Here is a 144,179-nt window from a genome sequence, read left to right on the forward strand (position 1 = left end):
GGTGTGGCTGAGAAGATGAGGATCCCTCTCCCCAGCTCCTAGTTAAAGGTTTACTTCCTTGGAAGGGCCAGGCCACCAGCATTTCTCGTCTTCTGCAAAGCTCTGTGTTTCAACAGCTAAATTTCAGGTGAATACCAAAAGTCAAGGGCTGTCTTCCTCTACCCAGATTCCACTCTAAGGGCAGACAGTCTGCCCTCAGTGTGGCAGGCCAGGAATGGTTGGCTTTGGTTGCCCCAATTCTGGCTTGATCATAGGGTTAGAGGTTTCTCACCAGAAATGGCGAACTGAGAAGACTAGAAGTTATCATCTCCACCCAGCACCCTGCTTATAAATCTGGAGTGTTAACTGAGAGAAGCAAGCCACTACCTCTGCTCTAGCAATGGAACAATGGCTCAGAAATTTTGCCTAGGGGAGGAGGCAAGCCATAAGGACAGAGAGTTCTGAAAGTCTCCATTTAGAATAGAGTTGAGGAAGTTCAAGCCTAATGTGCTCTTGAAAATAATGAGGATTTTGGTGGTAAGCAATTGATGGGTGGCTAGTAGCTCCATGAGAACCGGAAGCTAAACCATAGGCCAGCTATTTACCAGAGAGAATCAGGGAAAGAGACTGTAGAAGAGCCCTCCTGGGAACAGAACAAATCTCAAAGACTGGCCTCAAAAACTACTCTTGCAAAAGGACCCAAATTTAATTAGATCAGACAATGGAGCTATTTATGCCTTAGGGCATTGTCAAAAACAATAGAGCAAGGATCAGGCAATTAGTGGAGCCTAACAGCTGGGTGTGACACCAAAAGATATAGACAGTTTAACAGATCAGGGAAAAAGACAGTCAAAGAGAGAGCCTGCTACAGCCATCATCCTAGGGTGCCTGTGTTGAAAGAAATTAAAGCCGAGCAATATATGAAAACATTCCATGTTCATGGATTGGATGGATTGATCTTGTTAAAATAACAATACTCCCAAAACTGATCTATACATTCAATACAATCCCCATCAAAATCCCACCAATCAGAAATGGGGCGCCTGGGTGGCGCAGTCGGTTAAGCATCCGAGTTCGGCTCAGGTCATGATCTCGCGGTCTGTGAGTTCGAGCCCCGCGTCGGGCTCTGTGCTGCCTGCTCAGAGCCTGGAGCCTGTTTCCGATTCTGTGTCTCCCTCTCTCTCTGACCCTCCCCCGTTCATGCTCTGTCTCTCTCTGTCTCAAAAATAAATAAACATTAAAAAAATTAAAAAAAAAAATCCCACCAATCATTTTTGCAGAAATTGATAGTCATTCTAAAACTTGAATATATAAATTTACGAAACCAACAATAGCCAAAACAATCTTGAAAAAAGAAGAACAAATTTGGAGAACTCACACTTTCTGGTTTCAAAAATGACTACAAAGCTGCAGTAATCAAGATGGTGCGGTACTGGCATAGAATAATCATATAAATCAACGGAATAGAATTGAGAGTCCAGAAATCAACCCACACATTTACAGTCAATAAACTTTATACTGTCCGAGTGCATGTGTGGCAATATCGAAACCAAATTTTTGTTAGTTTTGTGTTTTCTTTCTGAAGAGTGACTAAAACAACAAAGAGCATAGCACGGTTATTCATGACAGCTAAAAATGAAAATAACTCAAATATCCATTAACTGGTAAGCTGCTAAGTAAAGTGTGGCATGCATACCATGGGAAATTATTCAGCAATAAAAAAATATCTAAGTGCTGATACATGCTACAACATGGATAAACCTTGGAAATACTAAGCTAAGTGAAAGAAGCCATTCACGAAAGATCATATATGATTCCATTTATATGAAATGTCCAGACTATATGAATCTACAGAGACAGAAACTAGATTAGTGGTTATCAAAGAATATAGGAAAAAGCGCAATTTCTTTTTAAAAAAATTTTTTTTCAACGTTTTTTATTTATTTTTGGGACAGAGCGAGACAGAGCATGAACGGGGGAGGGGCAGAGAGAGAGGGAGACACAGAATCGGAAACAGGCTCCAGGCTCTGGGCCATCAGCCCAGAGCCCGATGCGGGGCTCAAACCCACAGACCGTGAGATCATGACCTGGCTGAAGTCGGACGCTTAACCGACTGCGCCACCCAGGCGCCCCTGAAAAAGCGCAATTTCTTTTGGGAGTGAGGAAAATGTTCCTCGAGATTATGGTGACTCTATGAATATACTAAAAATCATTGAAATCATTGAATTATATACTTTATATGGGGGGAATCATATCTCCATAAATCTATTATATTTTAAACAGAGGGCGACGAGAGAGAGATTGAGAAAGCAATCTGATACATAGGACGCTCTGGCCTGTAATCCTGCTTGAGTGAGTTTGCTTGGTGATGATCAGAAGCAGCTTCTAAGTACCTTAGGATCCCACTCACCTACTGGCATCAAGGTCATCATTATTTTAGAAAGTTGCACTTTGACTATTCCAAGACCCTTGGCTTCTCAGAACCTTCCTCAGACTACTTACTATCATTTACAACTTGGAGCAAAAGAGAGTCCTGGACTATAACTTTAGTGTGCTCACTTCATCTTTAATACTAGTTTGCTTTTCCTTAAGGCCATTTGGACATGTAACAAAGCACAATTTCAACTAAGACCTTATTTCTTCTCTTGGGGCCGGGGACAGGAAGTGTAGTTTTTCTGAATAAAATGCGATAATTAAAAATAAAATGTTTATTACATTAATTTTACATAAGACAGTAAGGAAATTACATCTTTCTGCCCAATTCCACACATATGAAATGAGCTTCTGCTTTTACATCAATTTAACACATCTTTACTCAGCACCTAGTTACTGAATGTTTTACTTTTCTAATAACTCTTAGAACCTGGCCATTTGGTCTTATAGCTAAGCGCCATCAAAGTCCTCTGATGAATGTTCATTCTAGTGCACTAGTTTGTATGTGGCACTTGTTTTTTTGCATTTCTACACCACACGGACCCAGATTTCCATTAGAATCTAAAATAGCTTAATGTTAATTCCAGCTCCTACCCTGGTTAAAGGTCTTATCATCAAGGAGTTACTTGTGCCACACTTATCAAGACAGCATGTTCTGCCTGAGTTTGGTTTTGGATAGTTCAGACAAAGGTAGCCCTCTGGAACATAAACATGTTCATGATTCTCAGGAGAGGCCATGAATTCTTGCCCAAGGCCTATCTCAGCACCATGGTGTTTGAAGAGTTGATAGTTTCTTTGCTAAAAGGCAAGACTTCTAAGATGCTCACGGCTATTTGTAGGAAAATATGGTACAACAGGTAATTAGACTTTTACTGGCAAAACCCCCAAAGTTTCCATTCTCCTTTCAAGGACCAGCTCCTCTTATTAGGAATTTCATAGCAGAACACATTTCTGTAGATTAGAGAAGGGAGAAGGGAGGATGCCTGGGTTATTCCGCTACAACTCAAAAGAGTACATTAATTCTGGTTTTTCAAAACTTACCCATAACATGGCACCTTTAAAATGTTGTAAATAGTCCTGGACCATTTAGAGAAATGTAGAAAGAAGATAATGCTAAATAATACCAATAGATTCCTCCACCAACCCTACAAGGTGCCGGTGTCAGATACTCCTCTAAGTTTCATGGAATAAACAAAAAGTGGCATGCTTAATAACAAATATTTAAAACCCATTTTTAATAACCAAATAGGTCACAGTTTAGTGATACCAGTAGTAGAAAAAACTTTGTTTACTAAAGACTCTCCACATTTAAATCACTGGCACTATCTTGTAGTCAAGACCTAACTGGTTCTCTTCTTAAAAATCCCTTGGGGTGCCTGGCTGGCTCAGTCAGAAGAATATGCAACTCTTGATCTCGGGGTCATGGGTTCAAGCCTCACATTGGGCTTAGAGACTACGTAAATAAATAAATAGGTAAACTTAAAAAAAATCCCTTACTAGGCAATTATTCTGTGCACCTGTTATGTATTTTCACAATATAAATCAATAGATCAAACAAAACATGGTTGCACATCTCTGACTCTAAAGATGGTGTCTGTATGTTATAGCAAAGTGTTAACTTTTTCAGTATTTTAATAATGTAGAAGAGTTGAATGTATTTCTGCTACTTGGTTATGTTTTAGACAAGGTTTATAAACCTGTTAGGAGAGTACCTGCAAAATTTTCACTATTGTAATAGACTTATTTTAGTGACAGAAAATATAAACTCATTTTGGGAAAATGCCTTCTTCCTAAATTATCATTAATAACATATTTGTAAAATAAAAGTTCCCAGGCTGTCAGTTCACAAAAATTGTGTTTTTTTTCCGTAAGAAAAATTGGTCTCTATTATTTATTACATATGTATTTCACTTATCATTGTCAATTGCTCATTACCTATACCTATATTATATATATATATATATATATATATATATGGATGCATGTGTACACACATATACATTCATTTTTGGAATGTGATGGAAGACCATTTTAATTTTAAAATAAACATAACACTCATTGAAAACTGGATAAAAACCTTCTAATAAAATCTTAATTTAAAACAAATATTCATCAAGTCTTTATTTTTTAACATTGTACAAATTCGTTCTCCCTTTTAAAATCTACAGTGATCATTCAGTTATACACCAAATAACAGAATTGAGGACAGGTAGGCTGACTATCTTTTTGAGAGATGCTTTAATTGTTCTCTGCTTCTAGATACACTAAGTTGCTGGCCACCTTCTTCTTCGCCGCACCCCTCCCCCCCACTGACTTAATTTTTCTAAGAAGGGCAAAGCATCCTTGAAGACTTGCTATTTTCATAACCAGAGACTTTTATATTTATGGAAAACCTAAAAACCAGAGAAAGCCCACAAAATAACAGTCATTTCAAACCAAAGACAATGCATTTTTTCTCATTTATTCAAATTCACTGCAGGAAGTAAACACTAAAAGATTAAAAAACAAAACAAAAAATTCACACTGCAGTATGTACAGTTTCATGACATCACATGAAGAAATTAAATTTCTAATAAAAATGACAAATTATATTACTAAGCAGATTGCATCAAAATTGGTTGTGTAAACCCCAGAATTCATATCATGAATGGTAATGTGCCTGTATTCCAGCATACTGGAACACTCTTGGTATAATGTTACATTTCCAATGGGATTAAAAAATTCATGAAAGTAGTTGTCTGAACTCTTTATGTTGAAAAGTGGTTGACTTGATTTTAAAAAGTTTTAAGACCCTTGGATTCAAAGCACATTCTTTCACAAAGCTTAAACCACAGAAGTCATGTCCGGAAATGGAATACTGTCCTGTTGGGATGGACATCTGATCTGACTTGTTAAGACATTTTGCCAAATGCACAGACGCACAGGGTCCCCCATGCACTTTTCATGCAGCAGGTAATCACAACTTAAATAAAGGGTTTATTCTATACATTTGTCCAGACTTGCAACTGTATACACACATGCACAATTTTTAAGCCTGTCTGATTATATTTACACTTATACATGGAATATACAGAAACCAAAGAGATTAAAAGGCTTTTCTGTTGCATTAGAACAATACAAAATATGTATTTTTCATTAAGGAAATCACTATTTACATCACCTTTAAAAACTGATTTTAACATCTTCATGTAACAAGTCAATATATATATATATACATATTATATATATATATATATATAAAATATATATTCTCACCAGTTTACTCTTCTGTAAGATTTACCAGAGAATAAACAGGTAATGCTACCTTACTGATGCCAATGAGAGCTGTAGTACCCTTTCACAAATGACTTCATTAAGAAGAAATTGTCTAGATATCTAAAATAGTCCTTGAAAACGTGTGTATGTGCATCCTTGTATCTACATATGCATAAACAAAGTGGATATGGATGTATGCCCTTTCTCACCACTCTTCTTTAAAATCACCCTAAACTCAAATTGGGGACATTCTCCAGTACATCAGAACATCATTCTTGTGGTCGTGTTTATCTACGTATTATATACCCTCATCCCTTTAACTGTTAATAATGATAACAAAACCAACCAACCGAAGAAACAAACAAAAATGTAGCAATGCTGGCCCTTGATGTCCTTTTCCTTGACCTAAATTTCACTCCTTTGTAAAAGCCTCTTTTCCCCTAATCAAAAGGGAATACCAACAATTTTTCTAACCTACCTCTAAGGCTCCAGACTTTTCATAATGGCAGGAAAAAAATGACTTGCTTAAAAGCTCATTTATATTGTCACAAGATTGTCACAGAGTAAATATGGGATGGAGTAGAATATATTCACTGGCCAGTGGAATTTCCATTTCAGAATAAGCATATGCCTTCATCTCTCCATGATGTAGCATAATATTCACTCTTGACTACTGCTTTATAATATATCCAGTAACTATTTACAAATCATTTTGAGAAAAAATAATCACTTAGGGTTTTGGATCATATTAGGAAATAACGCCCATTTTTAATATAAAAATCTTAGAAACAACTTCAAGTAGAACAACTTCAAATAGATATCCTTCTAATTAATAGTTGATTATGTCACGATTTTTTGATAGGTCAGTTGCAAACCTGGTTCACTTTTAAAAACAAAAATATCTGGTGAATGAATGGTGGACTGTAAAAACTGCACTTAAACATACGGATTCGTTTCAAGATCAAAACCCCATGTGGCTCAATAGTAAGTTCTTCCAAGATAACACCCGTGTTTACTTTTAATTACTATTTTAAAATAATAGATCCAATGGAGTGGTTGTGTACAACTCCTGTCACGCCATGCCTTTTCTACTTTTCTGTTAGTCAATCTGAGTTTAGTGCCATTCGTGGGTTTGAAGTAAGTATTTTCACCTTTGTCAGCAATGTTCTTAGGACAATGATTTTAATAGAAATTAAGGATGTATTCAGGAGAAGTGTCCAAACCATCCTGGAATCACCTGAGTTTGGTAAGTGGCCCTGTTATTCCATCCCTAAGGCTGATTAAGTAGATGTTACTCATTAGAACACATAAATAATCACAGATTTTCCTGAGATGTTGAGCCAGATATGAAAGTTGTCCCCTCCACCCAATTTTTTTTTGTCATAAAAAGTATTCTGAACCCGATTTCCAAAGACATAGCGGTTATATATGAACTACAATATTGCAAATTTTGGGTTGATGTATAACTGTACTGGGGAAAATATAGGCATCAAATAGGGCTTTTTTTTTTTTTTTTTGGTTTTTTGTTTTTTTTACAATCCTGTGTTCTGAGAAAAGTCATAAGCAATGGTTCTCAAACTTCAACATGCAGAAGAAACATCTGGGGAGTGTGTTAAGATGCAGATGGGAGATTCCCAGGTCCACTTAGCACAGATTGTTGTTCTGTAGATCTGAGATGCCGTCTAGGAATCTGCATTTTAAAACAAGTGCTCCAGATGATTCGAATGCAGGTGGTCTGAGTCCAGCTTTTAAGAAACCCTGGTCATAAGACTCACAGGTACCACAGAAATGGTGAGAAGTTTTACAAGAGATGGTGAAAATTGTCCAAAGAAAAGCCATTTTGCTTCTGTTAAAAACAACTTCTTAAATATTCAACTATTCAGGAAACCACCTGAAGATAAATGTTAACTTCCTAATTCTGTAAAAGGAGGAATATTAATTTAGTAAAGTAGTTAAAATACAAAAATGGAAATCTGCCTTTTTTTTGTTTTTAAGGATCTATCAAACTTCCATCAGTTGTAATCAATTTTTACTAAGTAGTACAAGGTTTAAAGAATTAGGTATTGAAAAGGACTGGGGTGGGGTAGACACATTGGGAACCACAAAACCCCTTCCAAGAGTTAAAAATAATTTTTTTTTTTTAGCAAAAGTGAAAAATGTAAGCATATTTTTTCTGTTTTATTTTTGAATCGGATAATGAGAAGTGAATTAGTTTTTTTTTATTCAATAATTAACATTTAAAGAGTTATTTAACAATTTGGACTTAAAAACACATGTGTTATGTAGACTGACTTCTGCAAAGCAAAATAAAGTACCCTAATAAAGGCAGTAAAATGCATTAATCCACTATGGATGGAGATTTACATTTTCATTTATGCCTATTATTTGTGATTATAAAAGAATTTCATTCATAGGCTACTCACAGTTGTTGTCTGATGCATACAGAGTGTTAAACAACCAATTGCTAGTTCAGTAGTTTCCTCATGACATCTAACGTAAAGCAAAAAGTAGTATGCATATTTAAACATCACCAGTAACCAATACTTTTCAAAATGAAAAAAGTTTCAATTATACCATGCTTTTCTCAAATCATGCTCTTATTTATACAGATCTCAAGTTCATACTAATTAGTTTTAAAAAGATCCAAAGCTGGATGGCAGGTACATTTTATTCTGATTCTTTTTTTATTGTTAGCACGTTTCCCAGAAGTCCATAAACTTCTCCATTTGCGCTGTGTGGGCGAGAGGCATTACTTCCCATATGGCTATTGTAAGGGCTTCTGAGATTAAAGAAAGAAGCTTTAGTTTCTGCAGCAGGAAGTAACTCTTCTTTGATTGTAACCTGTGAGACGCTTTCAGCAGATGAGGGCTCCCTCCAAATGTCCTTGTCCTGTGTTTCTCGACTGGTAACAGAACTGCCTCCCTTCTGAAGCATGTAATACAGTATTGGGTTAGTTTTGGTCAGTCTGGGACAGTCTTTTTCATACTCATTCTTATCTGCATCTGTGATAACCCACTTAATGGGTCCCTTCTCACTGGTCATGGAACACCCATTCGAAAGCCCAGATTCTGGTCTAGACCCTGCACAGCCCATGTGCTCGGGAAAAGAAGGGCTCATGGGAGTTTTTACTCCCCCTGGGTATGGAAATGTCCTGCTATCCATGCAACTGCTCGGCTGAGGGGAGCTGTACATCAGTCCATTTAAAGAAGAAATGCTGAATTCAGGCTTGCTGTTGGTCACAGTATTTTTGTGTCCTTTCTTTTTACTCTCGACAACAGAGTTACTCCTGTGCTGGGACAAATCTCTTACACAGTTTTCTGAGAGAAGCAGCTGTTTCAGAACATTGAAGCTTTTGCTCTCTCTGGCCCAACTCCTATGTTCACCATCGCTGGCTGAACCATGGCTGGCAGGATATTTAAATTCAAGATCACTTTTGTTAAATTTCAGCTCTTGCTGGTTAAGCAAGGACCCATACAACACTTCTGAAGCACTGTGACTGTTTGCAGCATCGACTATGTTATTTTTCATCTTTTTAAACGGATTTTCTAAAGGCTCCGTGTAAAGCTTCCTTTTCTTAGGAACCATGCAAAGATTCTTTGATTCTAGAAGTGTCAGTTCACTATTTCTGTGACTATTGTCCAGATCATCTGCCAGGTAACTCTCTTGATTCTGTCTTAGCAATCGACTTAACAGACCATTCTTTGAGAAAGAAAAATCCTGAGGTGAAACGGGCTCCGATTTAAAGTCCTCGGGCACTGGTAAGGCAGCTGCGCTTCTCTGCACGGGAGGAGCCATACCTAAGAACGGGGCACCCTTGGCGTCGTGGCTCAAGTGCACATTTGTATTATGAATATGTAAGTCATCGCAAGGCTCAGATTTTATTTTTACCATCAGTATTTGTTCATTTAAAGCTCTATCTGTGTGTTCCTGAGTGCTTTCATCTCTTAAAGGAATTTTCTCTTTCTTTTCACTCTTCCCTTTGTTGGGGTTTCCCAGGAGCAACTGGAGGACAGTGCGCCTTTCAAGCAGATTTTCTATTTCAGAACCAGAAAGTCCTGATTCGGGACCTGTTGCTGGACTGCTAAATGCCTTATTTTCTTCAACCGCATTTGTCTTATTTGAGAGCAGAGGACTATTTAATCTGTCAACCATGCCTACAGGTTTATCTGTGTTTACACTTAGCAGCTGCTTACTAGGTCTCTGCTCTTCTCCTGCTGCGGAAGACTGCATTCCACACTGAGCTAAATTTTGTAACAGTTTACTGGCACTGAAAGTTGCAGAGTTTTGTGCACCTTCATTTTGGACTGGTTTCTCTCCTTGCGATTCTTTGCTTTTCGTAAGGTCCATCAAGTGGTTAGACGCAGTATTTGCTGGCTTTTCAGGTTGAGAGCTGCAGGCATATGGTGGGGAGTTCCATTTGATGACCAGAGAGTGTTGGGAAAGGTTGATGGGAGACTCTGCTTTTGAGGATCCCAGTAATGGAGGAGTGCTCACTGGGGTAGTCCTGTTTGTACTGGGGCTTTCTATTACAGAAGTCCTCGTGTAATTCTGTGAACCGAACTTTGTCACGTCACTGTGTACTTCCTGAGGACTGCTGTTTCTTTCGACGCTTTCTTCATTCTTATGGCCGAGGAGCAATTGAAGAAGTGTTACTTTCTGGTGCGAATTTAGCTTGGAATTCTTTGAGGTATCTTGATCTTCTTTGAGATCGACACTGGGGACTTTGGGATCCCAAGTGTTTAGCAAGGACTGAGTTAAATTATCTAGAGAAACAGGCTGGTCGGGTTCTGGTTTCTCAATTCGATGTTTGCAGGACAAGTCTATGGGAACACAGTTGGAATAAGAACTTTCATCGCCACTGCTATCATCTGTAAAACTAGGATTGTTATCTGAGTACTCATCAATGGTTGTAGGTGTACTGCTATCCTCAAAAATGCTTCCTCTCTCACTAAGATTATGTCCGTTCATTGGCTTTGGTATGGTCTGGCTTTTAAGAAGATGTAAAAGCAAACTATTACTAGCAGCTTGTTTTATACTGTTTCTTTCCAGTGAGTTCTTATAGCCTGCATTTTTGGGGGAAGAGGGAACACCCACTGGATTCTGAAACGTGGTATTCTTGCTAGCCATTAGTTTGCTTGATGATGTTCTTGCCTGACCATTGAGATGGCTTGACACTCCTTTTGAGAGCTGGAAACTGCCAACATCCTTCTGGCCATTTTCCTGCAATCTGGCCATCGCAGCAAGTCTCTCACTCGCCGCCTGACTGGCGTTTTGTGTTTTTAAAGCATGTTCTCGAGAATACTGCTGCAAATGGGCTTCACTCGAAAGGAGTAATGCTAACTGGCTGCAAGCAACACTAGGTTTGGGGGAAGTGGCAGGACTAGCCCTTTTTTCCACCATGCTTGCAACCGCCTGCAATCTTGCAGCACACGACAAGGGTTCGCTCATGACCTTTGTCCCACTTTGTCCAACACGATGCGGTGACTCTGGGAACCGATCTCTGATGAGGTTCTTAGTTACGTCAGGAAGACTGGTATCAGGCTTTTGATCTTTAGCTTTACTTTTCTTCAACAAAGTTTTTAAGTGACTTGACGCAACACCGTAGCACCTTAAATCTTTTTCCACTTTTAAGGAGTCATGACTGAGGGCATATCCTTGCTCCTTGAGGCTCTGCCTAATTTGTTGCGACAGAGCAACAGTCTGCAGCCTAGAGCTGAATGACTGAAGCAAAGAGGCCAGTAATGTGCTATCTTGTTTGCCTTTAGGCACACTGTCAACCATGCCAGCTAGCAAAGCTTCCTTCTTTACGTTTAAATTTACGATGGAATCAGACAGCCTCTTCCGCTTCGCTGCGTTCCAGTCCTCAGAAGACTGCAAGAGCCTGGCTTTTTTGAGATGCAACATGCCAGATCCCTGATGTGAATGTGTATTGAGAACGGGCCCATTACTTTGACAGGTGGGAAATGCACTGCCAGAAATGTTAAAGTTCTGATCGTCTTCATTATGCCCAGCAGACTTTTTGTCAACGGCAGTCCCTGATCCCTCTGCTGCCTGATGCATTAGTAATCCTTCTAGGTAAGTTAAAACAATAGAATCCTGGTGCACATCAGAGCCAAGCTCTTCTCCATGAGTCATGTTCAATAGAAGTGTTCACAAGGGCTTGGTTTCTAGTCACGCTGAAGAATGGTTTTCTGTGGGGAGTGAGATGTAACTTTAATAAGTGGGCGTCAGTTTATCACCTTCCATGGTAATTAGACAGAGATGCACTGTTTCACTCCAACCAGGATTTCTTCTGGCAATGACAAGAAAAAAAAAGCAGGCAAACTCCAAAGCAGTAGGACCACAGAGCAGATCAACTCCTAAGCAAGAAGAAGCAGAAGAATTCCTTAATACGTAGGTCTACAGAAGCAAGCAGACAGACTCCTTAGTGAATGCACTGCTCCTTCTTCATCTTGCTTCCAATTAAATGCAAATATCAGTGCTCTAAAAAATAAATAAATACATAAAAAAGTTAGGAAGGGACAGAGCTAGGATACCTATAAGCAAAAGAATCAAATATGTGTAAGTTTCTGTATATATGTGTGTGTGTACATAAACATAATACACATACATATGTATGCATTACAGTCACTTCTTTACTAATAGATTTTGCCATTCCTATTAGATCGGAAATCTCCACTGGAAAGCCTATAAATTAATCCATATTGTTAAAATGATCAAATCATTTAGAGAAAGCACTTAGGTGTTATAGGACTGTCTTCCGAAGAGCACAAGGTTTCTAAATTTTCATGAGCACTTTCTGCAAAGTAATATGAATGCTAAGTCTCTTTTATAGTAAGGGAGCCAGAATTTGCTCTCTGACGTGCCTAGGAGCTTATGAAGGAACAAAAGCAGCAGTCCAGGAGAAAACAAGAAAAGAGACAAACATGACATGAACCCCTCTGATGAGCTGGATGTGGAGGTGAGGACTGAAGAGAGATGCACTTCTGACATCATCCTTGAGACATCACACATTCCACAAGTGATCTGTAGAATTTCTGTTTTCAAAGAAATGGAAGCACTAACAAATACAAGTATTTTGTGGGCCTATGCAAACTATGACAGTCTTAGTCATATTCATAAACATTTAAGTGTAATCACAAACTTATTCACCCATAATTTTTACCATGACTTATTAAAATCGAAGAGATGGATTCTCTAGATGCTCATCAAGTGTATCCGAGGTTTAATGTTTGTTTTGAAATCTTTACTCATTTGCTTTATGTAGAAATTTTAATGTGAGGTCCATTCTGAGCACATGCAGAACATAGGTTGTGGGTGAACCTGTAACTCCCAAGTTCCTAGGATGTTCCTAATATAAAGTACTTTTCTCCCCACGCATGCTATCTCTTTTTGTGTGGCTTTGCTATTACTGAGTATAAATAAATTAAAATATCGTATGTGATTTGAAACAATTTTGTAAGATTTTAAAATAAAAATCATTAATTTAGAAAAATGTGTTAAGGTACTTGTACCTACTTTTAGTTTAGAAAATGTGGGTACTCTAAGATGTATAACTATGTGTATACAATAGGCTATCACAGCATCCTGTTGAAAAATGGGCAGGAAATGAATTTAGAATAGATTTGAAGGGAAGATAATTGACTTCTTCCAGAAAATTCTAAGTCAATGTGGTTGTTTTTGATTAATTTCTTTGGAAAGAAATTCTACAAATAGCACCATTACATGAAACGGTGAGGAAAGAACTTCTTAGAGAAACCTGCTTTTTAATAAGATGACTCTGTAAATGAAAGATTGTATTTCCTATGACACTGGTTCAGGCGGCACTCAGCCACAACACCTACCATCATTCTAGCAAAAAAATGAAATGCTGAAGAAATTAGGAACTCTGAGACTACTTAAGGCCTGAATTCACTCAGACTCTGCTATTAAAAACTCTTCAGGGAATCCAGTGAGCCAAATCTCTTCAGAAAACTTCCTTTTTTTTCCTTTCAATAACTGAAGCAGGAGAAATCGTTACATTTTATTAATATTTAAGTCAATTTATAAATAACAAAGTAAGAACGAAGAGATAATAAAAAACAAATCCATTATAATTTTAAATAAGAATTTACACATAGCCAACCCATTCTTAATTCCGTATCTTCCTGGTTTTGAAAGACAACATATCCGTATGGGCAACTGACAGCTTGTTAACTGTCATGCATGAACTTGGAAATATCTTGTAAACAACAATTCCAGATTTCAAATACATGTCTAAGAGGCGGGCGTTATCACTTCTGGGTCTGCTCTCTGTACCTGTATAAATCAAAATGTGTTACTTTGGAAAACTTCGGTAGCTCATAATTATGCTGAAGAGAGGACAGACATCTTCCTTGTTCCATAAACTGCAAAATATGTATCTTATTTTTAGATTTTCTAACGCCAATTACAACGATTAATCAATGGATTATCTTATTTCCACATCATCTATTTTCTTCTAATCTCTGTTCTTACATACCAGCCTTCAATAATTGTCCATTTATGAACCATTTCAAATAAATTTTGGTGTGCCAACATGATAAGAGAAGAAAGAGTACTGCCATGCATCCTTTGAGCAAAACAGGGCAGTTGAGGTTCTTGTCACGAAATAGTGAGTGACGAAGTCCTTCTTATTGAATAGCTGACTAGACGGAAGTACCCTATTTCCTTTTTGTCTTTAGAAATATACTGCTATGGGAACAATGTGAGGTGACAGATGTATTAACTAACTTTACTGTGATAATCATTTTGCAATATATGTGCATATCAAATCATCATGTTGTACACCTTAAACCTTCACAATGTTATATATCAATTATATCTCAATAAACCTGGGAAAATGAGAACCATACTGTTGAACTATATTGTTTACTCATCGATTCTTGAGTCTGAGAAAATTCATTTAGGATTTTGTCCCCTGAAGACAACAGTCAGTGATGTTGCCTGTGCACTCAATGTCACCATCATCATTCATGTCTAGAGTACAACTATCATTCTCTTTGCAGCCATCCTCTGATTCATCTAATTGAAGCATCTTCCTATGCCAACTTTCTTCTCTTTCACATTATAGATGGGAAGGAAAAATACTGAATTCTCTATTGTGTTTCCTAAAAACTTAAAACAGAAGAAGAAGACTACAAAGACAGTGTCTCCAGACTTTTCTTTTTAAACATTCATGAGAAATGATACAGAATTAATGGGCTATGCAATAAGGAAACTGAAGATGATACAGTGATGACTTATTTCATTATTGCATCATCCTTCTAAGCACTTCTATTATTTTCCCTTGGCTTATTATTTAATCTTTATTTGGCACAACTGGAAATAATGAATCAATTCTCAAGATCAGAAAATGGAAAAATATACATAGATATAGGAAAATTAAGATCACTAAAGTTCCAATAATGTATCTTTGATTTATAAAAGGTTCTATTAGACATATATAGTAATAGCAATATAACACTGTTCTTTCCTATTAAAAATACATTCATTAAAACTTTAAGAACGAATAAAAGTCATATAATCCTTGCTACTACTTAGAAATATTAAAAAAAAAAAAAAGCTTCAAAATCTAAAACCAGATTTGTGGTGCCTGGGTGGCTCAGTGGGTTAAGCATCTGACTCTTGATTTCAGCTCAGGTAATAATCTCATGGTTTATGGGTTCGAGTCCCATGATAGGCTCTGCACTGACACCGTGGAGCCTGCTGATTCTATCTCCCTCTCTCTCTCTGCCCCTCCCTGCTTGCTATTTCTTTCTCTCAAAAAAATAAATAAAACATTAAAAAAAAAACAACTAAAAAACTAACATTACATGTTTCAAAGAATGCTGCCTGAGAGTATATCAAGGATTAATGTATTTCATGGCAATTTAATAAAATTCATGTACAACTACTTCACAATGTTAAAATTATAAACTGAATCTTCCTTTTATTAATTTAAAATTGTTTATAAGAATAAAAACCTTTTAAATTTCATAAAATTGACTTTTCACTGCTCTAACTAGCCTACAGCTAAAAAAAATTGCTAGATTTAAAAAAAAAACAATAAAATCAAACTAAACTGTGAAAGAATTCCATGGAATCTTGACCATATGCACAGATTTGGAGAAAGATCCAAGCTTCAACACACAGACTAGTTTATTTAAATATCTAGTAAAATGCTTGAATTCAGAGAGTATTTTTTAAAAGCTACATTTTTAAGTACCTGAAAAATATGAAATTATGTTGAAGTCTAACGTTTTTTATTTAGAGTTTTAATCAATACGATAGTTGTAAATAATTTGCACATTAACCATTCCCAAATGGGTATTGTATTGATCTTTGAGGAAGTTAAACTAATTTCATTGAAATGTGTTTTGTACTTTCTATTTGGAAATGGCTTATTAAGCAAAGGGAAAATCTGAATTTTTAACCACTTTTGAAAATGGCAAAATAAAATTTTATTTGGATAAATGAAGGATGAATCTAATAGAATTCTTATATGTGGGACTACTTTTGGTTGACAACACATAAATAATGAGAAAGGTCTTCCTCCAGCTGTTTTTAAGGAAAGGATACAGTATCTTACTTGTCATTAAACTCTCCATTAAAAACACATTTCAATGACTAAACATCCATGAAGTTACTTTGTATGGTGGTTAAATTATGTCTAGTGAACACTTCATGACTTCCAATTGTTTCTGTGAAATCTCTTCTAATTTATTTTGCATTAGCAAGTAATACCAGTTTGCTGAATTTAAACGTATTTCTCCAATGCCACTTTAATAAGCATTTCAATTTTTGGCTCTGGTTCCTCAAAATGTAAAATTAACTGAAAGTCTACTTATTTGTGACATTCAAGAATAACTCCTATTGGATAACATTACCTAAATTCCACTGTAGATTATTTTAGGGATGCTTTTTATACAAAAGGCTAAGAAAAATATTAAGATGTTTCACTAAGGATTAGAAGAAAAATATTGAAGTTTAAAGAAGATTCCAAAGTCCTAATTATTGAACCTTTTATTAAAACAATACAAACTGAGGTAAATAATTCAGAAAATTCTTGGTGTTCTCTAAGGTGAGGCCTTGAAAAAAAGTTTTAAAAGTTGAAAGGAAACAAAATCCAAGAAAAATTTATCAGGAGGATGTAACACCAAACAGTTTATCCAAATGTGTAAGATTAGGCTTTCCAAACCAGTGGCCTATGAAAAGTTGTAATACACAGCACTCAACACTTAATTTCACAGAACAAGAAAGAAAAAGTAACATTTCAGATAAGGGTTCTGGGGCTTCTTTAAAAAGTCAAGATTACAGTGAATCCCCTATTATAAATTGAAAGTTATTTTTTAACCAAGTCAACAAAACTGTAACTAAAAAAGGAAATACTACCAATACCGACACCACAGAAATGAAAACGATCATAAGAGGTTACTATGAACAACTATACTCCCAACAAACTTGACAACCTATATGAAATGGAAATATTCCTAGAAACATACAACTTCCAAAGACTGAATCAGGAAAAAAATAGAAAATCTGAATAGACCAATTACTAGTACAGCGATCAAATTAGTGCTAAAATATCTCCCAATGAAGAAAAGCCCAGGACCAGAATTTCACGGAACATTTGAAAAATTAACACCAATCCTTATCAAACCCTTCCAAAAAGTCAAATATGAGGGAACACTGCCAAACTCATTTTATGAGGTCAGCATTACCCTGATACCAAAACCAGAAAAAGGTCACTACCAGACAAACAAACAAAAAACTACAATGATGAATTATATATGATGAATATAGATACAAAAATTTTCAGTAAGATACTAGTAAACCAAATTCGGCAGCATATTAAAAGAATCATTCACCATGATCAAATGGGACTAATCCCACAGATGCATGGGTGGTTCAACACCAGAAAATCAATCAATGTGATATATCACATTAATGGAATGAAATTATCATGACCATCTCACTGGATGCAGAAAAAGCATTTGACAAAATTCAACATCTACTCGTTAAAAATAGGTATAGAAGAAACATCTCAACATAGTAAAGGCCATTATATGACAAACCCACAGCTAACAGCACACTCAATGGTGAAAAGTTAAAAGTTTTTGCTTTGAGATCAGGAGCAAGGCAAGGATGTCCAATCTCACCACTCCTATTAAAATGGTATTAGTCCTAGGTAGAGCAATTAGGCAAGAAAAATAAATAAAAGGTGTCAGAATTAGAAAGGAAGAAGTAAAAACTTTCTCTATTTATAATGATTTTATACATAGAAAATCCTAAAGATTCAACCAAGCAAAGAACTGTTAGATGTAATCAATAAGTTCAGTAAAAATTGCAAGATACAAAATTAACCGACAAAAATCAGCAGCATTTCTATACACTAGCAATGAATTTTCTGAAAAAGAAATTGATCCTACTTATAATGTCACAAAATAGTTAGAAATAAATTTAACTAAGGAAGTGAATGATCTCTCCTCTGAAAACTACAAGACACTCATGAAAGAAAAGGAAGAAGACACAAATAAATGGAAAGGTATCCTGTGTTCACGGACTGGAACAATTAATACTGCTAAAATGTCAACACTACCAAAAGCCATCAACTTAATGCCATTCCTATCAAGATTCCAATGGAATTTTTTCATAGAAGAATAAAAAACACTCTTAAAATTTATATGAAACCACAAAAGATACCAAATAGTAACATATATATATCTCCTAGGAAAGTAGAATAAAGCAGGAGGCATCACACTTTTTGATTTCAACCTATACTATAAAGCTACACTCATCAAAATAGCTTGTATTAGCATAAAAACAAACAGGCCAATGGGACAGAAGAAAGAACCCCAAAATAAACTCAAGCATATACGATCAACTAATATTTTGACAACGGAACCAAAAAAACTGAATGGAGAAAAGACAGCCTTTTCAATTAATGGTATGGGGATAATTGGATAACATGTAAAAGAATAAACCTGGACTCATATATTTTACCACTCCCCAAAATTAACTCAAAATGTATTAAAGACTTAAATATATGATCTGAAATCATGAAATTCCTAGAAGAAAACATAGGAATAAAGCTCCCTGATGTGGGTCTTGGTAATGAGTTTTAGGATACAACACCTAGCAATAAAATAAAGCACAAACAATAAAATAAAAAAAATAAGTATACTACATCAAACTAAAAAGCTTCTGCACAGCAAAATAAATCATGGACAGAGTGAAAAGACAACTGATGGAATGGGAAAAGATATTTACAAGCCATATATCTGATAAGGGTTAATAACCAAAAAATATAAAGAACTCATACAACTTAATAGCAAAAACGGCAAATAAATCATTTTTAAAAAGGGCAAAGGACCTGAAGTGACATTTCTCCAAAGAAGATATACAGAGAGCCAACAGGTATGTGAAAATATGCTCACTATCAGTAGTCATTAGGGAAATGCAAATTAAAATTACAATGGGCTATCACCTCATGCTTGTTAGAATGACCACCATCAAAGGACAAGACATAGCAAATGTTAATGTCGATGCAGAGAAAAAAAGTCCTTGTGCACTTTTGGTGGGATTTAAACTGGTACAGCCACTATGGAAAACAGTATGGAGGATCCTCAAAAATTAAAAATAGACCAATCATACAATTTGGCAATTGTACTGCTGAGAATATATCCAATATCCAAAGCCAATGAAAATACTAATTTGAAAATATATCTGCATCCCCTTATTCCTAGCAGTATTATTAACAAAAGCCAAGACATGGAAATAAGCTAAGTGTCCATGGATGGATGAATGAACAAAGTAGCTGTGAAATACACACACACACACACACACACACACACACACACACAAATACACATGATGGCATATCATTCAGCCATTAAAAAACAAGGAAATCTTACCATTTGTGACAACATAGATGGCCTTTGAGGCATTATCCTCAGTGAAATAATAAGTCAGACAGAGAAAGGCAGATACCATATATGGTAACACTTATATGGAAAATCCAAAACAAAAACAAAACAAAATAGCCAACTCAAAGAGATCACACTGATCGCTTATCATTACCAGAGGCAGAGAGTTGGGGGGAGGGGAGATGGGAGGAAGGTGGTCAAAAGATACAGACTTCCTGTTATAAGATAAATAAGTCCTTGGGATGTAACACACAGCATGATGACTAGAGCTAGCACTGCTGTATGATATATAGGAAAGTTGTTAAGAGAGTAAATCCTAAGAGTTCTCATAATGAGGTTTTTTTCCTGTTTTTAAAAATTGTATTTATATGAGAAGATGGAAGTCAGCTAAATGTATGGTAGTATTCATTTCACAATATATGAAAATCAAATCACTGTGCTGTAAAATTACAGTGACATATGTCAACTACTTCTCAAGCTGGAAAAACAAAGAATTCTAAGTATTTGTAAACATTTGAAAAATGGAGTTATTGTGTCTAAAAAAATTATAAATATCATTTGCTATTCTTTTAATTATCACAACTATTGCTTTATTCCACTTTACAATTGTCTTACATATAGGGGCATCTGGGTGTCTCAGTCGGTTAAAGCGCCCAACTTCGGCTCAGGTCATTATCTCACTCGCGTTGGTGAATTTGAGCACTGCGTCGGGCTCTGTACTGACTGCTCGGAGCCTGGAGCCTGCTTTGAGTTCTGTGTCTCCCTCTCTCTCTGCCCCTCCCTTGATCACACTCTGTCTCTCTCTCTAAAATAAACATTAAAAAAAATTAAAAAATAAATAAATAAAACTGTCTTATATATAAATGGAAACTAGTTATTAAATTTAGATTTAGTTTCAGTAACTCAGTCTAAAAGACTGATCACCACTACAACAGAAGCAGAATAAATGACAGAAAAGGGAAAAAAGAAAAGTTGGTTTTTGAAAAAAATTTAAGGAAAAAAAACCACATTCAATTGTTGTCATTTCAAGCCGGGAATAATAAGGACATGATAAGAAAGGATGACTGAAATTTATTAGAATACATTTCTAATCTATTGAGAAAAAAGGAATAGATATTAATGACCTTTGATATAATTTGAATTCTGAGACAGTAACTTTCTTTGTAGTATTATCTTTGTGCAAAGACGAATGTGTGGTTGTACAATTTGATGGGTGCCAAGAAAATAAGCTTATCTGAAAACATTTTGCTCAACTGAGGGCCTCAACATTATAGAACAGAAGAGCTTCTTGCCCTCTCCCAGGGGTTCTCAATTTAAATAGTAAATAGTCTTCAAAGGTTGGTAACAGAAGCCAGTGACACTGTGTGAGTAAAACAGCGGCCCAGATTGCTCTCCACTGCAACCTGAGGGACTTACATATTTTTGCCCAAGGCCAAATTTGCTCCTGACTTCGAGGTCCATCAGCTTTAACTTGCTGTCAGCTGCTTCCATAGGAGGAAAATTGTGTCATTCACATTCTCTATTAAATGAGACTCACTAGGACACGCCAATGCTTGCCTGACTCAAGTGTTCAATATAAAGACATGTGTATGTGAGGACCTCTTCAACCCTAAAATTTTATTTCTATGACTCCAAGTAATTTATCAAATTGTAGCTGATAAAAAGGACAAGCATGTTAACCAGAAAGTTGATAATGCTATCATAAAGTTGTGGAAACAGTCCTGACCAGTATGTGTCATAGTCTTTTCAGTGAATTCTGGGGGAAGGAAATGATTTTGTAATAGCTATACAACCTCCCCATCCAATCGCCCCAAATTATTTATCTTCATTACTTTCTTTAAGGGGGCCACAGAATTTCAAACAGATGTTTACTTCAAAGCTAAAAATGAGCTTATGTCCAAACTGGAGCTTTTGCTGATCTCACAATGACTACATACTGAATAAAATGCAATAATAAAGATTCAGGATCCTTGGTGGCAGATAAAAGCATATGAGAGAGAGGACAATTATTGTCCTGGTGACAGAAACAAAGATCTCCTATAACTGATATAGCAAAAGAAAGAGCTTCATTGTTCTGAATTATCAGAAGGCTTATGTTTATGAAGCAAATTCGATAAAAGCCACTATTTCACTCTGCCTTTACAATTCATTAAAAAAATTAATCTTAAATCAAAATTAAGATTTGAAGCAAAAAAAAAAAAGGCCCACGAATCACAGGAGCTAGAGAAAGAGCTTAACTGCCAAACAATTTCTATTCCAAAAATGTAATATTTTCCTGGATACTGTGTTGCATTTTCTTGAAAACACGGAAAACTAGAATATCATTAACGAAAATTAATTCTAACTACAACTGTTAAAAACCGAGAAGATAAACATTATATGATAAATACATAATTATTTATTTAGCATTAATATTAATGTCTCTCACTGCCTCCTACTATTCTTGAATAACAAACAGCTTCTTTGAAGAAACACAAAATAATCACTAACAAATTATTTTGGTAGCACGTAAAAGTGAAAAAAAAAGGGGGGGTTTAAGTATAAAACAGAGAGTATAGGTTCTCCTAACCTTTTTCAATAGCTGTTCAAAATAACTGGTTCTTTCTATCAGTTTTCAAAAGCATATTTTCCAAACTCTATCAAAATATAAAATATAATGGAAAATGGTGCTTTTTTCTGGAATTGAGTGTTTATAGTATAGTTTATAAACATACATACATACATACATACATACATACCATACATACATACTGGGACATTCTTTGAGATTGGAGTATAAATTCTATTAAATTCAACTATGGTCTCCCCATCCCTAAAATAGATCTGACATACAGATACAAGCACAAGGTCAAGGTCACAGATCAGTAAGAAAGATTACCAACAGAACGGATATAACAGCTGGCAATTGATCAAAGCTCCTGGAGTTTTTAGTACACTTACCAGATAGTCCGCATTTACTCATAGGGTACACTCTGTTTTAAAAATGTTTCCCATCTTTGAAGACAAGATCTTCATGTACCTTTTGTTATAAAGCATATTCTGCTAAAATGTTGCATTGATCACAGAACAAGAGAAGAAACTTGTGTATGTGTAATTCAGAATCATAAGTTTTTATGTGTGTGTATGTATATGTATGCTTTCATATTAATTTGCTACTACTGATCTTTGCAATATGACAATTTGAAATTAATTTCACTTGCAGGTTCCTGAATCATCCCATGTTCCCCCACACCTCCATGTCTTTGTACCAGCTGAAATGGAAATTAATTGCATATTCCTGAATATCTTGGGCCACTTCTTCCCAAATACACAGATTTAACGGCTAAAAATTGGTTCAACCAGGAAAATTTTATAATATAACCATAGCTTTCCATGACAGTTTCTAAATTATACATAGAAGAAGAAAGTTTTGTCATCAACAACAGCAACAAAAGTGATTCTTAATGAAATTATATTATTGAACAGGGCAATTATCTAACAAAACCATGCTTTTGTTTTAGCTGTTCAAATAAGATATTGAATTGATTTTAAATTATACTTATGAACCAAAAATTCTGTGATAAATGTTCTTACTGAAAGTGTCCTGGTGAAGAAATCATCATTTTTAAGGATACATCATGCTGTTGGGGTAAATTTATAATAGAAAAGCCTTCCTTGTTAAATCAAATATCACCTGCTACGGCTTTATATAATTTGCCAATCAAGATATATGTACATGCAAATGTTCTCAGTGACCAGATTTTCATTTTGCAAATTATTTTGAGAATTAAATAGGTTTAAATGAAAGCACGAGAATTGTACTATATTAGGAAGACTGGGGTTTCTAGGTAACAAAGTAAAAAGAAAGAAATATGTGTCAAATTAAATGCCACAAAAAGTGGACCATCCTTTACCAGGAGAAAAAAACTGTGGGTATAGAAAAATTACTAGTAGTGGACACTAATTTGTATATCAAAAGTTGATCAGAAAATCTACTGACAATTTATTTTATTTTAAAACTAACAGAATTCCTTATAAAATACACTATTAAAGTCTATTTGCAGGAATCGCTTTTTAATCAATTAATCAGTTAATCAATTAACATTCTCCTTTGTGTGCTGCCTGGTAAAAGTGTTACTTTGCTTTGAATGGTCCATGAACTCTGACTTGATTTTCCAGAAATGGAAAACATCATGACATCATTCTTGCTTGTATTGGCCCAGAATACAAAGCTTTCCAGATTGAAGGTTTTAGTCAGCTTGAGGCAGAGAAACATCACTACAGACACAATCCCTGGGAAGACAGACATAATGACGATATCTGTAAAGAGAAGAAGTCAATAAACCTGACAGGGTCCCACCCCAGGGGATTAATAAACAAAAACAAGAACATGTACAATGTACCTGGAGAATTTCTATGTCTTTAAATATTAAAGGGTAACATTAAAATACGTTCTTCAACTAGGAAGATAAAGCTACTGGCATACCATCCATCAACAGGCTATTCATTTTAAGTGGTTTCATTTTTATTGAAGAAATTGCCACCCATACTTTCCTCTGACCTCTCTTTTGCTCATCCATACACGTAAGCAAATGTTTGTAGGAATAATCTCAGTAACTATAGGCAGTAGCTGCCAATTTGAGCCCCAGCATTGCTGCTGTCCAAGTCTCTGGTGTGTTCAGTCCATGCAGCAGGGGCAGCCTGCATGTGGCCCTTGCCAGGGCACCTGACAGTCAGACACAGACATAGACCGAGGTGGGGGTGGGGGTAGTAAGGACGCTTTAGCAGAGGCTCCTAAGAGCTGGCAAAGAAACAAGAAGAGCAGCAGTGACAGAAGTCAGGGCTTTTCTGACCTCACTCACTGGACAGAAACATTTCAGAACAACTTTCACTTGAGCAATTAAGATCATTAAAAGTAACCACTACTGTCTTCCATTAGCATTACTTAATAAAAAATAATTACACACTCTGGCTTTATGAGACCCTCAATCTATCATATACATCTTTTTTTTTTTTTTGATAGAATAGCATTTATGTGGAACGGCATATATATACTATATCCATCACTTCTATGCTTAGTAGTTTGTTCAATTCTAACATCAGTTACTGAAATCCTTATATAAATATTTCCTACTGTTTATATTTTGCTTTGTTGTTTTGGTCCTTATTGTGCTTTTGATGATAGCATTTCTATAAAATGAATAATTTGTTTTACATTTAAATTCTTGTCATTACACTTGAAAAAGACATAAGAGTGGGAGCAATAATGTACAAAAAGTAAAGAACATTCTGCTCAGTGCCCTTTCCCCAACACAGTCCCTATAATCATTATTTGGTAAAATATATCAGACTGAAAAATGCATCATCATATAATGCATTTCTCAATCATAAAATAAGCCCCAAATGCCTACAACCAAGCTAAAGGATTAAGGCATGCTTTTATCCTGTAAGCCTCAGCTGAGGACTCACCCCTTCCTTGGACACCTTCCCTCACCTCCACAGGCTGACGATAGTTCTCATCTCTGGAGCTCCACAGTACTCAGTAGATCTTCCAATCATCTCATCATAATGTTGTATTTTGGTTTGTTTATGCCTGGCCCTCAAAGAGAGGGTAACTTCCTGATAGGCAAGGACTATGTCTTCGTCATCCTTACATCTCAGTACCTGGCAGAGGTAGCATTCCCAATGGAACATGCAAAAAAGTCAACCTCTTAGAGACTGAGTCTGTAAAATGAGGGGTAAGCTACCATAAATTCTAAGGTATCTTAAGATTTAACATGATATGATAAACCTATTTATAATGTTTAGTTTCAAATTCAATTTATCTCTTTTTGGTGCCCCCCACCCTGAATATAAACTAACAAAAAAATCATAAAATTAAAGAGCAATAAAATATTTTTCTCTGTTTGGAAGACAGTGTGACTAGCATTCTGTTAGAAAAACACAACATTTAGGGGCGCCTGGGTGGCTCAGTTGGTTAAATGTCCGACTTTGGCTCAGGTCATGATCTTGCGGTTTGTGAGTTTGAGCCCCGCGTCGGGCTCTGTGCTGACAGCTTGGAGCCTGGAGCCTGGAGCCTGCTTCAGATTCTGTGTCTCCCTCTCTCTCTCTGCCCCTCCCCTGCTCACGCTCTGTCTCTGTCTCTCAATAATAAATAAACGTTAAAAAAAATTTTTTTTAAAAGAAAAACACAACATTTAAACATTTTAGAGATACATATATATCTAGAAGATTTTAGTTTTCATGAGATCATTTTCAACATCTGTTGACATAAAAAAAAAAATGATCATAGTCATTGAATTTCCTTTAATTAGTGTCTTCCCAGTCAACGTTTATAAGAACTAATATGCCCACAGACTATATCTAGAATGGATAAATGTTTCAGAATACTGGTATCATACAACTTTTTATCATTTTTCTTTCTCAAACTACTCATCCTATAGAAAACTGAATCAAATCTATTTAACATTAAAACATTACTTTGTTAAATTTTCATATGATGGGCGTTAAGCAATGAAGTTAATATATTGAAAGATTTATTCCCCCAAACTAGACAAATCAAATTCATCCTAAAAAATAGTTATGGTAAAATGGGGAAAGAAAAGCTTTGTGAAATAACTTTTACTGTATCGACCACAATTGAGAAACTGTTTCCCTATACCCATTTTAAAAACCAATCACTGCAGCATATATCACCATATAGTAAAGAACTTGAACCCTTTAAATTATGTGATAAAGATTAAATCAAATTGGTGAAAACTATTCTCAGGATGATCTTTTTCATGTGAACTTAAAATGCTTTAAGTGTGAGTTTTCACTGTGTCTGGCTAAATAAAAACAATATCCTACCATGAAGTGACTCAATGAGAGTATGTAAACATAATCAAATAGTTGTTTAAGGACTTGAACATGAAAAACTAAAAACCAAGTCAATAAAAACAAATATTATCCAAGCAGGTCTTGAACACTGATGCAAGAAGAGTCAGTGTGTCATTGCTATGACTTTTCTTTCTTTTTTTAAATGTTTATTTATTTTGAGAGAGAAAGGGATAGAGAGTGAGGAGAAGGGGGGCAGAGAAAGGGGGGGAGGGAGAGAATCCCAAGCAGGCTCTGCAATGTCAGCACAGAGTCCCATGCGAGGCTTGAATTCACAAACCATGAGATCATGAGCTGAGCCAAAACCAAGAGTCGGATGCTTAACCAACTGAGGCACTCAGGTGTCCCTGCTCTGCCTTTTCTACCCTTCACCCTACCTGCAATGTTTCTGTTAGTGGCAATATAAAATTATGACAGTCACTCCTCTGAGCCATGCTGAAGGGGTAAGCTTTAGGTCTCTTCTTGCCACGTGGCATGTATCAAACCGAAATAATGTTTCCCGGGTCTGAGGAAGCGAAGAAGTCATGTAGGTCTAAAAAAATATCTAACTTTGATGTAGGTGGGTAAGATTTTGAAAATCTGAGTTTTCTAAAATGTACAAGTAAGAACTCTTTAATTAAAAACAAAACAAATCAAAAACTATTTAGTCATTTCTTTTAAAGATACTGAACTTTCTCATCAAATTTCCTTGACATTTATTATGATTTTTTTTCCTGACTTTATTCACCTAGACCAATCACTTCTTTTTAAAGCTAAAGTGACAAACATCATAGGAAAACGAATTTATAGAGCTTGTATAAAATTGGCAGAGGAGCAAATGGTTAGAAAGAGAAAGCTATTTTCTTACGATGATTCTACCATCGGCCATCATTTTCCTAACAGTATGTCTTGCAAATTGTTTCTATAAACACAACTGGATCATAGAATTTAAAGTTTAAAAGAGAGGCGAAAGGTCATCTGCCTAACCAATCGTTCCCACAGAATGCTTAAACCCCTTTATAACCTTTTTGCTAACTCTGATTGTCTAGTTTTTTTTGTTCTTTTGTTTTTGTTTTTTTCCTGAAGACCTCTAGTGACCATGGATTGTCATCCAACACAGTATCTTTTGGAATCAGAGAGCTCTGGGTTCAATTTCTAATTCTTCCAACTGTTCTTACCAAATAGTTGGTAAACTGTTTGACCTTGAGCAAGTAAGTTAACTACTCTTGAAAGTTTTATATACAAATGTATAAAAACCAGTACCTTTGTCACAGAGCCTCTGTGAGAGATAAATGTGACAATGTTCATATAGTGCTTAGCACAGTACCTGGGTACAAAGCAGGCACTCAGTAAAGGTTATCCATTATTTAGAGAACTCCTTCCACATTTGCACAACTGCACTCCCATAAAATTCTTCCTTGCACTGGGCTATAATCTATCTCCTTTTAGTCTGATGACTGGTCTTTTAGAGGCCTCAGAAAACCAGGCTAATCCTTCAATTATCCTTCAAACACTAGAAGATAGCTGCCATATTCCACTGACTAAGTCTATCACCTTGTTAAGGTCTAGATAAGATAGTTAAATTCCATTGTTGACAGGGGGCTAGCAAAGGCCAAACAAGAGAAGATGAATGTTCCAGGGCTCCAGTCTGTGGTGGGTGCTGCAAAGATGCAATTCTTCACAAATTCCTGACTGGCCAAAGCAGTGTATTGCCACAAACTATTGACTCCTACAGAGTTTGCTGTAACTACGAAGGCCCTGCTTTTCCCCCAGTGCTCTAAACCATACCTCCTCCTTAAATGAAATACCAAGATGTATTTTCTTTGTTTTTCCTCATGGGGTTGGTTAATATTATATTATCCTCATTCACATTTTAACAAAAAAGGTACTCAAGCTAAGAGCAATTGAATGATTGTTTAAACTGCAAATTAAGTAGCTTATCCAAACCCAAGCAGGGTCTTCTCAGTTCTAGCCTTGCCTAGTAGTATGTTAAGCTGCCACAGTATAGAACAAAAGTGAATTTGGAAACATCTGGTAAGACAAATGCTCTTATAGCACTCTTAGAACTTTGGCTTATTTTTTCCACTTCAAAATCTTATCTCGGTTGTCCTAAGTCTCTTTGTTTTTATTAGAAAGACCACCAAGCACAGTGGTTCAGAGAACAGTCTGTGGATTCCTGACTCTGTAATTCATCAGTAAGTGACTTTGGTCAGTTACCTATCCATCCTGGGGCTCAGTACCTTTAGCTGTAAAATAGAAATCATAGTGTCTACCTCATAAAGTTATTGCCTTAAATGAAATATGTATGTAAAACATTTAGTATAACATCTGGCATTTTCTAAGCACTCGATTAATGTTAACTATTCTACTAGCCATGGCCATAGCAACAGACTTTTGTAAAAAGAAAAAAAAATCTTCATTTGCCGGTCACTCCACACAAAGCTTCTTGAGAACTGAGGCTGTCTTTTGCGTTTATAATCCCAGACCTGATAGATTAGAGGCACTCAAAATTATCTGTTGAATGCTTTAACATATACTCCAAATATCCCAGAAAAAAAAACCAAAACAAAAAACAAACAAAAAAAAAAACACCACAACTTTGTATCCATAAAATATTTTAAATACCTAGCTAATTAATTCTTTACTTTTATAATTTTATAAGACATGTTCCCATAAACCAAAGAGTAATTTTAGGTACAAAAGATGCCTATCATTTCTTTCTTTCCGAGACCTTTTTTCTTAAAGAATCTGTTCCCAGTCCACTAGCCACAGGGAAGTGTGGGAACGTCAGGAATCCAACTACACGTCATCAATTCCTTTCTTCTTCTGGGATCTAAAATTCAAGGAGATGGAAAACCTTCATTTTGGGTTGCTTTAATGAGGCCACAATGCAGAGATAAGAATACCAAGGACTTAGTATGTTGAAAGGAAAGAATGAAGTAGGCACATTCAGAGAAGCAAAGACGAGGAAAGCAAAAGGAAGAGAGAAGAGACACAAGCTGCTGAATGGTTTTCCAGTTTCAACAAGGGGCAATGCACTCGTCACTAGGTTCCTGTGGAGCCTCTGGCATGTCTCTATAATGAATGAATGCCCCGTGCTTGAGCGCTGTTCAGTGGCCTTCTGTTCTGTGCAATCACAGCATCCTTAAGATATTATAGTAATATTATAGGACACAAACTTCACCTTTGTATCTACAGTCTTAAAGACCTCTGCAAATATTAATACTCGCCCTTACTTTTCCTACCGTGCCTCTGCTTCGTGTATGGTCTTGGAGAAACATGGATCTCCAATTTTCAAATGGGGAGATTTAATGACACAAAGAGGTAAATAAGTTGTCCAAGTGGCACAAAAACAGACACACAGACCAATGGAATAGAATAGAAACCCCAGAACTAGACCCACAAACATATGGCCAACTCATCTTTGACAAAGCAGGAAAGAACATCCAATGGAAAAAAGACAGCCTCTTTAACAAATGGTGCTGGGAGAACTGGACAGCAACATGCAGAAGGTTGAAACTAGACCACTTTCTCACACCATTTACAAAAATAAACTCAAAATGGATAAAGGACCTAAATGTGAGACAGGAAACCATCAGAACCTTAGAGGAGAAAGCAGGAAAAGACCTCTCTGACCTCAGCCGTAGCAATCTCTTACTCGACACATCCCCAAAGGCAAGGGAATTAAAAGCAAAAGTGAATTACTGGGACCTTATGAAGATAAAAAGCTTCTGCACAGCAAAGGAAACAACCAACAAAACTAAAAGACAACCAACGGAATGGGAAAAGATATTTGCAAATGACATATCGGACAAAGGGCTAGTATCTAAAATCTATAAAGAGCTCACCAAACTCCACACCCGAAAAACAAATAACCCAGTGAAGAAATGGGCAGAAAACATGAATAGAAACTTTTCTAAAGAAGACATCCAGATGGCCAACAGGCACATGAAAAGATGTTCAGCGTCGCTCCTTATCAGGGAAATACAAATCAAAACCACACTCAGGTATCACCTCACGCCAGTCAGAGTGGCCAAAATGAGCAAATCAGGAGACTATAGATGCTGGAGAGGATGTGGAGAAACGGGAACCCTCTTGCACTGTTGGTGGGAATGCAAATTGGTGCAGCCGCTCTGGAAAACAGTGTGGAGGTTTCTCAGAAAATTAAAAATAGACCTACCCTATGACCCAGCAATAGCACTGCTAGGAATCTACCCAAGGGATACAGGAGTACTGATGCATAGGGGCACTTGTACCCCAATGTTCATAGCAGCACTCTCAACAATAGCCAAATTATGGAAAGAGCCTAAATGTCCATCAACTGATGAATGGATAAAGAAATTGTGGTTTATATACACAATGGAATACTACGTGGCAATGAGAAAAAATGAAATATGGCCTTTTGTAGCAACGTGGATGGAACTGGAGAGTGTGATGCTAAGTGAAATAAGCCATACAGAGAAAGACAGATACCATATGGTTTCACTCTTATGTGGATCCTGAGAAACTCAACAGGAACCCATGGGGGAGGGGAAGGGAGAAAAAAAAAAGACGTTAGAGTGGGAGAGAGCCAAAGCATAAGAGACTGTTAAAAACTGAGAACAAACTGAGGGTTGATGGGGGGTGGGAGGGAGGGGCGGGTGGGTGATGGGTATTGAGGAGGGCACCTTTTGGGATGAGCACTGGGTGTTGTATGGAAACCAATTTGTCAATAAACTTCATAAAAAAAAAAAAAAAAAAAAAAAAAAAAAAAATAAGTTGTCCAAGGTCATACTTAAAGTTTGTAGGGGCAGAGCTGATAAGAGAATTTCAAATTTCTTATTCCCATGAGCTTGAACTAACCAATAAACCAGCTGCCTCCCTTGACGGAACTAAAGTATGCCAATTATCCAAACTGTGTAGGAAACATTGACCAAAACAGGGGTTAATTGGACATTGGTTGTTTTAATTCCATAATCAGCTCTTTCCCTGAGCTACCCTGGGAGTGAATAACGTATCTTTTGCAGGAATGGGAAGGAGGCCAGCACAGGCCATCTGGCTGAACATGTCCTTTCGTCAAGTTATCCCTGCAGCTGTGTGAAACTTACTGATGTTGAAGAACTTTACAGTTTAATTTGCTTTATCATTTTCCCTCTACTCTATTAAATCTAAAAGTAGATAAATCTTTATTTTCCTATTAGCCAAACAACTTAACTGACTTTGAAGTTACTGAATTTACATGAACATATATATTATGTGTGTGGGGGGGGTGAAGGGGATTGAAATTTTCTGATGTTAAGAATGATTTCTCATACTCAAAATGAGAGCAATTCGTTTAAACCATTGGCACTAGAAAAGAAATAAAGACTCATTGTTCTTTTCACATGAAAAGTAAAACAGAATATTGGTCTTGCTCTCAATCAAGAAAAGAAGGAACCATGAAAGAGCACAGGTGGCCTATTTCCTTGCCCATGCTCCTGAGTTCTTCTACTTTGTAATTTTGCACAAAGTCCACAAATCTGGACTTCTGAATTCAAGAGCAGTCCCTAAGATCTTAGAGTCAGACTCATATCCATCAAGTGGGTTCAGATCATGACTCTAGCACCACAAGTCTAAGGCAACAGTCAAAAGTTGCTCCAGCTCTTAAGCATGTATTTTTCCCCTCACATTCCTTCTTTCTTCCTGAATCCTTCCACCCTTCCTCTGCTCTCAAGGTGTTTACTCTTCTTTTTTAATTCTCCAGTCTTAAATTAATACTGCCTGTTTTACTCATGAATACTGCTGGTATTCAGAACTAGAAAGGGTCCTGGTATTGATGGGAAAGCCACATTCTCTATGCTGGGAATTGTCTCTAAGAGTGGGAGAGGGTGGGTTATTAATACTTAATAATGCAGATATTAATGTCTAACTGTGGTTCAGACCAGTGTTGCCCAACCCCTACATGATGAGCCTTGAGCAGGGTTTAACGCCTTGAGACTCAATGTCAGAAAGAAAGGCAAGCTTAGAGGGAATGTCTATCCAATATACAATCCAGTTACTTTCTCTTAATTTGAAATGTACGCATCCATGCCATGGAGCTACATTAGGAATCAGATAAGAGGTGATAAAATCTTAAGGGAGACACTTGTATTCAAGCTATATGTGTGAGAGCATGTGGAAAGTGAATTCTTAAAGTAGAACCAAGCAATAAGGATAGGTAGATGGGTTATGCTGAAGTTTGCAAGCAAATAAAGACCAGATGGTTCTTGCTCAGAGGGCTCTTGAGGGATCTTGATTCAGCTAACCTCTACCATCTCTAGAAAAACATGCCCCTATTTCTTTAATTTTTTTTTTTTTAACATTTATTTATTTTTGAGAGACAGAGTCAAAGCATGAGCAGGGGAGCGGGAGAGAGATACAGACTCTGAAGCAGGCTCCAGGCTCTGGGCTGTTTGTTAGCACAGAGCCCAACATGGGGCTCAAACTCACGAACTGCAAGACCATGACCCGGGCTGAAGTTGGACGCTCAACCGACTGAGTCACCCAGGCGCCTGGACCCTATTTCTAATAGAAAATAGGCATGGCATTGAACAGTGAGCAGCATCACGCTGTTACAGTGCCTGCAGCGAAACTTCATTAGTGAAGTTGAGTGGGAAACAGGGTTACCCTGTCTCATGCAAGGTCAGGTTGTACCTAAGGGCTCTAAATGCTTCTCTTGTTTCATTTGCTGCTGTCAACTATTGGATTTCCACCTGTCTCCAATTCTTAACCAAACTTTGGTGGCTCCTGATCCTAGATCAGCCTTGGCCCAAAATGTTTTGACAATAATTGACCAAAGGAATAATGATTTGGTCAGAAATAATGATTATTCCATGGTGGGATAAACAAGGAAAGAATCAGAAGGCTCCACCGCAATAGTTCTCCAACTAGTTCTTGTTCAATTCCTTCCTGCATATCATATATAATGCCTCTTCCTACTAATAGGACCTGGGCAGAATCAACAGAGGGAAGATACACAATTTGGCCATCTGGACGAACTCCTGGAACTCTGTGGCTACAACAGATACTGAAGAAAAAAAAAAAAAAGAAAAAAGTGACCTTGTGTTATTATATTATCTCTTTGTGCCTCACTTTACTCATTTAAAAGTAGAAGGCTCAACAAGATCCTCTTTAAGATTCTATCACATCTCCCCAGGCTCTAGTTATTTTAAAGGCCTTCTTGAGAATGTTCTTAGTACAGCTAAGCCTAATCACTCTGCCTTTCTTTCTCTTCTCCATCTTTTAGAACCGAAGCTCCTTTCAAGGGTTAAGTGTGTATTCCCACTCCAGATGGAATAAAATGCCTTCTTCGTCTTCCTTCTTACTTACACAAGGGGGACTTGTATAAGTGCCACTCCAATTTTTTTGCAGTTGAGCTTTAGAGGTAAGTATCATGGACAGCAAAAGGAAATAAAAATACTTGCATAAATGATAATGAATGTTCAAAAAGTGACTAGAATGAAAAATTAATACACTCCTCTTGGAGAAGGAAGAAATCAGAGAAAATGTGGTATCCATTGCTCCATTTACTTTCCCCACAACATACTCTAGAGCCCAGGCATGTGACAAAGATTTGCCAAAACATTCCCAGTACTGGGGCACCTAGATGAATCAGTTGGTTAAGCATCCGACTCTTGGGGCACCTGGGTGGCTCAGTCGGTTAAGCGTCCGACTTCAGCTCAGGTCATGATCTTGTGGTTTGTGAGTTCAAGCCCCACGTGGGGCTCTATGCTGACAGCTCAGAGCCTGGAGCCTGCTTCTGATTCTGTGTCTCCCTCTCTCTCTGCCCCTCCCCTGTTCATGCTCTGTCTCTCAATAATAAATAAACATTAAAAAAAAAATCCGACTCTTGATACTGGCTCAGGTTGATCTCAAGGTCCTGAGATTGAGCCTCATCTAGGGTTCCAAGCCAAGCGTGGAGCCTGCTTGGGATTCTCTCTCTCCCTCTTTCTCCACCTCTCTTCCATTCTCTCTCTCTCTCTCTCTCTCTCTCTCTCTCAAAATAAATAAATAAATTTAAAAAAATATTCCCAGCATTAAAGTGGGAGAGACTTTCTATAAATATTGTCCATTTACCTTTGAGATGGTAAGAAACCTCATCCAGGATTAAAAGGTGGCTTTTCCTTTAAGAAATTTTCCTCCTCTCCCATACTCTCTCTGTTTCTCTGACCAATGTTTTCTCTTCTATTCTGAATACCCTATAGTACCTAAAGAAACTCAGTCTATGTTTGAAATAAGTCCCAGAGGCAAGGAAAACACTTAAACAATTTAACTTACAAATTCAGCTTCAGTGAGTTTTGTAGTTTATGATATACTCATAGAAATGGTTGATAAGTTTCTGTATCGATTTACACAAGAGAATACCATTCAAACTTTTCAAATAAAAAACTTAGAATCCACCCCACCCCTAAAAAAGTCTAACCGCAAACATGGGTTTGCTATAGTTACCAAAACTGACTTACCGATTATGGTATCCCCTCACCCTTTCAAAAGATATGTATGCTATTGGAGTACTCTCAAGAAAAGTGGCACAAAGAGGGGGAAAAACTCCTTCCATATCTAAAAACATCTACAGTGTACTAAAGACAGTCCCCAGATTTAACAATATTTTTGTTCTAAATATATTATTTAATAGCATAAATACTGTGAAGTAAAACGGGTTGGAACACATGTTCAGAATTAAAAGGGCTAGGTACCCACAAAATGAAAGAATAAAATTATACATTAAAATCTGCACACTGGAACAAAACTAAATAAGAATGTGCCCTGAGTTTCTACTTATAACTACATAATCAAGAAAAGTGGTCAGCAGGTAGTTGATACTAGCCAAATACTCTTAATACAATTATTTACGACTGAGAAGGGATAAAAATGATCCAACCTCCTTAAAATCTGTTCAATATCCAGTTTTTAGTTACTAAAAAAAAAAAAAAAAAAAAAAAAAGGCCAAGAAGAAAAACACTTCTACAGTTGCAGAAGATAATCTTTGCATTTTGCAATGTTAAGTATTTCTACTTTTGTTTTATCAAGGGATGGGCCTGGGGACAAGACAGGACTGGAAGTAACCAACGAAACTCGAGACCAGTAACAGCAAACCATCAGTGACTAAGAAACTAGACTCCATAAACTGTTTTACTGCACTGGCTAGTCGCAGGACTAGACATCACTCTAATCTCACCAGCTTTCCATGTCAATAATTTAAAATGAAGAAAATCTGAAAGTCAGATTTTCCACAGCTCCCTTTGGAAAGAGCTTCTTTTACACCTCCAAACAATTTGTAGAATCAAAAACTCCTTCCAGTTTTCATTTATAAAACATACTGTGAACTTCAAACGCAGTAGCACTGGGGCTCATCCACTAGCTCTGCAACTCTGGGTAAATCTGTCTGAGCCTCAGTTTAATACGTACGATATCAACTTATCTACAGAGACAGTTGTGAAGACTTAAATAACGGATATAAAACACCCAACACAGCAAGTCCTTAAGAAATGGTAATGTACTCTCCCCTTCTCTGCGCTGCTTACATCTCTAATAGATATTGATGATAATTTACATAATTGTTTTAATATAATTTTACGTTAATCAGGCAAAACCTATGCTTTCCAAAATCAAATAGCATAGTGGAAACTACAGTAGGTAGTACTATATTGCAAATGTTTTGGATAGTAAAGTATTTTATTAAGTTTTTTTAATGTCTATTTTTGAGAGAGCGAGCGAGCATGCACGCGCACATGAGTAGGGGAGGGGCAGGGAGAGAGGTAGACACAGAAGCAAAAGCAGGGTCCAGGCTCTCAGCTGTCAGCACAGAGCCCTACAGTGGGGCTCGAACCATGAACCGTGAGATCATGACCTGAGCCAAAGTCAGGCACTTAATCGACTGAGCCACCCAGGCGCCCCAGATACTCAAGTATTTTAAACAACCTTTTATATAATACCACATACCTAACTAACAGAATATCTAACAAATAGAATCTGAAATCTAAAGTAAAACCATATAAGATGTATTCTACTAGGACTTGGTACGTTAAGTTATAGGACATTGCTTAGCCACAGTATTGGGCCTAGTGATTCCACTATCCAATTATTTATAAGATCATCCATTACAAGCAAAATGCTAGATTTTTATGCTGTTACAGTGGGAACTTAAGTGCTACCTGATTTTTCGTCTCTTGTTTTCATTTAACAAAAGGAAATAAAACTATTAGTTTACTGAAAAGTATCAGCCTTGTCAGTGATAAAACTTGGACCAATTTTAATTTTGCTAAGGAAATGTGATTTTTAAAAACTTAATGTTTAAACAACCTTTGCTTTTTGCAGTGAAAAATACTATCGACAGTGTAAGTGCTCTATAATGGATACTGAGAAGATAATTGTTTCAAATATACCTAAAAAGTGGATAACATACTGAAGCTGAGGATTTGGGCTTTAAATCTTAAGTCAGATATTAACTTTTCTGTGATTCTAGAAATGATGTTACTATCTAATAAGGCTGTAAAAAGGATTTAATGAAATAAAACATGCAAAGTACATAGAATTGTGGCTCGTATCCTCTAAGTACTCATAAGTGGAAGCAGATTCTATAGTAAATAAACTCTATCTTTCCCTCTAAAGCAAAAAACCAAAAACAATTTAAAAAACCCAAAATTAGACTATATGTTCTTCATTTTTCCAATACTATGAAAAATAACCCAAAACGTGTACCACCACAGAATAGTACAAGCAATAGTGAAAAGCCAAAGTTATGAATCATTCCAATTTTATATAATTAAACAGTGGTACTACAAATACAGCTTCTGAGCCAAATAAAACTAATGACAAATCTAATTCACATTCATGTGCACAAATACACACACACATTACATAAAAGGAACAATTTAGATAAGAGGAAATCACAACACATATCTGAAAGATCTGAGTTTCAGCTTAAGGTTTGTCACTTACTACCCTATAACCTTGGCAGCTTGCTTAATTACTTTAAGTCTCAAGTTTCTTCACGTACAAAAGAGGGAGAATAAACTCTACCAAGAGAATAGTTGGGAGGATGAAATAGTTGGGACAAGAGATGGGAGATTACCAAGAAAATAGTTGGGCATGATGACATTTCTTAAATTTGAGATCCAAGGCTCCTGGATAGGTGGCTGTGCCTGCCTGAGAGACCCATGACGTCAATAGCCCCCATCAAATCATCAAATAAGTACTTGAACCCCAAAGTATTAAGAGATATTTCAGGCTTGTCAAAACTCTTAAAAACCTCTTACAGGCTTTTCAGGTATTGCTATTTCCATGAACAGTGTTCTCCGAGGCTGGTCGATATTTAAATTTGTGAGAATTTTAATATTCCATGAACATGGAGGAAAGAAAATTCTTATACATGTAAACCTAAACCAATGTCTGCATCCACAGCTTAAGAAATTCTATCAAATAACACTGAGAAACTCATTGATGATTACAGAGATTAGTTTTTATATAACATTATCTGACAGCTGTTGGGATAACCAGTTTAGCTGTGTGTTATGTGTGGACTACTGTACTAGCTTCCTAATTGGCCCCCCTCCAATACATTCTCCACATTGTAGTCAATGCTCTTTGTAAAAGGTAAATCCCTTTGGCTAAAAACCCATAATGGTTTCCTATTTCACTCTGAATAAAGTCTGAATTCCCCTCTACGGGTCCGCAAGGCCTTGTAAACTGGCTCCAGTGAATCTACCCAATCTCATCTCCAGTCATTGAGTCCCTTGCTCATCACATCCTACTAAGGTGCTGTCCAGCAGAAATACAATGAGCATCAGAAACGTAATTTAAAATTTTCTAGTAGCCATATTTTTTAAAAGCTAAAAAAGGTAAAACTAATTTGAACAGGTTTTATTTAACCCGATATATCCAAAACATTGTGATATATAAAATTCTTAAGATATTTTACATTCTTTTCATCAGGTCAGGCCTTCCGTAGAGTGTATTTTACACTGAGAGGACATCTCAATTCAGACAAACCACGTATGGCTCATGGCTGCTATACTGGGCAGCATCACTCAAGCTATGCAAACGTCCTTCGGTGCCAGAACAGACAATTCTTACTGGCCTTCTAGCCTCTGCATGTGTGGTTCCCTCTTCCTGAAAGGCTCTTCCTTTGCTTCTTTGCCTCCTTCCCCAGCTTAGCCTATATGTCCACCTCCTTTCCCACAAGCCTTTCCCAATGGCTTTAGTCCCTAGCAAAGCACCCAGGAAAACACAGTTGTCTTAGGAGTTCTCTCATTCTGTAGTTTTATACTTTTGCTTACTTGCTTTTCCTTGCTTTTAAAGTACTTAATGCCTGTCTTCTAGTACTATGCTGTAATTATTGCTCCACAAGGACCAGGATTACTTTTATTCTGTTTGCCACAGGTACGTCTGAGACGCTAAATTTTTGCTGAGTAAGTGGGTATCTATACATATTTCTCTCTGACCACGTAATTTTTATACTGAAAAGCAACTTACAGTATAAGAAATATATATATAATCATTTAAATTTATCATGTAAGCCAACTAAAGATGCTTTGAGAAATCCTTTGATTTTTAAGTAATGAGCTTTTATAAAGATCAAAAGAAATAATCACTTCATTTAAAATTACAAGTACTACCCAACGAAAAAGTTTACCTTTAAACTCAGATCAATCATAAAGGATTTCTAATATCCTCTTTTCTGTGCCTTCCAGAGAAAGTATTGTATTAATTGCTATTTATTTGGCATTCACATTTCTAAACTTAGATCATCCCAGTCTCCTAAAAATCTACAAAAGTAGATTGCTAAGTAATTTCTACAACTTAAGGGAGAAAAGAAGAGTCTAGAAACTACGAGTGGCATTTGAAGAAAGGTAAACTTCTAGATTCTAAAGTGAGAGCCATGATCTACTTAGGTGTTTTACACTCTTACATGGAAAGGTGGTTACTGAAATCATGCACAGTTTTTATACATATTTTAACACAGTCAATACAAATAAAACTCAGATAACTGATCAAGTATGTACTTTTGACAAGGAATCATATTATTAAAATTACATACTTTTTTTAATGTTGAAATCTGAAACTAAATTGATAGGTAAAAAATAGGAATAAGAGTTTATAAATAGCTTTACCATGTTGAATATAAAAGATGTAAAGACTATATCATTCATTTTGAAATACCCAGTTCTACTGCATCATATTATGGTTAACTAGTCAAGTCCTCTGTTATCATTAGTAGCATAAAGAATACATCTACACAGGGCTTGGCTGTCTTACACTGAGACACACAAACCACCAGCCCCCCCCCGCTCACCAAAACTATCAAATATGTATAAGGTCCAAGCACCATTCATGTGTCTTTTCATTTAATCTTCATAATAAGCTCAAAAGGCAGATATATAATAATCCCATTTTGAAGATGGGTAAACTGAGGTTTAAAGGTGTTAAATAGTTTGCCTATAAACAGCTCTGCCCAACTGTTGAATCAAAGAGATACATATGGAATTCTTTCCCCCACTAATGTGGGGGAAAGGCTCCATAGTCAACTCCTATGACTTATAAGCTTCATATAGAGTTGAATTTTGAGCCTGAGATGGCCAAGTCCCCAAACCACACCTCCAATGCTGACTAGGTTCCCCATTGCCTCCATGGGTGGTCAATTTGGTTTTCTGTCAGTTCTCTAGTTCCCTATTCATTTCTCAGCTAGAAACAAAATTAGGTTATGAATCTCAGCCCAGCTATATGAAGGCAAGTCTACTCTTGTCAGGCACTGATTTTTGGACAGACCGTCTTTAACTTGGATACCCATCTGACATGCTGGGACCCATCCACAAACCCCAACTCCATCCCCAGGAGTCTAATCTTTCTGAAGACAATCTGAATCAGAATATTTCTCGAATTTGGCAATTCAGCATTTAATTATGCTTCAAAGAGGCCATGCCTGGCTAGTATCCCCTCTTGGAGGTTCCTTCCCAGTAAGAGTCTATGCTAGCTGTCCTCTTTCTCTGCTCAGCAATTACTACATTATTAAAGAAAACACTGCCATAAAATATTAAATATCAATAGACCATAATGCGTTTATTTGTGATTGCACCATTCACATATTTACACTAATACAAACACTACAATTTTATATAAAGATTTTTCTTTAGTTTTTAATATCTTTCTTAGTGATACTCAGTATTTTGTCATTCTTTCCAGTATAAAAATATACTGGGTCCACATTCATGGGGACCAATCCATAATTGTGTGTATATAAAATGATGTAACATCAGTTTGCTTTAATATACATCCTATTTGGGAATGAATTAAATTTTACTGTGGCTATAAGATTTCTCATTTGTTAAACATACTCTATATTAACTGCTTTCTGAGGTTGCTACCATGCAAAAACTCTGGTCCCAGCCTAGCCAATGCTGGACACCAAATAAAAACTTTTGCTCATTAACTGAGCTTAGAGAATTGTCACCCACATATTTCAAGTTGTCCTCATGAATGACTTTCATTTCATGGCCTAAATTAATAGTCATGATAACATGCTAAACATTGTTTTTGTCATATATTTAGTGTGCTTAGGTATCTCTGACTAAAGTGAACACTAAAGTGAACATGCAGTTTTCTTGGATGTTCAATGTAACGTGCTGGTGTTGGTTGATAAGCATAATGTGCCTAGATTCGCAAAAAGAATCTAAATAAGAAACAGATTTCATAGCTTTAGAAAATGTCTTATGATAGACCAGTATAGGAGGAAAAAAGACGAGTCGATCTGAAGTGAGGAACTCATATACTCGTACGTGCTCATCTAATGTTCAGAGGAAGAACAATGTGAGGCACAGTGAATTACTCTAACTGTAAAACAATTCTATAAACATGGTCCCTAGGTTGGTTCTAAAGCTATAAATCTCTATTCCTTCAACACACAGAGTATTTTCAGAAGAGAAGCTGACGCTAAAAACTCACTACCATCAGCACAGCAAAAACTGAAACTAAATAGACCAGAGAAAAAAAACAAGTCTGTGTGTATGGGGGGCAAGGGGTGTTGGTTGAGTGCTGTTTATTCATTTGACCAAGAAATATTTACTGAGCAGTTATTATGTGCCAGGTACAGTAAGAATTGTGGGTACTTTGGTAAACAAAAAGCAACCTCACTCTCCACAAAAAAAAAAAAAAAAAAAAGAAAAAAAAGACAACAACAAGAAAACATAAATATCAATTTCTTTTACTTGGTATTCTCTCCTCTGTGTTCCCATTCTGAGTTGGCTGAAGATTATATATATGCATATCATTCATTTCTTTTAAAAAGGTAAAAGAGTCCAAAATTTTCAGTTTGAAAAGCAATTACAAAACTAAAAACTAAAATTAAAAGTAGAAGAAGTTCAAAATATGTTTTATTCTAGAAATGAAAATATTCTGGCTCTTAGTTCTATGGTTTATTTTTCCTTTACATTATCTCAATTTACATTTTTTCAATAAGAAAAAACCCCACAAAACTGAGTGTATAAGAGTACAGTACTAATCATTTTGATGACTTACATTCAACTGAAAACCTACCTAATAGTCTTCATTTTGCCATCAAGTTTAAAAGTTCTCTGAAAACATCCCTTCCCTTTATAGATAATATAACCTTAAATTTTAATCATATCAGGAATTGGTACATTTGTATTTGTTATTTAACAGATGCTTAAAATACATGTTTCTCCATTCACTCATTTTCTATAAAAGTATCGGGGAGCAAGTCTAAACCAATGTCCATTACCTCTGATTACACTGATCTTCTGTATCAGGATGTTTTTGTGAGATAAAGTTAGTATATACACAACAATTACTCACATATTTACAGAAGCGAAATGTAACGTAAAACCTGTAAAGCTATATACTAATTTCATTGTTAAAGTAAACAATGGAAAACAACTTTAATTCCATCAGTGAGCTATTCGGCTTCCTCTCTTTCCTAAATCAAGTGTTCCGATTATAATCAAAGGATCAGGATGGGGACAGAGGAGGCAAAGGGCACCTGCAGTTCAATGTGGCAAGGGGCTTGGACAAGAGGAATATCTCCTCTCCCTTTCACAGTACAGATTTATATGTAACCTCAAAAGTGCAGCTACAACATTTCAAGAATGCCTGAAAATGGCAAGGGGTCAAATCCCAATCACAGATATTTCAACCGTTTTGTGAAATATTAAAACATTTATTTAATTCATACTGAGCAATCCTGAATTTTATACTGTTAAGTCTCTCTCTGAAAAACATTCCCAGAAATAAAAACAAACCAAAAGAAAAAAAAAAAAAAAACTAGAAAAACTGTTTCAATTTCCCAAAACAGAATCAAACAGTACAGTGTTTATGCAAATGAATGAAACTAGTAAAAGAATAAAGTAAATAACACATTTCTTAATTTCCTTAATATAGTTTAATGTAGTATAGTGGCTACCTCTTTTTCTTTTCTTTCTTTTTTTTTTTAATTGAAAATCTCTTTTTCTATTCTCTGTACCACATTAGGTAGGACCTTTAACGATGTAATACCCTGAAACATAATTAAAAATCATTTCCTAAACCAACTAGGTCCTCCATGACTTCTCCCACTCATTTTGTGCTTAAAATCCTCACAATATTAGCTTGAATTTCATCTCCGTCTGACACGTTTCAAGCAGTGAAGCAGATTAGTGCCTCAGAACACTTTACAGGGTTTCGTTATCAATCAGGTTATGTTCCCGGTGACGCTTTCAGCAAAATTATCTTATTCGAATGAACTCTCATGGATTGAAGTAAACAAAGCTGTAGCCCACTGCTCTTGCATACTTTCCATTCATTTATTTCCTTTTTCTTTACTTAGACTTCAAGCACGTGCCATAGAAAGAGCGCATGTTAAATATTCCTGGAGTGTCACAATATGTAATACAATAAAACAGATTACAACCCTACCTTTCTTTCACAGCAGTGGTGCCAAGCACAGGTACACCGGAGCAATCAATTTGTTCTGCAGACAGTAAGGCTTTCATAGAATACTAATGTAAAATCTCTTTTCTTTCTCCTTTGCCTTGACTCCCCAATGCCCAGGTCCCGACCAATACTAGGAGGAGGGCGGTATGTCTTCTGCTGAGATAACCACAACTACTAATCAAGTCTACGTGTACAAGGGCACAGGATTAAACCTCCACCAAGCTTGAGTCAGGGCTTGAGAGCAGCTAACACATGCACAGCACGGTCAAAATTAAACACACGCACGCACGCACACACACACACACACACACACACACCATGCACATGCCACAAAAATACAGATGTGTCTACTTCGGTGAACTAATTCATCACACTTTACCACTAATAGTTTCTTTCTTTCTTTCTTTTTTTTTTTAAATTTCAGAGCATAAAATCACCTCCTGTTGGACTGAGGGCTTAGATCCAACAGTACCCAACAATAATTATGATTTTCCAGAGATGAGGATCATGATCAGTATTCTCTGCATGACAGTATTCAGTTTTTTAAACATGGCATTTTTCTAAATTGGACTATCCAATACAGTGTACATAGACTTATACTTTCAGGTATTAACATAGGGTTAACAGACACAGCAAAGATTCTTTAAATTTTAAACTTAAAAAGGTAATAAAATAGCTCAAGTCCACTTCTTCAAGAAAAGGATGCACATTACCAATAATGAAAAGATGTCTGGAAGATTTTCATTTATCTTAAAGTTTTTATACTAGGTATAACCCCAACCTATTTAAAAAATATTTCCAGGTCTTAAAATGTTACTTAAAAAAACATCATAAACACTTTATAATTATGGTAGCATAGTGGTAATTTTGATCTCATAAATCCACAATGCTGAGGTTCCTCTCTATGAAGGATTTTCACTTGGCTTCTTCTTCTTTTATCCAAAATGTTAAAAGGTATGCCAATCATTGAGTAGGGTGATGACAGAAGTTGTTAAATATGTTTTAACAACACATATTACCTCATTTTCATTCGCTTGCCTTAATTTTCAAATAACTCTGAAAAGTACTGATAGTCAAGGGTCTGCAAACTAAGAAACAATTAAGAACAAAACACTCTACATAATCAAAGAAACTTAAAAGGAGGCTTCCTAAACCAGCTCTATTTTCATGTACGCAAATGCTTTAACACTGATAAAAAAACATGTGTCTTATTCTGCACTCTTCCCTTTTCTTCAAAAAAAAAAAAATGCAGCAGGAACAATTAGGAAATACTGGGGCCTTCAATGAAGTATTGCAATAATGTTTAATCGATACTGATGCATTTGTCCTTGACACACTGACCGTGTCATCAGGCTACTGTCATGTGATATCATGTCATTTCCCCACCTGGCTCATGACCTTGTCCTCTAAATGACCTAAAGCTTCCCTCAAGTAGCAGGAGGCCCCTCCCCGCTGTCTCAGCAAGGTCGAATGGGTCAGCGTGTCCTCATCTATAATCCACCACCATTTGTCAGCAGGGAGGCTGGAGGAGGCAGGCTTGCTACAAGGGGAGAATGCCCAATTAGGCAGCTGTCACACAAAGCATAGGCTGCAAAATTATCCCCTGTCAAAAGAAAGAGCAGCTGCGGGTGCCAATTACAGCAACCTTTCAACCCTTTAGGTACTGGAAACTACACAGAAGTAAATGAAGAACAATTAGTGATAACAAATCGATGAATTAGGACAGTGAATTAGAAATTACTAGCAGGTGAGCCTGGGTCATACATGACATAAGGGCATACCAGACCCCAGGCAAGGGCAGGGATGTACAGAGTCACGCTAAGCATTTTCTTGCATGTAGATTTTCCCTCTGGCATTTTCTTTTTTATAAGCCTCAAATCCTTTAAAATGCTCATTACCTAATAGTATACATACCTTTTTACTTTTCTGGGAAGACCCAAATAAACTATTTCTTGACCAGAAGAAAATCCTTCAGAACAGTAAGTCTAGTTAACTCTAAATTGCTCTTATACAATCTATCATGCTATCCCCTCACACTTACATTTAAGTGTGGCCCACGGAATCGAAAATACCAGTTCAAATAATCACACCTCAAATATTATCCATCTTCATAAAGTACTTGCCCCTATGCTACTTTAATCACACTTACTGGGAAATACCTCTCCGAAAGCAACTGGGTATGAATTCTGGGAAAACTGTTAGGCTGGTATCATTATGTTGATGTTAAATTTCTCTGCACAGTGTGATTCTGTGTATAAAGAAATAACTGCAATGCATGCTTCTCTATATGATATATATTTTTAAAAAAACAACTACATTAAACTACTCAGATTATTTTGCTCCTGCAGAGGTGATACGCATTGAGTCTCAAGCATAGAAAGCCAATCCACTTGGACTGTATCCAACGGATGTCTTTGGTAGTTAGCACTGGGAGGCAGCAGAAAAGGAACAAAAATGGGCAAACATGGCCCACAAAGGAGAGGGAATCCAACATGGCTTAACGTTTATGGACACGGTTTCCTCGTGCTCTGAAAAAGTTACGTATGTTCAGAAACAACTTTCTTAAAGTCCATTTTAAACTAATGCTCCTTATTTTCCTTGGAAAAAAGCATGTATCTTCCCACGCTGATTCTTTGAAAGTTGAGAAACCTGAATGATAGGTGCTATAATTTGTAAAGAAGCAGGGATAAATTGCTCAACTAGAATTCTACATCACAAATGGGTAAGAGTGAGGAAGACAAGGGGAGGCAATAAAAAGCACTTCACTCATCCCCCTCTAACACATTAGAAATAAATCACAGTTGCCAGAGGGAAAAGTTCATAATTCCTAGCTCCTAAATCAAGTCATTTGATGAAGTTTCTAGGAGAGAATTGTCGTGGGAAGAAAACTTCTCCATTAAAAGTTTATCCAAGAATTTGATTCACAAATTATGTTTCACATTGTGAAAAAATGGGCATTTATAAATTTTCTTTAGTTTAGAATTCAACCTTCTAAAGTCAGACGTAAGAATTCAAAGAGAGAAATGGCAAGTAGACCGGAAAGAAGGAGTTAATGCCTTTAGAATTCAGCTTCCATCATACATGGGTGACTATCTCTTTAAATAATTTAAATCCTCTCCATCAACTACAAAGCTGTTTTGAAGCCATTTAGCTTTGTTCTTTACATGTGTTCTAATTAAGAAATGACCTTGTCATCACACACACCATAAATCCGGGATTATTTCCTACAGCAAAAAATTCACAGAGTCCCCCCCAAAAAAAAGAAAAAGAGGGGAAAAAAAAGACTTCTTCCTCAGTTCCTCACTAAAGGAAGTTGTTGGTTGGCTAAACGCTGAAGCAGTTTCACCGCATAATTTTTTTTTGTTGTTGAATGTCACAGGGCGGGTTAGTGTGACCTTGAGCTGCATCAGCAGCACAGCAAGGGTCGAGATGCCTGCAGGCGCCCTTGTACTGGATTTGCAAGACAAAAACCTTCAAACTAGCTGAAGGACATCTTAAATCTCTTCAAAGGTTTTCCGAACTAATCTGGGCTGCTCTTAGCAGGATCTGTGCCAGTGTGAGAGGCAAAATTAAAAACAAGGTCTTTGACAGGATGTTGTCTCCTCTTAACCCTTCCTAAGCAGAACAGAACAAATCACAGGCTTTCTGGAGAGACAGTTTACCTAGAAGCATTCTTTCATAACAAATTACGTAAGCAAGCAATCACAAAGGATGGGGCAGCTATTAGTTCTCAAAATCAAACCTCCCGTGACACTGATTAAAGAATTTGGGTCAATTTTTTTTTCTTGACCATATTTTAATGTAGTGAATGTAAAACTTAAAGCTCTATTTGCTATCTTTTCGATTTGTAGCACAGTGAGAGGTTAAGAATAAGGAAACATTTCCATCCACATTAATCTCTAGAATTCTTTTTTTTTTTTTTTTAAGGACTAAGCGGTAGCTGGTTAAGTCACAAACTTCATGCATATTACAAAGAGCTTACTAAAATGACAACAGGTCAACAAAATTACATCATAGGTTTACAAAGTTCTTATATCTAACATGATGGATACACTGCTAAGAGGGGGAAAAATCAGAATAGTGAAAAGGAACATAAAATGAACAAAGCAATGTCAGCCTTGTAAGGAAAAAAAATCAGTGTGAAACGTTGTTACTGTGCTGTAGTATCTCCAATGCACGAACCAAGAACTGGGTGCGAGTCTTCCCTGGCAATGTTTTCAAAGTTTATTAAGTAGCTATGCTGCCAAGAAGTAGTCGAAGGAACAAATAGCCATATCACTGTCTTTAGGATACTGCATTTTAACTACCTTTCCATCTAGAACATGTTAATTTGTCATCATCAGATAAAAGGTATGACGTAACTAGTCGGAGAGAATATTTAGTAAAAGGTACAGAGTTTATTAAGGTTTGGTAGGTTGCAAATTAGGTCCTTTAAAAAAAAATAGGCTAAGTAAATCCAAGATTATGCGGAGTAACAACCACACTTTCACTTACTTGAATTCAGACACACTTTTCTGAATGGGACAGGAAAAGGGTAAAGTAACACCTAGTAAGCAGACAATATATGAGAGTGAACCATACGTGTGCATTTCTTTAGTCCCTGTGCAAAAGGAGACAAGAGCATATACTGTACTGAATGCTGTGGCTGAAGGCTGTTAAAAAAAAAAAAAAAAAAGGACTCTAGGGACACAGAGTGAGCAGTAACTAGGTTTTCAGTTCACAGGTACATGTGCCCTAGGTGGTGGTCAGTGATGGTTAACAAACAAGGAAGGGCTGGCCAGGGAGAAGAGAATGGCACCACTCTAGGTTACAGAAATAGCACTCAAAGGCAGGGAAGAGCTGAGTGTGAGACAGGAAGGGGGGGTGGTCCAATGTGACTAGAGATTAGGATGAAAACGCAATTGGGACCAAGGACTTTGAATCAAGGCCATGACAAGGAGCTGGCCTTTATCTGGTGGGCAGTGGAAGGGTTACAGGCAATAGTCTGATTAAACGCATGTCAAAAACAAAAACAAAAGTTGTAGAGTTGTTGACGGCTTGGAGGGGAGAAACTGAGATGAACTAGTGCAGAAAACATGGTCCAAATGAGACAGGGGCAAGAATGTTGAAGAAAAAGATAACTCCAAAAAACGATAAAGGCTGGTCTGAATATTTAGAAAGCAATGTGTAGAACATAAATAGTGCTATAAAATAGGATATTTTAATAGCAAATACATTAAATCAAACAATTATGAAAATAATAACAATATCTCAAGCCCAGGTTTGTAAATCACCTTGCTGACATGCTTTGTACAAAGTTTCAAGAAAAGCAGGAACTCCTGTAGAGGTATTTAACAACGAGTTAGAATCAGATTCTGTTGGAGATTTGAATTTTGTACATTTAAAATAACACTCTTCATTAAATATCAAGTAAGGATTTTTGCCTATTAAGGCAGGAACATGTAACTTTTCAGAATAGTGTGAAGGTATCTTCCCTTGGCCATAGGAGACAGATGTCTGGCTTAAACCATAATGTGGTTGCTGGAGCTCCCACATTATAAAGAGTTCCATCAACACTAATGAGAATAAAATTAACTCAGCAAACATTTATTCTGTGTATACTATGTTTAGAACTCAGAATTAAAAAATAAAAAGTCCCCAACATTCTATCAGCTTTGTACTTCTAGTGTATCACTTATAACGATAAGTCCCTAAATTATAGTTCACACCATGACACCATTACACAGTTAACAGACTACAAGTACAAAGAATATTAAGCTGTTAGTGAATTAAGTCCCAACCAGCAGCCATCTTGGTATCCCCATGCAGCTGACAAGGTACGCAATGAAATCTCAGAACTCTCTGGGAAGACCCAGTACCCGTGCAATTTGAAGAGAGTCGTCAAATACTTCAGAGACTGACTGTCCTGCTAAGACCTCAGAAAGAATTTAACAGAGTATCAGCCAAGGTAAGAGGGGTAGGGAGTGAAAAAGAACAGGAGTCACTAGAGCCAAGAAACTATCTGCCAGAGAGCAGACTGTACTCTCAGAAAAGGAAAGCCAGCATCAGGGATCAGGTTGAGGCAAGTAGAGGGGAAGGTCAAACAAAGGAGAGAAGAAGAAAGATTCTGAAGGGAATATTTCTCACTTCCCTGAAGAAGTAAACTTTACTCTGTGACATCATGAAGAAAATGACCAAATCACCAAACCCTCTAAAGTAAGAAGAATCCATCACAGGAGAAGTGTTTGGAAGTCCACAGGTCATAAAAAGGTCTAGCAATTGAAAGCAGGGTACTGACAGGGCACAACTAGTGATGACCTCCCCAAGTATCTACAAATAAAATGACTTTTCCTTGAGTAAGCATCTCCATCCTACCTGTAATACTTTGCAGCACATTTTATGTCTAGACATTCATATGAGGATGGGTAATATGATAAGCCTTGCAGATTAAAAAAAAAATTTACTACTCTGCAAACACGAAAAGTAGGATACAACATTATTTAAATAACAATAGAGAATACTCTGTTGGCAATTAGACAAGTTAATTCCTGTAAGGAAAAAATTCTTAAAGCACCTCTTAGGAGGTGCGTGAAGTCAAAACTACTTTCATAATAACAACCTGTTGTTACCTGCTTGTTGTCTCTTTCTCTCATGAATGTACACAGAAGTAAGTGATGTGTGTTACTGATAATGTGTTAATGACTAAAGGAACACAGCCTTGTATATTCTTGAGTTTTAAATATTTTGTCAGTTTTAATGTCTTTAAAAAAAATTTTTTTTTTTTTTTTAATTTGAGAGAGAGAGAGAATACGTGAGCTCTCTTTAGGGAGGGAGAGAATCTCAAGCGGGCTCCATGCTTAGCGTGGAGGCCTATATGACCCTGGGATCATGACCTGAGCTGAAATCAAGAGTTGGATGCTCAACCTGGTGAGTTATTCAGGTGCCCCTCTCAGTTTTAATTTCTAATATGGCAAATATTGGTTGATATGGCCCTCATAAAGAAAAGCTCTTTTGGGTCCTCAATAATTTAAAAGCCTAAAGGGGTCCTGAGACTGAAAAGTTCGAGAACTGCTGCTAGTCTACTGACATAGAGTCAAGAACTTCACAATCTTGGTTTCAATCTTCAAACAATATCTCTACTTTCTAATTTTCAACAATTTATACTTTTTTTTTTTTAATTTTTTTTTTTCAACGTTTATTTAATTTTGGGACAGAGAGAGACAGAGAATGAACGGGGGAGGGGCAGAAAGAGAGGGAGACACAGAATCAGAAACAGGCTCCAGGCTCTGAGCCATCAGCCCAGAGCCTGACGCGGGGCTCGAACTCACGGACCGCGAGATCGTGACCTGGCTGAAGTCGGACGCTTAACCGACTGCGCCACCCAGGCGCCCCATCAACAATTTATACTTTTAACAATGCCAGATAAATACTGTTCTCTGTGCAGACATGTCTCAAAGACCCAGGTGGGGGAAGAAAACAAAAAACAAAAAAACGATCTTTTAAAAAAGAAAATTAGTAGACTAAAGAGGGTAAGAGATATCTGCTATTTTTGTGCAGTCACTCCTCTTCTGAATTTACCATGCAAGAAGTAACAGATCCACAGATATTTATAAAGAGGCTGCTATGCATTGAGAACTGAAGACAGAAGGATAACTAAGTGACAAACTAGCCCTTAGTAGGCTCACCATCCTGTCAGAAAAAAATATAGTCCACAACATGGTGAGATACTAGTAACAGAAAAGGTATGGACACAGTTAAAAAAAAAAAAAATGGAAGGGCAAATTACTGGGAAGAAGACAGGCAGGGAACGTGTTTGCTAGCTGTGAAGGCACACCATCGAGGTGGCATGTGAATTGACTGGCAATAATCAAGGCTTTGCCAAATGGAACAGAAGTTAAAAGGCTCTCTTTAAGCAGTGGGAGGAGCATCAGTCCCAGCAGGGAAGCCCAACAGCACACAGTATGTTTTAGAAATGTTAAGTAATCTACTCAAATAACAGAAACTGTGAGTAATTAGGAAGTTTTATGGAATTTGATAAAGTAATTTGAGGTTATCTGTTGAATTCAGTGATGAAAAATCTGGATTTATAATTTGTATGTCTTTTTCTTAATATCCAACCTGTTGTAGAGAGAAACTTTTAAAAAATACAATGAAAGTAATTTGTTTAAAAAAAAAATGAAGTGAAAACAAAAGCTGGTTCTTCACCACAGATATTTTGAGAACCTTGGAGAATAGGCTGCAAGATGGTGGGACAGAGGGGCAGTAAACTAGAGAGAAAAGCTTCATGCTAGAGCTTGCATGGACAGTACTGTCAATAATCTCTCTACAAGTAAATGAAGAAAAGAAAATAAATGGGGTTTAAAAATTACTGGCATATCTCTAATCCAGAATGGGGAAATTCTAGTCATCTAGATGAAGGGCATAAACCCTACTGTTAGAATCACACTAATTTCAGATGTGCAAACCGCAGGCCATGTGATTGATGGGCAAACATAGCAGAGAATCAAGGAGAATATCAGGTTCCCTAGTTATTTTAAGTGAAGACGACCAGGGTCTGTGTAAGAAGAGAAGGTGAATTGACACTCTGATCAACACATTTTAAAATTATTTTAATTATTTCATTTGCCACCTTTCATGGGACAGAAAAACCCTGAGTTGCCATGGTGGCTTGGTATAGTAGAGAATTTTCCTCTCAAAATGATGTTCGTTAATATCATTAACTTACTAAAGGTATTAGGTAAAGCTTACTAAAGGTATTAGGTAAAAGACTTAAAAAAAAGCCAATTCTTTAAAGACACCAAGTTCAGCAAAATGTTAATTATACTAACGTTTCCCATTGTAACAGTGTATTAGGATTAAGGAAGACCTGTTACTTTCTTATGGTCATTATGCTATTGGGATTGCTGAATTACTTTATCAGACCAGTAACAGGAGTGAATTGGAAGTTTTAGGAAAATGTAGTGGCTGTGGAGGCAAAGGCATAAGTAAGGAGGCTTCCAGCACAAACACTCCAGATGAGAAATGCACTCTGAGACAAAATGCTGGCTGTGGGAAAGGAAATTAAAGAGGGAGTGGAAGCAACGTTGGTTAATTAATGCTTCATTTAAGCCCAGCATCCACATTTTCTTGCCCAGGTTGTCCACAAAACCAAGGAAACATCAGTTGAGAAAGCCAAGTTAATTTATGGGAATTAATTCCAACTAAAATAACTCCCCTAGATTCTGGATTGATCTTGGTTTCACCAGTACCATGTTATCAACTGAAAACCTTGTGTAGGAGTTTAAACACTTTTTCAAAGTGTTAGTTCTTAAATTAAAAACCTTACTATGAGGCATGTTTTGTAAAGTTTGGGGAAGGCATTCCATGTAGACAACTAGACTTACCAGCCTGGTAACCCAATCTGTTAGAACCAGCTGAATCACTGGCCATTTTTGTGTCTTCATACAGACATTTCTATATCTGACATAAAATCTACTGAAATAGTTACCAACAATTTAATTGAACTAGAAGAAAAATATATACATTAAAGAACTCTTCCCAGGGAGAAATCATAAGATATAACAATAAAAACTCCACTTAGTGAGAAAATGAGTATTTGAAGCTAAACTGATTTATGGTCAATTATCTAATTCCACCCGAGATGGTCACTGTTTTTTGTATTACCAACACTTACCAAAATTAGCTAATAAATGTTGCACTCTGAAATAAAAAGAGCACAGAAAGTATATGGAGTCCTATAAAACATTAAAGAAGGTGATTTTATTTTGTAATTTATATGGGATAAGTTTTTGTTTTTTGTTTTTTTTTTTCAAAAGACAGAGCTGACAAGTGAGCAAAGGAAATCTGGCCTAAGGCACGGAGAAGCTTTATAAACACTTCATACTTTATATGATTTGCAATATTCATTGAATCAAATTCTTTTCCCTTTTCCTTATCACCCTCTTTGGCCTCTCATTCACAAGAACAATACTCTACTTAAAAATATGACATACCTGTTTCTGGAGGGTAGCTGTATAATGGACAGATTATAGTAAAACCTCATGGAAAATATTAATTCACACTCTTCAACTGTATTCTATCGAATACTAGTCTTCTGAGATATATAAAAATCCTCCTTTGGAAACTAAGAATCCAACGGCTGACTAACAGAATGCCTACTGAAAAGATATATTATAACAACTTCTCCAAATTTATTTGACCATGGACCTCTAGTTCAAAACAAAGAATTGTTTAACAAAACATATTTTAGAAAACACATATTGAACATATATTCATTTTTTAAATCTTGAAAAAATTTAAATGTACATAAGTGATCATCACTAATAGCTCATTTTTATATGCTTTCAAACTATTCATTGTACACTCAAAATAATCTGTCTTTTCTATCTGGGAGAAAAGATCTAAATTTGGTCATTTTCAAGGACAACTTTTTGGCTATGTAAATTTGCCAGCTGGCTATCTATGATTTATTTATCCAACTGTCATAAGTGGTTGTTGGTTACTTGGTAAAACAAGGGCGTTGACAAATTAAGAACAACAAACTAATTATATCTTGTGGGTCACAAGAATATGCATGATTATAATTTTCATTTTAGCAAAATTAAAAGTTGAGAATTAGAGCGCAGTAACAACTATGCTCATCAAATAATAAAAGCAGATTTTGGACCATCAGTCATTAACACATAATTATACCTGAATGAAATAACTCTTAGCATTTAACAAATAAAACTCTCGATTTAAAATCTCAATTTAGAGGAAAAAATAATATAAGAATATGTGAGGAATGACTAGCAAACCAAAAAAATATTAGTAACTGTATAGTCCTTTTATTTGACAAATACAATGGTTTAAAGATTTTCCTACTTAAATTACAAAAAAGAACAAAGAGAATGATTAAAACAAAAAAACAAGAAGAATAATTAAATAACTTAATCCCTGGGTTTTCTGAATATACTCAGAATAGTCAGGAAACAGGAATTTGTATTAGCACTGTGCCCACCATCTCACACATAAAATAAGGAAAAAATCTGGCTCAAAGTTGCCATCCCCCTTTAGAAACATCAGGGTCCATTAAAATACCGTGAATTTTAGGATTTCCTATCTGATTTCTTCTAACAAGAATTTTCAGCTAGCTAATTGAAAGTGAACTCTTCACAACTAACTATGAGCACAATAATTCATCACTATGTCCTTTCCCAGTTTACTCGAAGTGCTTCTGTCCAGGCATAAGCAGCGCAAAGTGCTAGAGCTTAAGACATGACAAATTCATTTAGGCTGTAGCTATACGAGATAACAGGAGTGCTAATCCAAGTAGAATTAACCACTTGCCCATCTCTTCCTGTCGTACTGCCCACCTACTTGTGGTAACTTAATCAGATTATTTTATCACATCTCAGAAATGCTAATATACTATCTGCCTTGTAAGAGGTAACCATTTTATATAATTCAAAAAGTAATCATTGACTCAGATTGTGATAAAACCACAATAACCAAACATGCTTCTATTTTTCCTCAAAACAATAATTAACTTTTTATCTGAAATCAGATTGCTATTTCGGGTTTTATATTAACTGTCCATTTTCTCTGGTTTTTGGTAAAAACAAATTATCATCAGCGCAACTAATATTTCTGATTTCAAGCTTCTCAGTCCCTCTCCAGAAGTAATCTATACCTTTGAATTCTGAAGAATCTCTCGTGTCTTTCTTAGGGCATTTAACTTCTTTCTACTGCTTGATAAAATTTATTTATCTCCTTTCGCTGTAAGCTCCTTAGACTATATCTTACTCACTGTTTTGTTTTAAACCACACTGTGCCTAATGAAATAATTTGCACAGATATAACACAAAATATAAATCTGGTGACTACGAGCTAATTTATAACTAAGAAATTATGGTCCAAAATATATTAAAATTACATTGATTAAGCCTTAAGAATGCAGGAAAAATATTCTCACCATCTGTCTCCAACAAGGTTTGTATCTACTTTCTGAGAAAGGAAATCGAGAAGGCTGTTAAAAAGTAGCTCTCCTGTCATCTGGAGTCTTCAGATTCCCTGTTCCTCCTTCAGTCTCATGTGCATCTGAGGAAAAGGAAAAAGATAGTTTTGCATCTATTCCAAACCAGATTCTGGAATATCTTGTGTGAAGTTCTGTAAACTTTTCCCAGTATCTTTTCTTGTTCAAGTTCCATGTAGAAATAGGCATTTAAGAGAGAAATATGGTTTTATGAAATATGAATCATTCATTAAAGGAGAGCAACAGATCTTTGCTTTCTAGACAATACATTTGATAAAAGTAGATGCTTCAAGAAAACAAACTGTGAAAAGGTTTATAATTGTTTCGGATATACTTATAACCTCTGTTAATTTTAAATTTCAGTCAAATCAATTCAATTAAGTTACAACTAAAAATTCTAAATCCTTCCAAAGGTGTATTTTCAAAACAGAAAAATAAAAAGAAAAAATATAGTTTTTTCTCATATTAAGCTTTTTCTGTTACAAAATACTATTTATGTAACCTTCCTAGCACAAAATTTGTAATAGATATCAAATGACTTATGTTCATAGACAGACTTGTGCCCCAATCTTCAAAGCAACTTTACTTTAAATAAAGTTGTTGGAAACAACTCAAATGCCTATCAGTAGGTAAATAAATTACGGTATGCCTATACAATGAAACATTTACTACTCAGCAACAAAAAAGGATGCACTGTTGATATAAGCAACAGCATGGATGAGTTTCAAAATAATCATGTTGAGTACAAGAAGTCAGACAAAAAGGAAAACATAGGGTATAATTTCATTTGCATAAAACTGTAGAAAATGCAAAGTAATCAAGAGGGAGAGAAAACATTTCAGTGGTTGCCTGGGGATACAGGGGTGGGAAGGTACAGGAAGGAGGGATTACAAAAGAACACTACCTTAATTGTGGAGAGACGGTATCATGCGTATGTACATATGTCAAAATTGATCAAACTGTAAACCTTAAATACGTGCAGTTTATTGGATGTCAATTATAACTCAATAAAGCTATAAAAAATTAAATTTCTTAAAATGTTTTATGCTCCTTGATGTAGCAATTCCAAGTCAAGGATTTATCCTAATGAAGATATATACAAGTATTTAGCCATAAGGATGTCATAATATACGTTATTTATAATAGTAGAAACCATTGAAAACAGTCATTGAATCTCCAAATAAAAAGTCTGGGAAATTTTCGTATATTACATGGTGAGATACTATGTATACACTAAAATACTACATAAAAAATTATAGTATATCATCATATATAACTTATTACATAGTAAGTGATAAAAATAGGAAACACAGCATTATGTTCAGTAAACTGAATGTGTTTCAAAAGTATATGAAAATAAATGCAGCAATTATTTCATTTAGAGATAATTTATATTTTTCCTTTTTTGCTGATTTATATTTCCTAGTTTCTTTATAATAAACATGTATTACTTTGGTAATCAATAAAACAAATTCAAGGATGAAAACAGCAGCAGTCTACAAGTGTCCACTCCCTAGTACAAGTAAAACTTGTACAAGTAAAATACTCCTCAGAGGGGGTGTACATTACAGAGTTTTGAGCTATCACGTCACCTCCACCAGTGACCTAGCCAACAGTAGTGAGAAAAGGGCAGGTCTGACAGGATGAACTGGAGTAATAATTAGTAGCCAAGTGATTTACCAGTTATGAAGCACTTTTATGGGCATGACCTCATTTGATCTTCATAACTCAGTGAAACAAGCAGAGAAGGCATTATCCCATTTTACAGAAGGGGAAACAGACAATGAGCAAGACTAGGTAAATGTCATGTCCCAGTATTACAGATCTTGGATTTAAATGGAGTCTTAACTATCAATTCTGGTACGAATTCTAAGAGGAATAGGGGACAATCACTTCTGATTATGTATAACTAGAAGGCAGTGATTTACACGTGAATTTAAAAATACCCATATTTGCTACTATATTAGTATTCTCATTTGAATATGCTAGGGGCCTTAGGGACATCCTAAATTCCCAGGCCCAACCTCAGAAGCTATACCCAGGCAACCTCATCTTGTCCCTGGTCAACATTACCTACTAAAGCACTGAAATTCAAGAATTTGATTACTCAGTTTTCAGTTGCATTTCTTTCCTTCTTGGAAAAAAAAAAAAAAAGTAGAACCCATAACTACATTTATGAATGCTGCAAATAGTGACTTACAAGTTTGATGTCAAAAGATCTAACTTAACGGTACTTTAAAATACCACCTTTTGGGCCAAATCTCTTTTGGTACATGTGCAGACAAGAAATAGTCTCCGAACAACCCCAAGTATATTATATTCAGTGAAGAAAATGACCAACTCCTCACAAAAGTATCAGTAAACATCTTCAGAGGCACATTATGAAGAAGGTGGTCAGCATCTGCTGATGAGGTCTTGAAGCATAAGAAACCCTTGTAGTTACTACTCCAACCATCACCCCCATGACTACGAGAGACTAAAAAGCTCTTGTTTTCTGGACACTTATTGTGTATCAGGACTCCACTAACCTCTCTCTATACACCATCTTTAAAACAACCTAATGAGAGAACTGTTATCAACCCCACTTTATAGATGAGGAAACTAAGTTTAAGTTACCCCAAATCATAAAACCAGTAAAAGCTTAAAGTGGAATTCAAACTCTGGTATATTTTACTTGGAACCAAGATGGGGCCTTGGGCAGTTCTCTGGAACATAAATCTGACTCTTCTCTGGTGTAACCCACCTACAATGGTTTCAATTAAAGTAGGGCAAAAACACTGGAGAATGGTATATGAAGTTCATGACTACATTTTCCATGTAAAGAGTAAAAAATATCCAGAGCTCACAATCTCTGTCTGATACGGTGCCACATTCTAGAATAGTTTGTATAAATGTTTAATGGCTGGTCTCTATTAAAGCATTGTTTTAACCCCTTTGAGCTAACAGGATCACGTGAAAGATTAATAAGTATTTAAATAAAAATTAACAAAAGATAATATAAAAGAAACACCTCTCACAGATTAAAACTGTCTTATATCAATAGATGAGTAATTCAGTCTTAAGTCCAAGTCAGTGAAACTGAATGTGCCAGGTGTTTTGAACTATGAAGATAGGAAGCATTTCTATGAATAAGAAAACATTTAAATAACTTTGTTAGAATTGTAGAAAAGAAGTATTTCTGTAGAATATTATGCAATCATCAAAATATATTATTTCAAATAATATTTAATGATAAAGATGGTAAAAGGAATGTATGTGATGCTAAGAAAGCAAGGTTCTAAACTATCTGTTAAGTTGAACAAATTCTAGGGGCTAGGGACTGTGCTAGGTGTTGGAATTACAAAGGGAACAAGATTCCAAGTGCGAAACTACTCTTCACTATGTTATTTGCATGATTAGGACCTTCAGGTTGTTTAGATATCAGTTTAAATGTCATTTCCTCAGAGAAGCTTCTCCTTATCACTTTATGGAAAGTAGCTTCCTCTCTACCTCTTACTTTGTTTAAACTCTTTATTTTGTTTTCTGTTTCCTTGTTTTCTTTTATCTGCATCTACTGAGATGCTTAATGGGGTTCTTATCCTTTATTCTATCATTAATGGATTACTACGTTATATTAAGCTATATTAATTGATTGTTTCAGTGTGAAACAAACAATTAATTGATTGTTTCAGTGTGAAAACAACCCTTCCTTTTTGAGACAAATATCTACAACTAACACCATAATTAATGGTGAAAGACTGAATGCTTTGCCCTATCACGCTGGTAAAGAGGTAAGACATTTGCTCTAGATACCACTCTGAGACTTTACTCATTGCAATCAGGCCAGAAATTTAAAGACACATAGACAGGAAAAGAAAAAGTTAAAACTCTCTATTTGCAGGCAACATTACCTTGTATGTAGATAAGAAATCTACAAAAAAAAAAATAAAAACTACTAAGAATATGTAGAAAGGTTGTAGGGTATGAGATCCAAATGTAAGAATTAATCGCATTTCTATATACTAAAAATAAATCCAAAAATTAAATTTTTAAAGTTCCACTCACAATAGCAGCAAAAAGTGCAAAAAGAGACAGGAGAAATTTAACAAAAGAAGTGCAACACCTGTGCACTGAAAAACTAGAAAACATTAAGAGAAATTAAAGATCTAAATAAACAAAGATACATTCTATGTTCATGGATTAGAAGACAATGTTGTTAAGATAGCAATTCTACAAATCAACACCCCCCCCCAAAATGAATAATCCAATTAAAAAATAGGCAGAAGAAATGAACAGACTTTTTCCCAAACAAGACATGCAGCTGGCCAACAGACACATGAAAAGATGCTCAACATCACTGATCATCAGGGAAATGCAAGTCAAAACCACAATAAGATATCCCCTCATACCTCTAAGAATGGCTAAAATCAAAAACACAAGATGGGTACCTGTGTGATTCAGTTGGTTAAGTGGCCGACTTTGGCTTAGGTCACGATCTCGTGTTTGTGGGTTCAAGCCCCACACTGGGCTTGCTGCTATCAGCTCAGAGCCCACTTTAGATCATCTGTCCCCCTCTCTCTCGCTGCCCCCTCTCTCCTCATGCTCTCTCTCTCTCAGTAAGTAAATAAAAAACATCAAAAAAGGGGCGCCTGGGTGGCGCAGTCGGTTGAGCGTCCGACTTCAGCCAGGTCACGATCTCGCGGTCCGTGAGTTCGAGCCCCGCATTGGGCTCTGGGCTGATGGCTCAGAGCCTGGAGCCTGTTTCCGATTCTGTGTCTCCCTCTCTCTCTGTCCCTCCCCCGTTCATGCTCTGTCTCTCTCTGTCCCAAAAATAAATAAACGTTGAAAAAAAAAAATTAAAAAAAAAAAAAAAACATCAAAAAAAAAAAAAAAACAAGAAACAACAAGTGTTGGGGAGGATATGGAGAAAAAGGAACCCTCTTTCACTGCTGGTGAGAATCAAACTGGTGCAGCCACGCTGGAATACAGTATGGATGTTCCTCAAAAAGTTAAAAATAGAACTATCCTACAACCCAATAATCATGCTACTGGATTTTACCTCCAAAATACAAAAGTACTAATTAAAGGGATACATGCACCCCTATGTTTACAGCAGCATTGTTTAAAATCATCAAATTATGGAAGCAGCCCAATGTCCATCAATAGATGAATGGATAAAAAAGATGTGTTGTCTATATACAATGGAATATTATTTGGCTGTAAAAAAAAAAAAAAAAAAAAAAAAAAAAGAGTGAAATCTTGCCATTTGCAATGACATGGATGGAGCCAGAGAGTATAATGCTAAGTAAGATAAGCTGGTCAGAGAAAGGCAAATACCATATGATTTCACTCATGTGGAATTTAAGAAACAAAACAAATGAGCAAGGGGATAAAAAGAAAGAGGGGGAGGGAGGGAGAGAGAGAGAGAGAGAGAGAGAGAGAGAAAGAGAGAGAAAGAAACAAAGAAACAAACTCTTAACTATTGAGAACAAATTGATGGTTACCAGAGGGGAGGTCAATGGGGGGGAGGGGTGTGAAAATAGGTGATGGGGATGAAGGAGCACACTTGTGATAAACATGGGGTTATATACAGAATTGCTGAATCACTACATTGTACACTTAAAACGAATATAACACTGTATGTTAACTATACTGGAATTAAAATAAAAAAATAAATCTATCAATTTCTACCATGCTTTCTTTTTTGTAGAAATTGATTCTGATATACATATGAAAGTATAAAGGATTGAGAATATCCAAAACAATTTTGAAAAAGAAGACTAAAGCTTTAGGACTTATACTACCTAACTTTAAAACTTACAATAAAGCTGTAATTACCAACACAGTGTGATATTGGCATAAAGATAGACATACAGATAATGAAATAGGATCGAGCCCAGAATAAACTCTCACATTCATAGTCATTTGAATTTAACAACTGTGCCATAGTGTTTCAATGAGGAAAGAATAGTCTTTTTAATATATGATGCTGGAACAGGTGAAAAATCATACACAACAATAAAAAGACAAATAAGTGTAAATCTTTCACAACATACAAAAATCAGAACTTGAAATGGATCATAACTCGAATTATAAGAACTAAAACTACAAAACTTCTAAGAGGCACAGGAAAAAATCTTGTGACCTTATGTCAAGGAAAAAATTCTTAAACATGGCAACAAAGGTGTAATCCATTAAAAAACAAACAAAAGGGGCGCCTGGGTGGCGCAGTCGGTTAAGCGTCCGACTTCAGCCAGGTCACGATCTCGCGGTCCGTGAGTTCGAGCCCCGCGTCAGGCTCTGGGCTGATGGCTCAGAGCCTGGAGCCTGTTTCCGATTCTGTGTCTCCCTCTCTCTCTGCCCCTCCCCCGTTCATGCTCTGTCTCTCTCTGTCCCAAAAATAAATAAAAAAAGTTGAAAAAAAAATTAAAAAAAACAAACAAAAAATGGACAATAGGGACTTGAAAAAATTTTCAAAAGACATAATTTACATAAAAGACAAACCACATAATAATATACAATATTTGCAAATCATACATGATATACATGATAAAGAAGTGGTATCTAACATATTAAAACCCTCAAGACTTGAAGAAGAATAAAACAATTTTTTTTAAATGGGCTAAATATCTGAAGACATCTCACCAAAGACACACAAATGTGTAGTAAACATACAAAAAGATGTTCATCATCATTACCTAATAGAGAAATGCAAATAAAACCACGATGGAATTCCACTAGACAACTCATTAAAATAGCTATATATATTTTTTTTTAACTGAAAAATCTAAAGGTTGGGAGGATAGGGAGAAAGTCAAATCCTCATACATTGCGAATGTAAAATGGCATAGCCACTCTGGAAAACAGCTTGGCAATTTCTTAAAAAGTGAAACATACCCATATACTTAAACATATGACCCAGCAATTTCACTCCTGGATATCTAACCAAGAGGAATGAAAACATATGCATTTGTATGCAAATGATCAGAGCAGCATCAGTCATAATAGCCCCAAACTGTAAACAACCCAAATATTCATCAACTGGTGAAGGGATGAGCATAAAGTAGCGACCAAAAAAAGAAATAAATTAATAATTCATGCAACAAGGATAAACCTAAGAAACATAATGCTCAGGGAAGGAAGCTGGATTTATAGCTGTTTTTTGGATGGTTCCATTTATAATGTAAAATGTCTAGAAAAGCCAAAATTACAGAGAAAGAAAGCAGATCATCTCCTGGGACAGGAGAAGGGAACAGAAATTAACTGCAACAAGCATGAAGGAACCCTTTGGAACGATGAAATTGTTCTAAAACTAGACTGTGGTGATGGTTGCATATCTAAATAAATTGACTCAAAATCCCCAAACTGAACAATGAGAATGAGTGAACTGTATGGTATGGAAACTATACCTCAATAAGGCTGTAAAAAATAAAAAGGATATATTCTACCCATAATCGTAAAAAGGATACATTCTATACAGATGCATAAAATGAATCTGATATTAAAATAAATTGCCATTTTTCTCATTTATTTAAAATAATAATCATACTTAATGATAAACCTAATGTATAACAATTACTTTTTAGAGAATTCAAAAGCAGTTTTAAGAGGACTATTCATCTCTCTCATACTGCTGGTGGAAATGTAAAATGGTACAACTGCTAAGGAGAACAGTTTGGCAGTTCCTTAAAAGTTAAACATAGAATTACCATATGACCCAGAAATTCTAACCCCTAGGTATAAATAGAAGAGAAATGAAAACTTATGTCCATATAAATATCTGTATCTGCATGTTCATAACAGCATGATTCATAATGACCCAAAACTGGAAACAATCTAAGTGTCTATCAACTAATGAATGGGTAAACAAAATACGATATATACAATAGAATATTATCCAGCCAAAAAAAAAAAAAAGATGAAGTATTGATACATGCTACAACATAGATGAACCCTGAAAATTATTATGCTGAGTGAAAGAAGCCAGTCACAAAAAAACCCATGTATTATGATTCCATTCATGTGAAATATCCAGAATAGGCAAATTCAGAAACAGAAAACAGATTCGTACTAGTTGCCTAGGGCTGGGAGTGAGGAAGGACAGGAATGGGGAGTGACTGCTAATGGGTATGGAGTTTCTTATTAGGGTCATGAAAATGTTCATAAATCAGATGGATGGTGGTGTTGGTCGCATACCTGCGTGACTATAAAGAACACTTGAAATGGGTAAATTTTATTGTATGTGAACTGTATTTCAATAAATCTATTTAAAAGAGGACTATTAACCTAGGATTTATTAAAACATCAAAAGAAATTTCAGAGTAAAAATCTAGATTTCTAATCTTGCTATTCGCTTTTGGGCATGTCTAACATTTATTTAAACAGGTATGTTAGTGTTCAGTTCATGGTGGCTAATTATAAATCATTTTTTAAAAGTCAACTGTATTTTTACAAACCAGTAACAAACAGAAAATAACATTTTAAAAACATCCAACAACAAAATATATCTAAGAATAAAAGTAACTTGAAAATATACTGGGAGACATTAAATACAAGCTAAATAAATAAGAGGACATACCACGTTCATGATATGATAGAAAAACTCTGTATCATAAAATGATGATTTTTTCCCCAAATTGGACTAATATATTTAATGCAATGCCAACTGAAATCCAAAAGGTTTTATAAGTTGATTCTAAAATTCACAGTGGAGCACCAAAGCCCAAATGGACAAGCCATCCAACCAGAAATAGAATCCAGTAGGGAACTGGCCCTGCCTATACCGAGATCTATCATAAAGCTGTCCTAATGAAATTAGTGTGTTTCTGGAAAAGAAACAAACTGTTGGAAAAGAAACAGACCTTCACATATAAGAAAAACGATATTTGACAAAAGTCACACTGCAAATCATTGAAGAAAGGAGGAATCATTCAACAGTGCTGAGAGAATTGGTTATTCATTTGGGGGGAAAAAGAAACTAGACCACGCTTGTATAATATAGAAACAATAAATTCCAGAGAGATTAAAATTTTAGGTAGAGAAGACAAGTCTTTACTATTTTTTTAAATAAAACATAAGAGACTATCATTATGAACTCAGAGTATGAAAAAAAGTTTAAAACTTAAGACACAGAAAGGGTTAACCATAAAGCATGTGATTAATAAATTCAACTATATTATAATTAAAAATCTCCTTTCATCTGTAAATACAATAAGGAAAAGTAAGATTGCAATACCACGAAGCACACGGACAAAGAAAATTTTGGTACCCAGAATGTATGTGTGTGTGTGCCTGTGTGTCTGTGTGTGTATCCTACAGCATTTTAATTAAAAATAGGCAAAATGTAAAAAAGTATCCCTAATTAAGGGTGTGAGGGCCTGAACAGGATGAGGCAGTGCCTGAGGAGAGTGGAGACAACCATGTGGCATGAGAGTCAGAGTTCAAGCTCTGGCAGAGTAGTGTGGGTTGAGCAGGACCCTGTACAGCAGTGATCTAACAGCAGATGTCAATGCCTGATCAGGGGGAGGAAGGTGCCCATTAAAAGATGCACTGTGCTGTATACTGTAGGAATCCAAACCTGGTGAGGAAGGCTTCCACATGAAGGGTCTTCAAAGCTCAAACCGAATTTGGGGAAGAGGGTCCAAGGAATAGGGCAGGTTCATTACATACAGTGGGACTGATCAAATAAGTAAATAAATTTAGGTTAATAAGTAAATAAATTTAGGCTAATCTCACTGTTATAGAAAGAAATGAAATTGGAAGTAGCAGCAGCATGAGTGATGAGTGGCATGGCAAAAGGACACAGAAGCCAACTTAAAAAGATCCCACTGGCTAAATCAGGGCAAGATGAGCATCAAAATAACAATAGTAACTGATTATAGCTCATTGAAATAATATACAGAATCATTAACTCATACTGATACAGAGAAATTAATTAAAGTTTGATCAGGAAGGAGACAGTCACACAGTTTCACAGTATCTCCACACAAAATAATTATTAAACACAAAGGGAAAATGAGTAATTTCACAGAAAGAAACAGGGCAGACACCATCTTAATCAAGTTAATATAAATAGTAAAGGGTCAAAATGAAAATCACGTGCCACTTGATAAGATACGAAGAGAAGACAGACCATAACGTCTGTGATATCCCTGCCAAGTGTTCATAACTTGCATGTAGTCATTAGGAAACAGCAGACAAACATAAAGAAGAGACATTCTACAAAATAAGTGGCCAATACTGTATAGTCTTGAAAAGTGCCAAGGTCTTGAAAGTCAAACAAACACTGAAGAACTGTTCCAGATTGAAGGAGACTGAAAAGATGTGACAAGTAAAATGCAAGGCGTGCTTCTAAACTAGATCCTTTTGCTATAAAGGACATTATTGGGACTACTTGTGAAAATTGAATGAGATCTGAGGATTAGATGGTAGTAATGCATCAATGTTAATTTCCTGATTTTGATGGCTTTATTGTGTCTTATAGGACAATGTCCTTGTTTGTAGGAAATATACACTCATTTATTCAGGGGTGATGAGGCATCAAATCAAATCTTCAGGGGAAAAATTTTCTCCTTTATTGTACTTAAAACTTTTCCATGTGCTGTTACTTAAAATTTTTTAAATATAAAAATAAATATATTTAATGCATAGTTTTAAGTATATAATGCATAGAAGACATACACAAGCAATTCATGAAAGAAAAATACCAATGGTGAGTAGTCGCATGAAAAGATGTTCCAGACGTCATTAGCAATCACAGAAAGGCAAATTAAGACCACAATAAGGTTCCATTTTGTAGCTGCTATATTAAGAAAAATTACGTAGCCCGAGATTTCCAAGTTTCAGCAATGATTTGGTTCACTGGGAGCTTCTGTGATATTGTAAGTGGTATGGAAACTGGTCCAATGACTTTGGAAAACAATTGGCATTGACTCATATAATTGCATAACGTACTCATATAATACTCACATAATTCTCTACACTTCTACTCTTAGGTATATTTTCTAGAGTCTTACACATGTGCACCAGAACACATATAAAAGAATACAGACATTAGCAATGTGTCCAATAGCTACATATATACACGAGACATAGGCAAACGGAAGTAATTCAATACACTTCATTCTGAACAAACGGTATTTCCCCTTTAATTATAAACATCTCCCCTCACTGGTCATAAAGGCTAGTGGTCACATATTCACCTGATTGGTCAGAAGTATGATAAGAAAAGCCTAATCCATCCTAAAGAGCAGAATTTCTTGGCCCAATAAACAATTCATTGTGTGTGTGTGTGTGTGTGTGTGTGTGTGTATGTGCGGATGTATATATATATCAATGTACAGATGTACACCAACTTCAATATAGATACACCAAAAATAAATAAGACAAGCAAACAAGAAAAAAAAATACGAAACAGCAACAATCCAGATGTCTACTGCTAAGACAATAAATAAATTCATACAATGAAATATTACTCAGCAGTGAAATAAATGTACTACAACTACACACAACAATAAATAAATTTTAAAAGACCATAATGAGCAAAAAAAGCAGATCTCAGACTACATATGCCACCATTTTTATAAAACTTAAAAAAAAAAAGGAAAATTAAACAGCATATTACTTAAAGATCCATGGATTAAAACCAGTGTTATTAAAAAGTAAATGATAAAAAAATTGAAGAGTGATTGGGGGGGTCAGGGAGAGCAGTAAGAGCAGAGGTACAGGCAAGAGGTATATGCTAATAGATGCAACCTTATTAGTAAAGCTCTAGTTCCATGTTGGCTGGTAGATCATTTTAATATTATGCTTTATAATATTAATATATTCCTGTTTGCATAATAAAAAATAAGCGCCACATTGTGGCAAATTAGAGTTTTACTTTGATAAGAATATTAGTTAGGTATGCATCTTAAGTTGCACCCATGAACAAATGTTAATTGCTGGGCAACAGATTTTCCTAACTCTCCTTTTTAAAAAAAAGCAAAGGAGTATATAAAGAGATACACTCCAAAGAACTGGGAAGCAGATGTATAGATAAAAACTTAGAGCTTGGTCAACCAAAAAATGAGCCTAATTCTTATCTATCATCAATCTGGTCTCAAAACTAGTATAAATGCTAGCTTAATTACTGCAAATTTGCAGAACTCTCTTATGGGAGATGGTCATTTTGCAACAAATTACTTAACACGAGAAATAGGCAAACGGAAGTAATTCAATATACTTCATTCTGAACAAACAGTATTTCCCCTTTAATTATAAACATTTCCCCTAATTGGTGTATAGGCTAGTGGTCACATATTCACCTGATTGGCAGAAATGCCTAATGCACATTAAAGAGCAAAATTTTTTTGCCCAATAAACAACTCCTTATATTTACTATGTAGTACTTTTATCTGACAAAACCCAGGGTAATTCAATTTTCTCCACAACCCTGCATTAAACATAGGGTACATATTATCAAGCAACACCTACCTCATGCAGTAAAATATTTTTAAAAGTTTAAAAATAAGTTAGAAATATTTATTGAGTACCTATAATATAAAACGTACTTTATAAGATGCTTCTCAGCATTTTATGCAATACAGATTGAAAATCTTAGCTATGTGCTGCATTCTTGTTAAACACAAACAAATACAATAATCTGGTTAAAAGGCATCTTGCACTAATTCTTTTTCAAAAGAAAAGTCACTTGTCTTGATACATACATAGTGTACGTGTGTGTGTGTGTGTGTGTGTGTGTGTGTGTGCGTGTGTGTATCACGGCAATTCTTTCTCTTGGCTTAGATAACTATTAAATGATATGCGTGAACATTACTTAACAGGCTGCACAATACTTAACAGGCTGAGGAAGCTGGGGTGGGGACAACAGCCTATTTGTTAACAACATGCGTCCTTTAGACAGACTGTTGCATCATGTTATACAGGGAACAAACAAAAACTAAATGAGGTATTGATAGAAAGAATAAATATATTTGTTATGCAGTTTCTGAAACCAGAATACACTGGGCACTAAATAAATGCTCAGTGTATAAATGCTTCTTTGAATCTCTACTTTAAAATTACTTCCAGGGCACCTGAGTGGCTCAATCGGTTGGGCGTCCGACTTCAGCTCAGGTCATGATCTCACAATTCGTGAGTTCGAGCCCTACGTTGGGCTCTGTGCTGACAGCTCAGAGCCAGGAGCCTGTTTCAGATTATGTGACTCCCTCTCTCTCTGACCCTCCCCAACTCACGCTCTGTTTCTGTCTCTCTCAAAACTAAATAAACATTAAATTTTTTTTAAATCACTTCCAATATTTCCTTGTATTTGTTCAATGAAATATAAAATATATGTCCCCATATATACTTTATTTCTCTATTTCCTATTCTCCCCTTATTGTTTTTTTTAATTTATATTCTTTTAAAAGCCATTCCCTATTATTAATGGCCAATGTCATACTTCTAAAATATATGTATTGATCCCTCTTCAAGAAATATGTATATATCCATTTTTTATTTGACATCTCCATTTGACATCTATAAATTGTTTATTTGACATCTCAGATTTAACATGTCAATAACTGAGTCCCTGTTCTTCCTAATCTCAGATAATATCAACTCCATTCTTTTAACTGTTCAGGCCAAAAACCTGGCTGCCATCCTAAATGCCTCTCCTCTTCTCATGGGCCCCACCCAATTTATCAGCAAACCCTGTAGGCTTTGCCTTGGAAATATCTAGAATCCAACAACTCACTGCCCCCATTCAAATCACCATCTCCTGGATTATTACAATAGCTTCCTAACTGGCTTCCCTGCTTTTGTTTGTAATGCCTTTTGGCCTATTCAACACAACTGCCAAAGTGATTCTGTGAAAATGCTTTACTGAGTCAGTCCTTCGCTCAAAAGTGTGCAGCGGTTCCCCACTCTGACCTCACTTCCTGTGACTCTCCCTCGTTCACCCACAGGGGCTTTGACTAGAATACTCTTCTCCCCAAAGAGCTGTACACTGGCTCTCGCACCATCTCCGCCTTTATATGAAAGTCATCTTCTAGGCGACACCTTCTCTGGACATAATCTACAATTTCATACACCCCTGCCCCAGACCTTCCATGTTCCCTTCTCCGGTTCAGTTTTTACTCAGTACTGCTCGTAAGATATCATGAAGTTGAACTGCTTTACACTGTTTATCTCATCAATTAAATGTAAGCTTCAAGAGAGCAGCAATTTTTCCCCTTTTTGCTCACTGCTCTTAGGACAGAGAATAAATGGAATACAGTAGATACTCAATAAACATATATCGAATGAATCAAAGCGTGACTGTCTATATTTTGTGATCTCATGAGGAAGGCTGAAGAAATTAACAAAACTGTGACCTTCCCTAGCTGTGTCATCCACTTCAGGAGCCCTCTCAAATACACACGTCCCCTTACCTTACTTGCTGGCAGAACACTCACCCTCTTCCTCTTAGGTGAATCCTGATTAGATCAAGCCACTTAGATAAGTAATGTTTACTATGCCAATCAGGGGTTGAAGCACAGGCATATGATGCAATTATGGCCAATGAAGTTTACTTGGAAATGTTTTTCTCACTTTAAAAAAAAAAAGTAGCATGGAAAAATGTCCATCTTAACCAAAGTTTGCCAAAACACTCAAGGCAACAGTATAGAAAAATGGAAAATACCATGTGGGTTCCTGATAACACCACTATGACAATTAATTACCCACCTGTTCATGTTGGGTAGGATGATATATCCCCTACTGTTTAAGTTATTTTGGTAATGTCTTCTATTACTTATATTTTAATTAACACAAAAAAAATTTCAAATAGGGGGCGCCTGGGTGGCTCAGTCAATTGAGCGTCCGACTTCGGCTCAGGTCATGATCTCGCGGTCTGTGAGTTTGAGCCCCGCGTCAGGCTCTGGGCTGACAGCTCAGAGCCTGGAGCCTGCTTCATATTCTGGGTCTCCCTCTCTCTCTCTCTGCCCTCTCCCGCTCATGCTGTCTCTGTCTCTCAAAAATAAATAAACACTAAAAAAAAAAAAATTACAAATAGTCACACGGTTTCCTGCAATGTGTTAAGTCAAACTAAAATGAAGATGGATGTCAGGTGCCCCCCCCTTTCTATTAAGCTGCATGCCTTACAGAACATGTCATATGACAATAAAACAAGATCTCCCAACATGAGTCATATTTTCTCACAGGAATTAATTTATAAACAGTGTGTTCTTAATTAAGAGTTGAAAATAAACATATGACCAAAGCAAAGGCAATCCAAATATAGAGCTTTGAAATAATCTAAATAGTAAAATGTGCTCTAAACCACCATATGCCTAACAAGGATCTGCAGAACTGTCAGTACTTATCCAAAGGAAGGAAGAAAGGGAAGGAGGGAGAGAGGATGGTAGGTGGTAAGAGGGAGGTGGAAGGTCCCAAGGCCAAACAAAATCAGGACATGATGGATTAAACATAAATAACTACACTTCCTTTGTGTGTGTATACACACTGGAAATTTAGCTTTCTAGTTGATCTCACATGTTCCCCTTCCTCTTTGAAGTAATTCTAGGTTGGAAGGGAAGAGAGGTTGTGGGTCAGTAATGGTTTGTGTCAAAGGGCTAACAGTCATCAGGTTTTGATTTTTACCTCAAAGCCAAACCGTTAGTAACAAAATCAAAGCTTTATCTATCCGAAACTCTAACTTTGAGTTCTCACTGTAAGAACCTACCAAACTACAGTGTTTCCTCATAAAAGTCTTATAAACTTAGAAAATTTCTACACATGTAAAACCCCTATGCTATTAAATAACTCACTTTAGACATCATGGGCCCCAAATAGAAGATATAAAAAATTAACTTCATACAGGATAAACTTAACTCTACCCTTAATATAATACCTATAATATATGGTAGGTATTTAATTACCAATCTTTTATTAGCTGTCAAACTGAAAATTTACTGATTTACAGCTCTTAAAAAAATTATTGAAAGATGCTGGGAAAAGTAGAAATTTCCTTTAAAATCTTCTCAGCATACACTACAACAGTAAAAAAAGCAATCAAAATTATTCTGCTGGTAAAACCAAAAAGTATTCACGAATCAATTTAACTGAGGACGTTAGTCCCGACAGTATATCTGATCATGGTAAGGCTGAGTATCTATTGGCAATCCTGCCTCATCCTGCTCTACCCTGCTTCTCCTTTGGGTTACTCTCAGGCAATGAAGAGGAAGGAAAGCAGAAACATGAATAAAAACTGGATTAAAAGTATAGAGCCATGGAATTATCCAAAACAATGGATGCTATCTTAGTCCAGTCAGGCTGCTGACATGGAATACCATGGACTGGGTTGCTTATAAATGACAAACATTTATTTCTCACAGTTTTGGAGGTTGGTAAGTCTAGGATCCCCATGCATGCAGGTGCAGCATCTAGCGAGAATCTAGCTTTCTAACTCATAGATGGCCATCTTTTCACTATACCTAAAGTGGCAGAAAGGGAAAGGGATCTCCTTCAGGCCTCTTTTATATGGTAGCTCATCCCACTGTGAGGACTCTACCCTCACGACCTAATCACTCCCAAAGACACCACCTCCCAATACCATCTCCTTGGGGGTTAGGATTTCAACATACAAATTTTGAGAAGAAAATAAACATTTAGATTATAGCAGATGATATTTAAAAATTTGTTTTTCCAAATACAAATTGTTATTTTGACTATAGGAGATTCAAAACATTTTAGTGTTTTATCTTAATTTAAGTCAACTAGATAAGCATTATACAAATAAAAAAAATGTATTAATTCCAAAATTCCAACATTAACTATTACATCAAAAAAAAATTCAGAATTTTATTTCTCACAAGTACTCAAGGCCATGTCCAAAAGGGTATCTATGGACTCACAAGAAAAACTAAAACTTACTGTGCACAGTATGTGCCAAGAATGACATTAAGTGCTTTCTATGGTTTCATTCTTTCTTTTTTCTTTTAATTTTTGAGAGACAGAGAAAGACAAAGCACAAGTGGGGGAGGGGCAGAGATAGAAGGAGACACAGAAGCAGAAGCAGGCTCCAGGCTCTGAGCTGTCAGCACAGAGCGCGATTCGGGGCTCGAACTCACAAACTGTAAGATCATGACCTGAGCCGAAGTCAGACACTTAACCGACTGAGGCACCCCTATGATTTAATTCTTTCAATTCTCAAAACAATGCTATAAAGTTATCCCCATTTTACAGATGAGAACACTGAGCCTTAGGAGGTAAGATGATTAGTCAAAGCCAACAAAGTAAGTGGCAGAGTTAGGTAGGATTCACACTTGTTCAAAACCACCACACCATAGTGTCTCAATGCTTGTCAAATTCAATCTATTACCTATAAATACTGCTTTGAGTCTAATGTGGCTTCCCTAAGATTTTTAAGAAACCTCAAATATATTTCTATGCTTTAATGCCTCTCAATAGGCCTCTCAATGCCTCAATAGGGAATGCAATCTTTTTTAATGAAGTTTCTACTTTTAAAAAAAAAAAAAAATTTTAATGTTTATTCACTTTTTGAGAGAGAGAGAGCACAAGCAGGGGCGGGGCAGAGAGAGAGGGAGACACAGAATCCGAAGCAGTCTCCAGGCTCTGAGCTGTCAGCACAGAGCCCGATGTGGGGCTCAAACCCACAAACCGTGAGATCATGACCTGAGCTGAAGTCTGGTGCTTAACCAACTGAGCCACCCAAGCGCCCCAAAGCTTTCTACTTTAATTCCAGTATAGTCAATATCCAGTGTTACAGTTTCAGGTGTACAATATAGTGATTCAACAATTCTATGCATTACTCAGTGCTAGTCTTGGTAAGCGTACTTTTAGGAATGCAAGCTTTTAAAACAACTACTTGGAGGGTTAACTCCCAGCCATTATAATTAACTTTTATTAACTGGTTGGCAAGTGAATGCCAGTTTTTGACAATTATACTAAGTCATACATTAACTCACTTAATCATTATCTATAAAATAGATACTATTCAACCTTACAGCTGAAGAAGGTAAGGCTCAGAGCAGTGGAATGACTTGTCCAAAGTCACACCACAGCTAAGGAGCAGGCCTGGGATTCAAATTCAGGTCAGTGTGCTTTTATAATCCATTTCACAAACCGCTACTGAAGTAAGCCTCCACAGTGTCAGACCAATCACCTTGGTCAACCCATCTCCTGACCATTTAATGAAGACTAACAGTCTGTTTTTATTTTTTTTTAATTTTTTTTTTCAACGTTTATTTATTTTTGGGACAGAGAGAGACAGAGCATGAACGGGGGAGGGGCAGAGAGAGAGGGAGACACAGAATCGGAAACAGGCTCCAGGCTCCGAGCCATCAGCCCAGAGCCCGACGCAGGGCTCGAACTCACGGACCGCGAGATCGTGACCTGGCTGAAGTCGGAGGCTTAACCGACTGCGCCACCCAGGCGCCCCAAGACTAACAGTCTGTTTTTAAATCACTGGTCAAATTTTCTGCACCTAGAGCTATACAAATACAATTACTAGTCCTTGCTGCCCCCATGAGCCTCTTTAAATAAAAATACATCTTTAGGGTAGTCTGGCTTCTGGCAATGTATTTAAACAAATTCACTAAATATATTGCTTTTGTTACTACCATGGCACAAGCATTCTGAATTTTCCTTACTGGAATAAAGCCTATTAAGTCTTTTTGCAGGAAAATCTTTAGGACTTTTGTAAATACCAAAAAACCTGAGGAAATGTTGATCCTTTAAAATAAATCTTGACCTAGTAAGAACTGGCACCAGGCCTTTTATTCTCTTGCAGTCAGCAAAACTGCAAACCTATAAAAATTCAAATAGTAGTTCAGGGCATGCATTTTGAAGCACCTGCATATGTGGTGAGTCACTTTACAAACTCATACTTTATACTGAAAACTTTCTTCACTTGAGTATGGAGGCAGAAATCACTTTGAAAACCCAGAACTGCTGTACAACGAAAGAAAAAGCAAGTCCATTTGGGGTTTTACTACTTGTTTCCCCTGACAACTGTCTTCCCTAGAGGGGAAAAAAAAAAAAAAAAAAGAGTATTACTATTGGCTCCTATGCACCTTGCTTGATAGTTCAAACACATTTGGAAGCTGCTGTTTCTAACCCTGTATTAATCCAGATCTTTGGAAAAATCAACTGAAGGCCAATTTAATCAGCCAACAAAAATAAGCAAGTGTGTATGGGGAGAGCAGGGTTGAAGGAAGTAGAGAGAACTGGGTCAGTAGGTGGCAGATGGTAACTGGTTTAAACTTGAAAGGAGTTCAAATGCGTGGAGCAGGGTTTGTGAATACTCTTCAAGTGGAATAGAAGCAAAGAAAGAAAAATGCAAAATGTGTGGAACAGCGGTCTTTATTTAGAAGAGTGTGCTATTGAGTAAAACAGCAATCATCAACAGTCATCACCTATTTTATTTCTTCTGGAACATACAGAATTAACAATATTGCGAGTACAACACTATCCTTCGAGAACATTACACTGGTGACAACAAATTTTATTTCGTCATTTACTCTGCATAATATTCCTTTGATGTAGGTTATAGCTCAGGTTACAGATTAGGAAACTGAGGCTCGGGTGAAATGATTTGTTAACAGTCTGCTTGGTAAGCTATGGTTCAAATATAAATCTTATGACTCTAAAGACCAGCACTTTCCATGTCACTGTGTGAAACTGTGGCCATAATAGTGGTTACTCTTAGTATCTGCACAATAGGTAAAAGAGAAATGCAGCTGGTCCTTGAACAGCATGGGTTTGAACTGCGCAGGTACACTCTCTTTCAATAGATACATTGGAAATTTTTTTGGAGATCTGCAACATTTTGAAAAAAAACCAGATGAACCAATGTAAGCTAGAAATACCAAAAAATTTAAGAAAAAGTTAGGTATTATTGTAAGACTACAGTATATAACACACATAAAATATGTGTTAATAAAATGTTTATGTTGTCAGTAAGGCTTCTGATAAACAGTAGGCTATTAGGAGTTAAGTTTGGGGGTAGTCAAAAGTTACAGATTTTCAACTGTGCAAGGGATCAGTCCCCTTAACCCCCATGTTGTTCAAGGGTCAACTGTATATCCTTTGGGTGTGTATGTATATGTGTGTGTGTGTGTGTGTGTGTGTGTGTGTGTGTATACATATGTATATATACACACATGTGTGTGTGTGTATATATATATATATATATATACACACATATGTGTGTGTGTGTATATATATGTATATGTATATGTGTGTGTGTGTGTGTGTGTATATATATATAAAACAAAGAAACAAAACAACTACTGCTGCTTTCTCTCAAGTTACACTATTGTGAAAGACTTAAAAGTTAAGTAAATAGCATTCTGTGGCCACCAGACTAGGTTTAAATTGTAACTTTCCAAGAAATACTGTTCACCCTTAACAGAAACTCATGGGAGTACTTAATGAAATGAAAGTATTATTTATCCACTTCTTATTTACTGAAATTACTATGAAAATAGTAAATCAGCACAAATTCAGTATTAATACAAACTCTGTGCACATATTTTTAACACATATGTCAAAGTAACATTAATAACATTCATGGTCAGGTTATATCCATTTCAATTAGGATAAACACTTAGACTTCCTTCTGAATTTTTGTCTGTATCATAAAATAAAACCAAAGGATCAAATTTTTAGTCACCATTAAAAAATTTAAAAGGCCAAATATTTTCTATTATGACCTAGGTAATAAAACAAGGGCTCTCTGTAATGACCACCTAAAATACGCCTGGGCGGCCTATAAGGTTAACTTCCCAAACCTGCTTAGTTGCCAACAGAACAGTTTCCAAATTGCACATCATACTTTGTCACGAGTAAGGAAGACTTAGAAACCGCAGTCATTGCTTCCTCCTTACAAATTCAGTCTCTGTTACCAATTCGTGTCACCAACATCTGAGCACTTAAACACAAAAGAACATACAGGCTCATATTTTCAGGGTCTACGGATGATCACAGTATTCATGCCTCAAGATGCTGGTTCTATGAAACTTGTTTCCTCCCTCAACCTCAACCTCTCTTCTTCTTTGAACTAATTCACAGTTATAACCCAGATATACACAATATCCAGATTTGTTTTTGAGAAAAAAAAAAATCTCCAAAAATCAGAAACTTACTCCAATCCTACATACTGTTCTTAGTACAAGAACTATACCCCAATTAAATTTAAAAAAGAATTCACCATCCCAAATTCAGTCTCGTTTAGAACCTCCGCTAGCCAGGTAAGCTATTTAATTTTAAATACTCCTAGGAAATAGAATTGACAGGGATGGGGTCACCTTTGAGAAATTTATGGAAATCTATGAGATGATGCCCTTCAAAAAATGTATTTTACTCCATGTAATTCAAACATACGATGAATTAAGGATCAATTTTGGAAAGGTGTTAACAAAACTTTTAAATCCATTCATCTCTGAAACTGTTGCATTTCACACAGGTAATTTATTACTTTCACCACAGGCCTATTTTCTTTCTTGTTTCAGATGAATAGTAAAAGGACTTATTATAGTAAACATTCAGCTAACACATTAAATCAATCTTGCCATTATTCAGGTAAGAAACAAAACAACATTCTATATGTTTTACATAAAAACAAAGAAACTTATGTAGTCAACAAGATACAGTTTGAGTACTTTCGTGAACACTTAGCCCACACTTTGGAACGTACAAACTTTTTTTTTTTTTAATGTTTATTTACTTTTTTGAGACAGAGGGAGACAGAGCATGAATGGGGGAGGGTCAGAGAGAGAGAGGGAGACACAGAATCTGAAACAGGCTCCAGGCTCTGAGCTGTCAGCACAGAGCCCGACGCGGGGCTCGAACTCACGAACCGTGAGATCATGACCTGAGCCGAAGTCGGACGCTTAACCGACTGAGCCACCCAGGCGCCACAGAACGTACAAATTTCTAACACACATGCCATCATGTCACCTTCACACAGAAAACTGTTGCACAGTAAGTTCAAGTGACTTGTGTCACATAACATGGGATGAGTTTTTATCCTTTTCTTAATTATTTCTAGAGCTCCGGGATACATCCTGGGGGAGTTATTTCAACGACATTTTGATTGATAACCATATATATATATATATATATATATATATATATATATATATATATATACATGGCAGAAAGCTGAGTGCTTTACCCATCACAACTTTATAAAAGACATGGTCCCTTCCCCTTAGAAGTTTACAGTCTTTCAGAAGAGATGGATAAAATAAATGCAGTGTGAATGGTACTCATCAACTAAGGAAGAGTGTAAGAGGGCACTTCAGTGTGATTACTCAAATCACAGAATGGGGAGCGTTCTGGTAAAAGAAAATGAGCGGTGATCACAAGACGCTGATGATGAAGACTGAGAAACCAGTGTGGCCGTCTAAGAAATGTGCACTTTAACGTCTTTAAGGATGAGGCAAACGGGGCGCCTGGGTGGCGCAGTCAGTTAAGCGTCTGACTTCAGCCAGGTCACGATCTCGCGGTCCGGGAGTTCGAGCCCCGCGTCAGACTCTGGGCTGATGGCTCAGAGCCTGGAGCCTGTTTCCGATTCTGTGTCTCCCTCTCTCTCTGCCCCTCCCCCGTTCATGCTCTGTCTCTCTCTGTCCCAAAAATAAATAAAAACGTTGAAAAAAAAATTAAAAAAAAAATTAAAATAAAAAAAAAAAGGATGAGGCAAATGGAATATGATGCTGAGAAGTAGGAGCCAGATAAAAATAGGACTTGGCCTTTTTCTTATAGGCAAAGGTCTTTGTTTAGAGTTATGATACTTCAGAAAGATTTACCGTCCTATAGTATATACACTGTGAATAATAAAAACTAAATGGCAAAAAAGAAAAAAAAAAAAAGACCAGTTAGAAAGCTACTGCAGTAACAATCATGAAGTACTAATACTTGAATTTGGAAGATGACAGTGGAAAGAGAAAAAAAATAAACCCAAACTCATAATTCTTCCTGTTCTAATGAAAATGATTACTGAAATAGTCATATATATCATGTGCTGATATATGAAGGCATAAAATAAAACCAAACACTTATAAACACACTTGCATGAAAACTTTGGTTAAATGATTGCATAAAGTTACCTATTCTACAAAGGAAAAAACATTTATAAATCTGCTTTCAATATATTCTCAGGTAGCATATACAATTTCTTAATATAAGGCTTTGATTACATTTTTGTATTATTTTAAAAACATTTATTGTAGGTGGCCTAAAAATAAAACTTTCAACAACTACAATTAGAAAATATCTATATACAACGAAAGACAATCTATACTAGATAGAAATCACTTCTTAAAAACTATCAAGGTCTATTTGGTTCATACTAATTTTAAGATACCAAACTACGATGTATGTCTCTATATTTCACAAGAACAAAAAAAGTATCTTATAAATATCCTTCTCTGATAAGATTATTTTTATGATCCAAATGAAAAAATATACATGTAAATACCCAAAAGATAAATTACCTGACCATAATTATAAACCCTACTTTTTGAAAACACATAGTTACATGCTACCTTTCGTAGGTACATACGTATCAGTCTGAGAAATAAACTACTTTCAACTAATTCAAACTATCAAAATGTATTATTATATATACAACTGAAGATCTTTGTTTCCTCGTGCTTTAAATATTCCCTATCCCTAGAAAATTCCTAAGGCACATTTTCAGGATTGGAAAAAAGTGTATCTTCTCCATGCATTCAAGAAATATTTACTCAATAAATACTTACGAGCTCCTTCTAGATGCCTATCATTAAAAAACAATGATTTTTAAAGGTATAATTGATACACAAAAAGCTGTACAACTTGATGAGATTGGAGGTAAACACAGACTCATGAAATCACTGCCACAGTCAATGCCATAAATACATCCAACACCTTGAAAAGTTTCCTCCTGCCCTCTTTATTTTTTGTATGGTAAGAACACTTAACATAAGATCTACCTCTTTGCAATTTTTTAAATATAAAATACAGTACTGTTAACCATAGGTAGTATGCTGTACAGGTCTTTAGGATTTAGACCTCTTGTGTAATTTAAAGTTTGTACTTTTGGCCAAAACCTCAGTTTCCTCCTCCCAATTCCTAGTAAACACCATTCTATTCCCTGCTTCTATGAGTCTGACTATTTTGGGTTCCTCATATAAGTGAGGTCATGTTCTTCTGTCTAGCTTATTTCACCTAGGATAATGTCCTATAAGTTCATCATGTTGTCACAAATGACAGGATTTCCTTCTTTTTTAAGGTTGAATAATTCCATTATACGGAAATACCACATTTTCTTTATCCATGTCTTGGCTATTGTCAATAGTGCTGCAATGAGCCCCAAGAGTGCAGATACCTCTTCAAGATCCTAATTTCAATTTGTTTTGTTATATACCCAGAAGCAGGACTACTGGATCATATGGTTCCATAATCATTGTGTTCAATAGTGGCTATACCAACTGATGCCCAGCCCCACTCTAGGTTCTTTCAGATATATTAGGGATGAACAACACTACATAAAAAGATTCCTGCCCTCAGGGAGCTTTCACTATAGAAGAGGAAAATGATCAGTAACCAATAATTTTTTAAAAATTAATTTCATGGTAGTCTTAAAGGTGGTTAAGTGTTGTGGAAAAAGAAAAGAAGTAAAAAAGGCAAGAGGGGAGGCTTCCACCTTGAGTGGTTACCAGGCTAGGCCTCATCAAGAAGATGCCACAGCCTTATCAGCTAATACAAGAACTTTAATTTTACTACTACTAAGATGAAGGCTTAAAAGCTGAGGAATGATTTTCTTTTTCAAAAAGTGGCCAGAGGACCCTGGGTGGCTCAGTCGGTTAAGTGTCTGACTCTTGGTTTGGGCTTGGGTCATGATCTCACAGCTGGGGAGTTCAAGCCCTGCACAGGGCTTTGTGCTGACAGTAAGGAGCCTGCTTGGGATTCTGTCTCTCTGTCCCTCCCCTACTCATGTTCTCTCTCTCTCTCTCTCTCTCTCAAAATAAATAAATACTTTTTCTAAAAAAAGTAGCCAATAATATATAATGTTAGAACTGGGTGTCGGGGCACCTGGATGGCTCAGTTGGTTAGGCGACTGATTTCGGCTCAGGTCATAATCTCACAGTTCGAACCCCGCATCAGGCTCTGTGCTGACAGCTCGGAGCCTGGAGCCTGCTTCAGATTCTGTGTCTTCCCTCTCTCTACTCCTCCCCTGCGCACGCTCTGTGTCTCTCTGTCTCTCAATAGTAAATAAATGTTAAAAAAAATTTTTTTTAAAGAACTGGGTGTCAAAAAAAATAGATTTCGTTAAAAAGGAAGAAGTAGCACTATATATTAAAAAGGAAAAAAAAAGTGAGTAGGACTATAAAACAACTACCACAGATCTAGAGCCCAAAGTAACAGCTAACATACAGTTATAGCAAGTATTAATCCAGGAGCTTTATCCCCCATGACAACACCACGTGTTACCATGTTCAAAGGTCAATACTACCTTATCCACATTCTGAATTACATTCTGAAGTCTGAACACTAAGAAAGCTTAAAACAAGCCAAATTGGTGGTAAAATCTGATCTAAGTTCATATAAGATAGCATATAGATCTTGATTTATCCTACTTGGCAAATATATACATGAAGAAACATTACCCCCAAAATCTAGGTAACCTTTAAATATCCTAATTAATGAAAAGTCATAGATACATCTATACATATACATATACATATACATATAACCATTTTTTCTTAACTGCCCTATTTTATGCAGGAGATAGAGGAGTTACATCATTCAGTTTATCACAAAAACCAGCCATGCTTTTACAAAATGGACAAAAAGGGGGGCGCCTGGATAGCTCAGTCGGTTCAGCATCCAACTTTGGCTCAGGTCATGATCTCATGGCTGGTGAGTTCGAGCCTCACGTAGGGCTCTGTGCTGACAGCTCGGAGCCTGGAGCCTGCTTCCGATTCTGTGTCTCCCTCTCTCTCTGCCCCTAACCCGCTCGCGTTCTGTCTGTCTCTCTCAAAAATAGATAAACATTAAAAAAAAATTAAAAAAAAGGAAAAACAGGAACATACAAAAGAATAAAATTCTATTCAGCATATAACCTACAGTAAGGTGGAAAATATGAGTCTGCTATTACAGATTTTGAATTGTACAGTATAAAGGTAGTGTATTTTTCATACATGTGCCCCAACCATTGACTAATTGCTTTATCTGATGTTCAAACGGAAACGTTACTTATTTCAACACCGAAGGAAAACCAGGCTGTTTGAGACCCGCTAAAAAGATGGTATATTAGCTTTCAACATGGCATCTTTCTACCGGATTTTAAAGGATACTTTTAATTAGATATGAATTTGGCAAACACATGGTCTTTAAAAAACCCAAGATATAACTATAGCTATGATGTCCAATATGGTAGACATGTGGCTACCTAGCATTTGAAAAGTGACTAGTTTGCCTTTTTAAAACTTTTTAATTTTTATTTCATTTTTTAAAATGTTTATTTATTGGAATGCCTGGGTGGCTCAGTGGATTATGCGTCCAACTTTGGTTCAGTCATGATCTTATGGTTCATGAGTTCAGGCCCCATGTAGGGCTCTGCTGACAGCTTAGAGCTGGAGCCTACTTCGGATTCTGTGTCTCCCTCTCTTTCTCTGACCCTCCCCTGCTCACACACTGTTTCTCTCTCTTTCAAAAATAAATAAAGATTAAATTATTTATTTATTTACTTACTTACTTATTTATATGCTTGTAGCCAGAATTACTATCAAATTCCACTCACTGAGCCGGAGATCCTTGCGGTGTTAACAAAAGATTTCCCCCTCCTACAGCACACTATATACACCTGTAAGTTCATCTGCCAGCCAGTGGCCTCAACTCCAAGCTCTAACAATGTGCAGGAAAAGTGCACAATTTGAATTGAGATGTGCTATAAATGAAAATATACACTGAATTTCAAAAACTTACTGTGAGAAAATGAATGTAAAATATCTCAGAATTTTATATTAATTATGCAATGAAATGATAGTATTTTACTGATGGGGGTTAAATAAAATATTTCATTGATTGATTAGTTCCTTTTTCCTCTTTTAATGTGCCTAGGGAAAAATTTCAAATTACATGTGTAGCTTATACTATACTTTTTTTAAATTTATTTTTAATGTTTTTATTTATTTTTGAAGGAGAAAAAGACAGAGCATGAGCAGGGGAGGAGCAGAGAGCAAGGAAGACACAGAATTCGAAGCAGGCTCCAGGCTCTAAGCTGTCAGCACAGAGTCAGATGTGGGGCTCAGACTCACGAACTGTGAGATCATGACCTGAGCCGAAGTTGGACACTTAACCGAATGAGCCACCCAGGCGCCCTTCTTCTGTGTGAACTTCTACTCAATGAACAGCACTGTTCTATAGTAAGACTGAGAAAAAGATGGACATAAAATTTCTCAAGTCCTTATGTTCCAGAATAAATAATTTCACATTAGATATCCAAAAAGATTAACACAACATGGATAAAGTTAGCAAGATATATTTATCAGAAATGCTAAAGCAAATTATTTTGTAACTCAAGGGTATATTATTTTAGATATTCAAGAGGTATCCAAAAATCCAGGAATAAAATAAAAGCCCTACGTGTGAAATGTCTAACTTATTTTAAAATCAACGTTCAGTACTTCTACACTAGTAAGTATATATAAGAGTTCTGTGTCTTATTTTCCTTCCCTAGGGTTAGGACAGACCTCAGTTTCAGTGACTAAATATATACCATAATGGCATCAGAAAACGGGCAATTAATTTTTAATGGACAGAAAAATTTCATACCTCCTAAAAAACAACTTTAGATTTTACTTAAAGTTGGAAAAAATTAAGTCCATTTCATAGTAAGATCTATCATTAAGAAAAGATACACTGATAGACATTTCCCAATATCCTTAAAAGCACTCCAAGTATATATTATACTAAAGTTAAACATTTCCATATTCCACAATTCCCCAGTTCCAGTCCTGTGCATATACGCATCAGAAATGAATGTTTGTTTCTACCAAAAGATATAAACAAATTCACAGTAACCTTTCTTATACCCCCCCAATTGGAAAGATATTCAAAATCCACGTACAATGGAAAAGATAATGGTAGTCTAATCATACATACAATGGAATACAGACAATTTGAAAAGGGAGAGACAAATAATACACATATGGAGGACTCTCGCAGACATAAGGTTGATCAAAACACTCAGACACAAAACAGCTCATATTACATGGTTCCAACTGTATAAAGTTCAAAAACAGGCAAAATTAACACACAGTAAAAAACACCAAAGATTGGTTTCTGTTGAGTGGAAGCAGTACTGACTAAGAAAGACAGCCTTTTGAGGTTGGGTGTTAGCTACGCAGGGTTTGCTTATGTAGAAGAAAAGAAAAATCACTGAACGGGCAAGAAAGAGTCTATTTCACTAGGTGAAATTATACGTTGATAAAATGTTTATTTAGGTAACTTTTTTAAAAAAATGGTTTATATCTGTTAGTTTTAAAGAGTTTTAAAGTCCATTTGAATGTTTGTAGCTCTAAATATTTAATTTTAACAGTTAATTCTTATCTTCAATTTAAAAAGATAACTTTCCATGCTCCTGGATCAAAGAAACAAATATTGTTAAAATGTCTACTACCCCAAGCAATCCACACATTTAAGGCAATCCCTATCAAAATACCAATGGCATTCTTCACAGAACTAGAACAAAAAAAATCCTAAAATTTATATGGAACCACAAAAGACCCCGAATAGCCAAAGCAATTTTGAAAAAGAAAAGTGGGGCACCTGGTTGGGTCAGCTGGCTGGGTGCCCAACTCTTATTTTTGGCTCAGGTCATGATCTCACCATTCATGAATCCAAGCCTCGAGCAGAGCTCTGCACTGACAGCACAGAGCATGCTTGGGATTCTCTCTCCCTTTCTCACTGCCCTTCCCCCCCACCAAATATAAACTTTTTTTTAAAAGAAAAAAGCAAAGCAAAGCTGCAGGTATCACAATTTCAGACCTCAAGTTATATTACAAAGCTGTAGTAATCAAAACAGTATGGTACTGGCACAAAATAGACACTGTGATCCAGTTATCATGCTACTGGGTATTTACCCCCCAAATGCAAAAACACTAATTCAAAGGGATATATGCACCCCTACGTTTACAGCAGCATTATTTACAATTGCCAAATTATGGAAGCAGCCCAAGTGTCCATCGATTGATGAACAGATAAAGAAGGTGTGTGTGTGTGTGTGTGTGTGTGTGTGTGTGTGTGTGTATACATAATGGAATATTCACTCATAATAAAGAATGAAATCTTGCCATTTGCAATGACCTGGATGGAAACAGGGAGTATAATGCTAAATGAAATAAGTCAGTTAGAGAAAGACAAATGCCATATGATTTCACTCATAGGTGGAATTTAGGAAATAAAACAAATGAGCAAGAGGTAAAAAAAAAAAAAAAAAAAAAAGAGAGGAACAAGCCAAGAAACAGACACTTAACTACTGAGAACAAACTGAAAATTACCAGAAATAGATGAGGGGATGCATGAAATAGGTGATAGGGATTCAGAAGGGCACTTGTCCTCATGAGCATGGGGTTATGTATGGAAGTGTTAAATCACTACATCATACACTTGAAACTAATATAACACTGTATGTTAACTACACCGGAATTAAAATTAAATTAAATTTTAAGCTAATAAATAAATAAATAACCAGTAACCCACCCTCCAAAAAACTAAAAAATAAAAGGATAACTTTGAATTTCAAAAAATCCAGAGTTTCTGATCCTATCATTTCTTTCACTGAGAAAGTATGCATAGTCAAAATTAAAGTTAATATTTGGGGGGTTGTCTACATTTTCTTTTATAGTCCTAATGTGCTTGTTTAAATTTCTTATTTGCTTTCACCCTCCCTCTCTTAACTGACAATAAAAAAGAAAAGATGCTGCTTTGCCAATGGTGAATAATCTTGAACAGTTATTACTTTAAAAGTTCAATACAGGGGCGCCTGGGTGGCTCAGTCGGCTCAGGTCATGATCTCATGGTTTGTGAGTTCGAGCCCCACGTCAGGCTGACAGCTCAGAGCCTGCTTCTGATTCTGTGTCTCCCTCTCTCTCTGCCCCTCCCCCACTCACGCTCTGTCTCGCTCTGTCTCAGAAATAAATAAACATTAAAAAATTTAAAAAAATATGGGGCGCCTGGGTGGCGCAGTCGGTTAAGCGTCCGACTTCAGCCAGGTCACGATCTCGCGGTCCGTGAGTTCGAGCCCCGCGTCAGACTCTGGGCTGATGGCTCAGAGCCTGGAGCCTGTTTCCGATTCTGTGTCTCCCTCTCTCTCTGCCCCTCCCCCGTTCATGCTCTGTCTCTCTCTGTCCCAAAAATAAATAAACGTTGAAAAAAAAAAAATTAAAAAATAAATAAATAAATAAATAAAATTAAAAAAAATAAAAATTAAAGAAAATGAAAGTTCAATACACTGTGTGATGGAAACATAAAATACTGTAAATTTATCCAATCCTAGAAATTCATATGGCTTGACAAGTGATTAAGAAAATCTGTAAAAATGATTTTTGTGTCATTGCATATGAATATAAATAATGAATATCCAGTTAATAAAGAAAATACATATTCAAAGAAGTTGACTTATTCACTACCCTTTAACAAACACATTATTTTATTAAATATTTGTATTCCAAGAAAGACAGCTGGCAAGTTTTTTAAGGAAAACACAAAACTTGGGGGAGGTTTAAAGGTGGATACTAAGAAGGAAACTTTGGATAGGGCTGAAGGGGACTGCGTTCACCACTGACTTTAGTCAAATCATTTGGTACATTCATATGGGGTCCTGGGATTGCAAAAGACAAAAACACAAAGCAGGGGAGATTCTTCCTTCCTTCCTAGTAATATATCACCTGTCCTGAGACTCAGGCTCGGCAAGTAGATGAATTCTTATGCTACAATAATAAACCACATGTGATAATGCAGATAGGGAACATAATAGACGGACACAGGCAGAATCAGGTGTCCGTGGATCCAGATGAAAGACGGCAGAAATACAGATGGCAGCTGATCCCTCTACTGGAAGGTAGAGTTGTCATAGGCAGGAAGGACTTTAAGCCTGCCTGATTACTTAAGGTATATTTCGTACCGTCTTAGATAAAAAAAAAGAGCCTTTTATACCTTATTTTCAAATCAAAATATTCATTAATTATATATTGGAAAGAAAAAAAATGTAAATACTTCAGATGTTTAAAACAGGCAAAACTGGTTCCATCTAAACTAGACTTTTTACTCACTTACACAAAACTCAGCATTACTGACACTGAAATATATTCCTCCCCTGGGTTACAGATGTCAAACAACTAGTTAATCGACATCTGAAACTTGAAGAAAAATAAATAACAAAATGCAACATGATGTTCTTTCTTCTCTAACTGGAAAGGCTTAACTACATTTAAAAAAATGGGACAATAGACAAAATACAGTACCTTCTAGATGTGTTTCTCCTGACTGTTAAAATAACGGGTCCTGAGAACAGAGTTCTGCAATAGCTCACAGTCCAACACTCCCTGAAAATTAAGAAAAATAAATATTACTTCAAGCGCATCGTATCTCAAAGAATTTCAGTGGTATGTTTTACGATGGAATCTTAACTACTGGCTAAAATAAATTATCTCAAAAAATAACAAAAAAAAATGTAAGACAAAAAATATTCTTAATTATACACGCTTTCCTTGGGCATAGTTGTTGACCATACGTGATGAACAATCTGCATTATAAAATTTACCAAAATACACTATCTTTGTGCTACACCTATTCTAAAGGTGAGAAGTTAATGGTGATGAAGAGGAATTCTGATCAAGAATTCCGGGAGAAAAATTACTAGGATTATTTGGTTGTCAACACAGAGTTTGAAACACCTTCTTTTCTTTTTCTATACATACATATATATATATATATATATTTTTTTTTTTCTCTAGAGCACTGGTAAGAAAAAAATGTTGAACTGAGAATTAGAAGCCTTCTAGATACAGAACGACATCAACATGTGGGAAAGTTTATACCTTCAGGAATAACACACTGGGTGAAAAGTTTTTGAGCAGCAAGAGACATAGCCTACACTTTAATACTGTGGTGGCTGAGGGAACTTCATATTGATCAACAGGCTACTGGACAGTGAAGCCAGCTGGGGATAAGGAAGGTGTGATGCGGACTCCCTGATTCCACTACAGGAACTTTAACTTCCCAAAACAAAGTAGCTGCTTTTGATTATCACTTCATTCCCCAGTGCCTGTCAGTTTCCCCACAACCATACAGAGGTACCAAATTTCTTTTGAGTAATGCTTTCTCAACACCCAGCCAAAGCAGGCTCTTTGATCATTATGCTTCCAGATCACTTTCTCTGCATCATGCTTATTGTTATTCTCCCTGCGACTGTGAGCCCCTCACTCATCTCTGAATCCTCCAGCATCTCAGATGGTGCAGGGCACAGAGCTACGTGCAGTAAATATCTGCTCAACCAGTATCTCTTAGAGTCTTTACCAATTAATTAATATACCATGCTGAAGTAAAAATGATACCATAGAAGGAAAGAAGGTAATTATATGGGCCAACTACAAAGTGAAGAATACCTTTCTTTTAAGCACTTCATATGCACACACACACACACACACACACACACACACACGCATGCATGTACACACATACACACAGTTCTTCATCAGCAAGACTCTTCTAGTATCCGTGTCAATGCTCTCCCAACCCTTACAATCATCCTGCTAGGGTGGCAGATCTCCTTTCTGCCCAGGTGAACTGGGACTCCAATCCTGCTGTCCGAGGTCCTGCACCAACTGTCATGACGACTGGACATTAACACAAATCCTCTAAGCACATACGTGAGCTGCTCCTAAGCAACACTCCATCAGCAGCAGGAAATGCCACCTACATGTATGAGTCAAAGATATCCAGAATCAACTAAGCGTAGAATGTTCCCAAAATTTTATAAGTAGACAGAAGGCATCATCTTAAAATAGAATTATAACTACTAGAGAGAAATAACAAACAAACAAACAAACAAACACCCTGAAAAGACCTCCCAGTGATTTAAAGAAGGGGAAAAAAGCATTATCATTTCCTGTTAGGACATTTCTTTTTCAGCAACTAAATAAAAACATTACCAAATCATTTTATGTAATAAAATTTAACCTTATTTTGACCTTCCTCATAAAGCAAACAAATCTCTCTATCTAATAAGGTTCCATCTGAACTATGTAAGATGATAAGCAATACCTTAATTGCATTCATTTACATGACTTTGAAACTATTCTGGGCTGAAGTCACTGACTGCAAGGTCACAGAATACAAAAAAGTAAAATGTACGCAATTTACTGAGGAATGATCCACTTAGAGTGGTAGCACCTTCTCCTTCCTCATTAGAAGATAGCAAATGTTTTAATGCAATCAACAGGTGCAGAAGTCTCTTTGAAACATATCACACATATGCATGCTGATTTTATAACTATTAATATGGATATAACTATATAACTATTAATATAGATATAATATACTAAGCATATATATTTGAATAAGTTCATCATATATTATGCCTTGCTTATTAAAATCAATCTGCCGAAAAGAGGTAAAGGACAATTCTATGCCTTAATAGCATTTAAAATCAAAAGATGAAACAGGGCTATTATTTTTCCATTATCTAATAAAATTTCTAACAACTAAAATTCAGGTTACAGAGCTATAACAGTTTTTAGGCCAAGAACTGCAAACATAGGATCTTAAGTATATTAAGAGTTTCTGCTTTCACTTTTTATAACCTAAACGAGCATATGTTCAACTATTTTGCTTAGAGAAGCAGACTTTACATGTCTCAAAGTCAGTAATTAACATTAGTAAAAGGAAGGAAATACAGCAGACAGAAATTGACTACTACAGATTACAAGATACAATGTGTACTCTTTGTAAACCTCAAAATACATCAAAACGCACAAAAACAAGTTAACTCAACAAAATATTTCCGTTTATTTTTATAAAATTCGAACAGACTACATAATACTGGCGCTTGAATTTACTGGAGAAAAAAGAAAGAAGCTAAAATAGGATCCAGGACACTTTAAAATGTTTATAATGAAATGTAGAGTATCAAATATTTGTTTTAGGTTTAACATAACATCACCAGAAGATTCGCTTAAGAAGATCCTGCCCCCCCAAAAAAGAAGTTTCTGTGCATTAGATAAATCTCCCACATTTAATTTACTAATCAAGTACTTTTATACTACTCAAGCCAATCTTTCATAATTTAAAAATGACTTAGTGAAAGAGAAGCACTGGTATTCACATTCTCTACCTTCACAGAAGGGCAGCACAGTTTTTCATGTAAATCTGTATTAGCCAAAAAGTTTCAACTAATGCTACTCCACCAAGAACACAACGATGAGTACATATATACTGAAGTCCTATATTCCTAAATAAACTCCAATATTATAACATCACTTTGTCTTTTTTAAATGAGAAATAAAATATCTTGATTTCCTTCTATAAGTTAAGCCTATTCACTTTGAATAGCTTAGTGGTAAAATAAATGTATATATACATTTTTAGAAATACCAGTTACTATGATCCACATATTACTTTCAGTGACCATATCTTATTTAGATATTTAAGTTTCCTTTCTATAAGAAGCAATTCAGAGTCTAACATGATATATATATATATATATATATATATATATATATAATTTGTATAAACACATAACAAGTAATTCATGGTTCACATCCTTTGACAAGGATAAAAGCATAGGGGGCCAATCAGAATCTTCTAGTATTGTTTCCGTGTTCTTGGTCACATTTTTACTTAAACTCAAATCTCAGGTTGTCAATAATTTTCTGATAAAGATGATAACTTTTTGTTATTTCTAAAACACTTCCGTCTGTCCACCCAAAAGACTGAATGCCTTATGTGCCTACAGCTCCTTGATTACAATCACAATATCTAAAGTTCTATTTCATCCACATAAATTGAGGATTTTCCTTTCCATGGACATCAGAACATGTTAAAGCCAATCTTTATAGCCACAATCTAGCCTTTGTGTATCTTTAAATGGTCTACAACCTTGAACTGAAAATGAACTACATTAATGGCATCACTCCTACTGCTCTCAAAGAAAGAAAGGAGTCCGAGTCTAGGTTCAGATACACTTCATTTTAACAGCATGCATCAATCTCAGGTGCGCCCAGTAAACCCTAGCCACAAAGCAAGCATGCACACTTATGCCTTTCCATTTTCTCTTTTCTTTTCCCTTTCCTCTTCCCCAGGAGGTTAATGAACAAAATATTACACTTTTTTAAATAGATATAATGATATGGAGATAAACTATCCATCTGTCAGAAACAGAGTTACCTAAATAAAGAAACTTAACAATTCTGTATGTAAAATTAAATCCTGGACTGACAGGGTTGTTCAAATAACACTCAGAAAAGAACAACGTGACTCAAACTGTAAGGAACAGGCCAAAAACATTCCATCAAATCAAGTGTATCTAGAATAGGCCATCATCTCTATTTGAAACACTTGCTAAGAATATGTGACTTCACAGTTCCATCTAGGAAATATTTTTTCTTCCTCTCTTACCTGTTCCCCCACCCATCTTGCATTCAACTCCATAAACAGCAGTAATCCCCCATTATAAAACAGTTGACGGTTAAAACAATGAGCCAACGAAGAAAGTACAATATTCTGTAACTGACATTTACTGCATTGGCCTTGGACTTCTAATCTTTACCAGACGGGCACACAAATCAATCCATCAGCTCATAAAGGTGTGCTTTTTTAACCTCTAAAACAGATGGGATTGGCCAGAAGTGTCTGGCATGTCAAACTGCTAATCACTGCTGCCCTTTGCACAAAATAACCCACTTAAGTTGAGGCATGGTTGCACTGTAACCGACATTAGTCTGTGGGAAACCCATTTAACTGTCACACACTCCTGCCACTCCTGCTCTCCCTTAATTAAGCCTAATGCCTTATGCTTTGACCTTTTGTTCTAGCCTATTAACCCTATCTAGTACAAGTTCAATTATGTTAAACTAAAAACTTTGCTGTAAAATATGAAATGCCAAGCTCAAAAAATCATAAGGGACATCCTCTCAGCCCTTAGTTCTATGCACACTGTTACTCAATGCATGCAACAGTAAAACCTCATTTGTGAAGTGATACTGATTCTTACGGAGAGGAACCAAATCATCATTCTAGTCCGCCTCCCTTATTTTATAAACTGAGGCCAGAAAACATTAAATGAAGCCCATTTCACAGCTTCAGCTGAGCCACATTGAAACCTATCTAATCTCTACCTCTACTCCTTTATTCTCCATGATATCTCTGATTAATAGTTAAACCACTCAACAGTGTGTTAAGGATACTAATTGTTCACCACAAATTATTATCTTTCACCACCCTCTAGAATGCACCACACAAACTAGACTAAAGCAAAACAAATAGGCATGTGAACAGGCCTCAGAAGTAATTTCCCTACACACACAAAACTTTCTCTCCCCTCGCTAATTCTTTTTAAAAGTAACAATGGTCATCAAGAACTGCTAAATTCTGCCACATTCACATATAAGTATGTGTGAATATGTATTGTATGAATACAGTTTTTTTTTCTTTCCTGATGCTTCATTTAAATATTCAACAGAGCAAATGACTTAAGTTACAGAAAGCAATTACAACTCACAATTTATTCCCAGTGGACAAATTCACAGCTGGAGATCTCTAAAAATACTTTTTTTTTTTTTTAACACCTGTATGTATACAGATTGCTGTTTGCATCTGCCAGGATTTCAAAATATAAAAACAAAACAAAAAAAAACTTTTAAATTCACTATAAAATAAAAAATATAGTCGAAACTAACATGCTGTCTTCACAGGGGTATTTTAGTTTTAACATACAGAAATGTGTGTTATTAGTCCTCTTCCATTTTCCTCACACAGCTAGAAAAATTTTTTACTACTTTCACTATAACACATGAAAACAATTTAAAGATCAATAACATATAACAAATATTGGATTATCATCTGTGAATCTTGTGAGAAAATACAAATTGGTCTCAGATTTTCAAAAGATTAAAAGTCAGATTTTACTTCTATCCTTTTTGTTGTTGACTGTCCCAAGGCCCATTTCACCCATTTTCAGTAATCAATATTGTCATTTTACAGGAAACTGACAAGTTAAGGTAATATGCCACTAATTGGAACATACCATAATTTTTAAAAGAAAGATCATTCAGAGTTGTGCTAAAATGATGAATAAATCCAATGATGGAATTTACTCTATTTTAACAGGTAAGAAAACATGGTACGAGAGTTTAAAACTCAAAGTGAATTTGTTTACCCTATTTCAAAGGAAAGCATGGCTTGGCATTATCAGGACAAGTATCTACAAGGATGTACAAAATGTAAAATACGTGGCTGGATGAGTGGTCAGAGCTAGAACAAACACTTGTAGCAGACACAAAATAATTACCCACAAATAATGATTTAGAATCTTATTCACCTTTTTTTTTTTTTTTTACCACAAAGGAAAATGCTGTTATTTTAAATGAAACATCATGCCTTACTTACAAGAGTCAGTTCATGAATATAGAAATTAAGTTTGGGTCTCTGTTGAGGAATCTAACATTGGAAAACTTATACTAATGTACAGAATTCATGCATTCTATAACACATTGACGCTAAGGAACTATGAAAAGCAAAGATGTCCAGTCAATCAGGATAAACAATTTTGAAAGCACAAAGTAGAATGTATCACATAATTAGTCAATGTGCAATTTTTTCTACCTTTTTACTTTGGACAATAGTCCATTGGCCTGCAGATCTTCTTTTGCTATAATTTATAAGCATGTGACTGACACACACACACACACACACTACACACATATATATATACATGAGAGCCATGAGAGCTGTTTTTTCTGTTTACAAAAGATATCCACTCCCAAGCATGGATGAAGTTTAGTAAAACTTTATCTTCACAAAGCAAGAAACCGGGTTAAAGTTACTTTAAGAGCATTTGTGAAATCTCAGTGTTGTAAACATATATCCCAGATAATCTATACATTTTAGCATTTGAAAATTAACTGGTAGTTTAGAAATTTCTGAGCTCCATTTTAAAATGTTTCCTTTCTACCTGAGCATTATTAATCTAGTTGAACAGAATAGTGTTGTGACAGTCAAAAAATTCACCTCCAGAAAAGAGCTATTACTAATTTAAAAAATAATAATAACAAAAGGGGTTCATCTACTATTTAAGTCCTGTAACTTAGTAGGGTTTGAATCATCAGGTCATTCTTGATGGTCTCTAACTTTTAGATTACTGAACACCAAAATTAACTCTAGACATGAGATTTTGAAATGCCTCCGTCTTCCCAACTAGTCAAATCCAATGTGATTAAATGTGTCAAGCTCGGGTCTCTTTACCACTACCATTAAACTAAGTGTCTTTAAGGAAATGAAGCTAAGAAAACTCTCTATGCAGCTCTATAAAAAATTTGTTTCTTTAAAAAATAATTAAATGTTGCCCCCAAAGATTGTGCTAAATGTGTTTTCTGAGATATTGTAGTTTGTGTATTTTTGAAGAAACCCAGCATTACAAAACAATTGCAAGTGCCAAGTAATTATAATGTCACCAATAGGTGCACTTTTTCCTTCATAGTTAATACTCCTGGAAAGATGATGATAAATTTTAAGGAAGAAACAGTATTCCTTTTAGACGCCCTAATTTAAATAAAGAAAAAAAATGTAGAACAGCAGCTATTACGAATTAGCTATGCACAATAATTGGCAACTGTTACATATAAATACATAAAGGCTCTATCCCTGACCCCACAAAGCCAGAGTTTACCAATAATTGGATTGGTACAGTTCAGTTCAACAAATGTTTGTAACGGCCCTCTATGTGCCAGGCATCTACAACACCAACAGTACACTGATGAATGAGCTCCTATTCATGGAGCGGACGGTCCACTGAGAAACACAAACATTAAACAAGTGTGGCCATTGCAATCAGGGTACAGAGAACTGTGGGAGACAAACCTGATCTTGTTGGAGGCTTGGGGACTGCAGTGAGCACCTACACTCTCTTGCCCACTGTCCCATGAGTAAGAATATTTCTTTCCAATTTACTTCGCCAAGGTCAAAATATGGTCTGTGGCCCATATAAGTGGCTCCCATTAGGTTTCTTCTCTCTTGTTCTCATTCTACAGGGCTGGATCTAGAGGCCCTTGGTTCAGGGCACATTCTCACCACTAGTCCACACAGTGCCCTGTCATTATGTTACCTTTTCACAGGAGTATACAGTAATGGGGTCCATAACCTTTGCATTATATTCCCAGTTGAACAGACAGACCCAACTACCTGCACTAGTAATTTTAAAATATCACTCTTCAGTAATAACTAGAGCTGACCTGTGAGTATTCTGATCCCACTAGTTAACGAAAGGTACCTGGCTCTGGTAATCTACAAATAGAAGTTTCCCTACTGATTTTTAAATAGAGCTCAAAATGTATATAACATGTAGAAACAAAGCTGCTGCATGAATAAATGCGCACCTGTACTGTAAAACTTGTTTTTAAATTCTCAGCCTAGAAAGTACGTTCCAAGTACGAGAATATCAAATGAATCACAAGACTGTTCTGAAGACCATATTTTGGTAGCAGGAGAAGAAAATATGCTCCAAAACCAAGGGGGATGTAGCTGGTCCTTTCTCGCTCCGCTTCTCAAGACTGTCTTTCTGGTCAGTGTGGACTTTACTGCTGGATCCATCACCAAACGTTATTAACGATTTCTTAACATCTGGTACCTAAGCCCTCTTTCTGTGACTGCCTTCACAAAAACTAATAAACTGAAATAAATTAAGGCTTGATTTCTTATCCTGGGTTTACCCAAGTACTGGCTGTATAAATTTTAAAATGTACTTAAATTCTCAGGGGTTCAGTTTCCTCCTCTGTAAAATGCAAACAACAAAAGTTTTGGAAATATTATTTCATTTTTTTAAAGTTTTTATTTAAATTCCAGTTAGTGAACAGTATAATAGTTTCGGGTGTACAATATATACAACACCCTCATTTCAGCATTAACAATGACAAAAGTGTTGGAAGATAAGCAAGTAATTTACCCCATTGCATCATATGTATACCTTGGCAAAAAAAAAAGGAGGATCAAAGGAAAAAGGTGTGTAAGTGCTAAAAGGTAGCATTTAACACTATTTGATTTACAGTTCACACCAACTACTATTCCGTGTACTCTCCTATTAAGCAAGATGCCTTTATAACCCAACTTGTTTGAAATGGGGAAGACAAGGTACCTGTAGGACAAATAGACTTAAACCTGGAGCATCCATAGCTTTTATCACGTTCCCCTCCACTCTGAAAAATGTAAGGATTCTATGAAATTACTTCAACTTATGTGAGAGCCAAGCAAAAAAAAAGGAAAAGAAAGGGAAGAAGAAAATATGACATTGATTCAGGTCAGTCAAGGATACTAGGATAGTAAGCACAGCGTTTTACTAACAAAATAAACAATGCATTGCTTTGAGTTTTGACTCAATAACACCAAACATCTGGATATTGGGAAAGAACCAGATGGTGAATAAAAAAAAAAATTTCTATCTTCAATCCCTGGCCTCATGTAGATTCAGTCTATTTCAGTTAAACTTCTTAAAAAGGTAGGGATGGGTTAGGGAGAGAATATAAACATGTATCTGAACTCCAGAAAGATTTTTTTTCCCCCCAGATTGTTTACTTACATGGCTTCTCTCTTATTTGGCCAGATACAATATATTCTCTTAATAAAACATTGTAGTAAAACACTCCTTTGCAGCTTTTATACAAACCCTTTTGTTTATCCAACATTCACTTGGCAATTCAAAATCCAAAGCACGCTAGAAAATATTATGTATATGAGCCTATTACTCATCCTTGTGTCTCCACTACAGTTTTAATTTGACTGTATCTTTTAGTGCAGAGGGAACCACTACCACCCAGCTTTATTCTTTTGGGTTCAGAATTCCATAAATTTTAAATGAAGCAAGTAAGAAGAGGTGGAGAGGTTTATAACTACATTTCTCATGGCCTCAACAATAACAGAGCACGTCCGATGTGCACTTAAAAATATACTGTATACCAGGGGCACCTGGATGGCTCAGTGGGTTGAGCATCCAACTTCGGCTCAGGTCATGATCTCAGGGTTCGTGGGTTCAATCCCCGTGTCGGGCTCTGTGCTGACGACTCAGAGCCTGGAGCCTGCTTCAGATTCTGTGACTCCCTGTCTCTCTCTCTGCCCCTCCCCAACTCGTGCTCATACACACACGCGCTCTCTCGAAAACAAACATTAAAAAAAATTAAAAAAAAAATACTGTATACCACAAACCTCCCTAACCCAAAAATCTCTTTCCTGACCATATTCTACTCCCAGAATGAAGCCAAATACTCATCTATCTCTGTTTCCTCCTGATAAATTCACAAATGCATTATCAATTTCCTCTTTGTAACAAAGAGCCCAGTTTATTAGCATGGTGTAGTCTTTAAAATAAAATTATGGTAGGTGAAGATAGGGCAATGACACAAAATTCATGTCAAGAACCATTACAGTCAAGAATTTTAACTTTTCCACCAGAAAGAGCTATGGGCCTGAATTTGCTGAAAGTGCTCCTTCAAGTAGACAAACAAAATTAGCCTTGGGAGCACCTGGATGAAGACCATGACAAGGTATTTTAATGAATTATATCAAGAAACATGGTTGCTTTCTCTGCCTCAAAGAACACTACGGTAATTGTGTGGAATACCTCACAAGGGTTAGCATCTGAGGAGGGAAAGGAGCTTGCAGAGTTACCCTGGGTGACTACATTTCTCAGGTAAGCCCAGGGAACAGAGGGCATCAGTTCTCTTGAGAATTAACATCAACTGCTACAGAATTACCAGTTGGAAACAGGGTGCCTTCCTTATGAGACTGGTCTTTGGAAAGCCAGGCCCGGCAGACTGGGGGTGCTGCACCGAGTTCTATGGCTATTCTACGCTCTATTTGGGAGCAGGCTTTTAGAACTTTCTAAAAATCAAATAGAGACTGGCTTTCTTTTAAAAAAGATGGCATACTCTCATGAAAAAGCAAATTATTATCAATGACATTAGCTGTGTGACCTCAGGCATTTCTCACACTAGGTTTCTTTCTCTGTAAATCGAGAAAATGATACCTATGTCACATGGAAATTGTAAAGCAGACAGCCAAGTGCCTGGAACAAAGCAGATGTCCCCAAATCCTCTTCCTTTTCCTGCTCTTTCTCTCAATAAAAAAGTAAAAGGCAAAAAAAAAAAAAAGGGCAGTGGGGCACCTAGGTGGCTCAGTCGGTTAAGCGTCCAACTTCGGCTCAGGTCATGATCTTGCGGTTCGTGAATTCAAGCCCCGCGTCGGGCTCTGTGCTGACAGCTCGGAACCTGGAGCCTGTTTCAGATTCTGTGGTCTCCCTCTCTCTCTGAACCTCCCCCGTTCATGCTGTCTCTCTCTGTCTCAAAAATAAATAAACGTTTAAAAAAAAAAAAGGCAGCTTTTTGGATTTCCAGTTTTTACCCTATCATGTCTACTTTTAAAACCTCAGGCTTGAAATCTTTACTGCTTACTGACAGCACACGTCAATGTATAGAATCAGAATTTCACAATTTAGAAATCAAATCTAAACCCCTTGTTCTAGTCTACAGAGAGATAAAAGGACGTTCCCATTATCTGTATTATACACGGTTTTAGTAGCAGATCCTAAGCTAGAAAATTGGATGTGGAATAACAAAACAAATACTTTTATTTTTTTTTAATGTTTATTTTTGAGAGAGGCAGAGAGTGAACGGCGGAGGGGCAGAGAGGGGGCGGGGGGGGGGGAAGAGGGAGGCACAGAATCTGAAGCAAGTTCCAGGCTCTGAGCTGTCAGCACAGAGCCTGACGTGGGGCTTGAACCCACAAACCATGAGATCATGACCAGAGCCAATGTCGGACACTTAACCCACTGAGCCACCCAGGTGCCCCTAGAACAAAGACTATTTAAAAATTTGTGTTTTAAAAATCAAAGTTGAGCTTACATGACCCATTGTGCAAATATTCCCTTTATAGGAAAACAAACAAACAAACAAAACAAAACCCTGCAACTATGATTAATTCATTTTGAGGATGTTTTTTATTTATGTCCTATTTGAGTGTTTCTTATTCTAGCCTATTTGAAAGGTGGGGTCAATTCCTATTCTAGAGTTTTTCTTGGGATTCTCCACTTTCTTCTATCCCCCTTCCTTCCCTTAATTTGTTTCTTTTCCAGTGTATACATCTACCACTCTGTTGTAGATTACTCTAAATTCATAAATGCAAGAATCAAAAAAGATAATCTAAAAAAGTGCGCATTTCAAAAACCAGCTACAATCCCTTAAACATTTCCTATCTCTCGAATCCTGGAGAGATCCCTCAAGGGAGAAGACTCTTTTTTTTTTCTATTTTGAACTTCTAATTCTCAAATTTTGATTATGTTCTGTCACATGTCAGCTCTCTTATCTACACTGTTATTAAATCAACACAACAATTATACTATTCTCATTTTAAGACTACATATAAACATAATTTCCTAACTACTGCAATGCTGAATTATCATGACTTTTTAATGCATTAATGTATTTTTTAATGCAGTCACATGTTATATACAGTATAGACAAACTCAACAAGTCAAAGCACACAACTACAAGGAGAAGTTTGCTTATCAACTATGTGACTTGAGCTTTTCTCTCATCTACCTAAAGCTAATTGCCTGACTTCTACCCAGTATCCTTACATAGCTGGTGAGGAAGGTAAAAGCAAAATAAAGCACCCCAATTAACAGAAGCTCCTAACTCCTTAATTCCTGATTTGTTCTCAATTCATTAGCAGATTACAGATTTAAAAATAAGGAGTAGCCCTATCATTTAACACGTGACTGAAAAAGGACTTTCTTAATTAGAAGTCCAAGGATAAGAGACTTCATTCCACCAAAGCTCTGAATAAACACCAACATCAGGTCAATCAGAGTTGTCCTGGTCCTCGTGGTATCTTAAGCTGATGACTCAAGTTCCCAGCAAGCTTCTAGTTTAATATTTCTTGAAACACCAGGCTTAGTCACAGAGTGACCTGGAATTTAAGGCAAATAAGGGTCTCTTTCTTCATCCTTAAAGATATTTTTGCTAAATGACACAAAGTTAAAGAGGCAAGATGGGTTTTAATTTAGAGCTTTTATTCCCTGAAGTATACCAAGTCAAAAAAATTTCCTGGGAAGAGTGAAGCATGCTAGCTTTGAATTTCAAACACAACTATTAACCCTTTCAGAGAAGCAATTCTATTTCCAAATTTCTTAACAAAATGATTTTTCCCCTCACGCTATTTATTGAAAGAGGGAGGGAGGGAAGAAGGAAGACAGGATAGATGAAGGAAGAAAGGTGGGGAGGAAGGATGGATGGATGATGGACGGACAGACCAATGGATGTCACAAGCATCCTCCTAGCCAAAGTTTGAACACATTCTGGAGTTATTCTTGAATTTTTTTCAGCTAAAAAACAAATCAGATGAATTATCCAAATCAGGTAATTATCCATAACATTATCTTCAAAAACAATCTATCCTAAAATCTGGTATAGACATTCAGAAGTATCTTAATACCACTAAGTAAACACAGTGAAGTCCCTTCTTTCATAGCTACATTTTTGAATTGCCAGTCTCCTCATAAATTCTTTAAATCTGCTTCTCATCATATTACCCCTACAGTTCTAGGCCAAATGTTATCCCTAGCATGGTTTAAGGTATTAACTTTAACAAAATCCTAATACAGTGGTAAAATGTATCATATTTCCCCTCTTTGCTGTTCTTCTCAATGTTTCATGAACTTAAATAAGATTACTTTGTTTCAGGTGTATGGATACTCTAAGACACCACAAGTTTTGTAATGCTTTATTTGTAATATTTTAAGAGGTGCAGGAATCTGTTTGGATTTCAAAGTTCATAATGCACAGTATGTACTATCACAGTGACAACAATTAGTATAACATCCTATTATCTCAATAGCTGTATTTTTAATGAAAAATTAAAACTACCCTTCATACCTGTAGTAAAGGAAAAGGAAAAGTCTGTTCTAAATGACCTCTAATTTTTAGAATCCTAAATATTCAATATCTATCAAACTGAACATTAAATTTCAAGGAACAACAACAACGACGACAACAACAACGAAACAGATGGACATTTAGAGCACAGTATGTGAAGAAACCCTACTAAGACTTCAGAGAACTCTAAGTCCCTATTTCCCCCTAATCCTAAAGGTGCTTAAAGGAAATATTCTTTCTGTAGTTATCCGCTTCAAGTTATCTTTATCAGAAATCCTAGGAAAGAATTCTCTAGTTCACCACCCAAACCTCAGTACTGTTTCCTGTGTTCAGTAAGACCCTTGGGAAACACAAGATCTTAAAAGAACAAAGAAAAGTGGTCTAATATGAATTCATTTTCTTCCAAACAAACTATAACTCCCGGTTCTATTCTGGTGCCCAGTTTTGGGCTTCCACCTTAAATATATATTTAAGAGACACTCAACAGCAAAGTATACAGAGGCACAAATGTGGAATTTGTCATTTTTCCCTCTCCAAACAACCACTATTTATATAATATTGCAGCCCTCATAAAAGGGAATCCATTACCATCAGCAATTCATGTCCCTGCTTCAGCATCAGATGCAAACAGGATACGGAAACAAGATCTCTCTCCTCCATTTACTTTTTGTTCATTCCAGCCTCCGGACATAATCCTCAGTTCCATTCCAATGGCCTGCTTCATCATCTGACACTCCTGATTTTTACCTTCTCAAGTCTTAGTGACCATCCTGGTGTTATATTTCTGTGATTGTTGTGGTATCTAAATACTACAGAATGAGTCTGTTCATCCCCTCGCCCCCGGAGAGCAACTTAAGGAAATGCATCTTGAACAATTCAATTCCCAGATTCAAACTTATTATCCTGAAGCCCCTCCCCCTGCCATATTCTGCTGAGAATGTTTGACTTTTCAATGGTAGTCAATAATTGCTTTTCATAAAAATATTTCCTCCATTGGAAGACATGTGCACAAGGAGCTTTGTTAAAATACCAAATGCTTCTTTCCCCAGTCTTCATCCACGTTAACAGTAAATCAGTATTAAAACAAAACAAAATGCACACTGATCGTGTATTAGCCATGTGAAGGGGCATATGGAAAAAGCTCAAGAGTAAAGAACCTTTACCCCACCAGGGCCAAGACAGGAAGCTGCAAAGGAAGGCAATTTTCATGAAAGAACGTATCCAAAAATGTAGAAGCTGTTTATTTTAGAAAAGGGGATGAGAGGAGACAGCAATACAGAGAGAGGTGTACCACTGACAGATAAACTAGAATTCTTCTTCTCTATTAACCTACGCTTTAAAAACTAACTGCATCAGGCAATCTAAAGTTTGAAAAACAAAACTGTACCCATCACAATTTAAACTCAACAATTCTTTCTAGGTGAAAATTAGACGTTTTGAACTTATTTCTGGCAGAATTATCTTTCAACCTGATACACAAAACTCTTACCGCTTTTCCAAAACAACACTTAAAATACGAGCTTTTAAGTTTCCTACAATCTTCAAGTTTTAAAATTAAAAACCTAATCCCTTTAACATCATGTATGATATCCTAAGCCACTCTGATTTAAAATTACCTTCTATATCACTGCCTTCCAGTATTGGTTTGCAAAGAAATCTGTACAATTAATAATAACCTTCTTCTCTCTCATCTTTCTAGAGAGCCAAGAATGACATATCTTCTTATCTTCTTACTTGTTCCATTAGATTGACATATTTTGCCTCATCTGTCACCTTCCATAAAACTCTGCTTTCAGATATGAGTTAATTCATTTTTAGTTGTCCTCAATGTTCTAAAATAGTGATGTTTGACAGAATTAATACAGTGCTCTAGTTCTCTCTGTGCAACCGGTATTTAATTAAAGATCTTGGAGGCCATCTTTCTCTCAGGTTGTACCATTTAAAGAAGGAACGTTACTTCCTCCAGACAATGTGATAAGCCGCATGGCACTAAAGCTGCCATCCCCAGGTCTCCCATTTAACGGATCGCTTTACTATGTATAAACTACCAGCCAGACAGATTACCACTTTATTTCACATTGATTTACTTTTCACCTCTCGGAACCCTAAGTCTACTACAGCCTATGTTCTCTCTTACTTTTTGAATTTCCAGAATTCCTGGAGTTGTAACACTCCCTTATACTTTTATCATTGCTTTTGTTTGATGTGGGACCTCAAAAAGTCCTAATGACATTTCATCTGTGAGATTTCTTGAATCTCTGGTAACAGTGAAGACAGTCTTTAAGCAATCACAGAGCTACCTTGGAGCGCAAACTGAAAAATTCCCAGTTTTAAATTCTTTTGAATCCGTATCTTTTGGAGAACAGCCACTCAACTTGATATGTCATAATTTTCAATGCTAAAGGTAGCATGGATAATTGAAATTGGCACTTGCTATTTATTACACAAATAATTATTCTCTTGGACGGCCTTTTGAAAGCTAGCGCTTCTTAATCATTTTTTGGCTATATTGGAACCACAAGAGACGTGTCAATTTAAGCAAACTTCAGGAGCAATAAACTAACAAACAGACTCTAGGTGGTGGTATAGGTTATTTTTTATCATGATGTTTTGCTCTTAAAACTGCAAGAGTCAGAAGAGCCCTTAGCCTCTTTTACAGACACTTCTTTGTTGCAAACTTACAGTATTTGGGGATGTTTAAATTAGTAAAACCCAAGTTCTACAGAGTTTTGGAGATAAACGCAAAAAGTAGTTCTAAGTCAAGTCTTCCCACAGGCATTAAACCTGGTTTTCAACTGCTTCAAAAGCACTGTAGGGACCTCACTGGAGTAAAACTAACAATAAGCAGTCCTCTTTCCCCCCCCCCCAAAATATACATTTAACTCACCCTCTTAGGGCACCTGCAGGGGTAAGTGTGGAAAGAGGTGTTTCCCCACCAGAGTGAGTGAAACAGACTAGAGTGACAATCCCCCAGCCTGCACAGTAGCTGTTCCCAGGGACTGATTCTTCTTTGTCTCTAGGAACTAACTCCAGACAGGGAAAAGTTGTTACTGGTTAGGAAGGCACTACTCTGAACCAACCAAACCCAATCGACACTACCACCAAAGCCCTGGGCAAAACCCAAGCAACTTATTTCTAAGTTGAAAAACATTTCAACATACTCCAGGCAGCAACCCACACTCAAGTGCCAGGCAGTTGAAGCACTATTTGTTTTAAAAGTCCACTTATTTCAGTGTCTCTTCAACAAAGGTGACAAAGTGGTGGTTAAACATCCGGAAGATGCACCCACTTGCTAAACATATGATCCACTAATAAGCAGGTTCAAGGCAATTCATAACTTTAAAGAATGAATTACCAAAGCCCTCTGCTCCATGAATGCCCCCCCCCCAAACGTAAAGGGTATTCATGTATATTACACGACAACCATATTTACTTTGGACACCTATAGACAGGCTTTCTTCCTCTAAAGACAGTTTTTCACCCCCGCACCATCTCACAATTTAATCATTTACTTTACCGGAGACAAACTCCAACTTAGTTCCACCGTCTGAGCAAGAAGTCTTTGTAGCTAGAAACGTCTTAATTTTTTTCCAAAATAAAATGCCCTATTAAAAAAATATTTAACGCAAAAGCGCTTATCATTCTGTTTTTCTTCCACTATCTTCAGAAACCAATTAAATCACTAACGAGATAGAAGGTAGAACCGCCTGTAATGCTTCAGAGATCAACATGTGTTACAGACTCCCAGCTTGGTCGCCTCTGAGACACACAGTTGATTCCTTTGTTCCTTACACTGAACACCAACTCTTGGTTAAAATTTGGAAACTACTTTGGAAAGGATGGGAGGGATCGTAGAATATTTCCAGGGAAACCGTTCATAAACCAACAAGATTCACTAGTAGTAAGGAGGACACTGCTGCACAAGAGGAGAGAAAGGCAGCCTCCCAGGACCTCCACTGGGCTCACCCCAAATGTGAGCCCGGTTTTTGGCTCATCAGGGGGTCAAGTGATGGTTGAGGCCTCGGGTGCAAAGAGCCTCGCTCTCGGGAGGGGGAAGGACAAGAACCGACCGGCCAGGCCTGGGGGTCTGGTGGGGGCCTGGAGAGCTGTCCCTTTTTTCCTGTTTGCTTGTCCAGACCCTGAATCCCGCGAGCCCTGAGCAGGGAGGCACCGGGCGAGAGACGGGTAGCAGCACCCGGCGCCGCCCAGGTCGCCCCGGGCAGCAGGACCGAGGGCTGCGCGGCGAGAAGCGCCCGGGACTCCGGGCCGAGGGGGCAGTGGAGCGGGGCACGACCCGGGCCCGGCCACCCGTGCCGGGCGCGCCTCGGGGAGCACACGGAGGCCGCCCCTCGGCCCAGGACAGCCACAGAGCGGCCGGTGAGCCCGGGGCCAACTCCACAACTTGCCGGCCCAGCTGCCTCCCCCCCCCACCCCCACCCCGAGTTCCCGGGAAGATTCGGACCCGGCAGGAGAGGCGGAATATCCCCGGAAACGATTCCTCCCCGAGGCTGAGCCCACCCCGCCGTCCGCGTCCGCTCCCGCCGCAGGCAGCGCGGTCCCCGGCGCCCCGACGCCCCCGCGGCCCTGCCAGCCGCCGCCGCCGCCGCCGCGGGGCCGCGCTCCCGGGCCGTTTCCGGCGGCGCCCGCGGCCGCTCCTGCAGCCCCCGGCCGCGGCCGCCACTCACCCGAGGCCGCCGCGGCTCCGCGCCTCGGGCTCCGTCAGGCGCACTCCACGAAGGCGCCCCGCCGCCCCGTGCTCCCTCGGCGCCCCGGCGAGCTCTTCCCTCCGGTCAGCAGCGCTGCCAAGCGCAGTGGCAGCCGCGGGGCCACCGGCGGGCGTGCGCGGGCGGGCGGGAGGGCTTGGGGCCGGCGCGTCCCTCCGCCTCGGCCGCCTCCTCCACCTCCTCCGCCTCCTCCTCCTCCGCCGCCGCCGCCGCCGCCTCCCGAGTTCGGGGCTCTGCTGCAATGTCTGCGAGGCTGACTTTGAGCGCCTCGCTCGCCGCCCGCCCGCCCGCAGCCGCGCTCCTCCCTCCGCCGCCGAGTCCGCCGCGGCCCAGTCCCTCCCCTCGCCGCTCCACGCCATTCAGCTCTTCAGCCAAGTTTCTTAACCCTTTTTTCCCCCTCCCTCCCATTGTCACCGGGGCAGGAGGAACCGCTCGGGTCCCGGCAGCTCGCGGGAACTGAGGAGCACCCCCCCCCGCCCCCGGTTTGCTGTTTTCCTCCTTGCCCGCCCTCTGGATGGCCCGGCGGGGGCTGCAGGGCCCAAAGGCGGCGGGAGGACTGCGTCGGCCGGGAGAGGTGGGTGCTCCACGCGCCCGAGCCGACCCCTTCCCCCCCCACGCTCGGCTCCCGGCTCTGTCCAGCCGCCCCCGACAGCCCAAGGCGACTGGACAGCTCCTCCCGGGCCCCCCGGGGGCTTGTTCTCTTTAACGCCGGCCGTGGGCTCGCGTCTGGGACACAGCCTGGGGGCCGGGACGCCCAGGTCCCGCCGGGGTGCTGGCGCCCCCGCTCCCATTTCACCCCACGACACGCGTTCCCTCGCCTCCTTCTCACGCACCCCTCCCCCAGCTCCACCACCTTGTAATCTGTGTGTCCTGCTTCAATCTTGGCGCGGTGGGGGGGGGGGGGGAGGGGGCACGGGCACTAACTCCAGGTCACTTTGACCCCACGCCTTAGCACGTAGTAGGCACCCAGGAATCAATGTGGAGTGACTCAGAGAGGAAGACTGGGAAGGAGACCTGAGGAGTGCCCCGTCCAGCTCCTTGGACGGACGTAGGACCCAGGAGCAGGGTTTATCTTCAACTGCTTTGTCACTGCGAAGTCTCCGGCAGGAGTCGGTCAGCGAATCTACATCATCCCGGGGAAGAATTTGACCCCACCAGACGAGGCAGAAAGAACAGGACTGCCACTTCTTCGGCAGCTCTGCTCGGTTCAGTCTCGGAATAAGAAATAACAATTACATCACGAGGCCGGGGCGGCAGCGCTGTGGAGCCTCTCGGTTTCCTGCAGCTTAATCTCGCTGAACCCGCCTCTGAACTGGGGAGGGGGGAGGCACATATGGATTGGTGGCGAGAGAAAGTAGAGAGAGGAGAGAGTCCTACAAAACCATAATCCCCCCCTCCTTCTCCTTGCATTTGCTGTTTTAAAATCTTATCCTCAACGCTCCCCCAGACATCTAACTAGAACTATTAACACCCCTTCAACACCTCCCCAGATGTCAGGTTTCTTTTTGACTCTAGCATCTAGCGTTTAGTAACTCGCCATGAAAAAAAGTACCGGGGGGGGGGGGGGGGGAAATGAGTGCCGTTGCTGAAATTGTCTTTTGCCTGATACAAAAACGCTGAAGTACAGCTTAGCCTCACCCTTGACTCGGAAATGGCATGCCTGTGTTAAAACACTTAATACACAAAACAAATGAGAGGATGAGGCACTCCATTCCTATGTATAGGTTTTCAAATCCTTAAGAATTCGATAACATTGGAAAATAGAGTTGCCAGCACACTTAAGAAAACCACTATCCTAGTCATGAAACAGTAGTCTATGCCTGTTATGTAATGGCTGTATTGTGCATTTAAAATGTCTTTTAACCTTTAAAAATATGAATGAGTGTTCTGTAACACCTCCAAATCTTAAAAGTGAAAGCAATGCTTAATAAATGCACCACCTAGCACAGTGCTGGGCACATGGTAGGATCATTTTGCTTAATGGTGATGGTGCATTTTAGAACAATTATTTTACATCACCCTAGTGATTCAACTGTGTAATCTGTTGCCATCTAACACAGTTTAAACTTCATGTGGTAGCTTCTTATGCATGCATATACAACAGTTTGAAATTTGCTCAAGGCCACTGTGTAAAGTCAGCTATTCTACAGTACATCATTTATCCAGTTGGTGAAAGTGAACTGTTCTAATTAAGTGATGATCATCAGAATTGGAATCTGGCCCTTTAAGGAGTCAAACTTAAAAAACAAACAAAAAACTGTTAAGTGATATACACAGATTTTCTAAAATGGGTTATATATATATATATATATTTTTCTTGAGCAATATATTGGACTTTCTTTGGCTTTTTTCTTGGAAATTCAGGGTTAATTTTATTAAAAGTGTTTATTGCAGTAAGTTGTAGCGGATTCAACAAAAACATTCTATATCAGGCTTCTTCCTAGTTGTTAAGAGATGCTCCCAGGAGGTATATAAGCTATCAATCGCTGCACTGAAGGACTCTATGACTTAGTGATTATCTCTGCTCTTTGTAGTTTCTCTCGTCCCCTTCACTAACTGACAATCTGTTGTCCTTTTTCTCTGTTGCCACAGCATGCTGCCTCCAATATTTTCCTCCTCTTCTCATTGGCAGTGTCTGGTCTAGTGCAGACTGGGAATCTAGATAGCCTCACTTGTCACAATTCAGTAAAGTAAAACTAATTAGGTCCTAGGTAAGAAACTGATGTGCTCACCAAGGAGTAAGACACATGAACCTTAATGCATAGACTTAGGGACAGTTATTCAAACTACTCAAATGTTGCTTTGAAAAGTATTCTTTTGGGGTGCCTGGGTGGCTCAGTCGGTTGAGTGTCTGACTTTGGCTCAGGTCATGACCTCACAGCTCCTGAGTTCGAGCCCCGCTTAGGGCTCTGTGCTGACACTTCGAGCCTGGAGCCTGCTTCAGGTACTGTGTCTCCCTCTCTCTCTGCCCCTAACCCACTCGCATTCTGTCTCTGTCTCTCTCAAAAATAAATAAACATTTTTTTTTTAATTTTTTTTTTCAACGTTTATTTATTTTTGGGACAGAGAGAGACAGAGCATGAACGGGGGAGGGGCAGAGAGAGAGGGAGACACAGAATCAGAAACGGGCTCCAGGCTCTGAGCTGTCAGCCCAGAGCCCGACGCGGGGCTCGAACTCACGGACCGCGAGATCGTGACCTGGCTGAAGTCGGAGGCTTAACCGACTGCGCCACCCAGGCGCCCCAAAAATAAATAAACATTTAAAAAAATAAAAAAAAAAGTATTCTTTTTTGTACCTTAACTGGGTTTTGGATCACTGAGGTTCATAGAGAAACGGCCTTCTAATAAGTGAGGTTACACAGTTAACCCAACAAGCAGAGTATTGGTACTGCCCTCCAATGCTAGTGTTAAAAAGTCCAGCGCCATGTTAGATGACTTAACAAAGCTGCCCACCTCCTATTAATCTATCTCTTCAACCCCACAGAAATCCAATAGTGAGATCCTGAACTCTTTTTGATAGTGCATCATTAAAAGTAAATTGGCCACCTTTTGTGGAATTCATTTTTACTTAATCGTGCTAATTGTGGTGGGGCTCTTTTGTTGTTGTTCTTTGTTTTTAAAAAATCAATACCTAAATTTCCTGTCTAAGACAGTCATTGCAGGGATATTGGGCATATATGTAATGTAAGAATGCCTATTCAGTAATTTGTATTTTGAAGACAACTCTCATTTTAACCACTTGTGATCTGAAAAAGATGCCCTTCAGTTTATATACTTAAACACAAAAGTATTTTTATAAACCCATGGTTCCTGTGGCATCAGACATTTAATGTTCAGAATCTATATGATTATCCATCACAAAGAAGTAGCCTGGGAAAGGTATGTTTATGTTGTGCTCCCTGAGTCTCTTGCCGGGGTCCAGCCTCAGCAGCTCCAAGGGTTCCCAAAGGATGAATGGCGTCGGTGAAAATAACAAATGGGCTCAGACAACAGCAGTATGTTAGACTGGCCGCTTTATTGTGGCAAGCGTGGCATTATATTTGTTAGCAAATTCCTTATAGCGTGCGTCATCTATGTTTTCTGGCATTACCTAATTCTAAAAATGTTCCTTTGTGTAATCACCCATTAAGAAACAACATAGTTATTTTCTTGTAACGTTCCCTCCTGCCCTTTCAAGGTCATCTAGCTCTCAACACCTCAAGTGGAACGTTTACAAGGACATGACTTCTTAATTGTTCCTTTGAACCATTTGCAGTACAAGGACCAAAAGTATTCCCTTTGGTCTGGGGTACCGGGAGGGAGCCAAGAGGGCCTTGGGAACCCACACCTTATGCGCTCCCAGAGAGGCAATGTATACCTAGGAACTAATGGACCATTCTGTACCTTAACCCACCAGGTCCAGTTATCATCTGGAATGCCTCCTAGGGGCCAAGTGGGCCTAGGGGTTGAAGTAACTTGTATCCATAAATACATTCCTTTGTTGCCGGAGTGGGGATTTCAAACCCATTTGTCCCCTCCTTGGCTGGGAAATATATGGGGCTATCCTTCCTTTAGGTAGAGAAGTCTTTATAGGGGGTGGCAAGGGCTGGATGTAGGGTATAATTTCCCTTTGGAATCCTACTTCCTTCCCCAGTGGTTCTTTTCCTGGGGCCGGGGAGTGGGGGGGTGGCTGTCGCGGGCAATTCCCCAACCGACAAATCCCCAGGTACCATCATTGGTAAGGGGGGCTGCCCTGACCAACGCTAAGGCCAAATTACATAAAAAGCAGGAGTACAAGAAGCTTTACTTTCAGTGGGGCGCCATGCAGTCCCGATCTGTCCACCGCCAGGGCCCTGCCATCAGGCTGGTTGGAGGGATAGCTTGGCTTCCCGCAGTCTCTGCTGGCAGAGCATGTTTCACATCATTTTGTGACTGGGTGTTTATCTTGTCTGTATCTCATTCTAGATGCAAACACCACAGGGTCCACATCTCTTGGGTTCACATTTGGATGCCTCTACCACCTATCCCTGTGCTCAACAAACAGCACTCAGTAGATACGGGGCAAGATTCTGTCATAGCCCAGTGGACAGTGTTTAGCTCTACTTGGCGTATGGGTGGGGGATGAGGGAGTTCAGGGAAATTTTGCCAGAGAAAATAATGCTTCAGCTGAATATTGAAAAGTAAGAGGAATTTACCAGGCAGGCAAAGTAGGAAAGAGATTCTGAGGAAAGGAAAAAGGCTGTTTGACAGTAAAGACATGTAAAGAAAACAAAGATATACATTGAGATGTGTTGCATCTACATGATACACTATGAACTAGTGACTAATGAACTATGACAACTGACAAAAATATTTACAGATGGAACTCCAGTGTAGCTACAGAGCTCTAGTCCCTTGGCCTCTAGAGAAAGCACTATCCAATAAAAAATATAAAGGGAGCCACAAATGTGAGCTACATAGGTACTTTTAACCTTTCTAGCAGCCACACTTTAAAAAATACAAAGAAACAGGTAAACTTAATTTTAATAACATACTTTCCCTATCCAGATATATTAAAAGCATCATTTTAATGTATACACAGCCTAAAAACTATTTATTGGAGTTTTTTGTTCTTTCATTCGCACTATGTTTTCAAAAGCCGGTGAACAGCTCCGTTTGAACTAGCCACATTCAAAGCTTCAATAGCCACATGTGGCTAATGGCTGCCGCACTGGCCAGCACAGCCCCAGAGGACAGATGAAAATATTTAACAATACAGTTAAAAGAAACTTTCTTAAGGTGAAAGTCTAAATCTCGTTGAATCGGAGACTTTATTTGCGTTGATCACTGGTGTCTAGTGAAGTGATGCTGTGTTATAAAAACGACTTTCTTGGATCTAGGCTTGTCTGCCAATTAGAGAATCAGCAAAGTTTACATTTTATGTACTGTGTCTTCATTAACCATACAGTAGCTACAACGACTCCTATCTCTATTAACTCTGGACTGTTCGTGTAAACTGGCTTTATGGCAGAAATAAAACACTATCAGTTGGGGGTTGAATAAGCTTTAAAAAAGTCTTCCCTAGAACACAGAACTACCTCTACGCTAGTTACCGTCAGGCTTCTTGTATAGAAGCCCAGGGTTTTGCTTTTCAGTGCTGTCATGCTCAGTTACTGTTGGACTATAAAATGCAGCCCAGCCTTTATTTGAAGCAATCACCTGCCTGAAGCTGCTGCGGTGAGGATGTGCTGCAGTGCCCTGAGCACCGAAAAGGTCCAAAGAGCTGAGATGAAGATGTTTAGACACCCCGTCTGCCAGTTACTGTGCGGTTTTCCATCACGAGATTGGAGCCTTTTTACTTTTGGTGGGGCTTGAAGGCCAAGGACTGGCAAAACCAGGGCACTCAGTATCTACACTAAAAGGAATCCTGTAAACTGGATCTTAAGGAAAAAAAAATGTCTGAAAACGATTGTGTACAAGCAGCTGAAAATGTGCAAGAAAAAGATGCTTCAGCGAAGTGCGAATGTGGATGAAGCCTTCTCATTGCCAAAACAAGAAAATCTTTAACATGGTTAAGGGATCCAAAAAGCCAAGAAATCCCAGTGAAGCTAAAGAAAACATGTCAGTTTTGTTGATGTGTCCATTTAGTATGTCCATTTAGTATGAAAGTAAGTATTACACGGAGTCTTATCTTTTTATGTAGAAATGGGTTCTTTAGTCTCATTAAGCAGTCCTGTCATAAATGAATAACATAATTTCGTTTTGATATTTTACAAACATATATCTGTATAATAAATCATTTGAGTACAACATGACCTTACTAATTTTTAGGGCTCTTCTTCAGATAACATTCAACTAAAGCAAAGTACGTATCTGTTTTCCCAAATTATTCAAGGTTCTGTAGAGAATAAAGCTATAAAGTCACAAATGTATATTTACCATTTGTTTGACCCTCAAAAGAAATTGACAAGGTCACCAACATGTCTATTTTAGATTTGTTTAGTTTGAAAAACATAAAATTCTTATATAGTTAATCTTTTCACTAAACTGAAATTACTTTTCACACACATACATGCACATACACAAATATGCATATACACCACTAAGATTTCACAAAATTCAATGGGGGAAAGAGTAGTCTTTTCAACAAATGATGCTGGGATTCCTAGATATTTATGGAAGAGAATGAAATTTGACCCCTTCTTTGTACCACACACAAAAATTAATTCAAAATGGATCATAGACCTAACTGTAAAAACTAAACGATAAAACTCTTAGGAGGAAATATAACAATAAATCTTCACGATCTTAGTTAAGTAAAGCCTTCTTAGATGTAATACCAAAAGCACAAGTGACAAAAGGGAAAGAAGGAATATGAGACTTAAAATTAAAATCTTCCTTATTTCAATGGAAACTATAAAAACTGCAATGACAATTCACAGAATGGGAGAAAAAAATTGCAATCATGTATCTGATAAGAGACTTGTATCTAGGATGTATAACTCAATAATAAAAAGACTAATACCCAACTTTCAAAAATAAACAGAGGATCTGGGGAGCCTCCGTGGCTCAGTCAGTTGAGTGTCTGACTCTTGATTTTGGCTCACGTCATAAACCCAGGGTTGTGGGATCCAGCCCCAGGGCAGGATCCACGCTGTGAGTGGATTCTCACACAACTCAAGACTCTCTCTCTCTCTCTCTCTCTTTCTCTCTCTCTGTCTCCCTCTCCCTCTCCCCCTCCCCCACCCATGCTCTCTGTCTCTCAAAAATAGTAAATTAATTAATAAATTAAATAAATAAATAAACAAAATTAGCAAAGGATTTGAATAGATATTTCTCCAAAGAAAACATAAATAAGCACATGGAAAGATGCTCCTTATCATTAGCCACCCGGGAAATGCAAATCCAAATGACAATGTTTTACCACTCCACACTTGCTAGGAATGTCTATAAACAAACAAAACAAAATAAAACAGATAAAAACAAGTGTTGGTGAGGATGCAGAATAATTGGGCCCCTCATACGTTGCTGGTGAAAATCTAGAATGTTGCAGCTACTTTGGAAGACATTTGGGCAGTTCTTCAAAAGGTTAAATATATTTGCCATATGACTTATCAATTCCACTCCTAAGTATATGCCCTAGAGAAATGAAAACTTTTTCTCCACAAAAAAAAAAAAACAACTTGTCCATTAATGTTCACACCAGTACTCTTCATAATAACCAAAAAGGGAAACAAACCCAAATATCCATCAGTTGATGAATGGGTAAACATGTGGTATATCTTTACAGTGAAATATTACTCAGCAATAAAAAGGCAATGAACTGAAACGTGCCTCAATATGAAGTTGAAAAGATGATACTCAGTAAAAGAATTTAGTCACAAAAAACCACATAGTATATAATTACATGTATATGAAATGTCCATAATATGCAAGTCCATAGAGACAGAAAGTAGAATAGTGATTACCCAGGGCTGGGGCAGGGTTGAGGAAGAAATGGAGATTTACTGATAATGGGTATGGGATTTCTTTTTGTAGTGATAAAAGTGGTCTAAAATTGATTGAGGTGATGTTTGCACAACTCTGTGGATATTCCAAAAACTGTTGAATTACTCACTTTAAATGGGTGAATTGTATGGTATGTAAATTATATCGAAATAAAGCCATTATATATTTAAAAAACAAAGTAAACACTAAAGGACCTTTCTATCTTCTTGTTTTGAAAATAAAACTTTGACATGTATCAGAAAATAAAGTCTGGTGTTTTAAAAATGTTACAACTCAAAATTATTTTTGCTTCATGTGATTTGCCAGAAATCAGCAAAATAATATATATATATATCCATGAAACAAAAAAACTACACTTTGGAAATTAGCTTTGGCTGCTTTGTAATTCTTAAATGACGCAGTGCAGAAGGACAGTTTTATCAGGATAGCCCAAGTGTCAATAATTTAGTGTGTGTTATACTGTGTTTGCATATGTGTGTGTGTGTGTGTGTGTGTGTGTGAATGCATATGTGTGCATGTGTGTGTGTGTGCGTGTGTGTGTGTGTGTGCGTGTGTGTGTACCAGGAGTGACTAAGGAAGAAAATCCTGGATAAACAGCACATACTGCTCATGTCCCACAAAGCTCTCTTCCATGAGATACATAACTCAGTAATTTGTGATAATAACTATTCCTACAAAGCTAAATGATTACTCCTGTTAGATGGTTCACTATATTATGTTTCCTAACAGTCATATCCAAGAAATCTAATTCTACATTCCATCAGCTAGTAAGTACGTTTGGTTGCTGGTAACAGAGACAAGAACTAACAGCAACTAACCCGAGATAGAAGTTTATTTTTTTGCAATGTAAAGAGACTCCACAAATGCATTTCTGGGGCTGGTTTGATGATGCCATCATCTTTAGACACCCAGGTTGCTTCTATTCTGTCACCTTTAGCTCTTGGCTTTCATTCTAAAGATTGCCTTGTGATGTTTAATTGGCAGCTGAAGCTCCAGTCATTGCGTTTGCATTTCAGGCAAAAAGAATGTGGTTTTAAATGAGTTTTCCTGAAAGGGCCATCCAATAACTCCTACTAACATTTCACTGGATGTATCCAGAGGGAGTATGGGGCACATAGTATTTTAGCTGGGAACAACACTCAGATAAAATCAAGGTTTGGTTTCTTTTTTTTTTTTTAATTTTTTTTTCAACGTTTATTTTATTTTTGGGACAGAGAGAGACAGAGCATGAACGGGTGAGGGGCAGAGAGAGAGGGAGACACAGAATCAGAAACAGGCTCCAGGCTCTGAGCCATCAGCCCAGAGCCCGACGCAGGGCTCGAACTCACAGACCGCGAGATCGTGACCTGGCTGAAGTCGGACGCTTAACCGACTGCGCCACCCAGGCGCCCCAAGGTTTGGTTTCTAAGAAGATGAGAACTGATGTTGAGTGGGTGTATTAGTTATCTTCTGCTGCATAACAAAGCACCAGAAAAATTAGTAGTTTAACACAAGAAACACTATTATCTTATAGTTTCTGATAGGTATAAATTCAGGAACAGCTTAGCTGGATTATTTTGATACAACGTCTCTCATGTGGTTGCAATCAGGATATTGGCAGGGTCTGCAATCATCTGAAGGCTTGCCTGGAGCTGGAGTATCCAATTTCAAGAAGTCTCCCTCACAAGGTTTTTGGCAGGAAGCCTCAGTTCCTCACATGGCTGTTGGCAGGAGACCTCAGGTCCTTGCCACATGAGCTTGAGTATCCTGATGATGTGGCTGCTGAACTCCCCCCAGATGGAGCCATCCAAGGGAAGCAATGGTGAAGTCACAACGTCCTTCGTGACCTGGTCTCCTAATTCACAGAAAGTACTTCCGTTTTATTCTACTAATTAGAGGTAAGTCGCTAAATTAACTCCCCTCTTAATAGGAAAGTCATCTTGAAGGGGAGGTATCAAGTAATTTGCGGGCACAGCTTAAAACCACTACAGCAGGATATTGAAATTTTCTGTCATGGTCTGCCTCTGGTTTCCCAAACCAGCATGCACACCTTTGTTTTCATACACACAACAGTCGCACTGTTTCTCCCATGCATCCAGACACATGTCTTTTTCTGTGACGGCATCAAATCTGCTGCCTAAGATTTCCAGGTGATGTGCAGCTCTCTCCAAGGACCCCAGATGCAACTCCTTGCAGGCTGACCACCAATTTAGTTTTAAAGACATGTTTTCAGCTATCAGCACATTTAAGTTTTGTAGAAGGAATGACTTATTGCAATAAGCCTGTCCATTTGGAAAAAGGCAAATGAGAAACATTAGTCACTATTCCATAATAATTATCAAAACCTACTAAGCAGGAATAGCCAGGACTCCCTGCCCTAACACCGTAGGGAGTTCCTTGGTTGGCCAACCTGACAGCTTCTGGTTCTTTCTCTTGAATGTTTTCCTTCATGTTTTGTCCTCTGATGCTCCTGGATCTTCCCCTGTGAGATTTCTTCTTGCCAATTTTCCTCAACAAATACATATGAGGTGGGCACAAGGGAGGATGCCCTTCTTGGAGACGTTGTGGACTTGAAACACTGGGGTGCAGAGATTATTTAAAAAAATTTTTAGTGTTTATATTTTTTGAGAGAGAGAAAGTGTGTGTGAGTGAGTGAGGGGCGGGGGTGGGGGGTGGAGGATCCGAAGGGGGCTCTGTGCTGACAGCTGAGAGATCATGACCTGAGCTGAAGTCGGACACTCAACTGCCTGAGCCGCCCAGGCACCCCCACAGAGATTATTTTAAAGTTTTGATAACCACAGACTATTGTAGACCAAGTTGGGGATTTTTTTATGAAGATAATTCCTTCAAACATTTAACAGACTTGATGTATTTCCATTCTGTTCTATGTATAAACTACCATAGCCAAAGTCTTGCCTAGACATGGTTTTTCAACCTGCAGATTCTCTTTTATTTAGTAGGCTCTGTACTCTGTCTCTCCCTTTGGCCCTTAAATTAATGGTGGTTACCTTGAGAGCATCTGAAATAATAGGCTTAGATGGGGAAGCAATACAGTTCATCACCTACTGCCAGCAATATCACTGCTGCTTTATGACAAAGCAAGAGTCTTACCTCCTGCTAAGGCTACAGCTTAAAACTTCTTCAAGTTCAGGTACAGAGGCAGATGGCTTTTTCAACGCCACGAGGCCCAAATCATTGGACTGTTCATCAGTGTCATTAGCATGCACAGGCAGAGAATACCTCTCTTGATAAATCTTTGCTTCCTTCCACCCCTGCTTCAAGAAGGTTTAGTTCTAGTCTGGGTTCACCTAATGCATTAGATTTTGCTAAAAATAACAAAAATGAACCACCACCTACCAACGCTATAAATTTGTTTTTGCTCTGTCTCTTAACGTTATAGCCTCCGTCAGCAAGTAGCCTGATTTTTAAGGTAAGCAAGGGACAGGTTAGGCAAAGGTGTGGCCGCCACATTAAACTTAGACCCTCACCACTCACCATCCAACCACTTCAACTAACTCAGGGCTAGCGGTGCTGGGCAGCATCCCATTTCTGGTACCAATTACTACATAGGCCATGGTTCTTTGGTTCAGAAAACAAAATGAACTCTTGCTAAGTTAAGCAGCCAAAGGGCTTATTATAAAGTAATATAGTAGATAATTTACACAATTTTTTCTGGGACCCAGGAAATATGCGTAACATATGTAACATTCAGTTTTCCAGGTTCTAGTCACCGGGAAGGCATGCTAGAAAGGGATTAGAGTGATCTTTAGTGTGTCCTTCCATGGTATTATTTGCCACAGTGGCCAAAGCGTTATTTCTGGTATAGAGCAAGACCTAAAGTTTTTGAGGCATATACAATATTTTAGATTGTAAAATAAACAATGATTCATCATTATTTGATGATCGTTGGTCAGTAAATCTGGGTACATCTTGCATTAATTATATTTCATCATATTCCAGCTCTTAGAAAGTTGGCCAACCAGTGTTAACCAGTACACTATATCTTGATCTCGATAGGATACAAGAAATGTACTTGCTCTTGGATAGGGCATCTTTGCTGCTAAGGAAGAGAAACATACCAATTAACTTGAAAAGAAAGGAACTTCTAAGGACTAAAACACGAGGAATCTAAGGAAATGCTGCCTCACTCGCCCTCAGGAGACCATAGCACTTCATCCTAGTGCTCCACCAATAATGTGTCTTCATTCTCCTCCTGTTCAGACCATTTATTGGTCCAGTTCTCCAAATAGAAATTTTGATTGACAATCGGTCAACCAAATGGACTACTTTTATGTGCAAGTATCCACCCCTCTTCTAATCAGCTGCAGCCATGAGTGGAGATGAGGGCAAGTTAACTTAATTCAAGGGATTGACATTCCCAAGCCTGTGAAAAGGGCTAGTAAAACTAGAAGGGTAAGATGGGTGCGGTAGATCAATAAACTAATATTTGTAGTGTAGTCATTATCTTTTATACCACATAAATTAAGACTTGTAATATTGTAACAGCATCATTAATCTTATTTACGAACTGTCTGCCTACAAATTAATGCCTGTGAATCTTATATACAAAATACATTAAGCATATTCATTCTTTCACCAATTATATATTGATTGCCTGCTAAGTACCCTGCAGTGCACTATATCAAGTTCTCTTGATACCAAATGAACAAACTATGGTTACTTACTTTGTGGTACCCATATGAGGAGTCAGCTAATATTTTGTTTGGTATGTTCTTTAATCAAGACGTGATTAAGATGTTTTTTGCTTTTTTTTAACAGGGAGGGAGGCATTGGTTCATATTTTAGGAGTTCAAGGAAGGGTTTCTTCCTTTAAGGAAGAGATTATTGAACCATATCATAAATGATGAATTTACCAACACGCTTTTTTTCTTATGGTCATCACTGATTGGCTTTTATAAAACCTACTTGTTATAACATACTGTCATTAAACCATGTGTTGCAGATGTTATTACCCTTCCAGCAAGCTCCATTGATTGTCAATGTGTTAACATATAAGGCTAGAACGGTATTTTATCAATTGTAAGCAGATTCAGATTCCTCCCATGGGGTAAAATTTGCTTTTCTAATACCCAGATGGCTTGCATGCATCAGAACTTTACAGGTCTCTTTTAGTAGTGGTTGTTATTTCCTTGATCTCTTCCTTGGGATCAAGGCCAGTCCTAAACCAAGTTATGCAATGTGCCAACCTTACTTTTGGTACTAGTACATGCTCTTTTTCTAACTCACTTTATTACAGCTCCATAGAACGTTGTGGATTTATGCACCAGTTTTCTTTCTAACACACCATCAATTGTTTCTTGTACTGCTAAGAAAGAAGATTATAATCAAATAAAGACACAATGCTTTTTCATCACACAGAATTTTTCTTTTACACTTATTGGAGGAACCCTTTTAAGCTTAACTGATACATAGATTTTAAAAAATCTTTTATCACTCTTATGTATAAGTCAAAGGACAATATAAGTAAAATACATTCATTAAGGTATTCCTAAAATGTTTTCACATTGAGTCTATTTCCCAAGGATCACTTTTTGGCCCAATCATTGATGTCTATTTTGTTTTTTAACACAACTTAATCTTTTATGCCATCAAGAAGCATTGACTATGTAGCTTTTTTTTTTTTTTTTTTTTTTTTTTTTTTTTTTAGCAGGTTTCATGCCTAGCACCAAGCCCAACATGGGGCTTGAGCTCATGACCCTGAGATAAGACCTGAGCCAAAATTAAGAATCAGATACTTAACCTACTGAGCCAGCCACGTACCCCTATGTAGCATTTCTTAAAAGAGTGCTCAATGAGCATCTCTGGGATTTTTTAGCCCTACACTGTGACTCTCAACCTTTTACTTATCACTTACCTCAATCCTTGAAAAATTTAATCTGACAGTTCACAAACTGATTTTGAAAAATACTGATGTTTCAAGCTTTTCTCTTTTTCAAAATCAAATAACGGTTATCTTTTCTCAATTTTCAGGGTGGGGGGGAATCAGCTGTCAGATAGTTTTTGGAATCTTTTCACATTTTGTTTTTAAATCTAGTTTCTGCTACCATTGACCATACTAGAACCTTGTTTCACATGATATTGAATTTACACAAATATACAGTCTTTTCGTTTTTAGCAACATTTCAGGGTGTTATGAAAAAAGCTTTCCTACAAATGTTTCATTTCTTAATCAAATACTAAAATCTTTTAGTCACTCTCCCAAAAGCCTGCTTTTTTCCATGGACACAGATATATCAGTGGCTCAAATACACTAATCCCTGCTAATAAATTGTCTAGTTACTGTGTTGGACTCCTTAGAAGAGGTCTTAGAAAATTCACAAGGAGTGAATTGAAGAGTGGGAATTTGAGACACTCCACAGGCCAGTGAAGGGGTCAGGTTTTTACCTGTCAGGCTTTTTCAGATTTCCTCAGTTGTATAATGTGAACAAGACATTCTTATTGTAGACTAGCCCTACCTGTGATCAACACTTTTTTCCAATCCATTTGGTGGCAGGGGTGGGGGTGGGGGAGTAGCTCGATCCTGCATCAAAGAACCAAATTTATAGATAGGTTCTTTCTACCCAGGAAAGAGCTTATGCACTTAATTAATCTTTTCAGGAAGGTAGGCTGACTCTCACTACTTCAACACATTGTATGTTTAAAGCATATATAATTTAATCCTGTTGGAATGATGTGTGGAAGAGAATTGACATAAAATAGCAAGAAAGCTCTGAAGTGAACTGAGCTATATAATTTGGGCATAAGCATTCTTAATATCACCTTTAAAGGAACTTGAAAGGTATTTGATGGTGGAAGAGATTTTGGTATAGGTTTGAGAACTATCAAACAGCATTTGCTGGCTTCTCCATTTTGATTAAAACATGCTCAGAGGGAAAATAGTGGTTTGTCTGTTAAGTCAAACACTAATGAAACATTTGCTAAAATAATCTATTTAATTTGGACAACATTTGGCAATAAAGTGCACTCGCTGGATCATTTGCCTGTATTTTGATCTTTCAGAGTTAACTGAGCACAGCTAAGTCTAATATGGTAATGGGCTCTTTGTTAAAACCTGGGCATATGCATTTCTCACGCTCTATTGTGTTCTTTTCTGGTGAAGAGAGATAAGAACCGGTATTGTGATGGCATTAAAGGTTTTTCATTGACATATCTAAATACCATGAGCCTGAACTGTCTCATTTAGTCATGTCCTGTTTCTATATATCTTACGGATCAAAGCCATCATGACTCTAAGGCTCAGGTGAGTAATGAGGATTAGCCATATTAATCAACTCATCACAAAAAGAGTGAGTAATTAATGTTCGAATACTCCACATGTGCTTTTTGAATTAGCCTATGGTAATTACAATACTTCTGGTATGTGAAACAAAATAAATCCAGTTGCTAATACCAGTGGAAAATATAATACATCATATTATCACTATTTAGTATTATTTTATAGAAATTAGACGAACTGTTTTAGAATTCAAAATGGTTCTTGTTTCTAAATTATTGTTTTACATTTTATGCATGTATGTATGTGTGTATATGTGTACACATATACATGCAGTACTCATCGCCACCCCCCCCAACACATACACATTATAAATGGACTTTATGTTAACAGCTGCCACTTGCAGTACATTATTAAGCAAGTAACTAGTGGACGAAAGCAAAGCGAAAAAGCTGCGTTTCTGTTTCTTCTGGAACTCTGCAAAACCAGAAGCGTCATTCACACATGTATACTTGGAAAAACTGACCTAAATATGCCCTTCCAGAAGATGTAAGTGATTAGATCATCGTGTTGAAAGCCTTCATTGGTTTTGGGTTTTTGTGCTATTAAAAGAACAACAAAGTGATGACCTTTTTAGAAGCTTCTGCCATTACCGTAGGCTGAGATGGTCTTCCTTTTATTTTTTGCCCATCAAAAGACAGAGTCAGCTCAAATACCACTCTGTTCATAAAACTTTCCTTTTTCTATAATGTTTCCTAAGTTTCTTTGTTGGTACTTACTTCATCCAGAATTAAATACAGTTGAATTTTCAAATCCCCGATCCCCTGTTAGACTGTGAGCTCCTGGCAGGTAGGGACCCTGTCAGATCTGGGAAAGACTAGAGGAAGTGTCAGTGGAGGTAGTGCTTGAGGTTGTGTAATGCAGATGACAGGACATGAGGCAGGGGCTGACAGGGGCTGCAGCAGAGGGAAAGTTGCCAGCAGGCATAACAGAGGTAGGAGTTGAAAAATCAGAGGAGACGTAACAGAAGTGAAGCCAGAGAAGTCCGTATGATTGGCCTGATGTCCATCCATCAGGAGCAGACTCGGATGCTAGAATACATTTCCATGGCTCCACACATATCATTGCTACCACCTAGAATTAAATTTTTGATAATAGCATGTTATTTTAGAACACATTCTCTTTTATTGTAGAGGTGTCACTTATCATTGTTTCTCTGGATGAATCGGTTCTCATCTCGAACACTGGATGTCAGAAACATAGTTTCCCGAAGCTCGTTTTAGTTGAGGGTCAGGGAATGGAGCAGATACGTATTAGGCAATTAAAATGTCAGAGATGATCCCTACACACCAGTTAATTGTTAAGAGACAATTTACTTTTTCTTGGTCAAGTGTTCCCAGGGATTATCATAGTGCCTGGGCAATATTTGGACCTCAGTAAATATCTGTTGAGTGAATGACTAATAATATTTATTTGAGGCTTATATATGTTAGACATGCTGCAAAATGCTTTATAAATTTTGTGTCATTTAATGCCAGTTACTCTTACTCCTATTTTATAGAGGAGTAAACTAGAACTTGAAAGATTAAGTAACTTGTTCAAAGTTACACAGCTAGTTAATGGTGAAACTGGGATTTGGATCAAAGAAATCTACACTCAGTATATTATACTACTTCCCTACCCTGTAAGCATGCAAAAAGGAATGACTGAACATTCTACAGTTGCATGAAAGACAATCATTCTCAAGGTTAATGGTGCTCCAACAGTACAAAATTGCTTAGTGCATGTGCAAAGGCTCAGGGCACTGCCCATCTTTATAGTTAGCTTATGAAACAGTAATTAATTTTTGCTTAATTCTTACTTGAAATTGGATTGAATGTTCTATCAAAATCTTCCAACTTTATTTTTAAACTTAACACATCTACATGATAAAAGGAAACTTAAGATGACAACTACTTCAGCAAAGAATGATAAACGAAAGACCAGATGCTACATATTTTCAACTGCAAAAATATCACGGGAAACCAGCTGTATCTTCTAAAATTTCATGATGTCATCATATGGCTTCAGGATCTATTTAGTTGGTTTATAATCTTATTAGCTTATCTCTGCTTCCAGTCATGCACTAGGCTTTAATTGCATAGGTTTGTTTATAACATTGTTAGAATTAGAGCTCTGGTCTCATATTTCATGCAAGAAGCATATTACTGGATAGTGCACAAAAACTTGCCACCCTGCATAATACCTAGTGACCCCACTGTAAACTGATGTCACTGTCCCATTATTCCGAAGAGGTCATCACTTCCTGGCATCAAGCTATCACAGAAGTGACTCAGAGTTTTTGATCTTGTTCAACTCTTCCCAAAAGTTCAAGTCTAGGATGATGATTTCAAAGTGTGATGGCAGCAAAGTGTTTCAGTTCAGCCGGTTTCAATGTCACAGTGAAATTTACCATGTTTTCCAGGCATCAGTTACACTACCAGGTCCAGAGAGATTTCAATTATATTAGGGATGGAAATGATTTTGCATTTCCCGCACTTCCACTCTGAATTTCACTGCCCCATTTCTTTGCCCACCCCCTCCTAGTTTTATTCACCTTTTTTATTCAGCCTCAAATCCTCATTCTTTCAGAGGTCAATATTTCCTATTACAAAATGTTAATAAGCCAGTGTCAGGTATTTTCTCAGAGCTCCCGCATGGGGGTCTACCACTTTCTAAATTTGTGAAAGGGAAACTATTAGCATTTATAGCCCAGTAAAAGAGCCTCCTCCCTGTGGCTCCAGTAGACCTGGGTTGGGTCTTTCTAGTGAATGAATGGCAAGCCACCTTCATGAGCCAGGAACCCTACCTGTAAACTATTAGTTAGTCAGACAAAAATGAAACCATCTTTCTTTCCCTCAGCGCCTTACATGAATAACATCTGTTAGTCAGGACTCTTCTGTACAATGAAAACTCAATCCAAACTATTGTAAGGGTGTAGGGAAACTTACATTGATTAACTTGTGCGACAGACACTGATGGATTCAGGTGGGTCTGGTTTAGGCAAGCACTAACACAGTGTCCTGCCAGTCTGGATTTCTCTCAGACCTCTTGGCAGGATTGGGCTCTGAACTTTTGGTATGTTTGTTTCCTTTACAGCTTTGTTCTCAGCTTCATTCACAGAAAAAAAGAGGGTGGAAACATTTCCTGACTTTAAATTTCCCATTCCTAGTGCAACACAGTGGGACAAATCTGATTCTACAAAAGGGCAATATGAATTGTCCCAAATCAGTATTACTGGCTCTGAGTGGTCTAAAGTGGGCCATGGCATCATTGGGAACCAATTACCATCACCAGGAACATCTCATGCTTTGATTGGCCAGCTCTGGAGTGCATGCTGTCTCTGGAGTCAAGGGAGCATTTTCAAGTCAGGGACCATGAGAACTGAGACCAGGGGCTGGGAACAGATCCTCAAATAGATAAATGGGAAACAGTTATCAGAATAGAATGAACGGATATTGGGCACCTACTGAACAATTCATGGCCTCTAGAATGCCATTTCAGTTACCTATTCTACTCCTTCCTATCTTTGGGTTAGGTTCCATTTCTGCTTCTTTTCCCAGTTATTTTAATAAGCATGGTAAATAGTTGGTCTCTGTTTTCTTTGGGAACGCTTGTTCCTCAGTAGTCATCTAACACCTGGCCTTTCTATATTCATCTTAAGTCGGCCCATCCCACTTTCCATTGTCCTTTTCATGTATTACTACATTTTGTTGTTGTCGTCTTTGATTACTATCGTGAAACATCTCATTTCAACACCCACTACTGTGTATGTGTCTTCATTTTATGTTGCCCAATTTGGGGATAAATGTTGGAATGCTGAATGAGTGGCCAGTAGGCATCTAAGTAGTCTTTTATGCAGATAATATATATATTTTTTTGATAGCCAAAGAGAAAAACCAGTAATTAGTAGTAAGCAGGGTGAATAGATGTGAAAGAATTAAGAATGAAAAAAAATAAAATTACTGAAACATCTCATTTTAATCACTAAACTCAACCTTTCCCTCATAAAGCCTTTTTATATGAGCAATTAACAATAACAAATAAATTTATTCGAGTTTTGCCTCCCCTTTATGACCATGCCCACTGGAGCTGTTAATGAGCAGGAAAATGATTAAGAGGCAGGTGGCAGAGGAGCTAAGGATGTGAATCAAAGAGTCTAGATAATGCACAAGGCTCAACAGTGAGTGCTAAATAATTGATACCTGGTGTAGATAATGCACAGGAGACAATGATACACAGAGCAAATACTATTGTTACTAATGGTCTCAGGTTACCAGCTACCATGCACCAAGAATGACTTTGTATTCAATTCTTAAAATGATACAACCAATATTTTTGAGCCAGTGTCTTCTGAAATGAATTATCCTGGAGGCCTGTGGATATATCTTGTTCATTTGGTAAAATAGCCATTGGGTGACAGTAACATGGGTACTCAAGTCTGTCACCTGTTGACCTAAAAAAAAAAAAAGTCATATGTATACCTATGGACTTGTTAGTAGAATGCAATTTTTAAAACTGGTAATATCAGCAAAAGGAACTAAATCCTAAAGCAGACAAAGTATACAGGGAAAGTTAGTGTCTCTCAGTCCCTCAGGTAGCCACTTCTCTCCAGAAAAACCTACTATTCCCAGTTTCTTTCCACAAGCAACCTAAACACTTATAAGCATGGGTACCTCTACAAATTTATTATTATATGCTCATTTATAAACACATTGTTATGCATCTTCCGTTTTTCGCTTACTATGTTAAAAGTTTATGATGGGGCACCTGGGTGGCTCGGTTGGTTAAGCCTCTGACTTTGGCTCAGGTCGTGATCTCATGGTTCACGAGTTCGAGCTCTGCATCAGGCTCTGTGCTGAGAGCTCAGAGCCTGGAGCCTGCTTCGGATTCTGTGTCTCCCTCTCTCTCTGACCCTTCCCCGCTCACACTCTGTCTGTCTGTCTCTCTCTTTCAAAAATAAATAAAAATTTTAAAAACATTTTAAAAAGTTTATAATGGTTAAATTACTAACAAAGATGTGAAAGACCAACTTTCTAAGATGAATTCTGCCATTTGAAAAACTGCTGTGATAGTAGGCATAAAGTAATTAAACCAAAACACCCTCCTCACCAGTACATACATGAAAATAAATGCAAAATAAAAAGCAAAAGAGAAAATAATTTTTACCTATTAAATAAGAAAATAATAATAACAATAATAAAATAGTAATAATGTAACCTAAAATGTCAATTTCTGAGGCCAGAAACTTGGGATATTTTCTGACTTATTTCTCTGCTTCATCCATATTTACTCTTTCACTAAGACCTGCTTGTCATCCTCTAAAATATACACACTAAACCTCTTCTGAGGATATAGCTGAGTTGAACCAGATTCCTAACCCACAGAAACTGTAAGATAATAAATAGTTTGTTGTTTGAAAACACTGTGATTTGGGGTAATTTGCTACATATCAAAATATAACTAATACACACCTAATAGAAACTTATTTTTTTAACAAGTTTGGTGCTTTATACTTTATAATCGATCATTGTGACTTTTGTGTTGATCACTGTGATATTTATTTAATGTTTCTTCCCTGCCTGTCCCGCCTCCCTGCCTTTAAACTGCAGATCCAGGAGAGCATGGTACTTGCACGTTTAGTCCCAAAAGTATTCGTAGCATTTATTGTAGTTCATGAAATTCAGTTGTTGAATTAAAGAATGAATGAATGAGTGAATGAATGAATGAATTGATATTCTGGACATACTACTGTTGGGAGAGTGTAAACCAGTATAAACTTGTCTTCTGCAGGCAGGTTTATCACTCTATATGAAAGGTCTTAACTATGCAAATTCTTTGACCCAGCAATTCTATTGCTAGGAATTTATCCTGGAATACAAAAATTTACCTAGAATAATGTTTACTGTAGCCATGTTTATACTAGCAAAATAATGTAAGCAACCTGTGTCTGACAATAGAGGATTAAATTACGGTGCATCCTCTGTATCTATTAAAAATCATGTATAGACAAATATTTATGAACATGGATCATTTTCATTAAATGTTGCTGAGTAATGTAAGCAGGCTAAAAATCAGAAATATAATGATAGCTCTTGTTTACTGAGTGTTTGTGTGCCAAGCACTGTGAAACAAATCTTTCATGTGTGATCTCATATGTGTATATATATATATATATATATATATACAGAACTATCATGTGTGTGTATGTATGTATGTGTGTGTGTGTATATAAAGACATACCATTAAAATGTTTACAGTGATCATCTCTGAATGGAAAGGTAGAATTCTTATATTTGCTTTTTGTTTTTTTTCCCTCGTTTTTCTACAATGGGAAGAACGCTAAGGCCCCAAATGCCAAAGGACAGTTGCCAAATGATAAGGGTCACAGATACTGAAGCTAGAAAATGAAGCCAGATAGACAAAGAGCAGAGCAATAGATCAGGATTTAGGCAGGGATCCAGGACATGCCTAGAATAAGGAGCTATTGTTAATGGTCCTGCTGGGATGTGCTGCCACTTTTCTAAGATAATAGGGATCCTGTAAAGTCTGGGAAAGATTCTGGGTAGTACCTCAATTAGGCACTGACATGATCAGGCATTTGTATGCTGTCCAAACTGAATTGTCTTGGTCAGTTACAGTATGGTCTGAAGGTCCCCAGGTCAGAGGAGTTCTCAGAAAGTTGTTTGTTCTCTTGTACTGTATTGTTTGACCTGGTATCTGCTTGATGCCGACTGCCCAGGATTCAGGCAGTCTACAGGTTGAAGTGTTTAAAGAACATAGCCGATGTCACCTACCTATTCTGGTTGCCTTAGCTTTTCCAGGCTACAGTGTTTAGATGCCTTGTCATCATTTGTCTGGAGACCTGACTCAAACTTGGCATTGATTGCCAGAATTTCCTGTTCCATGAGCAGCGTGGATTTCAGGAAGGACCGAGTTTCTAGAGAAGTGGGCACTGAGATTTTTCTTGCAAGGATGCTCTTGCAAGCTGTGTTCGTGGTAGAAGATGAGACAGTGTCAGAATAAGGGTAGGTTTCAACTGTTGGAATGCTTTTCCGTGGGTCACATTACCCATTTCAGTTCCTGAGGTCTTTATTGGGAGAGCCAGAGTGAAAAGGTAGGGCACGAATCACTCTTTGTATCTAGAAAATCACAGAAATTATTGGACATCTTTGGTTGTCCTTTCTCTCTATGATTAGTGATATTTGTATTGTTCTAAAATTTTCACTTGCAAACTTCTCAATGCCAAGATGGTACATCCACATTATATTTAGAATAGTTCCAGTTAGAAACTGACGGAAAGGAGCTCCATGATATATACCAAAATGACAATACTTATAATTCCCCTTGGTCCAGAATCCTTGGACTCAACTGTTGCAACACTTAATGGAACCACAGTGCATTCGAAAGTTTGGGAAACTCTCTTCTGTTTGCCAACCTCTCAGATCAAGGGTTTAGTTTGCAGATGATGGAGTCACATGACCACAACTTCTATAGAGCTGATTCAAGTATAGATAAGGGTCCCAAAAGAGAATTTCATTAAGGCTATGGCAGATGTGGGTGGAAAAACCCCAGCTTTTCTGTTATTTTCCAAAACGGGTGCCACAGGGCATAATGATCTTTAAGTATATGTCTCTATCTATATCTCTTTGAATATGTACAAAGTGGAAACACTTGCTAACAAAAACCTGTGTGATGGGCAAAAGCAGCTGCACAAAATAGTTTCCCATGACTAGTTTGTGTTTCCAGATTTCTCAACTTTAAGCTCTCATGGCACTGCCTAATCACAGGGAACAGATTCATTTTAGGATAATTGCTGGTTTCCCTGGACCAGTGCATGGATAAAGCAGTTATCTGATCCCTCTGAGTCTATCAGGGTTAGAATTGGATGTGGTTCTCTTCTAACTTTAATTCCATGGGATGTAGTATATCTGTCTGTCTTCTTCACCTAAGATGTGACGAGAGTATGAAAGAAATCCCAGCCCGCTCCCTTCTTCAGTGGACGGTGATACTTCGTTTGGACACCTGCATACAAAGCAGCCTATCATCATGGTTTTACCACTTCTAGCAAAGACAGTGAGTGCAGCCTGAAGGCACTCTTTAACCCTTACGTTTTGTCCCCTAGTGCCATAGTCTATAGGTACCAGGCATAGCTATAGCTTCAGGTATCTTGCTTGGAGAATGAGAAGGAAGGAGAAAGGATAGGTCAGCAAAGTTCCCTGGTCATGAACAGAGTGGGTAATGATGCTGAGACAGGATCGGCAGAGATGTTGAACCAGATTGTCAGTGTAAGTGTTGTTTATAGCAACAAGGGGTCACTAGTGAAGCCTTTCAGTAGAAGTCCTTCCAACACATTCAAGAGAAAACATCATTCAGTGTAAATCGTATGTATGGACTAAAGAGCAGGTCAACAGACTCCCTGAATTATTTATTTTAATCTGAGCACAAACTGGAAGCAAAGAACCGTATATAAATACAAGTATTTCTTTAGTAAACATGCAATTTTTTTCACAAACACAAAGGGTAGCTAAAAACTAACAGTTTATTTGTGAAACAATTAAAAGTTAAAAACTGTTCCATAGAGAAGTGGTATGTCAGGATTAGACCTGAAGGTAAATCCCCAAATATCTAATATCAATTCTTCTACCTGGTAGATTATTGACCATCGTATAGCTTAAATTTGTCTTATTGACTTAAGTAGGATAAAAAAAGAGTTGATATTTCCTGGAAAAAGTTTGGCTATTTCTTTATTATCAATATTTTTATTTGACATCTGTCAACTCAAACCCAACATTTGTTTTTAGTTATTCCAAGTTACTAAAAACTACTCTTTTTCTGCTATTCTTTTGGAATGCAAAACCAACGAACTTTCTGAAAACACTACAACAAAGTATGTATGATCAACCTTTCCCATGACCCATCTCTATCTATCCGGGGCGGGGGGAACTCCTATAAAAAAAGATGTAGGTCATTATCAAGAAAAATGGTTCCTCAAAGCTCTATTGATTGCCAAAAAAACTATTACTGTGAAAAGAGAAATCTTCAACTACTCCAAAAATAATTGACCGGACATATGTTATGTGTGACCCAATGGCACTAAGAAGAATTTCATTTAATCAACAAAATAGATCTTTCACATAAAAATTGGCCTCCTATAATGACATACAATAATCACCAATTTTATAGTGGACTCCAGTAGTAAAGAAGCCCTTCTGAAAGCAATGGGCTTTTAAGTGGTCTCTCTCTTTCTTTTTTTTTGGACATCATTAGATTCACCTGCTGTCCCAACTAAATTGTCTTGGTCACTTGCAGTATGGTCTGGATGGGCAGAAGGTCCCCAGGTCAGACCAGCTTTCAATGAGGCGTCTATTCCACTAAGTCCTGCTGGTTTATGTGACCAGGCATCTGTTTGGTGCTCACTGCCCAGGATTAAGACAGTGTGCAACTGGAACAAAAAGATGACCAGTGCAACTATTTGGAAGAAATTTACAAGTTTTTTAAAGAGTAGATCGAGATTTGGGAACCATTGGCTACAATCTGAACAGGTCACTTTTTTTTTTTTTTTTGCCTTGGTTTTCTTATCTAAAAAATGAGGAAGGAATTGAATTAGATCATGTCTAATTCCCTTTTCACCCCTAAGATGCTGTGCTTTTATCAACACATGCTGGGGCGCCTGGGTGGCTCAGTTGGTTGAGCATTCGACCTCGGCTCAGGTCATTATCTCACAGTTTGTGGGTTCCAGCCCCGTGTCTGGCTCTGTGCTGACAGCTCAGAGCCTGGAGCCTGCTCCAGGTTCTGTGTCTCCTTCTCTGTGTGCCCCTCCCCCGCTCATGCTCATGCTCATGCTCTGTCTCTCAAAAATAAATAAACGTTAAAAAAACATTTATCAACGCATGCTAATATCTGTTAATATGTTACTGGATGACAGCATGTGTATGTGTGTTCATTTCTTGAGGCATTTCCATTTTCGCCCAAGGTGAGATCTCCATGACTTTTAACCTAAGTTTCATTTTATGAATAACACTTTCCACTCAGTTTTAGCTGGTCTAATCTTTCACTGCAAGTAATTAGAAATTAAAAATTTCTGAGCAAAAATTATTTCAACAACAATGAGGGTGAAGGAATGTAAGACAGTAGCTTCTCCTTTGTTCACAGAGAATTCTTTGAGAACGAGACATTCCTGACCTAGCTGAGATTTCTGGCAGTTTGTGTAGTGAGGGAGGAGAGAAGGAAGGGACTCTGAGCACTCCAAAGTGATTGGCAGTCCACGACCATCCCAAAGCTAAGAAACAACATTAGAAAAGCTGTCAAAATGAGAACTATAAAAACATATTATCTGTTGTCAAGCATTATGAACAAATAGTTTAAAAAGGGTAATTGCTATATGGAAAATCATGATTTTCCATTATTGTTCCTAAGCATATTTGAATAAGTTTTACACAGCAAGTGTTTACCTTGTTTTCTCATTATCTTGACACTGAAATTGATTCTGTGTCTCCATGTGGCTATTGGATCAATTACTTTTAGTCAAATCTCTACCTTTTTGTTTTTTGTTTTTTTCATTTTGATGATTCAGTTATGCTTAGTTGATCACATCGGTAACTTATTCAACCTGATTCAAAGAAAAGACCTTGAAATCACAAAATCAGCTTTTTTACAAATAGGTTTTCCTCCATGTAAACCCCAAATAAAGGTCTTGCTATCTGTCTTATCTACCTACCTACCTATCCATGACTGTTTTTTAACATTTATTTATTTATTTCAAGAGAGAGAGAGAGAGAGAGAGAGAGAGAGAGAGAGAATCCAGAGCAGACTCTGCACTGTCAGTGTGAGGAGACTGACGTGGGGCTCGAACTCACAAACTGTGAGATTATGATCAGAGCTGAAATCAAGAGTCAGTCACTTAACTGACTGAGCCACCCAGGTGTCCCTCCGTGACTATCTATTTACATATTTGGATATTCATGAAAAAATATGCATATATATGCATATATATATTTGGATCATACTATTACATGCAGTTTATTAATTTTTCTTTCCTATTCCTTTTTAAGTTTCAACAGGGTGTCATGGACATGTCCCTATATTAATTAATCAGTCTTCAAAAACAAGATTTTATAGTTTGCATAATATATCATGAAAATATTGACCATATTTTGTTTACAGATGCTTTGTTACTGAACATTAAAGATTTCATTCAGCATTTATTTCACTTTTGAAGACTGTTGCAGGTTTGCATTTCCAATAAGGCTTCCACCTCAACCAACTATTTATGTCCAGATCTTCACATTTTTATGTCTAATGGCTTTATCACTTCCTTGACCATAGTCATCTGATCAAGACTGGAGTGGAGGGGCTTCCTACTGTCCTTTCATTCTGATGACACCCTATATCTGGAAGGAAACAACTCTTCTTTTCCAAATAAACAGTTCTTTCTTCTTTAGTGCCCAACTCAGTGTCTTCAAATATGTGAATGAGAAGAAACCTGGTTGACCTAGAAATGGGAAAAAGAATTGGCAATTTCCTTAGACTGTCATCTGCTATGTAGAAGGATTCACACTACCTCAAGCTTGTGGTTATCTCTGAGGAAGAGGGAAGAAAGGGAATAGAATGAGGAGTGGTGTAACATTCTATTTCTTGGAATGAAAACAACACTAGAAACATGTTTGGCAAAATAATAATATTTGTTACATTTGGGTGGTGGGTAGAAGAGTATGTGCTTTACCAATCTCATTTGAAATGTTTCATAACTTAAAAACTGCTTAAATCTATTTTTAAAGGTTCTGCTGTAAAATGTCATGGAGAGGAGACTGCAGTGTTCATTTTGGGATGAGGGCCGCTGAGAAGACCACATGGATGGTTGGGGGTGGCAGGTGAGCCTGACTGATGGCTCAGGAAACTGCCCTCAAAGGGAGTGGGCATCTGCCCCCGGGGGAACAAGTGGGCAGATATCCGCAGGATCCTGGGAGGGCACTGTTTGTGTGTCCAGCCTCTGGCAGTGCAGCCCTCGCTCAGGGAGAGTTTCCTGCCGCTTGCCCTAGGGCACGTGACAAGTGCTCCTCTTCTCAGGACTGGGGAGGACTTGTCACAAGCCAGCTGTGAGGGACACAGGCATTGGTCTCTGTATGCTTATACCAGGTGGACATTGCCTACAATGGCCCAAGATGGCTGGAAATAGAAGGATCCTTGTCACGCAAATGTGGTTGGAAATAACGTAGGTCCCTCGCATCCCCACCCCCTTCCTCTGCCACTTCGCCCAGGGCCCTAACATATTATTCTTACATCTGTTACAGCTGAGACACATGTCCTCTAAAGTTGGTAAAGAATCAAATACAAAAGCCGTTTGTTGCAAAAAAGAAGTTGTTTATCTCCTGCACCGTGTTGGCAATGACTGGTACTTTGCTCATCTCTACTGGGATTACAAATGGGGACAATTTGCCAGTTAAGTGTTAAGTGCCTTAAAAGCACTATACTTTCTGACCTAGTGATTCCTTATCCTAAAGAAAAAATCAGAAATGCGACCAGGTTAGTCACAGAAGTGCTATTCATAATACAAACTATTAGAAACTGCTTAAATGTCCTACAATATTGAAAAGGACAAACTGGTGCCATTAGACCCATAAATGGAATATTCTACAATGATTAAAAATAATAGTATGCTTTGCAATCATTAAAAATCATAGTATGGTGGGGCGCCTGGGTGGCGCCGTCGGTTAAAGCGTCCGACTTCAGCCAGGTCACGATCTCGCGGTCCGTGAGTTCGAGCCCCGCGTCAGGCTCTGGGCTGATGGCTCAGAGCCTGGAGCCTGCTTCCGATTCTGTGTCTCCCTCTCTCTCTGCCCCTCCCCCGTTCATGCTCTGTCTCTCTCTGTCCCAAAAATAAATAAACGTTGAAAAAAAAAATTAAAAAAAAAAAATCATAGTATGGAAGCATGTTTATTTGCAAAAGAAAAATATTCACAATATACTTTGCTCAAGGAAGTGTAGTATATACAAATTTGTTCCAGTTTTATGAAATACAGTTTGCATACTTATATATACAAATGACAGAGAAAAAAATTTCAAAATGTTATTACCTAGGATTTTTATTTATTATTCATTCATTTCTGCTCTGCAAATGTCCTACCATAAGCGTGTTTTAATTTCCATTAATAAAAAAACAAACTTTAGGAAAAAATTGGACACTAAATCATACACATTTTGCAGTCTTCCCTTCGCTTTGATAACAGACATGTCTTGAAAACCAGAGCTGGTCCGGAAGCCAAAAGACTAGAAATGATCTTGCTTCTAACATTTGATTTGTGTGTCTCTTTGGCCTCAGGTTTGTCATCTGTAAAACTGGAAGATAATACTCACCCCAGCTAGGGAGTTAGTACTCAGCATATGAAGGCCTTCAAAATCGTGCTTACTTTCTGGTTTTAGCTTTCTCTCCTCCACTCCCCCACTGTCGCCTGTTGACCTTGCTACTGTGAACCTCAGTCACCTACTCCTTCCCCGCAAACCCTCCCCCCATCCCACGTGAAAAAACACTGCCTCCTTCCACATGCCCGTATCATGTGGTACTGCAGTGGTTCCCCATTACCCCCAAAGACTGTGAGCCACTTGAGGTCAGTTATAACGTTGTATTCACCTTTATTCCACTCGCGCTCGGCTCAACCCCTGATATACTGTCAATAAATATTTGTCTAGTAAATGAATAAAGGAGAGTACGTATTGTGAAAGCAATTTGCAAACTGCAAAGCCATAAAGTATTCCTTATGTTACATATGGAAAGGTCTTAACGTTAAGTGCACGTTAACAAAACAATGAGGTGTGTAGAAACTGAGTAACGAACTCAAGATTATAATGACCCTTTGCAAATTTGACTACATGTTCAGGAGGTTTTAAAATGAAGGAGAAATGTTCCTAGCCTAAACCACAAGGAAAAGTCAAAACAAACCTAATGCTTTTGAGATACAGTTAAAAGAGAAACCCACCAGGATCCACTAGGAATAGTAAGTAGGTGATGTAAAGCATTTAGAAAAAGACGAGCAATATTGATATGTAGTCAGAAATGCTTAGCTAGTGCCACCGTCATAATATCATGGTTGTTAAGCACCCTCACAATGTAGAAGTGCAAAGTATAGTAAGCCACAGAGTGGGGCCATTGCTATCATCAGTCTGTTGTTATGAAAGCTAACGTAACATGGGGATACACTTGCATACACCGCTAAGCATAAAATGCTGCGGTGGCCGGCAAGCCATCCAGAAGCTCAGACTAAGCCAGACCTACAGAAGGCTTTGTCCCATTTGGGGCTCTCTATTTTTTTTTAAGTGATTGAGAAAGTTGGAAACGAACCAGAGAAGAGAAACAAAAATAATTAGTGTTGGCAAATGGACCTATGGGGAACAAAAGGGAAAAGAACTTGGAATTATTTGAGCTGGACAAGAATTTGCTGCAGGGTGACCTCATAATCATTTTCAACTGATGAAAGGGTATTATAAGGATAATAGGTGTCAGAGATGCAGGGTTCCAATTAATTATTTTCCTCCTCACTTCCGGTTTTCAAACTTCCAGAACCAAACTGAGAACAACCACAATCAGGTAAGAATTCAAGGATAGAATCAGCTTTCCTACCTCAAACCCTCATGGTTTCTAGAGTTGGAGGTTGTGACTTGGGGCTGAGACCCAAGTGTAGTTCTATTCCTTTGCTTACTTTCTTCCCCCCATTCGCCACGCTATTTCCACTACTCAGCTTCCTGTGAAGCTGGTTTTAACTCAAGACCCAATCAAGGAATGCCTCGGGTCTACGAAGTAAGACCCTTACCCACAGATCCGAGGTGGTTTACAATCAACCTTGCGTGTAGTTCAAGGGAAAGAGAGAACCAAGAGGTCAGGACAGACAAGAGAAATGATTTTGCCCTAATCTTACCAGTGAGAAAAACGGTAAAAATACAGAGAGGGACGAGAAGTGTCCTCCTTTAGCACTTCTTCTCAGAAAGGGAAGCTCGCGTGCTCTTCACCCCTTAGAAACAGTGGGGAGCTGAGTCACAGCACTGACCTTCCCCTTAAACAACAGGAGCCGGTGATGCCCATCTTCTTAATACATAGGCCAACTTACCAAAAGGCAGATTTCTCTTGTAATCAAGAATGCTGGATATTTCTGAGATAATGGCATAACTCTCTGAAGGAAAGTTTAAAATTTTTTCCAGAGAACTTCTGGCAATTATAATCATTGGGTCAACATTATTCAAAGTGTATTTCCATGTAACGATGGTTCCACGGGATGTTAACAGGGATCACGTGAAAAAAAAAAAACACTATTCTGTGGTCAAATCTATGTGAGAAACACCAGGTTAAACCGAGTTAAATCATGTTCTATATTGAAGGTCGTAATAAAGCTTTTAATTTTATAATATTTATCGTGAATCTGCATGTTTTCCAGAATCTTTCTTTGTCTCCCTTTAAAAAATTTCTTTTTGGCAGAGTGTAGAGCTTGGCTTTTGTTTCATAAAATATGCTTTGGAGGACGTAGCCTTAGATAGTTTCATTAACTTAACGTGGAGACAGACAAAAGAATTGGATCTCGTCTACAAACCTCTTCTAGCTCTACTATTTCATGACTAAGTTTGGTGCAATGACTCATCTTATTACAAACTGTAATCACAACCTTTCACCAAGCTAAAACCTACAAGTGATTGGTGCAACTTTTTTAATGGAGATGAAACTCGGGCCGCATCTGGCTGACTACCTCTCTCTCATTGGGATACAGTGCAGCCTTGTATCAACCTTGTGTACTGACAAAAACGTGGAAACACACATAAACCCAATTCACTTATGAATGCTTTCTGCATTTATCTGCATTTAGCAGCAACGTGGCTGTTGCTCAGATGGTTAGAGTGGGTTATTAATGAGCCTAAGTTTAATATCGGACCGTGCTACTTTATTGCGTTGCCATTTACGGTTGTATGATGCCTCGACTTAGGAGGGGCCCAGCAAGAGTGAGGTGAAACAGGGAACATTCATGGTTGCTTTTTCATGCATGGCTTTCCCTACAGGAACACCACACCGCACTAGAGAAGAAAACATCTCCTCTTACAAGGAAAGGAAATTATTATTTCTTATAAGTTTATTTATTTATTTATTTGTTTTGAGAGGGAGAGAGAAAACGACAAGGGGGCAGGAGGAGCAGAGAGAGAGAGAGAGAAAGAGAAAGAGAGAGAGAGAGAGAGAGAGAGAGGATCCCAAGTAGGCTCTGCGCTGATGCGGGGCTCAAACTCACAAACCGTGAGATCATGACCTGAGCCCAAATGAAGAGTCAGATGCTTAACCGACTGAGCCACTCAGGTGCCCAAGGAAAGGGTATTGTTAACCCAAAGGCCCTAGGGTATCTGTTGTTTTTGTTTTCCGTAAGAGCCTTGTGGCAGTTTTCAGATTCTGAAAACATTCCCTTGAAAGTTTTCTGTTCTTATGGATAATGAAGTGGCATCTGAAACAACATACTCCATTCAGTGCAGTGCTTTGGCAGGAAGTGGCTGATAGAAATTGCTTCCATAGGCAGGGAAACCTGCTGAGGCTGCACTTGACAGGCGTGGAAGGAGGCCTCTCTCAGCTGCTTTCAGGGGTTTGCAGCTTGGTTGGTTAGTCCAGAGGATGGTAATTAAAAGATCCCTTCAAGGGAAAGAATTGCTTCAAGAAAAGCAAGATTTATGAGTAAATTAGGAGAGCTTCACAATCCGGGTGCCGCGTGCTGCGCGGAGCTGGGAGTGCAGACCGTTGTGTGACTCACAGGCATACCTGAGCGCCTCTGAGAAAACCCAGAGTCTCATCTCATTTCTCGTGCAGAGCTCCAAGTTTCTTAAAAGTCGCTCCTCTGTCAGCATAAGTGTGTACCGTCTTTTACAAGAGAGCGCCGAGAATGAGAGAGCATATTATATTTCCAGCTCTGACGTACTTGTCCTGGCTATATTGTTTGGAATCTGCCATTTAGACTGAAGATTTATCAGCCACTCTGTCAGCCCTGTCAGGAAGGAAGCCGGTATGAGGCCTACCTTCGATAAAGTGATGAGAATGAGGCATCTGATAGATAAATTAAGAGTCGAAAGAGGATCATGGGCATAGGTAAAGTCTGGCCACACATTGCTAGGAGCCAGGATCGCCAGGCCTGCACTCTGAAGTTTGCCAGAACAAACAGAGCTAAATATACACATATTTCTGTTGCCCACTAACCCTCAAGCTTTCACCTACTTTGCTGAGAAACTTAATGCTTTCAAACAAAGCTATAGACCTGAAGCAAAACCCACGTCTACAAACGCTGAACCTTCCGCACAACTAGAATTCATCTGGTTACCAATGACCTGGAATAAATGAAAAGAACTGGGTCATGCACTGTCCTCACACAGCATTTTTTTTTTTTTTTCAAATAACCGCAGCAAAGAGCCCTCCCCACCCGCAAATAGCCCAGGCTGGGAATGTATCAAGGAAATATTCCCAGCTTATTGTAGGACTTTAGGGAAAGACAGTATTTTTTATGTTATACTGCAAATAGATAGCTGGATAAATGAGAAATAAGATGTTTTTTAAAAAGGAAATTAATCTTTTTCTTCTCCCAAAGGCTCATAATCCGTTCGTAACAATTGGTATATGGCAATATTCTCCAAAGCCAAGGAGAACATAAACCATTTTCATCCAAACAAGCTGTCTCAGTAGGAGGTTTTTGGGACTCTCAGAGAAAGAGTAAACATGGTTAAAGAGACAGCACTTGGCCAACTGTGCCATATGTAAGGAGAGATGAGGACAGAGGGTAATATCAGGAAAGACAAACACGAGGATCACAGGATCCTTGACGCTCTTCAAATAACAATCATTGTGTTTTTTAATGGTTGTGTAAAATAAAGCCAGCCCAGAGATGGGCAAAGGAAATGAGTAGGCATTTTACAGATTACAGCATCTAAATGGCCAATAAATATAGGGGTAAAATGTATTTTGTCGACCTAACTAGTTACCAGGGAGATGGAAAACAGAGTAATAGTGAGAGCGCACCGCTCACTCACCAAGTTGTAAATATGAATGGTTTACATCCAGGTGCCCAATGGCTTGTGGGGAAGAAGACATCCTTATACATTCCTGTAGATGTTCCGGCTCTTTTTGGAAGCACTTTGGCAATATCTGTCAACATCAAAAATATCTCTGTGTATACACACCCATACATTCTTCTGGCTCAACAATCCTACTTTGAGGCACTATTCTATAAAATAAAAGCACCAACGTATAAACATGCCTACTGTGTCATTATTTGTGATAGCAGTAAAAATGGAAACAATCTGAATACTCATAAATAGGTGAAATAATTGAATAAATTGCAGGACATTCATACTGGGGTTTATAAAACAACCATTAAAAAGAAATGTATTAATTTTATCCCAGTTGCCGTTGATGGATTTCAGCAACAATGCGGCTAGTTAGGAAAAACAAGATGCAGTAAAGTATGTAGAATATGAGTCCATTTTGTAATAAAATATGTAATAGATTTGCATATGATTGGTTAGGAGAAAGATGCGGATGGAAGGAGGAAAGAAACGGAGTGGAGGTAAATAATGTATAAAATATAAAGTTATTTCATTGAAATAAGTCAGATGAAGACTAGTACCTCACAATTTCACGTATAAGTGGAATCTAAAAAATTAAAACAAATCCCAGATTCAAAGATACAGAGAACAGAGTAGTGGTCGCCAGAAGGGAAGGGGTTTGGGGGTGAAATGGGTGAAAGAAATCAAGAGATACAAATATCTAGTTATAGGGGCTCCTGGGTGGCTCAGTCGGTTAAGTGTCCAACTCTTGATTTCAGCTCAGGCTGTGATCCTGTGGTCATGAGATCAGGCTCTTCACTGGGCTCTGTGCTTACAACATGGAGCCTGCTTGGGATTCTCTTTCTCTTTCTCTCTGCACCTCCCCACCTCTCTCAAAATAAACTGAGAAAAAACCCCCACAAATATCCAGTTATAAAATAAATAAGTCACAGGGATGCAATGTACAGCATGGGGGATACAATCAATAGTGTTGTATTAACTTTGTATGGTGACAGAGGGTGACTAGATGGTCACTGCACTTACTATGACGATCAGTTTACAGTGCACAACAATGTTGAATCACAACGTTGCACACGTGTTGGGGCACCTGGGTGGCTCAGTCGGTTAAGTTTCCAACTTCGGCTCAGGTCATGATCTCGCGGCTCATGAGTTTGAGCCCCGCATTGGGCTCTGTGCTGATAGCTCATAGCCTGGAGTCTGCTTCAGATTCTGTGTCCCCCTCGATCTCTCTGAACCTCCCCCACTCACACTCTGTCTCTCTCTCTCTCAAAAATAAACATTGAAAAAAAATAAAAAAAACAATGTTGCACACGTGAAACTAATAGAATGTTGTTCGTCAATTATATTTCAATACAAAATAAAGCTGTTCATGGAATTGAAAGAATCGTATTACTTATGACCATATTTAAATAATATCATATAGGAAGGTATCCACAAACAGATGTTATGTGATGGTCACTGAAATGTTAATGAGTCTCTGAGAGGGGGAACTTCAGGTAAATCTCTTTTCTATACACTTCTGTATTTCTTTTTGCAATGAGCATGTATTTTTTTTATCAGAAGAATGAACACAAATCTGTTCTGATTAGAATAACACTTTTACTCATAACCTCAGGATTGTTTCTAGAAAATGTTTCACACAGATGAGTGTGAATAGCGCAAGTGACCAATGAACGCAATGGGAGAGAGGCTGGGGAGAGGAGCATCTGAGCCAAAATGTGCATTCTTTTTATTTCCTGCACTCTGGATCTATTCAAATCTCGTCTCCTGCCGAGGGATTCAGTGCAGAACTAAAATATGATGACTTACTTGGCAGCAGCAAAAAAAAGAGCATTTACTCAAATGCAATAAAGATAAGCAATAAGTTTCAGTGATGCATATAGTATGTTCTCTGCTCGCCTGCTTGTTCTTTCTTCTCTCAGCAGAAGTTCAACTGAAAATAAGCTCAAGCAGCAATTTGCCAAATTAGCCAGTCACCTCACTTGTGACCAAATCACAGAGAGATGCTGAACCCCAAGCTTTCACTTCCTGGAATATATGCAGTTTGAAGAGACTTCACTTAACAAGTAGAGGGGTAATCTAGCCATTTTGAGTTCTCTGGAAATGAGCCACAAAAATAGGAGTGCCTGGGTGGCTCAGTCTGTTGGGCTTCCAGCCATGACTCAGGTCACGATCCCACGGTTTGTGGGTTCGAGCCCCACATCGGGCTGTGTGCTGACAGCTCAGAGCCTGGAGCCTGCTTCGGATTTTGTGTCTCACTCTGTCTCTCTGCCCCACCCCTGCTTGTGGTCTGTCTCTCTCTCAAAAAACAAATAAATAAACATTAAAAAAAAGAAAAAAAGAAAGAATCTTTGTGCATGATACCTAAACACAATACCCAAGTTAGCTCTTCCCAAACTACCACCTGTCAAAAAAGGCGGTGTAAAAAAAAAAAAAAAAAAGAGATACTTTTCTTCTTTTTCCTGCCCTTTCCCAATCTCAAAAGCAGGTAAAATAATAATTGCATGGTAAAATCCTGAAAAGTAAGCTACAGGAAGAAATAAAAAGAAGAGAAGAGAAGAGAACTTTGATAAAGCAGTGGCTAGATAATCAAGAATTTGATATATGATAGAGTCAACATTTAGCCACAGAGGCGAGAGGTATTTATTGTTTCTTTGTGTTTCCTTTCTTCCTCTGGTCCCGATTGTCAGTGCTTGATACTATGAACAACTCTGAATCAGTCACTATGCACAGACATTAATGTGTGTAGTTTGGGGCCTTCTGATTGGCTAACATGAAGCAAATGTCAGCCCTCTGGAAGAACAGACCGCCATGTGAACCAGCCCATCAGGAAGACGGGCAGTTTCCCCTAAGAAACAAATAACTAGGCGAACCAGAGTAGTAGCTGTTGACTACATTGAGATGCTCTTGAGCAGTCATATCCTAGGTACTACCCTCATGTAACACCTTTTCTCTACCCTGTCTTTTAACCAGGGTTAAATTTTTGGCCAATACAAAATAATTGACTTTTTCCCCGAGGATCAAGAATGGAGATTTTATTCCATATATTCATCTTGAAAAATTTATTTCTAGAGGTAACTCCTGGTTTTCTTGTTGGCTAGTGGTAACACTGTTATATGCTCTTAGAAAGGCTGACATTTTATTCTTTATAGTATGCTCTACTTTTGTATACTATTAGGAAAATCAAATCAAAATGTTACCAGTTATTGATTAAAATTATCCCATAAGGTATCTCTCCAAGCAAACACAAAAATGCCTTCTCTTCTTGGAAATTCACTTTAACAATTAAAACAGGTATCTTTTCCTGATGTCAAGCCACTCCCAGAAGGCCTATATCAGTTTTCTGTTGTGTAACAAATTGCCACAATCTTAACAGTTGAAAACAAAGCACACTTATTATCTCACGGTTGTGAAGGTCAACAGACATGTGAACACAGCTGGGCTCTCTGCTCAGAGTCTCCCAAGGCTCATATCAAGGCATTGGCCTGCCCAGGCTGTATTGTAGAGACTCCAGGAAGGAATCCACTTCCAACCTCATTCAGGTTATTGGCAGGTCTTGTTCCTGTGGGTGTAGGACTGAGATTTCTTTTCTTTTCTTCGCTGGCTGTCCCCAGGGAGATGTTCTTTTTCCTGGAGAAGGCCCTGCATTCCTTCCGGGATGGCACCCTCCACCTCAAAGCCAGCAATGGGGCACTGAGTCCTTCTCATGCTTTAAATTTCGATGGTGTCCCTTTCAGCCACCATTTGGAGAAAGCTCTCTGCTTTCACGACCACATGGATAATCTCCCTTTCTTAAAGTCAGCTGTCCCATATAACATAACATATAATCACAGAAGTGATAGTTTATCAAATTCATGGTTTCTGGAGATTAAGAATAAGGTAGGACATCTCTGGAGACAGTCTGAGAAATTGTGCCTACCACCTTGCCTCAAGCCAACATTTTATTCAGTGCTTGTTGTGTGCCCAACAGGCGCTGTGCTGAGTGCTTCACATGGATTATGTTTACTCTATCTCTATGAGTTAGGAACTATTGTCAGCTCCATTTTTGGGTGAGAAAACAGGCTCAGGCAGCTAAGTTCCCGGCCGAAGGTGGCCAGCCAGCAAAAGGTGATGCCAGCATATGAACCCAGGCCTGATCGTGATTGTATTCTTAACCACTTCCCTAGTTGATCTATATAGCTGCTCTCCCGACAGTAACCTTTTGAAATAATAAATGATAAACTTATCTAAAAATATTAAAGTGTTATCATTTTATTTACTTAGTATTTGTATTATTAGTTTTAGCTACGTTAGTTCATATGGCTAGTGTATCACAGACACTTAAGTGTGTTGTAAACCTAAAGAAAAAATTTTCAATAATAAGTTTAAAATTTACTTTATTTAGGGGCGCCTGGGTGGCTCAGTCGGTTAAACGTCCGACTTCGGCTCAGGTCACGATCTCGCGGTCCGTGATCTCGCGGTCCGTGAGTTCGAGCCCCTCGTCGGGCTCTGGGCTGACGGCTCAGAGCCTGGAGCCTGCTTCCGATTCTGTGTCTCCCTCTCTCTCTGCCCTTCCCCCGTTCATGCTCTGTCTCTCTCTGTCTCAAAAATAAATAAAATTTACTTTATTTAAAACACAAAAAAGGAGCTATTGTCATTTTCATGACAAGCATTTTGAATTGCATCTGGTAGAAATGGTCATTTGCACCCAGCCAAAATCGCAATGGCCAGACTATCTTTCTATGTGCATTATTACTAAAGGCGCCACTTCAGACTTCTGGGTAGACCATTCAGAGCAAAGGGGTACCTCTGGGTGCGTCAGTTAGAAAAAAACCACTGTCTCCTGGGCTGACACTTGGGGAATGAAATCTGGAGAGGCTTTCATTGGCACCCACACCCTTGACAGGTTCCCCTGCCCGTGCACTGCCCAGACAACACTGGCTGAAGCCCCCTCTGAGCTATGCACGTTCCCCAAGACCCACCTTGTAAACAGCAGGGCTCATTTACAAAACTGCTACACACATTATGCACTCTCTTGCCGTGGGCCTAAGCTGCTGGCCTGTGCAGGATCAAGTGTCTTTCCAGGGCCTTCCATCAGATCAAATACGGAGGAGACTGGCCCAAGATACCAATGGAAATGTCTTACATATTACATAGTAGCTAAAGAAAGGAATTTTATGGGTATCAATTTAGAGAGACTTT

At 37.6% G+C, this 144,179-nt stretch overlaps 1 protein-coding gene, 1 long non-coding RNA gene and 1 other non-coding gene across 4 annotated transcripts; 1 reads left to right on the forward strand and 2 right to left on the reverse strand.

Annotated features, from left to right (window-relative positions):
* Positions 1-4,852: 4,852 nt before the first annotated feature.
* On the reverse strand, positions 4,853-105,330 carry NRIP1 (nuclear receptor interacting protein 1). 2 transcript variants are annotated; one of them, XM_047099687.1, is made up of 4 exons: positions 105,173-105,330; positions 86,817-86,897; positions 55,279-55,403; positions 4,853-12,150 (listed from the first exon to the last, which is right to left on the reverse strand). In XM_047099687.1, the coding sequence occupies exon 4, from the start codon at positions 11,800-11,802 to the stop codon at positions 8,335-8,337; it is 3,468 nt and encodes a 1,155-aa protein (XP_046955643.1). In that variant the 5' UTR covers positions 11,803-12,150; positions 55,279-55,403; positions 86,817-86,897; positions 105,173-105,330; the 3' UTR covers positions 4,853-8,334. The 2 variants fall into 2 exon arrangements, with proteins under 2 accessions (XP_046955643.1, XP_046955644.1); XM_047099688.1 differs by lacking the exon at positions 105,173-105,330 and having other exon boundaries at positions 86,817-87,162.
* Positions 82,056-82,209, reverse strand: LOC124527414 (small nucleolar RNA SNORA62/SNORA6 family). The gene has a single exon (XR_006965865.1). It is a non-coding gene; the product is annotated as a small nucleolar RNA SNORA62/SNORA6 family (small nucleolar RNA).
* On the forward strand, positions 105,184-107,498 carry LOC124526616 (uncharacterized). Its single transcript, XR_006965703.1, has 3 exons — positions 105,184-105,276; positions 105,634-105,785; positions 106,164-107,498. It is a non-coding gene; the product is annotated as an uncharacterized LOC124526616 (long non-coding RNA).
* Positions 107,499-144,179: the final 36,681 nt, after the last annotated feature.

Source organism: Lynx rufus, unplaced genomic scaffold (assembly GCF_022079265.1).
Source record: "Lynx rufus isolate CCGP_SWC_20201006 ecotype Redwood Valley unplaced genomic scaffold, mLynRuf1.p SCAF_5, whole genome shotgun sequence".
Lineage (NCBI taxonomy): Eukaryota > Metazoa > Chordata > Mammalia > Carnivora > Felidae > Lynx > Lynx rufus.

Coding starts and splice junctions, on each gene's coding strand:
- NRIP1 (XM_047099687.1), bottom strand. CDS start 11,802: ATGACTCATGGAGAAGAGCTTGGCTCTGATGTGCACCAGGATTCTATT.